The following is a 120,515-nucleotide window of genomic DNA, read 5'->3' as shown; positions in this document are numbered from 1 at the left end:
TTTATAATAATAATAACTAGCATTTAAATAGCATAAAGGTGCTACTTAAATGCTAGTTATTATTTTAACTGTGTTAAAAGCTTTACAAATATTCCATTTGGTTTGGCTGAATATATGACAGAGGTGACATATTGTCCTCCCCTAGGACTGTGAAATAATGCCATCTTTTGCTCAGGCAACAGTTTCACAGAAACAACAGGGTGTATTAGTTATATGATCAGCCCAGTGAGAATGTTGACATCTTTGCCAAATGGTAGAGAAGACAGGTTCCTGGAGAGGGGAAATAGATTTGGAGTTTTCTAAGATCAGTTCATCCTCCAGTCTGGGAGACCATGAGCAGAGTAAGTTTGAGCAGGGTTAGGTAGGTCTGCTGTACCAGGAAAGGCAGGAAAGGGAAGGTGTAATTGCTTTAGAACCATCGGAGTCAGGAAAATTCATCTGCCTGAGTTCAAATCTAGCCTCAGACACTTAACTAGCTGTGTGACCCTGGGAAAGGCATTTAACCCTTTTGTCTCAGTTTCCTTATCTGTAAAATGAACTGGAAAGGGAAAAGGCAAACCATTCCAGTATCTTTGCCAAGAAAACCCCAAATTGGAGCCACAAATAACTGCTTATAACTGAACGGCAGCAGCAACAATAAATTAAAACCCTAGGAGAACATTCAGCACTTAGAACTGCCTCATTTTGCTTTATGTTTCATTATAGATGTAAAGATTTGAGCCAATGGACTCATAATAGTGAGTGAGAGTTTGGGCAGATTCACCTGAATCTAAACTGGCCTCTCAAATGAGATAATATTTGTAAAGCATTTAGTACAATGCCTGGAACAAAGTGGAATTATTCCCTTCTTTCCTTCCCACCTTCCACTGACATCCTTGTCCATGTATGCAGAGTCCATGTCAAGTTAATCTAAGGGAAAAAAAGAGTTTCTTGACCTAAGGTTGGAAAAAAGAGAAGTTCAGGTCTGTCCTCCTGCAGATCATGCACTTGGTATTATTGTTGTTGTCTCAAACATGTGATTTTAATAGTGCACGAAGTTCCTGGTACAGAAACTTCCTTTCTCAATATAGATTAGTAATTCTTCTATAACTTTAAAAGGTTGCCTGGGTATTAAGATAGTATGTGACTAATCCCTGATCAATATGAGTTTGGGGCAGAACATGAACACAGGTATTCTTGATTCCAAAGATAACCAGTGTTTCTCTATCCAGTAGCCAAATTTGCACACTTCCTTCCTGCAAATATCACATTGACTTTAATTCTTAGGAAAAAAGTGCATATGGGCTAAGAATATTAAAACTAGTTCAGAATATAATTAAGAGTGATCTCATCTGTTAAATACCAAAATATACGAAAATCAAAAGAGAGGTAAACAAAATAAAAAGCAAAACAAAACAAAACATGGAATTACTAATATAACCAGGAAAGCTAAAATTAAAACTACAATAAAATAGATGTTATTAGCTAACATGATTTTTAAAAGAGAGAAAAAACCCAAATCAATAGTATCAAAAATGAAAAAAGTAAATTCATAACCAATGAAGAAGAAATAAAGACAATTATTTAGGACTGTTTTGCCAAACTATATGCCAGTAAAATTGACAATATAAATGAAATAGATGCATATTTACCAAAGTATAAATTGCCTATATTAGTCTTATCTTAGTAAAAGAAATTGAACAAGTCATAAGTGAACTTCTAAAGAAAAAGTTCCCTAGTGGATTTCTTTGACAAAGAGACCTAACTGAGCTTCAATTGATAAATGATGGACAGAAGCAGCTACACTCAAAGAAAGAACACTGGGAAATGAATGCGAACTATCTGCATTTTTGTTTTTCTTCCCTGGTTATTTTTATCTTCTGAATCCAATTCTCCCTGTGCAACAAGAGAACTGCTCAGTTCTGCAAACATATATTGTATCTAGGATATACTGCAACATATCTAACATATATGGGACTGGTTGCCATCTAGGGGAGGAGGTGAAGGGAAGGAGGGGAAAAATCAGAACAGAAACGAGTGCAAGGGATAATGTTGTAAAAAAATTACCCTGGCATGGATTCTGTCAATATAAAGTTATTATTAAATAAAAGAAAAGAAAATATTAAAAAAAAAGAAAAAGTTCTCAGAAGCAAAGAGATTTACAAATTCTATCAAACATTTAATCTTTAATATAAACTTTTTTAAAAAAGAAGAAATGATCCTACCAAATTTCTTGTATGACAAAATATGGTCTTGATACTTAGAACAAGGAGAAATCAAAACAGAGAAAGAAAATATATTGATGTAAAATTTTTAAATAAAATATTAACAAAGTGACTATGGTAACATATCACATTCATACCAGGAATGCATGGCTAATTCAATATTAGGAAAATTATAAATATAATTGACCATATTAATGACAAAAACAATTAAAATCATATGACCACATCAATTGATGCAGAAAAAGATTTGACAAGATACAACACCCCCTCCTGTTAAAATAATTACTATGCTTAGGAATAAGTGGAGCTTTTTTCCAAATGATAAATAGTATCTATTTAAAACAAAGAGCCAGTATTATTTGTAATGAGCCTAAGTTGCTTGCCTTTTCAGTAAGATCAGGGGTAAGGCAAGGATATCTGTTATTATTATTATTACTGTTCAATACTGTTCTAGATATGCTAACTATGGTAATAATGCAAGAAAAAGAAATCGAAAGAATTAACATCAGCAAGGAGAAAACCAAATAATTACTTTTCGCAGTTGAATTCGAGAACCTGAGAAAATTAACTAAAAAATTAATGGAAACAATTAACTTTTGCAAAGTTGTAGGATACAAAATATATCCACAAATCATCAATATTTCTATATATTACCACCAAGAAGAGAAAAAAGAGAAATTCCATTAATATAACCACAGAGAGTATAAAGTACTTGGGATTCTACCTGCTAAAAACCACAGAGAAACTATATAAACACAATTATAAAATAGACATCTACATAATTAGAGAAATATTAGTTAAATATGTGTAGGCAGAGCCAATATTATAAAAATGACAATACTCTCAATGAATTATTTAGTGCTATACTCAATAAATTGCAAGGGATTACTTTACAGAGTTGGAAGAAAAAAATAACAAAATTTATCCAGTAGAACAAAAAAATCAATTTACAAAAGGAATTAATGAAAAAAGTGGAAACAAAGGGGGCCTAGCAGTATAGAGCTCTAACTCCAACTAATTATATAAAGTCATAAAAATTAAAACAATTCAGTGGTAGGTAAGAAATAGATTGATCATTACAACAGGGTAGGTACATGATATATAGAAGTAAGTGATCACAGTAGCCTAATGTTGGACAAACCCAAAGATCTTAGGCATTGGAGCCAGAACTCACTGAAAAGCAGTCTGGCAGAAACTAGCTATAGACCAATAACTCACATCATACACCAAGACAATGATTCAGACATAAAGAATGATTTACATAGTATAAGAGTATTGAAGAAATTACCTGTCAAATATAGATAGATAGATAGATAGAGGAAGAATTCATGACCAAAAAGGAAATAGGTTCAAAGAAGGTAAAATGGATAATTTTGATTATACAAAATTAAAAAGTATTTTTGTACAAAAAAAAATCAATGCAACTAAAATTAGAGAAGTGGAAAATGGGGAAATGGAGAAAGAAAATCTTTTAAGTATTTCTGTGATAAAGGTCTCATTTCTAAGAGATATAGAATAAAATTCAAATTCATAATTGATAAATTGTCAAAGGATATGAACAGGCAATTTTCAAATAGAGAAATCCCAGTTGTCAATAGTTGTGTTAAAAAAAAATGTACTAAATCACTAATAACTAGAGAAATCCTTTTAAAAATAATTCTGGAATATCCATAAGATAAGATGACAAAGAAAGAGAAATGAATAATTGCTGGTGGGACTGTGAGAAAATAGATACATCAGTGCATTGTTGGTAGAATTATTTACTAGGCTAACTATTCTGGAAATCAATTCAGAACTATGTCTAAAAATCTGCAAACTATACAAATTCTTTGGCCCAGCAATAGCACTACAAGGTCTGTACCCCACAGAGGTTAAAGAAAGGGCCTGACCTGTGTATACAAAAATATTGAAAGTGGCATTTTTGGTGGTGTCAAGAATTGGTAATGAAGGAGATTTTCATAAATTAGGAAATGATTAAACACATTTGGGTATGTGTGTTTGATGGAATGCTGTTATAAAAAAATGATGAAGGGTATGGTTTTAGAAAAACCTGGGAAGACTTGTATGAATTGATGCAAACTGAAATAAGCAGGACCAAGAGCACAATTTTTATAATAACAATTCTATAAAGAAAAATGACTTCGAAAAGCTTAAGAATTTTGATTAACGTAATGGAATTAAAGCATTCATGATGAAACATGCCATCTATCTCCAGATAGTAAGGGGATGGATTTAGCATGAATTAGGATTTTGGACATAGATAATGTAAGAATTTGGGTTTCTCTTGGCTATACATATTTATACTGGGTTTTGCTTTTCTTGCAAGCAGGTGAGAATAAGAAAACTTACAACTAAAAATAATATAAAATTTAATTTTAAAAATAGCACTATATGTTCATAAATTTGTAAAATTTATTCATATTCCTTTATAGTAACAAAATATTCCTTATAGTAACAAAATTAACAACAAATACTTCTTTTTTTCTTCATTAGTGTTTTATTTTTCCAAATACATGTAAAGCTGGTTTTCAAAATCCATTTTTGTAAGACTTTGTGTTCCAAATTTTTCTTCCTCCCTCCCTTACCTCCCCATTCCCCCAGACAGCAAGCAATTCAACATAGGATGAAGATGTGCAATCCTTTTAAACATATTTCCATATTTGTCATGAACAACAAATACTTCTTTAAAATTATAATGTACCCATTCTTATATATGTGGCTTTTAAGGCTATTTTGGAGAATTCCCACTTTCTTCATGTCATCCTTTATGCTTTTCCTGACCCTCTGACACTCTCATCCCCCCATTCTTCTGCCTCTGAATTAATTTAACCTTCCACTGGCAATAAAACATTAAAATGCTTTAAAACATGTTGCATCTTCATAATTTCTCTGTTAGCACAGTTTTATAAATTAAATCAGTGCAATATTTTAATCTAGCTGAATAATGTAGTGTTTTTTGCTTTTTGTGATAGGTCATAGGACATACCATGGGCTAATATTACAGCCAACGCATTTTAATCATTCTAAAGTTTCATATTCCAAAGCAGATAATATTGCATGCAGACTAGAACTGCAAAATTGCTAAGTACTCTTCATTTTATGCTTAATTTTCCGGTGACTAATTGTTTGAAAAGGAGGTATGTTATTTGATTTCCTAATTAATAAAGAATGGTAATGGCACTATTATCATGCTGCAAAATGAAAAATGTTTTTCATACAGTGGAAATTTGATAAACCTGAGTCATGTTGGAGTTATTTGAGGGAAAGAAGAGGGAGAAAATCATACAATAATTAGTCATGTCAATCTCCATTTTTAAAGTTTCATCTGTAAGCTTTAATAAATTTCCTCAGAGTAAATTATACCCCTCTCTTTCTAGTTTTCCTAGTTGTAAACTGGATGAAGTTCTACTTTCAACTTATAATTGATAGAATGAGATTATGCTTACTGTGTAATGTGAATTCCCTCGTTACAAAGCACAATTCCACTAATATTTAAGTGTACCATAACTTCATCCTTCTCTGAGTCTCACTCTCTGTTTGCAAGGAGGTCCTTCCAATACTTGAGCTGAATATAAGAACTTCAGTGTGAACATCTGTATCTTTGAAATCAACAAACTATAAGTCGAGTTTGGTTTATTTATTGTTTTATCGATTGCTTAGAAAGTGATAGAGAAAATGTTAACATCACAGATTAAACTTGAAAGTTGTATCATGAAAACTTTTGGGGGGTAGGGATGGAGATCTGATTGTTAAACACTCATTAGTACACATGTGTTGTCTCTCCCCATTAGAAGGTGAGATACTTGAAGGCAGGGACTGTTGCTCTTTTATATTTGTATTTCTAGCACTTGTACAAAGTCTAACACATAGGAAGTGCTAGTGAGGACTGGATCTAGGAGACCTGACTTCAAATCCAACCGCAGACATATATCAGCTGTTTGGTCTGAGCAAGTTGCTTAATCTCGGTTTAGCTCAGTTTCTTTAACTGTACAATGGGAATAATAATAATAGCACCTACTTCTCAGGGTTGTTGTGAGGATTAAAAGAAACTCTCTCTGGCTTCATAATCTCCAGAGACTCATCATCCTGCAAGATGAATTCAATTTGCAATTCATACTTCCTTAGGTCATGTCCTAAGCCAACTGGAAGATTTCATTCCCCTGCTTCTCTCCCCTTTCAGCTTCTGTTTACGTGTTGTCTTCCATCATTAGATTGTAAGCTCCTCGAAGAAAGAGATTATTGTACCTTTCTTTATATTCCCTCGTGCTTTGCAATGCCATACACACAGTAGGTGATTAATAAATATTTGTTGACTCCATAAAGTACTGACAACAATCTCTGCCTGACACACAGTAAGCCTTTAATAAATGCTTATTTCCTTTCCCCTTTATAAATACTTTATCATTCATTTGTTCCTTCATGCATTAAGGATCATGGAACATGACATTTCCTCCAAGCAGGTATAAGGATTTAAGTGCTTGAGACCTGAATATGCAGAAAGTTGTCCTGCAGAGTTTGGAAATGGCCAGTCAAATTTTATAAATTCCTTAGGGTCAGAGATTGCTTTGTTTTTTATTTTTATTTATCTTTGTATCTACAGCTCAGTGCTTGACACATAATATTTGTTCACTTGAACTGAATATTTCATCCTGACAGATTTGTCCCAAGGATGTGGTAAAAGGAGATTTTACTTCAGGCTGGGTCTTTGGGAAGGAAGATCTATATTCCTGGGAGTAAAGGACTCAAATCTAAGCTGTTAAGTTCTAATGCAAGCTCAATGATGCTTAGATAATACATCTCTGTGCTATGAGAAGTAACTCTAATGGAGCAAGGAACTAGAAGCATCTGTCACTCATTCTTTGGAAGTCACTCAAACAAACGACCAATGAGAAACAGTGTGATACAAGGTGGATTTGGAGTCAGAGGACACAGCTTCAAATCCTGGCTTTCCTGTTTCCTTCCCATGGCACTCTTGGCTACTCTGAATCTCAGTTTCTTCGTCTCTAAAATGGGAAGGAGAGTGTATAAAGTGATTTTATCTGTGATTCCTAGTAGCTTTAAGTAAATAGTCCTCAGAAATAAACCTACTTAAAATGACCAAATGCTCTGTGATTTGTCAGCTTCATTCATAGTACAAAGAGGAAGTGTACTGCTTGAATGAAGTTTGGTTTTGAATCTGAAACTCCTCTTTGCCAAATTGAGGAAGGTCTTCTACAGAAGATGGTAGAAGGACTTCCCCTTTTAATTTTCAAATTATTTTTCTTTTTTGTAAGTATTTAATAACAAGAGAGCTCAGATGTCGGCTGAAAATATTTTGTTTGGAGTTTTTTGTTTTGGCTTTAGACCTGAGATTACATTGGCCTGGGCTACTCCCAGTAGGGAAACTCCCCAGTAGGGAAATTAGCCGCTAACCTATTAAAAAGTAGTCATAGTCTTTAGAGTTACCTCAGGGTTCTGGGATGTCAAGGGATTTATTCATAGTCACACAGCTAGTAAGTATAAAGAGAGATGACTTGACCTAGGTTTTTCCCGTTTTCAAGGCCAGAAAGTTCCCATTACACCAGTGCTTCTCAGTGTGGTCCAGGAACTTCTGGGAGCCCCCAAGACCCTTCTGAAGATCTGTGAGGTCACAACTGTTTTTAATAATGATGTTTTAATTTCTAATATAATTAATATAAATAGATAATCACTCATATAAGCAAAAGCTTTGGGGGAATTCTCAATAATTTTAAAGAAAGTAAAGAGATCCTAATCAAAGTTTGAGAACCATTGGGCTACATCATTCCATCTCTCATTTAGGGTGCAATTACTTTTACATTTACACCATGTTCTTTATTCTTGACAAGAATAGAAGCCTTTTTTTGCTCTTCTCAGCTCAATAAAATAATGAGTAGGTAAAAGAAATATTAAAGTTCTTCCATTAAAGTGATGGGGATTTTTTTTTGGGGGGGAAGCAGCCGCATTTGGGCTTTTGACAGATAAACAAATGGATGGATGGATAGATAGATGATAAATAATGGAAAGAGAGAAATATAGAGAAAGTCAGGAAGAGAGAGAGAGGGCAAGAAAAAGTAAGAGAGAGAGGAGAAAGAAAGAGAGAAACAATTAAATAGATACAAGGCAAGTAGAAGGAGAGGATGGTGGAAACTACCTGTTAAAATTATCTTTGATGTTTAAGTTTAAAATATGGAATCAAATAATGGACTCATTAATGAAATACTCTTTTTTCTTTTTATCAATAACTGTGTTTTTCTACCATGTCTTTTATTAAATCACCTACACTGCCATCATAGCCTATTACCATCAATACCATGGAATAATTATAACTAACATTTATCTACATAGATTACTTACTTACTTGCTTACAATATATCACACAATGTACTAAATGCCTTATAATTATCTCTTTGATGTTCATCACAACCCTGGGAAATAGATATTTTTTCATCCCCATTTGATGGATGAGGAAACTGAGGCAAACAGAGGATGACACAGTGTCTGAGGCTGAATTTAAAGTCTTCCTGATTCCAGACTCTGTACTCTAGCCACTGCACCACCTATTTCCAGTAGAAAGTAAGTTTCTTGAGGACAGAAACTGCTTGTTTTTTTTTTTTTTTTCATCTCTATTCTTAGTACCTAGCTCACAATCACCACATAATGAGTGGTTGATTGAGTTGAGTTGCTCGAGTATGGAAAAAAGGCAGAATTGCATTGTCTACACTAATGATCTGCTGGCTTATGTAAGCCACACATGTTGGAAACCCTTTGAGACTACAGCCATATAACAAATATTTGTTGAGTTGAATTGAAATAGATGTTTCAAAGTTCAGCTAATGAAAGCAACGTAGTTGCGGGTCTCTCCATTAACTTTCTCAGTATTAACTAACTTGGGTGCATTTGGCCAGCCCCTTGGGTGTCTTCAAGCCAAATTGCTGAAAACCGAGACCATTATTATGACACAGTGGATAATAATGGTGCAATTATCCTGGAAGGAAATTGCTTTTATGACATACTTTTCTCTTGGAAAAAAAACATGCAAAATAAAAATAAAAATATTAAGCATATTTCAGGTTTAAAATGAAGCAAGATCTTACTGTTATATTTAATTCTACAAACAATAATTAAGTATTTTCTAAATGCTAGGTGCTGTGCTAGGCACTGGGATGAAAACTAGATAAAGACTAAATAGTTCTTCCATCCCCTCAAGGAGCTTGCTTGCATTTTGCTATAGTCACTGTGTGACAATGGGCAAGTCAGCCTTTGTCAGTCTCAGTTTTCTCAGCTATAAAATGGGAATCATAATAGCACTTAAAAGCCGAGGAGCAAATGAGATATTGTTCAACACTTCACACAGTGCCTGGTGTAAGATACACTCTCTATTTTGAGCTCAGAGACCTTGGAAATTGTCCACTTTGACCCCTCATTTTACATATGTGGGATCTGAGACTCAGAATATAAGTGACTTATCCAAGATCACTCAGTAGCAAGTAGTAGAAGTGAAATTTGAAGTCAGGTTTTCTGACTCCACATCTAACATTCTTTTCCCTACTAAATAAATATAACATAATTTAAAAACTGAGAAAGCACTAAGGGACTAAGAGCAAAAGCAGGACTGAGGAAATAAGATGTGCCTGAAATTAGCCCCAAGGGAAGCCAAGGACTCTAAATGGAGATGAGAAAGAAGGCATTCTTAATCTTAAAGCAGGGAGACGAGAATCCTAGAATCCCAGATTAGAGGTGGAAAAGAAGCCATTGAATCCAACCCCTTCATCTTTATAGATGAAGTAACTGAAAGATAGAGGTAAGTGAAGGGTCCAGGGTCACATAGCCAGTAAGTGTCTAAAGGAGAATTTGAACTCAGGTCCAATTCTGGAATTCTGGAATAGTAAGTAAACAGGTCATTTTGGCTGGAAGAAACAGTAAAGGACAGGAAGTAATGAGATATGAATCTAGACAGATAGATTGGAGCAGGTTATGAAAGGCTTTAAATGCCAAGTTGAGTAGTTCTTTATTGCCTAGATGCAATACAGATGAATCTAGGAACAGACAATAATTAGGAAGCTATGGTAATGATTCAAGCAACCACATTTTTTTTTCTTCTTCTACAAATCCTCCCAAAATGCAATTTTCCCCCTTCACCTCTTCTAACTGGCTCCCCTGGTTTCCTTTAAGACTAAGCTTAAATAAATAAATAAAAAGACTAAGCTCAAATCCCTTCTCCAAGAAGTTACCTTGAATTTACCCTCTTTCCCTGGAATAAAGTCATCAATTATTACTCATGTCTCTGAAAAGAGCATGTCAATACACTGCCCTATTGTTCCAGTCACTGTCTTTCTATCTGCCCAAAACAAAATGTTCTTCCTAGCCCTCCACTATTCCATTTGAATTGTCCCTCCTTGAGGACAAGGGTGGTTTTGTTTTAATACTTTTATCCCCAGGACTTGGCTCACAGTGCCTGGAACTTGCAGTAAAAGCTTAATAAATGCTTTCCTGACTTTGAAGACCAAATATCTGGTCTTCAAACAGAATTCCTTATGAATTATGAGATTTTAGCAATGACATGAATTTTGTTTTGTTTTTCTTTAAGAACTTATTTCTTTGTTTTTTTTTTTTAATTTTATAATAACTTTATATTGACAGAATCCATGCCAGGGTAATTTTTTTACAACATTATCCCTTGCACTCTCTTCTGTTCCGATTTTTCCCCTCCTTCCTCCTCCCTCTCCCCTAGATGGCAACCAGTCCTATATATGTTAGATATGTTGCAGTATATCCTAGATACAATATATATTTGCAGAACTGAACAGTTCTTTTGTTGCACAGGGAGTATTGGATTCAGAAGGTAAAAATAACCCGGGAAGAAAAACAAAAATGCAAACAGTTTACATTCATTTCCCAATGTTCTTTCTTTGAGTGTAGCTGCTTCTGTCCATCGTTTATCAATTGAAACTCAGTTAGGTCTCTTTAATATCATGAATTTTGAATTAAAATGTTTTTAATAATGAAAAGAACGCTGCATTTGGACTTAAAAGAGATAGGCAGCTAAAATGAGAAAAAAACAGTAAATTGGGAAAGGGTGGTGGTCTCAACAATTTTTTTTGATAAAGGTCTCTTTTGTAACATACAGGGAACTGAATCAAATTGAGAAGAATAAAAGCTATTCCCCAGTTGATAAGTGATCAAAGAACAAGAATAGGAAATTTTCAGAGGAAGAAATCCAAGCTATCAATAGCTATATGAAAAAAATGTTCCATATCACTAACTAGAGAAATACAAATTCAAACAACTTTAAGGTACCAAACTCAAATCCATCAGATTGGCTAAGATGACCAAAAAAAGGAAAATGACAAATGCTAGAGGCTCTGTGGGAAAGGAGGTGTACTAATGTATTTTTGGTGGAGTTCAAATGTATGTAATCATTTTGAAAAACAATTTAGAACTATGACTAAAAAGCTATTAGCCTATGCATACACTTTGACTCACTAGATCCACTACTAGGTTTATGCCCCAAAGAGATCAAAAAAAGAGGAAAAGGCCCCAAATATACAAAAATATTTATAGCAATTTTTGTGGTGGCAAAGAATTGGAAACTGAGGGGACCCCCATCAATCGGACAATGATTGAAATTAATCAACACACACACGTGCGTGCACACACACACAGGAATGTAATGGAATACAATTGTTCTATAAGATATGGTGAAAAGAATGGTTTCAGAAAAAGCTGGGACTACATTATGAACTGATGCCAAATGAAGTGAGTAGAACCAGAAGAACAATTTATTATAGCAATGTTGTAAAGAAAATCAACCTTGAAAGATTTAATAACTCTGATTAATAATAATATAACAATAATAAACCACAACTCCAAAGGACTCATAATGAAACATTTATCCACTTCCAGTTAGAAAGTGTATGGATTCAGAGGGCAAATTGAATCATATCTTCATCCTCTTTCTCTCCTTCTTTCCTTTCTCCTCTTCCTCCTCCTTTTCTCCTTCCTCTTTCTCCTCCTCCTCCTTTTCTTTCACTTCTTTTTTCTCTTACTTATATGGGGGAATGAACATAATTAGTATGGAGATTTATTTTGTATGAATACACCTTTTTGTAATGGGATTTTCTTGCCTTCTCAATGAGTGGGAGAAAAGAATGGAAAGAGAAGATTTGAAATTTAAAATAAAATAAAATTGAACTAAATTTAAATTGAAAAAATTCAAAATATATAAAAGGAAAAAAAGACTTTGATTCAAACCTAACTTCCAAGATTATTCTAGGTATGTACACCTTGCTTACATCATTGTAAGATTCAAGTGAGAGCATACAAAGTATTTTTTAAACAATAAAAGTAAATTGTCCACAAATATTAGGCATACTTTTTATTATGGGATCATATAAAAGAGCTGGATTAGAAGTGATCTAATCGAAATAATCCCAACAAGTAGTCATTCAATCTTCCAGTGAGAATTCTCAGTGACAGGGAGCTCACTACTACTCAAACTACTCTTTCCATTTTTGAACAGTTCTCATTATTGAATTCTTTCCTATATTGAGCTGAAATAAATCTCTGCTTTGTCCACTGATTCTATTTTTCCTTCTGGTGCAAGCGGAATAAGTCTAATAATTCATATTGGGAAAGTTGTCACATATGACCTCCAAGGAAGGGGGGTAGAGCCATAAAGTTGTTTTTTCACCTACTGGGGTTAAAAAGGAAGAAGGATTGGCAATAGCCCAGAGAAAAACCAGTGATAATCCAGAGAGGATCAGATTGGGCGCAAAAGGGACCCCATGGTGACAGAACCCTTGGCGTTTCACCATGGTATAAAACAGGGTAGAACCATTGATGAGGTTTAAAGAGATTGCTATTGCTGGGGGACCGCGTGCTCCCCTGCCTGTCAACACCTTGAGATAAACACTCCTTTTTATCCCATGTAGTTAAAGCTCTGGGGAGGAAGAGGGATTGTGGTTAGGGAGAGGAGGACCATGATGGGATTTTATCACTCATTAGACCGCAGGAATCTATTAGAAGTGTACAAGAGTAGGCATCATGGGAATGAGAATGATGGCAAATGGAGTGGTTGAAAAATCTGTAGAGCCCATGAGAACAGAAAAGAGACCTGGATAAATGTGGAAACACTGGTACTGTTCTCTTGGTAACAGCTCAGGGGAGCTCTTTGGCATGGGTTTAATTCCTTATGTGATCACTTAGAGGAATAGATTTAAAGGAAATGATTTATGCTAATCAAATCAAAGCGATCAATTTAGGTGACCCATTGAAGTTTTCAGTTCAAAGTTTCTCTAATCTTTGAGTTTTAAAAATCTCTGATTTTTAACAAATGAGCCCATTAAAAGATATTTATCCATATATGATTTATCATGTATTTTCATATCTTATATCTGTATATATCTTCACATATATAAATAATAATAATGGGCTCTCATTGTTTTACACTTGGACTGTCACTCTAACATTCTGATGGATCGTCCTACCTCCATTCATCTTTTCATATTCTTACCAGTCTAATCTGGTCAAGTTACCCTTCTGCTCAAAACCTTCCAGGGCTCTCCACTGTTTACAGAGCCAAACTCAAGCTCATTTCCCCAGCATTCAAACTCCTCTCTAATAGGGAATTAACATATCTTCTCCAAAGTCATTTCATACTACTTTTCTCATATCTTATGCAATAGCCATATTGGGGTACTTGCTGTCCCTCGATATGGTCCCCATTTTCTTGCCCTCTTTGCTTTGCTTTGCTCCCACTACATAGTCTTAAAATGTCCTCTTCTTGTTGAATTACTACACATCCTTTAAACTCAAATTTCATATCCTCCAGGAAGTTTTGATTCCCATCTCACAAAGAAGTCACAAAGAATACCTCTTTTGTATACTCATATTTAATTTTTTGTATATATACTACATATTGTTCCTTCCCCTGTGTAAATTCCAAGAAAGCATATCTTCTAAATTTTGTATCTCTTTCAAAAGCTGTCAAAATGGGGAATATTTGTATAGTTTACATAGATGTTGAAAGGCCATAGCAAAAATAAGCCTATGAGTGTTCTGATGATGGGATTATGAATGGCTTCAGCCATTCTGGAAAGCAATGGAATTGGAATTTTGCTTCCAAAGTTACTAAACTTATACATACCCTTTGACTCAGCTATACTACTACTAGGCATATACCTCAAAGAGATCAAAGAAAGAGAAAATACTCCATATATAAATAATACTTAGAATAGTCCTTTTTTAAAAAAAAAATTGCTTGCTTATATATTATTTTTAAAATTTTGGTTTCTTTTATTTTTAACATGTATGAACTAAAACAAACATTTCCATTATATAGCAGAATTTTTAAAAAGATGATTGGATATGAAACTGCAAACTTATTATGTACCACTTGTTATTCATTTTAAATATATAATATTATATAAATTTTTCCCTTTTTTTCCCACCATAGCTATTATTAGACAAAATCTGTATGTATGTAGATATATGTGTGTATAGAATGATTCTATATATATTTCCAACTATCTAGATGCAAAAATATCTTCCTTCTTAAGTCCTTTGTAGTTAATTTGAGTATTTATAATAGTTAAAAAGACTTAGTTGCTTAGTTATTCTTTTTTTTTAATTTTTTGCTCAGTTATTCTTAAAGCAATATTGTTATTACTTGTAATGTTCTCTTCTCTAAAATATAATCATTCTCTGGGAGCAGGTTTCTTGGGGAGCTTCTGGAGGCAGCCTTAGTTTCAGTTCTGTGTAATAATCACCTCAAATGCAGCCAGCTGTTAAAGCTCAGATCCTGTATTGTCTCCTTCAAAATAGCCCAGTTAGCTTTCTTAGAGGCCTGTCTCTCTCCTTGGTTCCAAGAGCTCTTGTTGATAGTCTTTTACCTCTGCCAGCTTCAGCCTCTAGCTCTCCCTGAATCCAAAGCTTCCAGCCAGCAGAAAGGTAGAAGTTGGAATGAATCTGTCTCCTCCTCTGAGAGCTTCTAGTGGGCTTCTACATAAGAGCTTCTTGCTTATATACTGTACATTGAGAATACACTAATCATCATATCACTAGGAAACCATTATTTGTTGTAGGATTAAATCAATGCTAAATTAGATTTAACCATTGTCTCCTCATTTCCATTTAATACCTTGTTTCAAGTTCTGGCCCATAACATCTCCTTGTAGGATCAGATCAATTCTACTGTCTTAGTACCTTGTAAGAATCAAAACAAATACTGTGTACAACATTCTTTTGGTTCTGCTCATTTTGTTCTTTATTATTTTGTATAAGCTTAGCTATGTTTTTCTAAAATCAACAAACTCATCATTTCTTACAAGTAGGCCCAAATTGGAAGCTAAGAGAGTATCCTCCATTTGGGAAACCATTAAACAAATAGAATGTAATGAAATATTTTTGTGCCATTTGAAGTGAAAAATGGACAAGTTCAAAGAAATTTTGAAATACCTACCTCTATGAACTGATACAGAATTACATAAGCAGAACTAAGTGAATAATTTATACACTGGTATCATCAGAGAGAAAATCATGTCCATGTAATAATAAACCATGAGTCCAGAAAAGTGAAAATAAATCACAATGCCCACTTGTGCCAGAGAAGTGATAAAATGCAGAGACATTTTGGCCAATGTGGGAATTTATTTTGTTGGACTTTGCATGCTTATGGTGGAGGTTTTATTTTTCTTTTGTTGTTTTTCAGTTGGGGGCAGGGGGAAGGAGGTGCTAAGATGGACAAATTGTAAATGTAAAACATTAATAAATTTATTTTAAAAATACTTGATAATTGATTAGGTGGATAATGACACCACTGACTGAAATGGTAAAGTTGGAGAAAGAAAAATAGATTTGAGAGAGAGAAACTGAAAAATTCAGTTCCAAACTTTCTGTTCTCAATATCTAACTTTTAACCATTCTGAACTGATAACTTTATCTCCTATTTTCCCAAACAGATAGAAGTCATCCCACTAGACCTCTCTAATTTATTTTCACATATCTTAGAAACTTCTCTACATTTACCCTCCCTCTTAAAAGAAAAATAGGTGGCTCTCCTTTCCAAAGTTAACCTTCCCCTCTGCCTTTGATACCATCTTTTCCTGTCAACTCCTTGGCCATAGTGCATCAATCATACTCCTTTTTAAATCTTTCTTCCTCTATGGATTACTGCCCTTCTGCCTACGGAACTCCCCTATTCTAAGAAAAACCTTCCCTTGATTCTACTAACCCTCCAAGCTATTCTTCTATACACCTCTCAAACTTGATGGAAAAGTAGCTGAGAACTGCTCTTGGTTTCTGACTCTCCCTCCAGAGCCAACCTATAGCTTCTTCTCTCATGCAGTCCAACCTCTACAGATTAATTTTGGCTAACGCACAGGTGTGCTAATGTTAACTCTACTTCTCATTGAGCCTTAAAAGTCTCCCAGTAGCTTATCAAATAATATCCAAACATGTTCACGTGGAACTAAGGGCTCTTAGCAATCTGGATGCTCCTGCCATTTCAAAGTTTATCTCATTCTGCTATCCTTCAAATTCTCTGTACTGTAATTAGATCTGGCTATTCTTAATTCCCTTTCCATGCTCCATGTTTTCCCGCCTCTATGTTTTTGCTCATATTATCTATCTTTACCACTGAAAACCAGTAAGTTTTTCATGGCTCAGATCCATTTTATCTCTTCATTCTGAGACACTCATCTTGAATGTACTCTTTCTCCCCTTTGTACTCAAACTGCAAAGAAGCTCTCCTTTTTCTGAACTCCTGTAATATTTTGCAACCTCCATTATGTGCTAATCATATTCTATTTTGTTTGACAATTATTTATGTACATGTCTAATTTCCCTACTCTGTATATTCTACATCTCCTAGCAATTCTCCAAACCCAATATTCTTTACCCCATCTCTATGCATTCATATGTATCACCCCTTTGGTATATAATTCCCCCAGCTTGCATTCATAAGTATGGATTGGGTCCTCAGAAGGTGACTGCTACTTTAGGTTCTAGGGCTACCCTGGTTAAATGACTAATTCTAATACTTATTGCTCATTAGATCCCCCCAGCTGATGTACTTCTGCAAAACCAATGAGTCAGGATTCTCAGTAGAGGAATTACTAAAGTGTAAGAACAGTTAGTTAAAAACATGTCCCCCTCCCCCAATCTGGTGCATGCTCTCCTACAAATGTACATTGTGTTCAATGGAAGAAAGGATTCAGAATTAGAGTACAATGGTAAGGGGGGCACACATGTAAGTTTTTTTTTTCTCTTTTTAAAAATTTTATTGATTTTATTTAAAAAACAATAAAAAAGAAAACAGAAAAGGAAGACCAAACAAAATAAAACAAAAAAATCCCTCATCTTTTAAAATTTATATTTATTTTATTAAAAAAAGAAAAACAAAAAAGGAAAACAAAACAAAACAAGGCAAGACAAAACAGAATATTGTCATTTGCCTAACAGAACATCAGGGATGATTCAAAATATATAACAATAAATTGCTGATTCAAGAAAGGATATATAATCTAGAAGAAATTATATTTGATTTTCCATCTTTTCTTCCATATATAGGTAGTTCTTTGATTTTCTACTGCACATTTTTTTTTACTTTATTCTTTTTTTCCCCTTTCATCTCCCCTACTTCTCCCAAGCAGGCTACAGTTAAGCAAGGATATATTTATATATAAGTATATAGAAATATAGGTACACACACATATATACACACATATCTTTCCTATCCCTGCTCACTCTTTGCTTTTATTATGTTCCTTAATTCTTAATTGCTTAATTCTGCTCCCTACTGCCCTTGCACTCCTGGTGTGCTGGTTCCTTCTTGCCCAGGCCTTCCCTGCTATTACTTAACCTCCCTCCTCTCAAGGATCCATTTCTTCACACTTGGCCTCCCCCTCTGCCTATTCTTCCCCTTATTTCTTTATAGATTTTGGAGGGTGCTGGACCCTTCATAGTATGTATAAAGCGTTGCCTATTTAACCCATTCCTGATATGAGTAGGTTTTCAAAACTACAATCCCTCTTCTCCACCAGCCTCTGTGTCTATTCTTCATTTGCATAACATAATTAATATTTTTACCTTAACTTTGCCTCAATCTTTCTCTTGAGTTACCCAATTGCTGCTGTTGGTCTTAAACATATGATACATATTTCCATGTAAAAACGCAAACAATTTGTTTATGTTAAATAACTTGAAATTGATCTTTGATATTGGCTCTTATGTGTTAAATTTTCTACTGAGTTTGGGTTTGGTTGAAAGAAAGTTCTGAAAATCTGCAAGTTTGTTGAATATCCTTTATTTAAGAATTTAAATTCTTAATTTTCTTTATTTATAAATTAATAATTTAATTATTTCTTTATCTAATTTAATAGATAATTTTGCTGGATATGATATTTTTGGCTACAGTTCTTCTGATTGTTAATATATATGATTCTAGGACCTGCGGTCTTTTATTGTGGCTGCTGTTAAGTCCTGTACAATTCTAATTGTATTTCCAGGATATTTGAATTGTTTTTTTTTCTTGTTTCTTGGAAGATTTTCTCTTTGATCTAGGGTTTTCCAAATTTGGCAATAATGTTCCTATATATTTTTCACAAAGGATCTCTTAGAGATGGTGATTAGTGCATTTTTTTTTTTCTATTTCTATTTTCCCCACATATTATATCACTCCAGCACAAGTTTCTTGGATTATTTCTTACAATATTGTATCAAAGTTCTTATTTTAGTTACAGCTTTCGGGTAGTCCAATTTTTCTTATATTTTCTCTTCTTGATCTATTCTCCAGATCTATTGTTTTTCTCATGCTTCACATTCTTTTCTATTTTTTCATTCTTTATATTTTTCTTAGTCTCTTATAGCTTCACTGACTTTCTCTTGCACAATTCTAATTTTCAAATAGTTATTTTCATCTTTAAGACTGTATTCCCTCTTCTAGTTGGTTAACTTTTTCCCATTATCTTTTTCTTGTATGATTTTTCTTTTTCTTTTTGAGTTTTTTCTCAATGTCTCTTGTTTGATTTTTAATTTTTTTGAGTTCTACAAATTCTCTCTAGACAAGGAGTCATTTCACATTACTCTTTGAAATAGAAGACGCTTTTTTAAAAAAAATTTCAGTGTCTTCCTCTAAAGATGAACCCCTGTCTTCTGTATTTCCATAGAAAGTTTCTGTGGTGGGGTTCTTTCTTCTTTGCTGGCTCATTTCTTTTTAATGGGAAGTATTACTTCTAATTTGTGTGTGGAGGAGGATGCTATCTCTAGCCTCACTTCAGCTCTCCTTCCTGACCTGGAATCCCAAACCAAAAGCTTCCCCTCTTGTAAGTGCCCACACCCAGCAGTGTCCTTGCTCTACTGCTCTTTCATTCCCAGTATGCTGATTCCTTCTTGCCCCGGCTGCATCCCTGCAGCACATATGTGCTTGGTGATCCTAATCAGCCGAGGTTCACTCACTCAGTCTGCTGCAACTCAGACCCAGACTCCTCAAGCAGTCGAGGAGATACAAGTTCCTGTGGTTCCTGCTGAGGTTCTCTCTAAATCCAGCTAGCCCCAGAGGTCCCCACTAGGTGTTTCTGTAGAGCTAACTTGGACCCCAGTCTGGGGTCTTTCTTCCAGTTTTCCATGTTGTCCTGGGTAGACCCTATTCTGCCCCAAGTTTTTCTGATTTTTCATCAGTTTATGTTTATCCTGAGGTGCAAATTTGTTTTGATTGTGGGGGAAATTGAGAACTTGAAATTTACTGATCTATTCCCCCATCTTCCCAGAATTCTCCCACATGTAAATTTTATATGTGGCAAAGGGTAATTCACACCTCCTGGTACTGGAAGTCATTTTCTTCTTGCAGCTGCCCTTGCTCTCTGTTCTCTCTGGGGCTTTCTGCTGGGCAGATTGTTCAGCTGGAAGACAAGAATGAAAGAAATAAGGAAGGAAGGAAGGAAGGAAGGAAGGAAGGGGAAGGAAGGAAGGAAGGAAGGAAGGAAGGAAGGAAGGAAGGAAGGAAGGAAAGAAGGAAGGAAGGGAGGGGAAAAGGAGAGAGGGAAGGAAGGAGAGGAAAGACAAAAGAAAAGAAGGAAGAAGAAAGGAAGGAACTCTTTCACATTTGGGACCTTAGACTCTTCTCTCTGCTTCTCTTTCCATTTCAAATTTATTCCAAATCTTATTAATTACTTTTCAGAAACATTTTTGTATCCACTTCCTGTTCTGTTTTTGCTGTTCTAATACAGCCCCTCATTATTATATGCCAGGACCATTGTTAATAATTTCCTGATAAATTTTCTAGCATTTTCTCTCTCCCTCTTCCAATGCAATCTTCCTTAGATAGACAACTAGCTACTTCACTCCATGAATTGAGATATTTGTAAAACACTTAGTGCAGTGCCTTAATACTTAATAAATGCTTATTCTCTACCCTTCTACTTAAAATTTTTTAGAGATATAAATATGATGAATTAAAGCAAACATGGAAACTCTTGAATGAAGTGATAAAAAAATGATAAGAACAGAGCCAGAAGAACAATGTATCCAATAACTAATAACATTATAATGAAAGCAGTACAAGACAACATACCTCACATAACTCAAGTGATGAAACTTGGTTCCAGAAGAACGATGTTGGATCTCAGTAGAGAAGCAGCAGACTTCGTGTGCTGAATGTTACATGCTCTGTAGTTGTTGTATTAATTGATTTTACTGGTCTTCCTTCTCCCCCATTACAATGGAGTGTCCTATAGTGAGTACTATAAAGATATCCATTTTTAAAGGATGTCAAAATCTCACTGAACAAATATTTTTTATTCTATAATATTGATAAAATCACAGGAACAGACCAAAAATAAAATCCCATAATGTATACAACTTCCATTTCAAAGGATATTGGATTATCTCCTCATTGATAATGAATGTCCTACCCTTTGTGAAGAGTGGGATGGAATTGGTGATTGATAAGAATACTGTCTTCAACAGCTTCCTTTTGGGGTAGTCAAGTTCAAGAGTCAAATCAAGTTATTTAGGCATTTCTGACTTCTAACTCCCAGAAAGAGAGGCTAGAAAAAGCCAATCCTATTTGAGGCTGCTGAAGGCAGAGATTCTGAGACATGGGAGGAGCTGGTTGCTTCTATCATGTCCTTATTACCATTTTGCTGTACTAGAGCTTGTGGGAACTCCCTTTATGTAAGATCTAGGACACTCTCTTGGTTGAGCTGTTATCTTCCAATTGGAGAGCTCCGTCCTTCTGTATTGTTTGGTATCTATTCTTCTTTGTAAACCTTCTCTGATTCCTATTTTGCTACCGATTTGGTTAAATGGGTTTTTCACTATTTCCTATGTATGTTCATCGTGGAATTGTATTTGGTGGGAAAGGGGTCAAGCCTTAGATATGGAATTTGGGACCCCTTTCCCCCAGAAGTGGCAAAGCAATCTAAGTTAGCTGGAACTCAAGTCACATCCTTTGGATAAACAATATTTAGGGAGATGGAGCCAAGATGGCAGAGTAAAGGCTGTATCAACAATATTTAAGAGAGTTTCTAGCTTGGGACTTTCTCTCTCTGAAGACAGCAGAGTAGCGGGTTTACTCCTGATTCCCCTCCAGGCAAGAATGAAAGTCTCCCTTGAAGAAAGGTATAGGGAGAAAAGACTAAAGTTATTTCTTCTGCCTTCCCTTCCTAGAGGTGGACCTTACATATATGGGCCCCTATCTTATTACATGAATATACTTTAGCATGTACACATTATTCTTATCTCTCAGACTGTAAACTCCATGAGGATAGGAACTATGTCTTCTATAAACTCCATATCCCTTGAGCATCTATCTAGTTCTTAAATGTATATGGATGTAAAGATCAGGCTTCAAAATTCTTCAAGGTAGCAAGGTTTGTTTTTCTCACTACAAAGTTTTCTGCTCTATATTGGACAATTTTAAGAAACAATCTGTGAAAATCTCTTATTTTAAAAAGTTTTCTAATTTATCATCCTTTTTAGTTGTGTTTCTGGTACTTCATGAAGTCCCAACATTTTGGAACTAATGGATTTGTCCAAAAAATTGGTTTTCTCTGAAACAGGAAAAGTTTTGTTACTTGACATTGTTTCCCCCCTCTTAGAAGCATGAAAACCTGAGTTCAAATCCTGACATAGATGCTTATTAGCCTTGTGACATAGAGCAAGTCATTTAATATAGTGGTTCTCACAGTATGGTCCACAGAATCCTGTGATCTATGAAACCTTTTAGGTCTACAAATTCAAAATTAGCTTTTCTTTTGAATGTGGTAAATACCTTATAAACAAAAACACTGAACAGATGCTTAATTTAATTTTTAAAATATAAAGACACTGAGAATAAAAGTTTGAGAATCTTTGATTTACCTCTTGTTTCCCATCAGTTACAGGGTTCTTGTGAGGCTGTAATAAGCTAACATATGGAAAACACTTTTAAAATTTTAAGGTTCTCTATAAATGTTGCAATTATTATTATTCCTGGGGCAAATAGCATGTACTCAGGTTGTTGCTGTTCAGTCATTTCACTTGTATCTGGCTCTGTGAACTCTATTTGGGGCTTTCTGGGCAGAGATACTGAAGTAGTTTGCCATTTCACTCTCCAGCTCATTTTACAGGTGAGGAAACTGAGGCAAATAAGGTAAATAACTAGTAAAATATCTGAGGCTGAATTTGAACTCAGATATTCCTGACTTCAGGCCTGGCACTCCATTGCCTGTACTATGTATTTGCTCTGTACTCAGAATAAATATAGTCATTTTAGGCAATGGAAAGGATGAGATTGAGGGAAAGGGGTTAGAAATTAACAACTGGAAGGATCAGGAAAGGCCTCTCATAGGGAAAAGGCTCCCAAGTAGGGAGGTAAACAGTTTAATCTTTAAACAACATGGTACATATATTTTTTCTTTCCTGTTTAATTTTTTAATACTTCTCTTGAATCTTGTATTTGGAGACCAAATTTTCTGTTTAGATGAGAAATGACTGAAAATCCCCTACTTCATTGAAAATCCATCTCTTCCCCTGAAAGACCGTGCTCAGTTTTACTGGGTAGTTGATTCTTGATTGTAATCCAAGCTCCTTTGTCTTCTCCTGCTCATTTTACAGAGAAGGAAACTGAGGCAAAGAGTGTTAAGTAACTTACCCAGTATCACAAAGTTGACAAGTGTGGTAAATGTTTGAGGTTGGATTTAAACTCAAACAGATGCATCTTCTTGATTCTGGGTCCAACACTCTAGCCACTGTACTACCTAGCTGCTCCATTTTACTTCTGAATAGTTCTAATTATTAAGAAGTTTTTTTCTCCAACATCAAGCCTGAATAAACTTGTTTCTAAATCACAAGATTTAGTGGTTTGATGAGAGATTTTAGAGATCATTTCATTCAGCTCCAATATTTTACAGATGAGAAACTGAGACTTGGGTTAAATGACTTGAAACCTTTGAACCTTTTACTATTGAGAACAGTCATAACTTTCCATGCTGTTTGACTCTAATTGTGGACCAGGGTTCATTTGCCTTCTATAAAGGCAACAATCTGTGTGCTCAAGCCTTACTTTTACAATATGCTAAGGAAGCAACAGACCATCTCATCTGGGGACTGCCATTTAACATTACACATGTAAATTTACAAAAATTGAGTAGAAAGAGACCTCAAAGGCTCTTTAATCCAACACAAATCTGAACAAGAATATGCCTTCAACATGGTCCCTGGTGCATAGTAGACACTTAACAAATTTTGATTGACTCTTGAGATGTGGTCAATTCACCTTTATCTGAAGTCTCCTAATGAAGAGGAAATCATCAGTAATTGTAGTTGTTTTGTTTTATCATTTCTCAGTTGTGTCCAATTCTTCAAGACCTCATTTGGAGTTTTCTTGGCAAAGATACTAGAGTAGTTTGCCATTTCCTTCTGGGGAAATTCTGTGATTCTGCCAATTAGAAGAATAATAGTTATCATTTATTTAACAATTTAATATTTGCAGAGGACTTTACAGATACCTCATTTTATCCCCTAACCAGCCAGTGGAGTGCTATTATTCTGAAGGAGATAAAGGTTAAATGACTTGTCCAGAGTCACATACCTACTATTTGAAGGGAGATTTAACTGAGAACTACTTAAAAGGGAGGGCTGATTACCTACAATTGTTCCTCTTCACTAGAGGTTTTCAGAAGAGACAGATGACCACTTATTAAATATTAATCAATAAATTAATAAATAAATTAAATATAAATCAAATAAATAGCTAAGTGGTACTGATTCGGTTAGTGGCAGTGCAGAATTGTGGAAATCCCCTCTTTGATTGGAGACACAGGTCCAATGTAAAAGAATTCATGAACCCTAAAAGTCTGACTGGCAAAAGGGGAGTTTATTATTGGCTGAGAAGCCAGCTTTGCTAGGAAGACGGAGATTCCTCAGTTGCAAGAGGTCCTGGCAGAGAAATAACAAGAGGTTATCACAGAGAAGAAGGTCTCTTCACAGTGGGCAAGAGTCCTGATAGGTAGCTGTGCCAAGAGGAGAAGTCCCTTGGAAAAGCATAATTCCTACTTTGGACTTCTGCAAGGATTTGGAATTTAAAACTTCTTTTATAGGAAATCTGAGACTGGGGTTTCTATTGAATGAGATTCCTTCAATGTTGTCACTACCTCCAGGCTTAGATTTCCAGTTGAATGAGACCACTTAAATTATATCAGGTCCAGATCTCCAGCTGAATAACACCCCTTAAGTTCCAGCTAAGTAGAGAGTAGTCCTGGGTTGCCCCAAGGATGGGTCCCTGTCAGAGGAGAGTTTCAGGGCTCACCTCAAAAGTCAAGGAGGACAGTTTCAGGGTTCACAGTGCATAGAGTGCTGATCCTGTAGTCAAGAATTCATCCAGAATTCAAATTCTACTTCAGACACTTACTGTGTGACATTGGGCAAGTCACTTAACTCTACCTCAATTTCTTCATCTATCAAATGAGCTGGAAAAGGAAATGGCAAACAACTCCATTATCTTTGACAAGAAAGTCCTAAATGGGGTCAGAAAGAGTTGGATAAGATTGAAAATAACTGACTGAATAATAAATAAATGATTGAATAGCTCTTGTTCCTGACTTCAATAACTTATCCCCAAGTTCTCTTCATGCTTCCTTAGAGACCCAAATCATCACAACTTGTCAGATTAAAATAGGGATGAGTTTCCTTATATTTTGAAAAGCGAAGTGGTGTTAAACTCAAGTAAAAAGCAGGTTAGGTATTTACTTAGAAAACCACACATTTTATCTATTGCATTGCATTTTTATTTAGTTTGTTTGCTATTTCCCCATTACATTTTAATCTGGTTTTGCCTGCTCTTAGGAGTGTTGGAGGATGAAGGCGAGTGTTTGACATCTCCCATCCAATAACCACTGACTTTACAGAAGAGGAAGTCGGCTCAGTGATTTATCACCGACACACAAGTGGAGAGGGTAGAATTTGAATTTCGATCCTCTAGATCTTTAGATCTCTTTACCTAGTATTCTTTCCACTTCTGACTACTTGGAATAATTGGGGGAGGAACGTGTTAGTCTGCTCTCAGGAAGACATTCTAGTCCCCCTGATTTAAAGGAAATCCTGATTAAAAGGAAATTAAATTAAATTAAATTAAATCCGAATCAGTTAGTTCGGATTGTGCCCCTCCAGGGACGAGATCCGGTGATTTGAAACTGTTCCTAACTGAAGATAATGGCCCTCCCAACTAGGATGTCAGGGTGAATCCTGGGGCGGGGGCTAGAAATCAGGAGTGTGAACTGCTCATGGACTGGGCGGGCCAGGACTAGACGTACTCACCGAGACTGAAGAAAGCCCAGGCACTTTTCCAAAATCCCAAAGCGCTTTTGCGAAACTTCACTTCCAGAGAAACTTTGGAAAGCTGCTGGTCAGACGTCCCGCCCATCTCTGCCCCTGCTCACTCCTTTCCCCCTCTCCTCCTCCAAGTCGGACAGTCCTAGGCTAGGTTTCGCCCCCAGCAGAGACACGGGGAGCTGCGGGGGGAGTAGGTGAAAGAGGTGCTCGCTCAGGCTTTCTCCTTCGCTGGTGGGGCCTTCACGTGACACCTGCTGGGTTAATAGCCCGCTTAAACCCGGGTGTGCCTTCCTCTTCCTGTAGTTCCTCCTCCTCCTCCCTTACCTTTACCTCCAGCACCCCATGTCTCAGTACTGCCGCCCGCCGCCCAGCCGGCCGGACGCGATGGACTTGCCCGTGAGATTCCCTCCTAAAAGTAACTCCTGGAGAGCCAACAACAGGTCAGTGGCGCTCAGCGGAGCCCCGGGCTTAGGGGCGCGGGGGGGATGGGGTGGGGACCGAGGGAGAGCGTGGCCCTCCTGCCCCAGTATCCTTCGGAATAAGCGGGGAGGCGAGCTCCGCACTGGATGAAGAGTTTGAAGGGCTAGAAATCACTCCCTCCCCTTTCCATTTTCCCCAGACCTCAGACTGAGAGTAATCCTTTAGCTCTTGAACTTCTCGCCTGGTTTCTCCTACTTGGTTTCCCCATCTCCTTTTTTGCCATGTCTCCCACCGCCCCAGTTTCCTCCGGCCAGCTGAAGACTCCCTTAATCCCCTTTTCACTACTGCCTCGGCCCTTCCCACCTCTATCCAGCTTTTCCCATCTAGATCTCGGACCCTGGATATCCTGCCGCGGGAAGTGGAGAAACTTTCAAAGTCTCTCAAGCTCTCGACCTGACCGGTTCCTCCCCCTGAGGCTCCCCACGCTTGCAGCTGCAGCCTGGGGAGTGAGGTGGTAATTTGCAGCCGGGGGCGGAAACCGGTATTTAAGCTCTCTACCCCTGCGGCTAAAGGCACAGAGAAGCCTTTGAGAGTGGGGTTCAGTCGGGATACTTGGGCCTCCGGGCTCCCAAGCTCTGGGCCTCCCCTCACTGCTCTACTCAGCTTTTAGATGGCTTTCCTCCAAGGGGTTAGCCCCGGGGCGCGGGTAAAATGTGAGCCCAGAAGGATGGGATCCTCCCTCCCTCTTGGGTGTTTGACTTTTTGGGAGCTTTTGAGTAAATCTCGTGTCAGTGTGTGTGTGTCCGTGCGTGTGTCGGTCCATCCCGATTAGCCCTCTTTTCTGAATGAAGGAGCCTTGGAAAGTTTTGAATGCCAAAGGAAGCCTTCCTTATCTTATCGTTCAGGCTAGGGACACATAACATTCTTCCCGGCTAGCCATCAGGTGAGCCTTCTTTCCTGGTCTCCTCTGGCAGGCCTCTGCTGGTTTTATTTATTATTTTTTTCCCAAAGTTGACCTCCTTCTGGAGGCTCCGCTAAATATATCACACTCGAAAAGACAACCAAATCCTAACTTTCCCCTTTGGAACAAATTGGTCTTTCACTTAGGTTGGTGGATTTTAATTTGGTTAACCCCAATTCCCTCTCTGTGCCACCAGGCTGGCTCTGTCCAAGCCGCCCCCTTCCTCCTGTTTTTTATGAGAGAGTAAGTAGTTCAGACCTATAAAAGAGCTCTATTAGCAGCTTAGCTGACAGAAGGTAGTGTATGTAAACATGCATACGTTCTCTCTCCTTTCTCCAAAGCAAATACAGTGCTCAGTTGTTAGACTTACTTTAAATAATATTTGGAGACTTTCCTATTTCCCTCCAGAACAGAGTCGCTGTATTACAGATGTTTAACGTCCACCAGTGAGGAAAGAAGTACCAGGGAGGAAGAAATAAACATTTCATATTCCCTAAAAACTAGTGCCTTCCTTCTGTTGCTCTGTACAAAGTTGTTTGCATATGGCTATTGGACTGCGAGGTAATTGATAGTGGCACTTTGTATGGCATTGTGCCTGGCACTAGTACCCTTAAATGATTATTGATTCTACAGGATAGACATGAAAAAAGCTCTAAGCCAGTGGTTCTCAAACTCTTTTCCCCAGTATCTTTACCTTATTAACAACTATTGAGAAGATGTCCAAAAAGTTTTTGTTATATGGGTTACATAATAGATATTTATCATAAATAGAAAAAAAAACTAATTTTGAATTCGTAGATCTCTCTGAAAGGATCTCAGAGACCCTCTAGGATTCACTGCACCATACTTTGAGAACCACTGCTCTAAGCCATTGGTAGAGCCAGGTGCATAATAGTTGCTTTATAAATGCTAGTTGAACAATTGTTTGGGATCCATTTTTTCCTTAGAGCTGTGGGCTCCTTGAAGGTCGGGCCTGTGATCCAGAATAAGTGCTTCAGAGTTGTTGGTAGATTGAAATGGCCTGGAAATATTGATGCTCATTTATGATGAAGTTAATTTAATTAAATCCTAAAAAGGTTAGCTCCATGCATTAGCCTTAACCATCTTTACCTCATTATTTAAATATTAGTAATTTTTCTCCTCTATTTTTAAAAAGAAGAAATACAGAAAAGGAATTTAGGTGACCTCCTCCTAAAAACCAAGATGGATTTGAACATAAATGACTTTGGGTAGAAGCCTTGAAATACAAAGTAGTTCCACCTTTGTCTGATCTGGCACCGAGCCAGGAATTGACCTGATGATTTACTTCTGCAGCTTTCTGGCCACCATGAGAATTTTCTTACCAGATGGCTGAAATTCTGGAAAGTCAGGTTTCTTTAATATGTTCCTTGAAAGGAAGGTCTAATTTTTGCCTTTGTTTGTTTGTTTACCTTGCTCTGAGGACAGTGCCCTACACTTTGTTTAAACTTAAAAAATGTTATTTTAACTGACACAGGACCAGAATTCCAATTTGGCTTCTACCCTTTAGAACAGTGAGATCCTGCTCTCTTGACCTCAGTTTCCTATTTTGTAAAATAGAGGGACAGGGGAGTAGATCTCCCAATCTCAAGGGAATGACCTTATTTGACTCTAGAAGCTTGGTGGCAGGGGAAATAGGGCCTTCCTAGGTATGTAATACTTCTTTAAGATTTTTGCAGCAGTTTTTAGTTAAAAAGCACAAAAACATGCAAAAAGTATCCCTGCCTCAAAAACTTATAATGAACCTGCAAAAGCCACACCCTTTGTTTTTGATATAAACCAGGTCATTCAAGTGGAACTCCTTCCAAAATTGACTTTTTTTCCCCAGGCTCTCCAAACTTTCACCGGGATAGCCGATAGCCAATGACCTAGGTATGGATTTTTCTTCCCTGATTACTATCTGAAACCAGGCTAGTGTTTCATTCTGCTTTGCCTGCGAGTCCTCAGCCTTTCCCTCCCCCAGCTTCCTCCTTCTTGCTTGCATTGCCACAGGAAATGTAACAACTTTAAATTATAATATAAAATATAACATGTGAACAGTGAAAAAAGATAAAGAAAACCATTTCCCTCCCAAAGAAAAGCTCCCCAAATTAAAAAAAAATAAAAACTACATCTGAACTAATCTCTGACCAGCAAAAGTTAAACTGAGGATGAAGAAAGAAAGGGGGAGACCTGTTTCTTCTCTTCTGGAAAGAACACTGAAGGACCAGTAGCTTTCCTAAATTTAGCCTCAATCCCTTCCAAAGAGAAGTTTTTTAAGCCCCAGTCTCAGCATCATCTGGGTCAGTGGTTCTCAAACTTTTGTTCGCAATCTATTAAAACTTATAGAGACTCTGACAAAGAGTTTTTGTTTATGTGGGCTATATTAATAGATATTTATCGTGTTAGAAGTAAAAGCTAATTTTGAGTTTGTAGACCTTCTGAAAAAATTTCAGAGACCCCCTTTCACTCCCAGAATTCTCTAGACCATACTTTGAGAATCACTGTAATTCCCTCCTTTTTAACAAAATGGATTTGAACATAAATGACTTTGGGTGGAACCCAATATACTTGTTATTATAAATGAGGAAAACTGAGACCAATGGAGGTTAAGGGCTTATAGTAGGTCACTTGGGCAGTAATTATGAGAACACCAGTCCTGCATTTTCCCCATTGTACTTGTGGACAATCAATGCTAAGAAGGAGAAACCCCTGCAGCTTACAATTTAATGGGGAGATAACAAGTCAACCATTAAGTATAAACAAGTTAGGTAGAGAGTAAGTTGAAAGTAATCAACCTAGGAAAAAGGGAAATTAGCTGTGTGACTCTGGAAAAGTCACTTGACCCTGTCTAATTTCCTCATCTGTCAAATAAACTGGAGAAGAAAATGGCAAATGCTCCAGTATTTCTGCCAAGAAAAGTTGGACATGACTGAAACAACTAAACAACAAACGCAGGGAAGGGACTAGAATTAAGAAGGGAAAGCCTTCCAGTAAAGTGGGGTTTTAAATGGGATTTGAGACAAGTGCCACTGTCCCTCTCTCATTTTTCTCATTCTTCTCCAGATTAATTTGTTCTTTTCTGTCCTGCTGCTGCCATCTCCCACCCCTTCCTGCTCTGATCTAATCTGGGGAGATTTTTTTTTTTTTTTTAATCCATATGTTCTGACTCCTTCATAGTTCTGGTTTGTGGTCCTGTAAGAGGATGTGTCTGCTGTTTTGCAAAAAGAAACAACAACCCAAAAAAACCAAATGGGTCACAAAGAGTCGAGCATGAGTGGGGGGGAAAAAGACTGAACATGTACGCACAAAATGTATATTAAAAAAATAATTCGATCCTGTTTAATTATGATCTCTCTAATATTTTCAGCTCCTTAAGTAGGCTTTCATGAAAATGGAAAGCCTCTTGAAACCTAGATAAAACATGGGGGGCTATTCCTGGAGAATCACCAACATATCAAAATCTATATAGATAGAATTCATTCTGAAATAATGCTGAGTACTTCTAAGAAGGGGTTAATTACAATTCTTCATTCTTTCTTGGGGCTTTCAGGGCTATAGTATAGCTATTTTTTCCCCATTAAGGATTTCTGTAGAGAATCACTGAAAACATTTCTGGGTAATTCTTAAGAAGTTTCAGGGCTGTCATTCTCGGGCAGAGGTGGGGAGACTAGGTCAACAGAAGTATTTGGGGGGTTCTTGGTTAAAAGGGAGGGGCTTGTTCTCAAAGAAGGGGGAGGAATTGTATTTCCAGAAATTATTGTGAAGTTAAAACAAAATCTATCAAAAGAAATTAAAAAAAAAGTTTAGGGGAGGAGAAAAATCCCAGCTAGCAAGTCAGCTGATTTATGTCAAGATTTACTCCATCCAGTATTGCTTGAGAATGTAGTTTCCCTTGCTGAATTAATTCACCCTCTTCCCTATTAGTTGGATATTTCCGTTAGAGGATACTCTTTTTTGTGACATGACCTTTATTACCTCATAACTGGAGTTCTGCTTTCTGGACAATGGGTGGTCAGAGATATTAACGAGAAATCTCTTTTAGGGAAATTCCTGTTCTTTTAGTCTTTTTTTTCTTTTTTCTTTTTTTTTTTTTTCAATTCTATTTGGAAAGGAGGGAGGGACTATGCTTTTATAGAGAGCCAAAGATTACTTCATTTGATCCTCACAAAACTTTTCTGGGTAGGTACTGTTGTTATCCCCATTTTATAGTTGAGGCAAACTGAGATTAAATGATTTGCCTTGAGTCAGAAGTGTCCCTAGACAAGATTTGACCTCTGACCTTCCTGCCTCCGGACCAGCACTCTCCTTTCCACCACCTAGCTGTTATTCAAAGTGAGACTGAATGAAAAAACCTTTTGTTGAGATTATCTCTCATTTACATTGTACATAATCTGATACATTCTTTTGTTTTTATGGGTGACAAGGTAGGTAGATTGTGCTTTCTCTCTTAGAATTGTGTTCTTGGAGGTCAGGGACCATATTTTTGACTTATCTCCAGCACTTAAAAAACATATATATTTGTTGACCCACAAACTAATTGTAGTGACAATCAAATAAACATGCATGGTCAGGTATTAACTTACTCAAAAGGGGCCATGGGCTTTTATCAATTTTAGAAATTTGATTTTCAGAATTTTAAAACTATAATTGAAAAACAGGTTTTTTTGGAAAGGAGATAGACCTTAAATGAAGGGTAGTATGATATAGTGGAGAGAGAATTAGCAACATTTGGTCAGATGTCATCTCCGACACATGCTGGCTGTCACTAAACCCTTCAGTTCTCCAAAAAATCCCTGTAAGAACGCACCTCCAATTGTAGAGAGAATTTCCTCATTTTGACATCAAGGTCTAGTCTGGGGAGAAAAAGGCCTTTCAAACTAGATAACTTCAAATAAACCCCACAAGCTAATGAGATGCACAGCCTGTATTCCCTGAGCACCTTCATCCACAAAACAAAAACTACAATCAGAGAAGGAAGGAAGGAGGAAAGACCTTTACAAATTCCTTTTTTCTTTCTTTCTTTTCTTTTCTTTCTTTCTTTGTTTTTTTTTTTTTTTTTTTTTTTTTTTTTTTTTTTTTTTTTTGGTAAAATGCTTAACTTTTGCTATTAAGAATAAAATTATCACAGGTCAGGGTTTTCTATATTTAATGAAAAGGCAAGTTATTGGTTGAGTTGAGTGATCACATTTGAAACTTTGTTAAAACTGCTGTAGTGAAATCTGTGAAGGCATCCATTTGGGTGCTTCCTACCGAGATAGGAATTGCAACTCTTACACATCCTGTGGTGTTTGCCTGAATTTCTTTAAATCTTCCAAATAACAACAGATAGAGGTGAGTTGACTTGCTGAGGGTTATACATAGAGTATGAGTGTAGTAATGAGTTCATATGTGAACCTGAGTCTTCTTGATTAGCTATAGCACTCTATCCCCTGAAAAACTAGAGCCCTTGTCTCTATTTTGTTTCTTTTTGTTTGTTTGTTTTTTACATTTTGTGCAAAGTTAATCCATTTAAGTTTATGAAGTCTGTTGAAAATCACATATCCAGTGAGTTGCTAAAACTTATCATTTCTACCTCCTCCAGATCTTTATTCTTGTTCTCTCAGGAGAGTTAGATTTGACTGGCAATCATCCCCATTTGCCTGGACTATTTAGAATAGCCTTATAATTGTTTTCCCTGGCTCAAGTCCCTTTCTTCTCCATTCCATCCTTCACATAACCACCATCCAATCAGACTAAGTTGTTCTATTACTTAATGAACTCCAGTGATTCCTTATTACTTCCAAGATCAAATACAAATTTCTCTGTTTGACATTTAAAACCCTTGGAGGGCTTTCTAGTCTTATTTGTGGCTTCCCTGTATTTACCCAGAGAACCATCATATCAGTTCTTGCTATTCCTCGTATACGCAGCTTTCCATTTCCCACATCCGTGCCTTTGCCCTAACTATTCCTCATGCCAGAAATTCATTTTTTCCTCACCGTCTGCCATTCTGAATCCCTAGTTTTCTTTCAGGCTCATCTCAAGTGCTCCCTTCTCCATGAGACTTCTCTTAATTCTATCAGCTGCTCATGCCATCTTTTCCCAGCCAACTTGTATTTTGGGGGTATTTTTTTATGTTTATACTTTATAGGTGTGTCTATGTTGTCTCACATGATAATTTTAAACTTTCTGAGAACAAAGACTTTTCACTTCTGTCATTTGTACCCTTAGCTCATCTAGCCCTTGGCACCGAGGGGGACATTAAATGCTTGATTGATGGATATGACTTGTGAGGAAGCTATCTAGCACAGTCCAGGAATACTTGATTCCCTAAATGGGAGACAGTGTAAACAAAGGGAGACAAACAAGGGCAGGGCAAAAGTGGGTGTTAGGGACTACTTAAGTTTGGCCTATTTTAGGGAGAGTGAATGGGAGTGGAATTAGTAAATGACATATTAAAGATTCTCATATGGGATTATATAACTGAGTTGGGGGGGGAGGAGAGGGTCATGAAAAATTTGGCAAGAGTAAAAGATATCAAATATTCTACCAAGATTTAATTCCTCATGTAAAAATAAGCACATCCATCTCATTAGGATGCAAGCTTGCCTTCATCTTTATTAAATGATAATATTATGTGTATACCAACAAATTGTTTTAAAATAAATTTCTTTATGATTTATTATCAGTAAGTGTTTGATTTGTGCTCTATTTTACATACCTAGGGGTTGCAAGTGGAAAATGTTTAAGAAACCCTGCTTTAGAGATAACATATAATAAAGTTGACAGAATTTGACAATCCAATAATCTGATCCAAAAATACTTAAGAGACCTGGGATACAGAAAGAGACAAAAGACAGTTCCTGTCTTTAAGAAGCTTACAGCACCTACACCCAAAGAAAGAACACTGGGAAACGAATGTGAACTATCTGCATTTTTGTTTTTCTTCCCGGGTTATTTATACCTTCTGAATCCAATTCTCCCTATGCAACAAGAGAACTGTTCGGTTCTGCAAACATATATTGTATCTAGGATATACTGCAACATATCCAACATATAAAGGACTGCTTGCCATTTAGGGGAGGGGGTGGAGGGAGAGAGGGAAAAAAAAAATCGGAACAGAAACGAGTGTCAATATAAAGTAATTATTAAATACAAATTAAAAAAAAAAAGAAGAAGAAGCTTACAGACTTTATCATGAGGAATCTTACAACCCTGACTCAGATAGTATCAAAAGGCTACAGGCTTTTGACTTTTTTGACTTTTAAATCAAAATTAAAACTAATTGTCCTAATGTTTTCCTTCTTTCTAAAGATACCATTCTTAGCTTTGCTTTCTCATACAATAAAGTTCAAACTTCAGAGGAAATTTGCGTGAATCGCATTGGAGTCTCTATAAAAAGAGCCAAAAGAGATGCCCCAATTAGCTTATGGAAACATGGTTCAAAGTGCAAAAAAATCATATTGTTCATATTTCTTTTCAGAAGATTTTCTCACGTTCTTAAAAACTTCTAGTAGGGAAAATTAAAGAATTTGAGTTGAATTTCAGAAATTCACCTCATCTTTAAATAGGAATTATCCTCTGAACTTTCCTGTCTTGTGTTTATAGCAGTTGGCTTGAAGCCTTTTGGTGATAAGGAGCCTACTGCCTCTCAAAGCAGTCCATTCTCCGTTTAGACAGCTGTAGTTATGAAGAATTAGATCCAACCAATCACACCAGAATCTACCTCTCTGCCATCAAAACCATTACTTCTTTTTCTCCCCTCTGAGAGCAAGCTGAAAAAGTCTAATTTCTCTTCAGGATGTGACAGCTGAATTGGGGTGCATAAACTAAAGAGGCTCCCTATCCACCCAAAACTTATCACAGACTGCTCCATACAATTTGCTGCTGCCATCCTTGGAACACTCAGAAAATTAAGTTTGGCCAAAGGGGAGGATCCCATTTGGACCTTTGGCTTCCTCCTTCCTCAGTGACTGGCCGAGGTCTATTATTTATTTATATTGAGGGGAGTCTTGATAGTAAGATTCCACAGATAAAACATGATCTGTGTCAGCAAATGGGTAAAACTTTAAAGTAAAAAATTTCAAATGTATAGCTGGTATCTGAGCCATATTAAAATAGAATTGGGAAATATTTAGCAAAATAAATAAAAATACAGCCAACTGTAGATAATATCACATTTTAAAACTGTCAGTATAGGAACCATAGGGATGTTTTTGTATGGATCTGTGGCCTTATTTCAATTTGAGTTGGACACACCTGCTTTAAAATGACAATTGGATATTGCCCAGGTTTCCAGAAAGACTATGAGAATATTTCTACAGCAGCCCAAAGTGTGTGGACTGTCCTGCAAGCTGCCTGGCTTCTAGGCCTGATCATTAACTGTGCCTTTAGAAAGAGGGAAATAGCCGTGCCAGAAGCTCAGTTGGAAGGCTGAGAAACCATTATCCAGGACATGAAGGTAGCTACCTTGTATTGTTGAATAGTATCCATCCTTTCTCTGAGAGGCCATAGATTTCCAGTATTGAGGTCTTTGTGCCTTTTCCTTTAATATATCTCCTCAGTTCATTAACCCAGTGATAGACTACTAGGGACTGGAGTGAGGAAGACCTGAATTCAAATCTAGGTTCAAATACTTATCAGTTGTGTGATCCTGGGCAAGTTACTTCACCCTGACTGCCTCAATTTCCCCATCTGTAAAAAAATGCATGTTGGGGAAGGAATTGGCCAACCACTTGAGTGTCTTTGCTAAGAAAAACCCCAAATGGAGTCATGAAGAGTCAGACACAACTGAAAAATACTAAACAACAAAACAAAAAGATGTGCTTGTATTTGTCTGTCTTCAAATGTTCAGAACTGAACTCAGTATCTTTACGTCTAAACCAAGAAGTCACTGATTTGCTAAGATTAGAAGATTCAATTAGCTAGGTTAATTTTTCACTAACTACCATAAGGCAGTTTGAGTAACCATGATGGATTTGTTTGTATTCCTTCCTTTCTCCCTCTCTCCTTTCCTTCCTTCCCCTCCTTCCCTTCTTCTGTCCTTCCCTCCTTTCCTTCCTTCCTTCTTTCATTCTCCCTTTCCTCTCTCCTTTCCTCCATCCCTATCTCCCTAACTCCTTCCCTCTCTCTTTTTCCCTTTCCCTCCCTGTCTCCCTAATTCCTTCCTTCTTTTCCTCCTTTTCTCCCTCTCCTTCTTTCCTCCCTTTCTCTTTTCCTTTTTATCTCTTTACCTCCTTTCCTTTCCTTTCTTTCTTCCTTCTTTTCCTTCCTTTCCTTTCCTTTCTTTTCTTTCTCTCTCTCTTTCTCTCAATCTTTCTTTCTCTTTCTTCTCTCTTCCTGCCTTCCTTAAAAAAAAAAAAAAAAAAAAAAAACTGATTTCAGAGTCACTGTTGAGTTGCTTCTTCTACTCCCACCACTTCTAACCTCAGGGTTTTTGTTTTATGGGCCCATTCAAAGTCAGCCTTCCTCCAGCTCTAAGTCAACTGTGTGGGTGGTCAGCCTGACCATGGTAAGCTTTGTTTTAGTGTTTCAAAGTAGATTTTCCTTCTAGCAGCCTGGAATGGATTGAGCTTGTAAAGCCCCAAGGTCTTCATTTTTTTTCCCCTTCTAGTTTATAAAAAAAGTAAATAATTCATAAGGTGCATAGTTATTTCTGTTCATTTCCGCTGAGCACATTGCAATGAAGAGATCTTACATGTCATCGGCTCATTGCTGGGTCTATACTTTTAGATTTTCCTTTCCCCTTGTTCCTTCCACCTTGAGGTAGTGACTAGCCCACTGTTCCACCATTTTCTTCTTTCTCATCCTTCTGTGGTTGAAAGATATAGAATGATTTCCATCTGTTCAGTTTCTACTTCTGTATTTCCTTACAGATGTATACAGAAGGGTATGCTTCAGTTCTTGAGTCTCCTTTTATTCTGAGACAACTAAGTTTTAGTTTTCTAAAGTATTTTTTCTTTCTAGGTTATGTTAAGGTTGATTAAGTGGTGGTATTACAGTTCTCATTTTAAAGGTAATGCTGGATTTGGGTGTGTATAGCTGTATCTCTATTTCTCTTTATCATTTTTCAATCACAGTGATTGGCTTTAGTCACATTTGAATTCAGGTCTTACACCCAAATCCAGCATTATCTACCATGTAACCTCGTTGCTAAACTGAGTCCTCCTGCCCTGGAGTCTGGTGATGTCTTCACTACACTGTGCTCCTTCAGAATGATATAGTAGAAAAAACTTGGGTTTGACTAGGTTCCAATAGTTCTGGATTTGGAGTCAGACAAGTACTGAGTACTGACCCTGAGCAAGTAATTTAACCCATTTGGTTTCTTCTGTTTAAAAATGATAGGACTGGACAAAGTGATTTTCAAGGACACTTTCAACTTTAAATTTTTAATCTTTGATCCTGAAACATTCAATTTGTAAATTCCAGGTTCCCATCTACAATGTGGAGATAACAATGCTAATACTACCAACCTCACGTGATAATCATGAGGAAGTTTTTAAAACTGAGAAGCATAATGTAACTGTAAATTAATTATCTCTTCTCTTTCTTCCCAATTCTTTTTTAACAGTAGAGATGGAAGGCTAATCATTGCGCTTAGCACTTGATTATTAGGAAGCTAGAGCAGACAGAAGAATTGGGAAAACTTCAGTTTACACTATTTGTAATAGGTAATCAGCATTTTGGAACAAATGTGTTTCCCTTTTTTCCCCCTTTACCATAAATGACTAAGAATTGATGTGAACCCTTTAAAAAACCTAAAGTTGCAACACAGTGATTTATCCTGCAAATCTGAGCCTAATCAATGAAAAAGGTGGACAGTCAACAAAAGAAAGGCATTTGAAATATTCCTAGAAGAAAAACAGACATGAGAAGAACTGACATGTCCAACTCTGGAGCAGTTTCTTCCCTCAGGAATATTAAGTTCATGTTACTGTTAATTATTTTTAGCCAATATTGTCTACTTTAATGAGTTTAGAAGAAACAAAAAAAATTGTTGTTCTTCTGCTGCATTCAATTATCTCATGATCCCATTTAAGATTTTCTTGATAAAGATTCTGAGTGATTTGCCATTTTCTTCTTCAACTCATTTTATAGATGGGGAAACTGAGTCAAACAGGCCTGTGGAGAGGTCCCACAATCAATAAGTGTCTGAGGCTAGATTTGAATTTAGGTCTTCCTGACTCCAGACCTGGAATTTTAACCATTTTGCCACCCAGCTGCTCACCTATCGTATAATAAATACTTAATAATTGTTCACACATACACTCACATATATACATATACATATACACACATATATCCTATGCAACATAATGGATAGTATTAATAAAATGAAATTGTTCAGGGACTAAAAACTGGCTTCAGATAATCAGCAAGTGGATTATTATTATGTACATTGAAAGTCTAAAGAGGTAACTAATTTGTTGTGAGGAAACATTACTTCTTAAGTGCCTTCACTAACATAATAAAATCAATTTAGAAAATTAATTTAGAAAATTAATTGAACAACTTCATGAAATAAAAAATAATGGATAATCTATGAGCCTTAAGGTAGCATTTATTTTTTTGTTTCTTCTAAACTCATTAAAGTAGGCAATATAGGCTAAAAAATAATTAACAATAACATATGAACTTAATATTCTTGGGGGAAGAAACTACTCCAGAGGTGGACATGTCATTTCTTCTCATATCTGTTTTTATTCCAGGAATATTTCAAATGTTGACTTTCTTTGGTTGACTGTTCATCTTTTTTCTTTGATTAGGCTCAGGTTTGCAGGATATATCATTGCAACTTAAGGTCCTTTATTTTACTTTTCCAACTATTTGCTTCTATCTCCTTCTATAGTTCTAGTGGTTATGTAATAACTTTGTATTCAAATTTTCTTTATTTTTCTAGGTCTTTCTCTGGGCACTTGCAAAATTTGTTGTTTATCATTGGAATTGTTAAATTTAGCCACTAGGTATTCTTGTCTTTCAAGCATTTTTGTTGTTGTTGGTCTTGTGTTGTATTTTTTTGGAGAGAATCTATGAGTTCTTTTGATTTCTCCCCTTCCCGCCCACTCCCACCCCCCAGTATTTAAAAATTCTGGGCAATATTTTTGTTTTGTTCTTCATTATTGTTTTCAAGTATTTTTATTTGTCATATTCTTCTGGAAGATCTATGATTGTTAAATTGGTTTCAAAGTCAGTGGCTTTGATCTATACAGAAAGCAGATGTGTTTATTGTTGTTGTTTAAAAATAAAACAAAATATATTTTCCTTTTGCCTCTTTTCTGTCAGATTTTTCTCCACTTTAAAATTTTTTAAAATTTTGAATCTATTAATGTCTTTTGATCTTTGAGGAAATTCTACACTGTGGATTCTACTTTTTTTTTTTTTCCTTGTCTGCTAATTGAGTTTTTTATTACTGCCTTAAGCAGTAGACTTTCTGACATCTTCCTGCCTATTTTTTTTTCTGCTCTTGATTTTGTTTTTCTTTTGGGTCACTCTGGAAGTTCTGAGTTGAGGATTCCACAAGATTATTTAGTCCACCATCTTACTGGTCATGACATAGAAATCAGATATAGGGATTCATTTTTTGAAGGTTTTTTGGTTTGGATCTATTATTTCATTGGGAGAGCAACTCCCAAGTTATCAGACTCCCTTCACCAATGCAGATTAACAACTATTCTGTAGTCTGAGAGATGTGTTACATGAGGTACTAAAATTTTAGGTGACTTGTTAAGGGTCACATAGGCAGAATGTATCAGAATTTGTACTTAAGTCCAGTTCTTTCTGATTCTGAGGCAGGCCTATCTATTATATCACATTGCTTGGATCAAGTATAAATGAGTTATTTCAAAATTCTAAAAACTTTTAAAACTTGAATGACTAGTTTAGAATTAATTATAATTTTTAAATATATAAGTTCTATTAAATTTACCTACAGAAAGTTAATACAATTTTTTCAGCTCCTTATAAGTAGTAGGAGACAAAACTTTTCCTTTTTTATTTATTTGGTACAGCATCTTTGACTCAAAAATGTCTCCTTTTATTTCCTTTACAATTATGTCACTGACTTTTATCAGTTGATATTTTAATTAGGAGAAATCTAGATAAAAGTAATAATAATAGTAGGGGTTCATTTCAGCCAAATGGTTTCTTGATTAAGACATAGTGAAGTTGCAAAGGCTAACTTGATGTACCTAAAACTAAATTTATATTTCCCTAGGAATCCATTTTCTTTCTCAAGTTCTCATAGTAGTTAATTTAACCCAACAAACATTTATTAAGTACCTACTGTGTATAAGGCACTGTATTACCTACCTTTGAGGATTATGTAAAGATAAAAAAGGAACCCTTCTGTTTTTGTTAATAACAACACAATTTATTCCCTTCATCCAGACTCAAAAGCTCAATTATCTTTCAATTCCTCTTACCTTCCCTCTGAAAAATCCGATTAATCAGTTCTACCTCTTAGCATTGTTTTTTTTTTTTTTTTTTCCCCAATTCTACAGCCATCATTGTAGTTTTAGGCTTCCATGACTTCATATAGAGCTTTTATCAGAGCAAAATTGCAAATAAAAACACTAAAAACTTTAGTGTTTTTCTTTAGGAGTTACAAATTTTTTTTTAATATTGGTGTTTGTGAAGTGGCTATTTTGAGATATAGTGGATAGATTCAAATCAACAAATATTTTTATTATGTTCCAACTGCATGCAGAACAAGAAGAGCATATACCACAGTGGATAGAGATCAGATTTTTTGGAAGGGCCTTAATGAATCCTTTTCTTGTCAGTACTATGGTGGCGGCCCATCCAGAATCTGATCTGATGGAGGAGTGCCTGAAAGAAGACTTGAGATTTTACTTCATGAATCCATGTGAAAAGTATCGAGCCAGACACCAGATTCCATGGAAATTGGGACTGCAGATTTTAAAGATTGTAATGGTGACAACACAGGTAATTTCTAATATGGTAATATTTGTGTCCATCATGACCACTTTTATATAGTTACTATCAGAAAAATGGTTTGTTTTGGGTTTTGTTTTTTAAAAAGGCTCTGAATTCTTACTGATATTTGGACTTTTCACTAGAAGGGTACGGTATTTATATTCTCAGCTTCTTTAGGACTTTCTTTAGGATTCATGGACTTGTCTGTGTATAAGCACTCCTATTCAATTAATCGATCAGCATTTATTAAGTGTTTGCTGTGCTACTAAGGCAAATTGCTACAAGTTAATTGATGGTTTTCAGAAACTGATAAAACCAAAAACAGTAAATTAGTCTCTGGACCACCTGGTGATTAACTTCTCCATTCCTTAAATGACAAATCAGTCAATCAACAACCATTTATTAATGCCTACTATGTGCTATCACTATTCTAAGCATTGGACTATTGACATAGCTAATCAACTAATCATCATGGTTCAATGGACTTGTCCAGTATTTCCTGGCTAACTGAAGATGTGAGGAGATATTTAACTTTTGCTTCCATATTCTATGAGGTAGAGTGGATAGATTGCTGGGTCTGGAATCAGAAATACCTGAGTTCAGATCCAATCTCAGATGCTTAGTAATTGTGTGATCCTGAGCAAGTCACTAGCTCTACTTGCCTCAGTCTCTTAATCTGTAAAATGAACTGGAGAAGGAAATGGCCAACCACTCCAGTATTATTGCCAAGAAAACTTCAAAAGGGGTCACGAAAAGTCAGACAAGACCAAAATGACTGAACAACTCTTGATTCTAAGTAACTCATTCTACTCTCCAGTCCTCCTTAGATCCTTTTGAAAGTATAAGCAATTATCTGTAAGGCTGGGGAATATATACAGCAGAATTGTAGATGTCAAAGTGTCACTAGAAATAAGCTTATATGTGCCCATGGTTTCAGAAATCTGGTTGTCAACACCTCTGGAAGTTATAACGGCCTTTTCCATTCCTATGAATGATTTATTAACTTGAAAATCTTTTGGGATTCTACTATGCCAGATAAAAATTCAGGGATTCATCACTAAGGGCACTGAATTTGGGTTCAATAGACCTTACTTTAGTTCCCATGGCCTTGGACATTCATTATTTCACTGAGTCAACCTGGACAAATCAGTTAGCCTCTCAAAGCTTCATACATACATATGTATATATACCTTAAATATTCACATATATAATATACATAATATAAATATTATATGTGATATATGTGTCTTAGTAAGATGTGCATATATATGCACACACATATATGCATATATATACATATACATTTACATATCAACTTACACATGTTTGTATATATAAGTAGCTGCTCTATATGTATGTATATAAATACACACACATACATGGGCAGGTGGCTGGCACAGGGGCAGAGTGTCAGGCTTACAACTGAATTCAAATCTAATCTCAGACACTTCCTGTGACTTGATAAGCAGTGTCTCCAGCTGTGGTCCCTCCCCCTATGTTGCAGAACATTGAATAAAAGCATAATCCCTTGCTGTGTGATTATGGGAAAATTACTTAACCCCTTTTGTATCAGTTTCCTCACTTGTAAAATGAATGTAAAAAAAGAAAATGGCCAATCACTTCAGTATTCTCTTTGCCAAGAAAATCCCAACTGAGATCAGACATGATTGAAAACCATTGTACAGAAATCATAACATAAATTCATACATTAGGGGCACCGAGGGGGTAAAGTGGATGAAGTACCAGGCCTGAAGTCAGAACAGCTCATTTGAGTTCAAATCTGATTTTCCTAGTTGTGTGACTCTGGATAAGTCACTTAACCTATTTGCTTCAGTTTCCTTGTCTTTAAAGTGAACTGGAGAAGGAAGAGGCAAACGACTACAGTATTTTTGCCAAGAAAATCCCGAATGAGGTCACAAAGAATTGGACACAACCGAACAACATCATATATACATCAACATATACACATGTGATATATACTTGGTAGGTAGAAAGCAAAAGCAGTTGGGGAGAGGGGGAAGAACTGAATTCAATTCTTAACCTTTGCCATTTTAAAAATGGATTTTTATTTATTTCTTTTTTACATTGCCTACATTTTCCTTCCTTTCACCTAGAGAATCTTTCCTAATAACAAAAGAAAGAAAAATAGGAAGAAGGAAAAAAATGGCAAAGTTAGTCAAAACTTCAAAACAATGTGACTTGATAAGCAGTGTCTCCAGCTGTGGTCCCTCCCCCTATGTTGCAGAACATTGAATAATTTTGTCCTTTAAAAGTTCAGGATGAGTCAAGTATCTGAAAAAGTCCTGAGTATGAGGCTCCTGGTCTAAGAAATTCTGTTTTAAAAGAAAAAAAAAAGAGGAAATAAAGATCTGACATGTTAACAGAGTCACGCTGCATCAGATCACAGCAATCACACTTCCTTTTCTAGATGGTCACTAAGCATTCGGTTTATAACGTTTTCTAGAAATCATCCAAATAAAGGTCAAATTCATAGACTTCTTGTCTATCTTGTCAGTCTTGCTTCCTTATTTTTGGTGGTGGGAGGGTAGTGGGGAAGTGGTGGAGAGGCATGGAATTGGGACATTCTCAAAGACTTTGTCCCTCAAAAATCTTTAATATGTTTCTGCTCTTGGGTCAGTTTTGACATCCATCAATTTTTTCAGAAACTGGGTATGCAGTAGATTTAATTTTTGCTCATTTTGCCTTGCTTTAGGGTAGCTGTATTCTCTTTAATTCTTATTTATCTTGGATGTTAAAGATCCCTAGTATTTTTCTTTTGCACTTTTCAGCCGTCATAAGATTTTCTTCATTTTTCCTTCAAAGTACAGTCTTTTCTTACTACTCACTAACACACCCCCAAGCCAGGATCTTTACACTTTCTACTTAATCTTGAGGGGAAGCATCCTACTACATCCCAGGCACTTTAGTAAGCTCTTTACACACCCCTCATTTGAAAGATAAGGTGATTTATTTGTCCAGTGGAAGACAGCATCATGGGCAAGTTCAACCAGATTTCTTTGGACCTTGATGCCAGTGGATGCTCCTGAACTAGTCTAATCACTGGAGCATGCAGGAAAGCTGCCACACAGATAGAAGGGCTGCAATCATCAGAAGCTAGGTGAGATATTCCTCATATCTAGGATTGGGAATACAAAGTAGGAGTCTGATAGCATTTCAAAACTAAGCAAAGGGTCAGGCACCCATGAAATCCTGGATTAAAGATTTGTAGCACCCACAGCAAGAAATATCCTGATATCACCCCAAATGGGGTACTGAAAGAACTCAGTAATAGCAAAAGCCTTATGTTTCCTTTAGCTTGTGAGATTTTATACACTTCCTGTTAGGGCTGAAACTCCTGACATAGTGTGACTTGGACATAGCTACCATGTAAATGTCTAGAGTGCCAGGACAAAACTGCCCAGGCTTGAAATAAAGGGCTTCTTTTAAGTGGCTGCAGATTCAATAGGAAGGGCTTCCTGTTCAAGTTCAGGTTGGACAAGATAACATCTTTTGTCAGAGAATTAATAGGTTTAGAGCCAGAAGGTCATGTCCAGTCTTCAACTTTTTTTACTCTCAACCCCTTTTTTCTTGGTAAAATTTTTACGTGACCCCAGGCATGTAGGTATATAAAATAGTTATATACAACAAATATTTAGTGATAATAAATCATAATTTCACAACTTTCCCACATTTTTACATGATTCCATATGGGGTTTAAGAACTTGGGTCTAGACCAATACTCTCATTTTGAAGGTGAGAAATTTAGGATTAAAGAGTTTAAGTGACATGGTTAAAGTCACTGATTTAGGAAGAGGAAAATCTGAGAGTACAACCCATTGCCACTGATTCCCAAATCCCATACTTTTTCTATTAGTCCATGATGGGAGTGATTGGGAAAAGGGGCTCTTCCAACTACAAAATGCTGTCTTTTCTCTTCTTATTCGCATTCTCTTGTCTTTTCACCTCCAGTCCTTGATGGTTTGGTGTCCAGGGCTGGTGAGAAGGGAAATTGTTCCATTTCCAATTTTTGACTTTTCTCTAGCTCTAAGTCTTAGTATTTCTTTGAAAGAAGGCACAGCATTCCTTGGAACGCCCCTCCCTTTTTCTCCTTACACAAGCTCCAGTGGGGCCCTACTTTTCCTGGTACCAGAAAAGTCTCTCCTCCATGGATTTCACAATCTGAGATTGTCCTCTATGTTATTTGCCAGAAAAAAGCTGATGCTTGATAATTCAATGTGATTGCTCCTTTAAAACTTATCTGCAGCAAATATTTCTTCATTACTCAGGGGAATCAGATTGCAATGTTCTTTGAACTCCTTTATTCTAAATTTCTTTGTTGAGACTTTGACCTTCTTTTTAGTTAGCTAAAGTTGGAAGGGAAGATTTTTAAGTTCCCTCCTTAGATCCAAATTTGGCTACCATAAAATTATTTTTATATGCAAACACATAAGGGATTGAGGAAACTGGACACCTTTTTATCTCTTCCTAGTTTCAGTGTTCCTAATATAGTTGTAATATTGTGGATACAATGTCTTAAAGCACACCCTAATTCTTTATTATTATCACATCTGTGAAAAATGCTTATAGGTATAGTTATGTTAAAGTCTTTCTTTTTTAAAAGTGTCTGTATAATTATCCAAAACTTGTCCATTAATAATAGAGCTTATATATTCATAATCATATAATGTTATTTACTGACCATTCTGTTAACATTTAAATACAAATTGTACTTATTTTAAAACTTACCTTTTTGCTTTTATGTCACATTCCTTTCTGAATATATTTCTCACTTATCCTATAGCCAGCCCCCACCCCTTTTCAGCTAGCTGGGTGGTACAATGAATAGAGCACCAGGTTTGGAGTCAGGAAAATCTGAGTTCTATTCGACCAGTTGCTTTAACTCTGTCTCAGTTTTCTCAACTATAAAGTACGAAGCAATAATAGCACTTATCTCTCAACATTGTTATAAGGGTGAAATAATAATTGTAAAGCACTTAATGTAGTTCCTGGCACATAGTAAGCACTATATATAAAAAGTTATCTGTTGTAGTAGTAGTAGTAATAGTAGTAGTAGCTGATTTTTAAAAGAGAAAGAGAAAAGAAATTCATCCAAACTAATCCATATATCTGCCATATGTGATAATATGATATTGATACACATTTATAGTTCCTTATCTTTGCAATGAAAAGAGATTCATTATCTCCAACTTTTTTCTGGAGCTAAAGTTGGCAGCCATCAGTGTTAAGGATTGACGTAGTTGTCCAAACTTTGAAAAATCCAGCCTTTGTCAATGTTGAGTCTGGCTACACTTGAAAAGTAAAAATCTTAAACCCAAACTTTTTCATTCCATATCTCTTCCCTTAAGACAATCTTTCTGCCTATTCTGTGACTCATCCACTGACTTTTTCTGCTCTCATCTTCTCTTGCTAAATTTTCATGAACCTAGCTTCAAAGTCCCTAGCCTGAAGTTACTGTGCTCAAGAAAGGTTTCTACAACTCCCTCTTAGACAGTTCTTTAGGGTTTCACTATTAACATTTCTGTAAAGAAATAACTTGATATTTATGCTTACAAACTATCATATTCTTTTCAAACATTTTTAACTGTTCCAAGAACAAAAAACATAGTTTTTTTAAAAAGTAAACTTCAAAAAAAAAAAAAAAAACAGATTGTAAAACTGTTGGACTCACCCTCAGCTGTTACTAAAAAGACCAATTGCATTTAAGTGTGACAAAGATATTAGGTGGGAAGGAGAGTAATTGGGGATAAGGTAATAAAGTTATCTTGGAAATCTCTACTGGGGAAAAAAATCTTCACAAGATAACAAGATTTTCCTCCTCTTTCTTTTGTTTTTGCCAAAAGGAAAAGAAAATTCAGGATAGTCAGAGGGGCTAGATAATGCAAAGAAAGCTAATTTGGGAGTTCTAAGAAGGTGGTTTACCACCTTTTGCTAATAAGTTGTTAACAAAAAATTAAAATTTGAATTAAGATTTCCTAGTACTGAAAGGAAAGCATCTTAAAAAAAAATTTAATATAAACTTTTTTCAATAGTATTTTATTTTTCCAAATACATATGAGGATAGTTTTCAACATTCATTTTTGTAAAATTTTGAATTTCAAATTTTTTCTGCCTTTTTTTTTTACCTCCCTCATTTCCAAGACAGCAAGACATGTGCAATAGTTTTAAACATATTTCCATATTTATCATGTTGTACAAGAAAAATCAGACCAAAAGGGGAAAAAAGCACGAGAAAGAAGTAACAGAGGTCAAAATATTGTGCTTCAATCCACATTCAGACACCATAGTTCTCTCTTTAGATGTAGATGACATTTTCCATCTTAAGTCTATTGGAATTATTCTTGGATCACAGTATTACTGAGAAAAGCTAAGTCTATCATAGTTGATCATCATATAATCTTGCTGTTACTGTGTCCAGGGTTCTTCTGGTTCTGTTTACTTCCCTCAGTCTCAGTTCGTATATATCTTTCCAGCCTTTTCTGAAATCAGCTTGTTCATTATTTCTTATAGAACAATAATATTCCATTACATTTATATGCTATAACTTATTCAGCCATTTCCCAATTGATAGATATCCACTCAATTTCCAATTTGAAAAGAAAGTATCTTAAGGACTCTTGAACATTTGAAGATTTATTTCCTGAAGACCCAAAGCATCAGAGCTAGAATCTATATAATTGGGATGATGTTTAACTCTAAAAAAACTTTCATATTGATTTAGAAGTTTTTAATATGCTTGAATATAAAATAAAGTGAGTTAATTTATACAATTATTTTCAATCAAGAAAAATAAAATTACTAATTGTACTTGTTCTTAAAAATATTTCTCTAAATATTATTCTGTAGAGTGCCTTATTCCTCAAAACATTGCTCTTCTGATTGATGACTCCCATAGTTGCTTAATCTCCATTTCTGGAAGGTCACTAGTCATACTTAATTACTAACAACTCAATATGCAGATTTCATCTCCTTTTCATGTCCTATTCAATAGTCTTTGCCAAAACCTTTTCATCCTCCAAAGCTCTGCTCTTACAATTCCTCTCAGTTCTGGTCTTTGGATCATGGACATTTAGAAAACCTTTTATTTCATTAAAAGTCATTTTTCCATCCATAGAATTTTTTGAATAAATTAAGCTAAATTAAGGCTGTATCATTTGCCTTTTGAATGTTGTATTCCAAACTCTCCTCTTTTGCCATGAGTTGTAGCTATTAAACCTTGTGGAATACTGTTGCTCCTTAGAACTTGAATATTTCTATTTGGTTGCTTGTAGGACTTTTAGTTTTGACTTAAAAGCTCTGAATTTTTGCCTTAATGTTCGTAGAAGTTTTAATTTTAGGATTTCTTTTAGGAGGTGACCAAGAGACACTTTCTCTTTTCACTTAAGAAACCTGGGAAGTTTAAATTTATGATTTCTTGAAAATATGGCCTTTAAAATTTTTCAGTAGTATTTTATTTCCCCAAATACATATAAAGGTAGTTTTCAACATTCATTTTTGTAAAACTTTTGCATTCTAAATTTTTCTGCCTCCCTCTCTTACCTCTGTATCCGAAAGAAATCATAATAGAGGAAAAAGGACCCACAAATGCAAAAATGTTTATAGCAGCTCTTTTTGTAATGGCAAGAAACTCGAAACTAAGTAGCTGCCCATCAGTTGGAGAATGGCTGAATAAGTTATAGTGTATGGATGTTATGGAATATTATTGTTCTGTAAGAAATGATCAGCAGGATAATTTCAGAGAGGCCCGGAGAGACTTACATGGACTGATACTAAGTGGTACATTCAAGAGAACACTGTACACAGCAGCAGCAAAATTATGTGATGATCAACTGTCATGGACGTGACTCTTCAACAATTAAGTGATTCAGACCAATTCCAATAAACTTGTATAAATGGAAAGAGCCATCTGCATCCACAAAGAGGACAATGGGGACTGAATGTGGATCACAATATAATATTCTTACCTTTTTTGTTTGCTTTATTTTTTCTCATTTTTTCCCTTTTTGATTTGATTTTTCTTGTGCAACATGGTAAATGTGGAAAAATGAATAGAAGAAGTGCACTTATTTAACATACATTGGATTACTTGCTGTTTAGAGTAGGGGATGATGAGAAGGGAGAGAGAAAAATTTGGAACAGAGTTTTGCAAGGATGAGTGTTAAAAACTATCTTTACATGTATTTTGAAAATAAAAAGCTATTATTAAAAAAAAGGAAGGACTAACAATTGCTTTATACATATGCTGATGATTTTTTGTGGGTTTATTTTGCATCCTGCTATATTGCTGAAGCTACTAATTTTCTCAGTTTTTTTAAAAATAAATGAGCAAAAGCATTTATTAAACATCCTATTTCTATCACCAAGATAAGTGGTTGGAATAAAAATACTAGCAAATAACAAAAAGCCCCTTCTCTTAAAAGAAGCTTACTTCTTAAGGCAAAACTTTCTATAAAGATTTGGGGGGAGTTTTGGGAAGGGACTGGTGAAGAGACTAAGGTTTGGCGCTGTGGCTTGAAGATGGTGCCATGGTGGGAACAAGAACCAGGCAAAATAAAGTGAAAACTCAGAATCAGAGTTCTGATTCTGAACTCTAAATCAGAATCTGGAGTCTCATTGTTGGGATTGGAGTTCTGGTTGAAGAAGAAGAAGAGCTATCTTAGATTTTCTCCTAGATTTCATAGGAAAAGTTCTAGGGTTTCCCCCTTGCAAAAGTATAGATGACATGGCTTAGCAAAGGATAGGAAAAGGAACAGATATGCAGTAAGACAAGGTAAGGTGAAAGGGGACTAATCAGAGTTCAGATTCACAAGGTTGGAGTCTGGTGTACTTTGAAGAGTACAAAGAGGAAACCACACTGCTGATGATTTCCTGGAGTTTTATAAGTAAACCATCATGCCTTCAAAGTTGGAATTTAAATCCTGGTAAAATTTCTACTGGTCTTATCCTCACTTTTCAGATAATAAAGTGAGGATCAGACAAGCCAAATAACTTATCCAATTTCTCACCTAGTGAGAGCTAGGATCTGAAGTTTTGAAAACAGAGTTATGGTTGATAGAATCCACAGATTCCTAAGAAATCAGTCATCAAGAGAAGGGCAGTTTTGTTACTATATGTGCTTTTAAAAAAAGAAAACAGGAAAAAGAAAGAAATGTCTACCTTTAAGAATTGGAAGAACTATCTGTAACAAAAGGAAGAAAAAAATAAAGATAAATAGCCCAGAAGCTCTGAAGACTAACCTCATCAAAAGAGCAGTTGTATTAGGAACCTAGAACTGTGTTATTAGGAACCTAGGTCCTGTCTTCGGTAGACTTAATGAATGGAAGTATTATCTCAGGCTTGCCCTGGGGCAAAGGTTGGGTTTAAGCTAGTGTTTCTTTACCTAGCCTTAATCATTGAATGGGCAGTGCCTCAGTCAAACAAACCTATTAAACCTTAAATTAGAAAGGCCAAAGTATCCCACTGCCAGTCATCCTGATCTCTATCTTGCCACCGGACTCAGCTGTCTCAGGAGGAGAAAATGAGGCTGGTCACAGCACAGCCTTCCCTCACTTAAATCTAATTCACTCAGTTTTTTTTTTTTTAAATAAACAAAAGCATTTATTAAACATCCTATTTCTACCACCACAATAAAGTGGTTAGAATAAAAATACTAGCAAATAACAGTCCTTGCTTTTAAAGGAGCTTATATTCTGATAAAGGAAAACTTTATATGAAGAATTGGGGGAGTTTGGGAAAGGAGTGGTAAAGATACTGAGGTCTTGGTATCTCTTCCTTGATTCTTGGTTCTCTTCAAGAAGGAAAGACAAATAACATCATGCCATCAGCATATGGCAGGGGAGTAGGAAATGGTTTTATTTCTTTGCCAATGCTGATTATTTTTATTGCTTTTTGAAAACCTTTTCTCTTAATTTATTTTTTATTTACATTTATTTTCCTCTTTCTACCTCCTGCCTTCCCCCACCCCCACAAAAAAAAATTGGAAGGAAATCAAACAACCAAACCCTTGTGACAGGTATTCATGGCCATGCAAAGCAAAATCTTGCATTGTATACTTTTAGTTTTTTTTCTTTTGTCTTACTGCTGTCAATAAAAATGTCATTAACAACTTTAGCACTATGTTAAATAATGGGGAGAAGGGACATTCTTGCTTTACTCCTGTATTTATAAGGAAGGGTTCTCGTATTTTCCCCTTATAAGTAATACTAACTTTTGAGTTTGGGTTACATATTTTCTATCATATTAAAAAGTATTTAATTTGTGAAGTCAAGAAGATCTTTAATCATGATTAATAACACATAAAAGCCTTTAATGGTTCATCCCAGTTGCCGATCCTTCCCAATCCCCTTAAAATTATTTTGTATTTGTTTTATGTTTTCTTATCTGTGTAGATTTGTTTACTTATTTGGCCTTTCTTCCCCCATTTCTCCTTAGTGAGAAGGGAGACTGGTTTAATTTTTGTCATAGTACTCTCCTTATCTAATCAATATAAGTACTTAAACCAATGCTTGTTGAATTGAATGAATCAAATTCCAACTGGTAAATAGTTTAATGATTGCATTTCTATCCTAATGTTGTATTTTTCAGCTAGTTCTTTTTGGTCTGAATAACCAGCTGGTGGTCTCTTTCAAAGAGGATAATACTGTGGCTTTTAAGCACTTGTTTCTAAAGGGATATTCTGGTACAGATGAAGGTGACTGCAGTTGCAGTGTCTATACCCAGCAAGATGTCTATGAAAGCATTTTTTTTGTCATTAACCAGGTAAGTGTCCTCCTTGGGATTTGTCCACACAAAAAGTAAGCCCTTGTAGATGACCTGGAAATATCCTTTACATGCAGTAGTTATCTGGGAATAACCTTAGCTGGGCTGTGGGAATTTTTTGTCTTCCTTCTCCCATTTGGAACTTTTTTCCCTCTTCTTTCTGTAAACATCTCCATCTAGCCCATATTATCAACTTGCACCTATAACGGTTTATTCTGGATGATCCCTCCATTATATTGGTTCTTTTTGTGTATAAGTTAAAGTAGATGATAGCTGAATCCCTTTTTCTAATATTTAGAATTTTGTAGCACTGATGTCTGCTGTTTGGGACCTCAAGCCAAGATGCTACCCCAAAGTAGAATTACCCTACAATTCTACAAAGTAGACCAGAGAAGTACATGAGAATGAAGGGAAAACTCTGTCCTCTGGCATGGGACTTGGGAACTTGGGGACAGGTGGGGACGGAAAAGTGTTTCTGATATGGTTGGTGGTTTTTTGTTATCCCTCATTCTTGAAGGGGATCAAAATGACATCACTGTGTTAGAGTTGAGTTATAGTATGTCCAATTGTGGCTGCTCAGACCAGTGTGAACTCCTAATGTGTCTACAAGTCGGACACAAATAGTCCATCTGAACATTTGGGGTAGAGGTTATGGGAAAGAGTTTGCCTTCAATTATAAGGGAGGAAAAGTCCTACTAGAACCCTCCCCAAAGTAATAAAATTGGCTGCTCAGGAGTTGGAGGATGGTCTTCAAGCCCACCAGTCAGGGACTTTGTCCATGGCAAAAGGCGATCCCTTTGGACTCTTGAAATTCCATGAGTCTGTTGCTTCTGAATCCATTTTCCTAAAGAGATGTTGTTAAGCAAAGTAATCAAGTCCCGTGGTGCTGTACTACACATAAGTTAGGAACATTATCTTTAAGCAAGTTTTTTGGACTGCCCTTAGGAGCCTAATCCACACCTATACCATTGTTTCTATGGGGAAATGCATTCTGGGCTCCACTTTGCCTCCTTTACTAATGCATACGAGCACTTTAGTACATTTTCCCTTCAATCAAATCCCTTCACTACATCCTTTGCTAAAAGGAAATGGATAATAGCCCAATTGTAGATGTGAAATAGGTGCAATTACTTTGTCCTAAAACCCCAAGAGGCTTAAGGTTTTTCTCCCTGGGGACATCATCTCTCAGCCCTAAGTGGTAATTTGACAGAACCAACTCTTGAAATTTGTCATTTCCTTTAGTTCTGTGCAAGGTGTCATTTTATTGAAGGACTATTACATGGTCATAGTTACTTTTTTATTCTCTGATGTAAGACTTAGTTTGGAAACTGCTGAGATCTCAATGAGAAAGATTTATTTCCATCAGAATGGACAAAGAAAAGGGAATGGATGCCTTCTTTACATTTGTGCTTCCTGACCTGTTGAGAAACTTTTTAGAAGTATGAATCTTTGCAATTCTGGAATTTTGGGATTTGGGAGACTTTGGGATAGCATATTTTCCATAAAGTTTTAAAATATTCTGCTTGATTCTATATATATGTGTTTTTTTGAAGAGAGAGGGGAATATGTTCAGGAATTTTTATACATCTGCCAAAATAAACATGTAAAAATATTTAAAATAATTAGAAAGGGCTTTTTTTGTACTATGTCAATTATTGGCCTATCTCTTGTTATTGTGGTTCAGTTGAGTCTTACCTATGAACCATAACATGCAAATGCTGTCCATGGGATTTTCTTGGCAAGGATACTGGAATGATTTGCCATTTTTTCCCCCATTTTTATTAAAGGCAATCTGAGATTCAGTTACTTGCCCAGGCTCACACAGTAAGTATCTGAGGGAAAATTTGAATCCAGATCACTTGCACAATCCACTTAGCTGCCCTATATCCCATTTAGACCCATTGTTTTCCAATTTGTTTTCCTAACTCTGATCTTTCAATCAAGCACTTGTTAAGTGTTTATTAAGTGCCAGCTGCTGGGCTTCAGGAATACAAAGGCAAAAGTGAAACAATAGTAGCTCTAGAAGAACTTTCTTTTCAGGGTGAAATTTTAATCTACTTTTCCTTTGATTACCTAACTACATTCTTCACCTGTTGGGGTAAAGAACCCCTTTAACAGTCTGGCACTACTTAATATTATTGTATTTTGTTGCCTCTATCCATAATCGAAGGACATGCTAAATTTCAATCAGAGATTAGTTAAAGATTTTCCTGTGCAAATCCAAGAATTCTGGGTTAAGAACCCCTAACCTAGAGCCCTAAGCAGTTCTCAAAAGAAAATGCTGCTCTGAAACCCTGGGACCTCTGAATTGATGTAAATTTAGGGATTAACATAGCAGAAAAATCCTAGGTGTATATTTAATTGGTACTTGGTATAGTTAATTGGTAATAGACTGTCTAGAGAAGTGTGAGAAAAATTATTGAAAGGGAGTTGGAAGGAAGGTACATTGGTATAAGAAAATATCACCTTTACAGCTATAGCCTTCCCTTTTCCCCCATTGTGTGTGAGAAGCACATTCTACTTTCAAACATTTGTCATGAGGCATTTGGTGGTCTGCAAAACATTTTGAGATCATTTCATTTAACTTCTATTGCCAAAACTTATAAACATTGAGGGGCAGGAAGCCCAAATGAGCCCTTGTAATTGGCAGGGGCAAGAAGGGGAATGTTTTTCTTGTTTTATAATTTTTTTTTAAGTTCTGGATTTTATTTTTTTCCCATCTTAAACGTTTGTTCTCCTTTCTTTTAAACAGTATCATCGTTTAAAGACTATATCCTTGGGCATGGTTGGTTATGAAAAAAATGAAGATGATTCAATGGGCTTGAAAGTGTGCAAACAAAATTACAAGAAAGGCATTGTGCTCCCATCCAATTATACCCTCAATATAGACAGTGAAGTTGAAATAGGTAATGTATCAAAAATCATAATAAACTGCCATTTTGAATTGTTGGGATGATCACCTAATTTTGCATATCACTGAGGAGAGCAGCACTTCTTCTCTCTGACAAGAATCTTTTTTGTTAATCACATGGAAAGGACTTTGGTGAGGGAAATTCAAGGTGGTGGAAGGAATACCAGGTATGGGAACTCCCACCGCCTCAGATACAAAGTTAAGTCACATAGTTTAGGTGCAATTTGAAGACAGATCTTCACCCCAATAATAATATCAATCATAATAACTGACATGCAATAATAGCATTTATATGATGCTTTAAAATTTTCAAAGAACTTTTTAAAAAGTTTTTGTCTTTTTTTTTATATCCTCAGTTTTTCCCAGTAGCCCAACATTTTTTTCCTAGAGAGCCATCCAGTTTAACACATAGTATTTTTTAAACACAAAAAAGAGGAAAAATTCAGAACTGATCAATATATTAAAATCTGAAGCAATATGTAACACATGCACCCTCCAATCTCTATGAAGGGATAGGAGGGATATATCTTTACATTTCTTCATTTGAGTTATATTTGATCTTTACAGTTTTGCAATCCTGGCTTTTGATTTTTTGGTGTATGGTTGTTTTTTTTTTTCCCTTTATATTGTAGTTATTTTATATATATATTTTGCTCTGTTTACTTCAATCTGAACCAGTTCATAAAGATCTTTTCATGATTCTCTGTTTATCACATACATCTTTTCTTTCAGCACAGTAATATTCCATTAAATTCATGTATCACAATTTGTTGGCCATTCCCAATCTACTTTGTTTTTAATTCTTTGTTATCACCAAAAAAATGCTATTATCAATATTCTTATCTATAGATTACTTGGAGTATAAAGCTCTGGTTCAAAGAATATGGACATCTTACTCATTTTATTTACACAGTTCCAAATTGCTTTCCAAAATGATTGTACCAGTTTGCAACTCCACCAATAATGCACTGGTATACCTTGATGATTGCCATTTTGGTTATCTTTATTATTATTTTATTATTATTCATATCCTTGGGCCAGCTATCTATTGAAGAAAAGCTTTTACACTTATTTATATTTATATATATTGAATACCAAACCCTTATCAGAGAAATCTGATACACAGATTTTTTTCTTTGACTACTTTCCTTATTAATTTTATTTGTGCAGAAGCTTTTAATTTTTTGTGTAGTAAAAGTTATCTATGTATTTCATGTAGCAAAAGTTATCTATTTTATCTTTTGTAATTGCCTCTATTTCTTGTTTGGTTAAAAATACATTTCTTACCATAATCATGAGAAGTATATGACCTATTTCTCTTCTAATTTTTTCCAATGTTATTATCTTTATTGTTGAAGTCATGTATCCATTTAGAATATTGTAGCTTGTAGTATAAGTTGAAGTTGTTGGTCTAAACCTAATTTCCGCCAGACTGCTATGCAATTTTCATAACAGTTTTATGAAATAAGGAGTCCTCCTCCCCAAGTAATTTATATCTTAATTTTCACCAAACATTGCATCATTAAATTTCTTTGTTTCGGATTCTCCCTTGTCTAATCTCTTCTATCAGTCTACCTTTCTATTTTTTAATTAGTTCCAGATGATTTTGATGACTGCTGCTTTATGATACATTTTGGGGTTCTGAAAGTATTATTTACCCTCACTCCCTACTTCTTCTTATAATTTCTCTTGATATTCTAGATCTTTTATTCTTCTAAATTAATTGTTATTATTTTATCAAGTTTTAAAAGTTCTATCAAATCCCTTTGATTGGTATAGCATTAAAATGTAAATTTACTTTGAATTATATTGGGCAAAGTGCTTTGTATACATTATAGGATACAGCATAATCCATTTTAGATTCAGGAGAATCTTGATTCAAATTCTGTCTTCTGTTGCCTACTCCCCATGAGGATTTCCTAGATTTCTCATTTGGTTCTTACCACCACCTTATGAAATCAGTGCTCATTTTACATTTTACAGATGAGGAAACAGGCTGAAGTGAACATGACTCCAGCAGGATCACAGTTAGTAAATGAAGCATGATTCAAATTCAGGTCTTCATGAAGTTGGTGACCAACTTGGGTTGGTAAATTGACATAAGTATACAATCATAAATCCTGCTCCTCTGTGCCTACTTCTCTGCTTCCCAGCCAGCCAGCTATTGTTCATGTAGCCAGGAGTTGAAGAGCTAGCTCTCTCAGAGCTTAAGAAGACGTTGGCTGGGGCACCCTTTATTGGCCAGTGACGATGTGTTAGAGAACAGCATGGTGGTGATGGATGCTTGAGTTTGTCAGATTTCTGCCTGTTTGGTGAAACTCAGCCCCACTCTACAAAAGACCCAGAGCACACCACAGACCTGACCTTCATGCCTAACTGTGAGGGACTGTTAGAATCCTCCTCCACATAGGAGTATCTTTGATAAGAATACAGGCTGGCTCTGAAGATTTTCTGAGTGACCTCTTATTCGTAACCTATTTCTAACGTTTCACAAAGCTCTGTAGTATTATCAGTCTTTTCCCTCAAAAACAAATTAATCTGGCCTAAATGAATATCTAATGGAAAAACAGGTTTTGTATTCAGACTATTTGATGATAGGTTGCCAATTCTGTAATTCTAAGTTATTTTCTTTGCTTTTATAAAATGTTTTACCACGTGGCCATTATTGGACTTGATTATCTATATTTTCTTTGCAAAGAGAAACTTTTAGGAGATGAAACAGCTAGATGTCCTTGTTCAAAAAGCAAAGTTTGGCAACTCAAGCTACTCATGTCCTTCACTGAAATCAGTCATAATGTGTGAAAGAATTCTTTCCGATACTCCTTTTTTTTTTTTTTTTTTTTTTTTTTTTTTTTTGTGGTTACTCCCTGGACTTCAGATCTGTGGGTTTCCATTCAGATTGAGTAGAGGGAAGTTTCCAAATGATAAAATAATGTTTTCAAAATACCATTGCCTCCTTCAATTTTAAAAGTTATGTCAATTATGATGAATTGCTATACAATTATGTCGATTGCGATGAATACTGCTGTACAATTTATTACATAAATCCTATAGTCATGAGTTTTACATTGAAATTAATATTACTCTCCTAGAATTGTATATAGTCATTAAATGAAATGATTCTTATCTACCCTATAATATCTCCTGTAACATTGTATATTTATACATATGTTGCTGTTGAGTCATTTTTTTCTTCAGACATGTGTAACTTTGTGTCCCCATTTGGGGTTTGCTTGGCAGAGATACTGGAGTGGTTTGTCATTTCCTTTTCCAGCTTATTTTACAGATGAGGAAACTGAGGCAAACAGGGTTAAATGACTTGCCCAGGCTCACACAGCTGATAACAGTCTGTGTCCAAATTCGAATTCAAGATAAAGGGGCTTCCTGATTCCAAGTCCAGTGCTTTATCCACTATGTCACCTAATTGCTCCATCTATACACACACACATATACATGCACAAATATACAGACATTACACACATACATTCATACACACATAAACACTTGTACATGCACATACTACAGGGCACATATATACATTATACATATGTATACACACACATATATACGTGCACGAACTTGCACATACTCTATACATGTATATACACAATGCATACATAAACACATACATTTATATATACATGCACACACAACACACTCACACATTTATGCATATATATGCACATAGATGCATATTTATACACATGCAGATATACACATAAATTCATATATCTATATTGCTTGAATTATTTACATGTAAAAAAAGTGACAGAAGTATGACTAGAGAGTTAATAAGTAATAAGCATAGTAGATAAAGAGGCAGAAGTCAGAAAGAACTAGATTTAAGTCTTGTTTCTGATCTATATGTTCTGTGTGAGCTTGGGCAGTGGGAAACGATGCTAGATTTGGGGTCAGAGGACTTGGATTCAAATCGTCTTTGTTACTTATGTGGGACTTTAGATTAATAATTTACATTGTCTGTGCCTTGGATTCTCATCTGTTAAGTGAAAAAGTTGAAGGATCCTTTCACCTCTAAATTGATCATCCTATAAGCTCTTAACCTCTCAGTGTCAGGCAACTTTCTAAAACTATGAATTACAGGTGAGGTAGATTTATGGTGGTCCAACTAATTATCTTCTGCAGTATGGTGTGTCTGCCTCAATTCTTCCCAGAAGTGGTCTTCTGACTATCTTAACTGAAATATAAAGCTTTCTAAATATATTCATAGAGAGGCAGCTAGGTGATACAGGGAGTTAAGAAGACCTAAATTCCAAATCCAGATACTTATTAGCTGTATGACTTTGGGCAAGTCACTTAATCCTGATTGCCTCAGTAAATGAATGAATAAAAGAACAAATTTAAAAAAATGGATGAATGAATAAATTTGTACTTCAGTACCTAGCCAGTGCCTGCCATACAGGCTGTGCATAAGAAATGTTTATTGGATGACTGAATAGGGAATGTTAATATATTTGATTTCCCTAAACAAAAATGACCAGCATTAAATCACTTTCTGTACATTACAATATGGAACATTTTGTCCCTTTCCTTTCCTCACCTTCCTTTCAAAAAGGGCAATCCTCCAAAAGCAATCCTTTCTATCTTCATAAAAGAGCATTTGCCTCTTCAGCCTGAGGGCATCTTTTAACCTTGGAAAAGAAGTTACATTTGAATGATGAGGCTGTTAAGTTCCTGCAGTTTGAAGCAGGTACAATCAGTATCCATGAAGAGACCCAGAGAGCGATGAAAAGATCTGGAACTTAAAGGCAGAAGGAAAATCTGGGTAGGAATCTTTACTTGCACTGTGAGGCAAGGAAGGCATTTCATCTTCAAGCTTCAGTTTCCTCATCTGTGAAATGGGTATGCTACTACTGCTCATATTCTACCTCGCAGCGTCACCCTGTAAACTTTTATTGTAATTATTATATGAATGTGAGTTATTATTAGTCATTTAGTATTCATTAAATGCTTATAGGCAGGCATTGGGCTACAAAGAAAAAATTGACAGTCCATATCCTTAAGAAGAGAACAAGCATTTATACAATGCCTACTGTATGCTAGCTACAATGCTAAGCACTGTACAAATATCTTATTTAGTTCTTATGAGGTGCTATTATTATAATCTTCATATTTTCATCCTCATTGAAGAAACTGAAGCAATTTGAGGTTAATTGACTAGCCCAAGGTCACAGAACTAGTAAGTGTCCAAGGCTTGATTTTGAACTCAGGGCTTCCTGACTTCAAGTTCAATACTCTATTAAAGTCTTTTCATGACTATATAATCTGTCAGCCTTAAGCATGGATAATGGATTCAGAATATGAATCAGGACTCTGGGTACTGATTTTATAAGCAAGTGGAATCATTGAATTACAGATTCAAGAGGCTTCCAAAGCCAAAGAAGAACCTGAGGTCCAAAGACCTAAAGTGATTTTGCTTAATATCTTACAAATATTTTGTTTTAGTGTTAGATTACATTTGAACCTGGTCATGGGATTATGAATTTAGAGCCATATGGGAGGATCTTTGGGGTCCCTTTAATTTTACAGATAAGGAACTGAGGCCCCAATAAATTAAATGGCTGACCCAAGGTCACGTGGGTTGTAGGTAGCAGAACTGGTATTTGAAACCAGGGCTTCTGATTTCTAATTCAGCCCTTCTCCCTATATCATATTAACACATCATCTAAAAAACAGTACAATTAATTTGAAATAGAAAATAGTTTAAAAATTTTAAAGGATAAAATGTACCTAATTTATTGAACTTATAGTTACATTTCCTCACTTATTAAAGGACCAAACAGACATTATCCCAGCTTTTCTTTAAAATGTACTGGCAGTATTTTCATTTTAATAAAAACTATAGTGACATTAAGCAAAACGCATTGGGTTGTTTTTTTCCATTCTTTGTTTAATGTTTAATGTCTTTTTTCTTTTTTTCATTGTTTCAGATTGTATCCACTCAGACCAGGTTCCTGATAGTGAGAATTCAGGACATTGGATGAATTCTTCATTTTTCAGTCTAGAATTTTATCGGTAATTATGTTTAAAAACCTTTTTTTTTCCAGCTTAAAAAAAAGGAAATCTGTTGATGTATTTGAGAAAGCAAAGACAATTGAACAATTAGTCCTTAAGAAAAAGTGTTATTGATATGTTTTTACCCATCAATCATTTCTTCGTCCACACCTGCAACCACATTGAATGAGCCTTTCTTTATAACAAAGAAAATTGGTTAAAACCCAACATCCAGAGGCAGCTAGGTAGCACAGTGGATAGAGTATCAGCCCTGAAGTCAGGAGGACCTGAGTTCAAATCTGGCCTCAGACACTTAACACTTCCTAGCTTGTGACCCTGGGCAAGTCACTTAACCCAATTGCCTTTGCAAAAAAAAAAAAGAAAGAAAGAAAGAAAAGAAAGAAAAGAAAAGAAAAAGAAATAAAAAATAAATACAAAACAAACCCAGATGGTATATGCACTGTTGAGGACCCATAGTCACCTACTTCTCTACCAAAAGAAAAGACCGTTTCATTATCTTTTTTCCAGGACCAAGGTTGGCCACTGAAGTTTATCTGAATTGAGTTGTCTTTTAATATTGTTTTGATTTATATCATTGTAGACATTGGACAAATTGTTCTTCTGACCCAGCATTCATTTCTTCAGGTCTTGCCTCAAATCTTGAAATTTCTCATCTTTTCATTTCTTTTGGCAAAATAACATTCCATTGTATTCACATGTCACAACTGGTTCACAGCCACTTTCCAATCAGTGGGCATCCAATTTTGTTTCTCAAAAAAAAAACAAAAAAAAAACTTACTGATTTGAGTGTTTTATCTTAGATGAACCAGTTCTTTCTTTGATCTCTTTTGGGGTATTATTATTCTAGAATCTTAACTTAAGTGGAAGGGAATGAACATTTGAGTTACTTTTCTCCTCTGATTTCGAATCAATATTGTTTTCCATTTAGGCTTTTACAAGTTGAAATCTCCTTTAACCTCAAAGGCATTGACCTACAGACAATCCATTTTCGGGAACTACCAGACTGTTATGCCTTTCATAACACTGTAAGTGTGTTTTCCATTTTATCTTATATATTTCTAGGCTAGTTTCTAATAAGAGTAGTTTTCAGTTCTTTTTAAAAAAATAATATTTTATTTTTAAGATTTGAATTTGAAATTCTCTGCCTCCCTCCTTGCTCTCCCTTTTCCCTAAGATAAGTAATCTTATATAGGTTTTATATATACATGTGTGTGTGTACATACATACACACACAATCATGTAAAAACATTTCCATATTAGTAATTAGTAATAGTAAAAATAAAAAAACTCAAGAAAGGAAGAAAGAAAGAGAGTTAAGGAAGAAAGGAAAAAAAGAAAAAAGATAAAGAAAAGAAAAAAGAAAAGAAAAAAAAAATCTGCATTGGTCTGTATTCAGAAAACATCAGTTCATTCTTTAATTGTAGGTAGCATTCTTTATCATGAGTCCTTTGAATCTGTCTTGGATCATTATATTGCTAAGAATAGCTAAATCATTCACAGTTATTCATTATACAGTATTGCTATTAGTGTCCAATGTCCTCCTAGTTGTGCTCATTTCATTTTGAATAGTTCATATAAATCTTCCCTTTTGGTCATTTCTTATAGCACAATAATATTCCATTAAAATCAGTACCACAGCTTGTTTAACTATTTCTTAATTGATGGGCATTCCCTCAGTTTCCAGTTCTTAGCCACCACCAAAAGAACTGCTATTGATATTTTTGTGCAAATAAATTCTTTCCCTTTTTTTCTATCTTTTTGGGATATAGACCTAGTAATGGTATTGTTAGATCAAAGAATATACACAGTTTTATAGTTCTTTGGGTGTACTTCCAAACTGCTCTTCAGCCCACATGTACAAAAATGTTTGTAGTAGCTCTATTTGTGGTGGGAAAGAAATTGAAAATGAGTAGATGCCCATCAATTGGAGAATGGCTGAATAAGTCATGACATATAAAAGTAATAGAATATTATTGTCCTATAAGAAATGCACAAAATGATTTCAGAAAAGTCTGGAAAGAACTTACATGAACATGCTGAATAATGCAAACAGAACCATGAAAATATTGTATACAGCAACAGCAAGATTGTGTGATGTTGTTCATCTGTGATAGACTTGTCTCTTCTCAGTGATTCAGTGATTCAATGCAATTCCAATAATCTTTAAATGAAAAATGACATTCACATCCAGAGAGAGAACTATGGGGACTGAATGAAGATCAAAGCATACTATTTTCAACTTTTTTCTTCTGGTTTTTTTTTCCTTTCTTGTAGTTTTTCCCTTTTGTCCTGATTTTTCTCTTGCAAAAGACTTTTATGGAAATATGTAAAAAATGAATATACATGTATAACTTTCAAAATATTTTTTAAAAAACAAATTGCTCTCTAGAATGTTTGAGTAAGTTTACAACTCCATTAATAGTGTATTAGTATCCCAATTTTCCCACATCACCTCCAAAATTTATAATTTTCCTTTTTTATCATATTAGCCAATCTGATAAGTATGAGGTGGTACTCAGAGTTGTTTTAATTTGCATTTCTTCCATCAATAATGATTTAGAGCATTTCTTCACTTGACCATAGATAGCTTTTGTTTCTTTGTCTGAAAACTGTTATGGCCTGTTCATATTCTTTGAATATTTATCAATTAAAGAATGACTTGTAGTTTTATAAATTTGACTCATTTCTCTATATATTTGAGAAATGAGGCCTTTATCAGAGATAATTAGCTATAAAATCCCCCCCCCCCCCAGTTTTATCTTTTCCTTTTAATTTTGGTTGCATTGGTTTTCTTTATGCAAAAAATTTTTAATTGTACATAATCAAATTTATCCATTTTAGATTTTGTAATGCTTTCTATATTTTTTTTGGTCTTAAATTCTTCCTTTATCCATAAATTTGACTAGTAAAGTACTCTATGTTCTCCTCATTTGTTTATGGTATCACCATTTATGTCTAAATCATGTACGTATTTTGACCTTAAATTGAATACAGTGTGAAGATAGAAGACTAGCTTCTGTCATATTGTTTTCCAGTTTACCTATCAGCTTTTGTTAAATAATGAATTTTTGTCCCCAAAGCTTAGATCTTTGGGAGTCTTCAGCTCTATGTAGAAGTAAACATGGGGCGGGGGGGGGGGTGGAGATTCTTAATCTCTAAGATTTATATCTTATGTGTTTATATACACTTAAAGTTAAACTAGTAAACTTAAACCAGATGTTAATAGGTGTACACAATATAAATGCAAAAAAAAAAAAAAAAATGAGTTCAAATTCTGGCCCAGGTCTAGCTGTATAGCTCTGGGAAAAATCACTTAAATATCTCTTCAGTTTCAGTTTCTTCATCTGTAAAGTGGGGATAATAGTAGCACCTACCATACAGGGTTATTGTAAAAATAAAATGAGATAATATTTTTAAAGCATTTTGCAAACCTTGAAGCACTATATAAATGACAGCTATTATTACAGAAGGCAGTGTTTTATCATGAAATATAATTTTCTTTGCTCAAAAGCAAACATGACCTTTCTAGTGGTACAAACATGAAAATGAAAAGGGAAAGGGGAAATGAAGTGTTGAAAAGAAAAATTTTTCAAAGAAACCTGTATTGCCTAAATGCTTTCACATAGTAGGTATTTAATAAACATTTGTTGAATTTTGTTATGGTGAAAATGCTTGAGAATCAGAAGCCTTTTTTCAGCATTTAGCCAGTTTTTCAGCCAATAAAGCCTCCTGCTTAAGGAGACAGTATGATGTAGGGAATAGAAGGTCAGTATTCGAATTAAGAAGACGGGATTGCATTCCTACCTTTGACATAGGCTGGCTCTATGAGAATGGGCAAGTCCTTTAGCATTTCAGTTTCCTAGATAACTAAGACTTCAAGTCACGAACATATCATCCATTTGCATCAGTAGAAAGAGTTTCTGTGCTGAAAGTTCTTTGTATTAATAAAATTATGGATTTGGACCAAAAGAACTACAGACTGTGGGTGCTGCATTCTGAGAGACTAACCTAGTCAAAATGTCTATTTGTATGTATATAAAAGTGGTATTTTTCTCAGGGACTATGTCTGACATTTTGTTCTTCTTGTCCTCAACCTTAGAAGAGACACATTTTATTGTGAACATGAAAAGAAGCCATTTTTTCCACCTTAAATTCAAGCTTTTATTTCTTTTATTTAGAAACAGCTGATTACATTTTTTTTTAATAATTTTTTATTGATAGAACGCATGCCAGGGTAATTTTTTACAGCATTATCCCTTGCATTCATTTCTGTTCCAGTTTTTCCCCTCCCTCCCTCCACCCCTTCCCCCAGATGGCAAGAGTCCTTTACATGTTGAATGGGTTGCAGTATATCCTAGATACAATATATGTGTGCAGAACTGAACAGTTTTCTTGTTGCACAGGGAGAATTGAATTCAGAAGGTATAAATAACCCGGGAGGAAAAACATAAAAGCAAGCAGTTTATATTCATTTCCAGTGTTCTTTCTCTGGGTGTAGCTGCTTCTGTCCATCTTTGATCAATTAAGGCTTTCTTTATCGAAGAGATCCACTTCCATCAGAATACATCCTCAAACAGTATCATTGTTGAGGTATATAATGATCTCCTGGTTCTGCTCATTTCACTCAGCATCAGTTCATGTAAGTCTCTCCAGTCCTCTCTGTATTCATCCTGCTGGTCGTTCCTTACAGAACAATAATATTCCATAACGTTCATATACCACAATTTACTCAACCATTCTCCAACTGATGGACATCCTTTCATTTTCCCAGCTGATTACATTTTTAAAAAGCCCAAACACCTAGTTGAATACCATTCATGCTAAATATGTTAAAGGATGTCTAGAAGATGGTAGTGATTGTTTTATGTGACCCTCATTCTCAGCAAGTTGAAGAATAGCCATTTGGAGATGGGACAGTGGGAAAGGGAATAAGCAGACAAAAAAATGAGTCTTCTAGATCAGTAGAATTAATTGAAATATTAAAAATAGAGTAGTTCAGTTGTAGATGGAGCTTTTCAATTAGGTCTTATCTTTGTGGATGCAAAAATGAATATATAGTCACAATTTGTGCCCTATATATTTGGGATCTGACCTTATTCCCTTGGTAAATTTGGGCTTGCTGATTATTTCAACTTACATTCAATCTTCAATTCAATAAACTTTTATTAAGCTCCTATTTTATGCAAAGTATTGTGTGAGGTGGGAGTAATTAAAAGATGGGAATGGACACACAAGCCCCACATTTAAGGAGTTTTGCAATTTCCAATTTGTTGTGTCATTTATCTCTTTTCAACAGTTTGGTGAAATCTAATGGATTCCTTTTCAGAATAATGTTTTTAAATGCATAAAATGAAATACATAGTATTACAAGGAAAATAATTCTGTTGAAATCAATCAAAATATTTTAAAAATAAATTCTTAGACCCCCAGATTAGAACTCCTGTCCTAGGTATTGAGTTGCCTGAATTGTATTTATTTAGACTTTAATTATTTAATTGATCTTAAAAAAAGGCAGAGAAATGCTAATGAAAAAAATTTTTTTTCTCCTCTATGAATGTGTAATCTTAGAATAATAGTCTCTGGATCCTCAAGTAATTATTTTGAGGGGAGACACCATTATTATAGGTAACAAGTCATTCTTCCCATATTTTTGTCTCTTGTTGTTGATTTAATCTTTGGGGATTTTCTTGGCAAAGGTGCTGGAGTGGTTGGCCATTTTCTTCTCCAGCTCACTTGACAGATGAGGAAACTGAGATAAACAGTGTTAATTGACTTGCTCGGGATGACACAGCTAATAAGTGTCTGAGGCTACATGTGAACTCAGGTCTTTTTGACTCTAGCCTTGACACGGTATCCACTGTTTCACCTAGACACAAATACAATACATGAAATAATTACCTGAGAAGAACTAAAAGGATTAGGTTGGATAATCTCCAAGCTTTACTTCCCTGCCGTTAAATCCAGTGAGCTGAGGTTCTTAAGATAGAGCAGGATTGCTCCAGGCTTTTGGAAATATAGAACCCAGCTTGGGGGTCTCAGTAGCCCTTCTTCAGTCTCAGACTGTGAGAAAGCACACCTGGAGTCCCTCCCTAAGCCGTAAAGGGACTATACCCAGGTCAAATAGCCTTGTGGTCCTCCATCTTTGCCATCCCCTTCCATTCCCCCATACCAGATTTTCTCTTTTTCTTCAAGTCATTCTTTCCATATTTTTGTCTCTACAGATTACCTTTAACAATAAAGCTCACAGTGGTAGAATAAAAATCTATTTTGATACTGAGGCCAACATTCAGGAGTGCAAAGGTCTGCACATATCTGGATCAAGTAAGTATGGCAGACACATAAATCATGGGTAATTTCATTAATAATTATAATCATAACTTTTTGTAGTGCTTTAAAGGTTTGCAAACTATTTCCTTTGCAAGAATGTATACATATTGTTATTTGTGTAGAGAAGAGATTTGCTCAGAAAATCCAGTTTCAGGTTTTATAAATAAGCTGATATTTTTTAAGAGCCTGAAGGTTTGCAAAATATTTTATGTGCCTTTTTTTTTTGTTGTTGTTTATTTGATCTTCATGATAATCCTAAGAGACAGTTACTTTATTGTTTAATGGATTGGTTGTTATGGCTGACTCTGTGACCCCATTTGAAATTTTCTGGGCAAAGATACTGAGTGGTTTGTCATTTCCTTCCCCAGTTCATTAGACAGATGAGGAAACTGAGGCAGATAGGATTAAGTGACTTACCCAAGGCTACATAACTAGTACATATCTGAGACCAAATTTGAATTCCAATCTTCCTGACTCTAGCCCTGTAATTATCCACTGTATCACCTAGCTGTTCTCTGAGACAATTACTGCAGGTGTTATTATCTCTGCATTATAGATGAATAAATTGAGAAACAGAGAAATTAAATGATTCTTGGACAATCTTAAGGAAATAATTTGATCTCTCTATATCTTATCTGCAGAATGAGAGTTGGAGTAGATCACCCTGGGGGGCTCTTCCAGTGCTGGTCCTGTGAACTTGTGATAGCTAATAGTAGTAACTAGCATTTTTAAAAACCCTTAACAAATGCTAATTTTCCATGACTAACCTGTAGCCAAACATCTGGTAGTATATGAGGGTAGAAGGTGGGATTCAGACCCAGCTCTCTCTTAATTTCATGGCCATCCTTCTTTCCATGAAGTTTCTTTTACATCAAAAGCCCATATTTCAAAGATTATTTTTCAGATTATTAGTCACTCCAAAACAGAGGGAGAACATAAACACTCCAAAGGAGAACATTGAAATGGACGGTGTGTGACGCAGGTTTTTTGATTATATGACTCAAGGGTCTGGGTTCTTCCATGTCCTTTGCCATTTTCTTCCTTCTAATGGACTTCAACATGACTAATCTTTTAGTGTACTCTTGCTGTTGAATTGAGTTTTCCTCTGGTGCTCTGCCAGACTGTGCCTTTTGCCACTTTAAGTAATTCTCTGATTAGGCCTTTTAGCTAAACTAAGAGTGCATTAGCAAGATGTCCAGAACGTTACGCTTTCTACTCTTCTAAATGTCTTACTGCCTTTCTCGATGCATTCCCTTTCATTTGGAACATGTCAGTTGCTTTTAAGTTATAAGCAATTATGATTATAGAGTTCCTGCCTATGACTTCACAAACTTAAATTTTGGTGAAGTCCTGGAAACTGCTTTAAAGAAATGTCTGAGCACGTGCATGTGTATGTGCATACATATATACATACAGTAGTAGGAAAGACAAAAGAAAGAATGAAAGAAGAAAGGAGGAAAAAAGGAGGCTGTAACTCAGGGATAGCGAGCTTAGAAAGACTATTAATGATTAACCCCAAATTTAATATGTTGCCTCAGGAAATATACAATATGCATACATATACCTATATACATGTATTTATGTATGTGTATATATATAATGCAAGAGGGCTCCATGATCATTAAGAATAACAACAATAATAACTAGCATTTATATTGAATTTATAGTTGGAGAAATGATTTACAATTATCATCTCACTTTATCCTCCCAACAACCCTAGGAGGTAAGGTGCTATAATTAGCTCCATTTTACAGGTAAGGAAGCTGAGGCTGACAGAGATTAAGTATTCAGCCTAGAACCACATAGTTAGTAAATGTCTCTGGTTGGATTTGAATTCAAGTCTTCCTGACTTTGGATCCATTGCTGTATCTACTGTGCCCCCTAACTGGGGGATAGTACTTCAAAAGGGCAACCTTTTTAATTCTGAGATCAGTGGGTAGAAGACATAAATTCAAATGGTGTTTAAAGCAAAATGCACTCCCCTAAAAATGATCATGAATTCATAATTTTTATCTGTCATGCCATCCTCTTTTTTTCTAAGTTCCTTTTCTATGGACTATTTTTTTTGTTAAGTCTCTATCTCTGTAGCGTTTCCTCATTGATAAAATGAAAAGATTGCCTTCAGTCTTTGTGATCTTTTCCAGTTTCTAATGCATTATACCATGACCTTTGCCTTCTTTACCCCAAATATCATTCCTCTCTCATCTAATTGGTACTTACACATAGTAGGCACCTGATAAAGGTTTATTGATTGATTGATTTTTTTGGATTGAATATGTGATTTCATTGGTGTAAGAAACTGCTAACGAAGACATTCCTTTTACCAATGCAGACCTCTTCACCTCTTCAATTCACAGATGTGGATAGTTATTTGGGAGCAAAACTAACTTGCTCAGTAAATCAAAGCCAGTATGTATAAGAAGTAGATTGTATAATCTAGTTTTAATCCTGATGCTCCTCAGAGCCTCTTTAATTCAGCACTTTCTCTGACAAATAAGGAAGCTGAAGAATCTTGAGAAAGTTCAGTGACATGCCCCAAATCATACAGGTAATAAGCATCAGATAGGATTTGAACTAAGATCTTCTGACCCCAAATTTATTGTACAACATGATTGTCCTCACTCTGAGCCCAACTGTGTGTTCTAACTTAATCCACTTCCACTTATGAGCCATATTCATCTTCCCTTCTCCTTCCCTATTTCCTGTTTATTTCCCTATTTATGCACTTTGCTTTTTTTTTAACTCTACATTATAAATTCAATATCATTTCAGAAGCTGTCCACTTTGAATGTTTTTTCCTCTCAATTTCTTTCTCTTCTGTGAACTTAAAAAATGTTTCATTGATCCTTTCTTTTTTCCTTCTGTCCATCAATATTTAACCCTTTTTCACCTACAAAGTCTTCACTTATGGGGGGAAAAAAGCTCCTTTCTTTGTCAAATACAATGAAAAAAAGCAAATCCGCACACTGTGTCTGTGTAAAGATATATGTCTTGTTCTGTACTTCAAATCTATCACATCTTTGTCAGGAGGTAGAACGTGCTAATCCCATGTTGTGATGTGTAGAACACATCACTAATCCTTTGGACCTACAGAGGGACATTGTACTGATGAGAGTTCTTTAGCACTTTGAGTAGTTTGTCTTTACAATGTTATAAGTCATTGTATAAATTGTTCTCCTGCTTCTGTCTACTTCATTCAGTTGCATCTGTTTTTAAAAATATCACCTTAATTTTCCAATGTATCTCCACTACTTTCTGCTCCTTCCAGCCCCATATATGTAGTCTTCCACACAAGTAATTTGTAGGGAAAAGAGGGAGATGTATTCTCATATTTCTTCTTTAGGGCCAATAGTAGCCATTATCCTTTCACAGAATTCAGTTTACGTTCTTATTTTTTTCCATTTGTAATGTTGTAGTCATTCTGTGTATTGTTTCTCTGATTCTGCTTGTTTTGCATTGCATCAGTTCATATAATTCTTCTCATGCTTCTCTGAATCCTCCACATTCATTATTTCTGTATTGTATTTCTGTTCTATTCTATTGCATTTATGTACCATAGTTTACTTAGCCAATCCCTAGATAGGGTCAAGAATGCTATCCAACTGTCAAAAATGCCCTTCGGCATCAGACTCCACTGAGGTCTTTTCTATTGCAAAAAGTATTATAACTGGCATATATGGCACTTATGAAGTTTTTACTTTGATTATTGACTTTGGGGCAAATTTGGTGAGATGTTTGTTAAAATTAAAAAATCTAATGTGTTCATCAGGGAAATCACCTGTTCTCTCTTTTTCTCCTTTGTTTTCTAAGAGGCTTGGGATATAATTTATTTCCTTCTCCTCATGTGTACAAGAAAAGAGGGACTTGGGCTCCCTCTTGTGGCTGGGTAGACAACAGAACCTCTTAGACATCCAGAATTTTAAAAACTTTTAAAATTAAAAATTTTCCCTCCCTTTTTTAGCTCTCTTCTTTTTCTCTTCCCTTCTCCTTCCTTTTTTTTCTTCCTTCCCTCTTCCCCCCTCTTATCTCTTTTTCTTCTCTCCCCTTTTTCTTTGTATCCATTTTTTGTTCCCTTTCCATTCATTAAAATATTTGTCCTCCTTGTTTTCTGTTCTCTCTACCCCCAAACTTGGACCAAGCAGATCAGTAGGTTCCTGTTCCCCCTACCCCCCATATCAAGGCCATCTGCTAAAGGTCCTCTTCCCCTTCACAAAACATACTTTTGGCATTTGGGGAGGGATCAGGAATGGGTATAAGGACAAGTCCAGTGGAAGCTCACATTCATAATGCATATGTACATGCTTCAGTTCAGTTTTGTTGGACATGACACAACTGAATATTCAAACTGATGAGCTTGTGTTTATGATTTTCATTTCAGTCCAAACCACCAGACTATTGGTTCATTCCATCAAGTTTGGGACTTCTCATTTAATTATCTGTGGTTTCAGGAGATTCAATATATATAAGGTGGGTGGTCCATCTGTTTTTCATAAGTGCTACCTGACTTATATAATTATCTATGTATATAGATATCTGTGTATATAGAATCAGACACTAGCATCTTCCCCCCTTTACCCAATCATCAGTAAGGCAGATCACGCAAGACTGCCCCTTTTCCTTCCCTGAGTAAACCTCAGACTATAACTTCTTTTTGCTTTCAAATCAACCCTTGATGTTCATTTGATCTAGCTTTCACCTGAATTAAAATGCCTATGTCAGGTTGGCTCTGGGACTTATACCAAGCCCTGTTTCTGTATCATAGAAAAGACTTTGGGAAATGCAGAAAATATTATTTATCTCTTTGTTAGATATACCAGGCAAGATATTATGGAGAGAAGGCCATGCCTCTTGCCCAGTAGGTATTTTATCCATTTTAATACATCAAATTCAATTGGTGGATACACGATTGCACTTGTGTAGGCTGACCTGACATCCACAAAGTCCTACTCTACTGCTTCCTTGAGGTGTGCTGGTAAACCAGAGACAATATAATGGCCTGTGCTCAAGCAGATTCTCAACCACACTCAACAGGTATTGAGACCAGTTGTGTAACAGAGTTGTCTGGTTTTTGAAGAGTAAGACAGTTGAGTATGGAGAGACTTGTGTCTAGTAGGTTCTGGAAGATGAATTCTTTGTCCACGGCAACCAATGAAATAAAGAAAAATAAATGCAAGATGGCCCTTGGGGCCATCTGGTGCCCTTACATTTCTTCAGTGATGGTGAAGTAGTGAGAGATGGGGCAAAGGTGTAAAGTTTTATGTAATTTTTGGATTACCTATAAATTTTAACTTGGTATTCTAAATGAGAGCACCCAACTAGTGAACTTACAACTTGAAGAAACAAATCTCATTTATCTTATCATTCTCATTATAAATGAAATCAGAAAACAAGAAATTTGCAGATTAAACAGAAGTCATTGGAATCATTGGAGCATTAAATATGGAAGTTGGTAAAGTTGTTCTTCTGTCCAAAGATAACAAGAAATATAATTTAAGGTCATCTCATATTGCATGTGATAGGTATTTGCAAAAAAAGACCACCATGAAAATAATTGTGACTTATTCACCAGCATCTGTTAAAGATGAAGAAGAGGGAGAGAAATTTTATGGTGAATTTGGCAGAATCTTTCAAATGAAATAAGTATTTTTGTGACACAGCAACTTAAATGAAAGAGTGAATATAGATAAGGGTGAAAAACAATGGAAGGCATGATTTCAGGAATAAAGAATGAGAAAAAATGAAGTCAAGTAGACCTCATAGAAGTTCACACTTGATGGGATGTCCCAAAAGTCTTATTCCTATTTTAAGCTTTAATAGCTTAAAACTATTGATCGCTAATAAAACTTTAGACAGTTTAATAGCTATTAAAACTTAAAGCTATAACACTTTTGGAATAAACAAGACAGAGTGAACACTTAAAAATATTAGGAACACTAAAATTGATATTTTTTCATTTACATATAAAACAATTTTTTTACATTTGTTTTTAAAACTTTGAGTTACAGACTGACTCCTTTTTTCCTCACATCACCCCTATTAAGAAGGCATATGTGAAATTATATAAGACATAAAATTTGTATTTTAAGGAACAAAAAAATTATTTATTACTGACTTGGTAGTTATTCCTGATTCTGTTGTCTGTGTCAAATACTCTATACACCAACTTCCTGTACTTATTTTTGCTCACCTACTCCTCGAGCCCTGTCTTTCACAAATGCACCGTTTTTCATGTTTGTAAACTCTGATGATTGTATGGTAATGTTCCACTTCTTCCTTTGCCTTGCAACTTCAACCACACTCTTTATCTTTCCTGTGACCTCTAATCCCTTGACTCTCTCAGATCTTTCCTTGGCAATCATCTCTGCAGTAGTTATGCTCTTCCCACCCCAATTGTGACTCCTTGATGAACCACTTCAATTCCACCTTTTCAGGTCCTTTGCTATTGATCCTATTGATGATCTTGCTCTGCCAAGCCTCTGCTTTGGCTTACTCCCACTATCCATTGCACTCTAGTGCTACTGCTAGAAACTGGAGAAAATCATGAAAACTCTGCTAACTGGATCCACTATAAATGTATATTACATAATCTCAACTGAGCCCTCACTGCTACAAGGCAGCCTCCTTAATGGACTGCATACCACTCACTACTTGGCTTTTCTAACCCTTGTCATCCCTTCTTAAACCTCTCATGGCTTTCCCTTTCCCAACCTTCTCTCATTAGAACTTTACCTGAACTTTTTCACTGAAAAAAAATTTAGAACATTTACAGTGAGCACCTTTTCCCCTTTTCCTCATCTCATATCATCCAAATGCCTTCTGCAACAATTTCTTCCTTCATCTTTCTCACCTGAAAATGGTCCCATACATTGCTAAAGAAAACCTTGCCCCACCTCTCCCCATCCCATTGATTCCTCTGTCACTTCCATTTTTTCCCATTCATCTTCAATCTCTCCTTATCCACTGGTTGCTTCCCTACCGCTTAAAACATGCCTTTGTCTTTCCCAACCTCAAAAAACACTCATGGTGATCCATTCATACTAACTGCTGTCCCATATCTCTCCTCCCTTTTTATGGCAAAAATTCCTGGAGAAGGCTGTACTTATCTGATTATTCTTTTGTTGGATCTTCATCCAGATTATGTTGACTAATTTTGGGCTCTGTCCTGGATCCCTTTCCCTTTTTTCCTCTATACTATTTCAATTGATGGTCTCATCAGCTTCTATGAATTCTTATATCATCAGTAGATGATTCTTAAATTTACTTATCCAGCCCTAACCTCACTGTTGATCTCCAGTCTCATAGTCTTTAATTGCCTATTGGACATCTTGAACTGGAAGCCCCTAGGTATTTTAAACTCGATAGGTCCAAAACTGAACTCATTATCTTTTCCCCAAACACTTCCATCTTCTTAACTTCCCTGTCATTTTGTCAGTCACTCTGCATTGAAACCTAAGTGTTATCTTCAGTTCCTCTCTCTCAATCTTCCTATCCCATCTGTCGTCAAGTCCTGTCAATTTTACCTTTGTAACATCACACATGTATTCCCACTGCTCTTCTGACATGGCTAGCACCCTGGTACATTCCCTCCTCTAGTTGATTTCCCTCTCTTGAATCTCACCTCACTTTGGTCCATCCATTAAAATACTCTTCCCAGAGAATGGATCTAGCTATGTCACTTCCCTATAATAAACTCCATTGGCTCCCTATCATCTCCAGGTTCAAATAGAAAATCCTCTGACTTTCAAAGCTCTTCAGCACCTGCCCCCTCCTAACTTTTCAGTCTTTCTTCTTACACCTTACCTCCTCTTATTCTGATGTTCCTTGTGGAGGACATTTTACCTCCCATTTCCATGTTGGAATTCTCTCCTTTTCATCTTTCCCTTGTACTTTCGAATTCCAACTTCTATAAGCAGCATTTCCTGATCCTTCTTAATTCAAATGCCTTCCTCCTGTTGATTATCCCTAGTTGTCCTGTCTACATCTTGTTTGTACAAGGTGTATGTTATTATCTCCACTGAGTTAGAAACTTCTTGAGAGTAGATACTATCTTTTGTCTTTGTGTCCAAAATTGTTAAACCAACTCCTGGTACATAGTTTGTTGATGTTTAATGAATGTCTATTTACTGTGCATAGTCATTGCAACTTTTTTTGGAGCAATTGCAACCTAATCTATCTATTTGTTCATTCATTCATTATTTATTTATTTGTCCAGGCAGTTGAGGTTAAGTGACATGCTCAAGGTCACACAGCTAGGAGCTGTTAAGTATTTGAGACCAGATTTGAACTCAGGTCTTCCTCTCTCCAAGATCAATGCTCTATCCATTGCACCATCTAGCTGCTCCAATCTGTTCTATTTAAACATTTTTTTTAATGTTAAAAAGTTGGAAATAGATGGAAGAATGGTCACAATACTGATCACTGCAATTCTTTGCAGGAATTTAAACATCATAAATCAGTTGCTATAATTGAGCAAACAACAGAAACTAAAAACTGTCTTAGCCTTGGTTTTCTACCCAGTGAGATGTGGCAGGTAATAACAAGTGATTTAGAATACAAATCAAGTGATAAAAATCTTACAGAGAAAGATTGTGCAAAATTATGTTCGGTATTACTTCATAATATCGATAAGAGTAACTTCCTATGTGTTATTTCATTTAATCTTCAAAATAATCCTGTGAAGTAGATGCTTTCATTATTCCCATTTTGCAGATGAGGAAAATGAATCTGAGAGAGAATTCTTGACTCTTAGATCAGCAGTCTTTTCATGGTGCTGCTCAGTTGTAGAGAAGAAAAAATCACTTTTTAAAGAATGCTTGATGAGACCCCCAGTGCAAAGTCATTATGGGGGCATTTTAACATAAAGCTAGAAAGATAAGAGATGGTGGACAAGAATCACAAAAGTTTTTGTTTCACTTAAAAAAAAAAAAAACAGCACACTAAACACAGTGGACCCTGAAGCCTTGGACTCTATAGTCACAGCCCTAGATATCCTTATAGAAGAAAAGGACGTGACTGAAAAAAAAGGTATAGAAGTATTACTTCTCAAGGCATCTGAAAGAGGACATCATAAACTCCCTGAGTGAAAGGATTATTTCTTTCTTTGTATTTGTATCCCCAGTGTGTGACACACTGTTATACTTGTTGATTGATTGCTTAACACCAAAGACTTGGAAAGTATATAGTTAACTACAAAATGTGATTGAAAGTAACTATTGACCCATGGGTCTGTTTTTCATTCTATAAAATTCTTATGAGAATCCTCTATATACATATGATGGTTCCATTGATAAAGGTGCTAGAAGGCAGCAGGCAGGTTTTCACAAGTAGTATACCACAGCTGACCTTTCTCAATACACAGTTGTCTGAGAAGGAAATACCAGATCCTGCTGTGATTATTGTTTGACTGAAAAATAGCATTTGATTTGGCAGATCAAAATGGCACCTTAAATGTTATCCAACAGCAGGACTTCTTAATCCTTTTTTGTATCATGGACGCCTTTCACCAGACCGATGGATCCCTTCTCAGAATGATGCTTTTAAATGCATAAAAGAAAATATACAGAATTTTAAAAGAAACTAATAGTCTCCAAATATTTTTTTAAAAATCAAGTTCAGTTTGTCAGCAATCATTTTTCTAGTTTTTAGCATTCATTTTTGTAAAACTTTTGGGTTCCAAATTTACCTCCCTCCATCCCTCTACCTTCTCCAAGATAGCAAACCATCTGATATGGGTTAAATATGTGCAATTTTTAAAAACATATTTCCATGTTATACAAGAAAAATCAGATCAAGAGGAACAAAATACCTTGAGAAAAAAATAAGCAAACAACAACAAAACAAAAAGGTGAAAATACTGTGTTTTGGTCTGCATTAAACTCTATATAGTTCTTTCTGTGGATGTGGATGGCATTTTCTACTATGAGAATTTTATTACATTACTGAGGAGAGCTAAGTCCATCACAATTGATCATCACATAATCTTGTTATTGCTATGTACAATGTTCTCCTGGTTCTACTCACTTCTCTCAGCATAAGTTCATGTAAGTCTTTCCAGGTTTTTCTGAAGGCAGCTTCCTCATTTCTTATAGAACAGTAATATTTCATTACATTAATATACAATAATTTTTTTGTAATTTGTAATAATGGTTATTATTCAGCCATTCCCCAATTGATTAGCATCAACTCAATTTTGAGTTCCTTCAGCAAGCATTCTTAAGCACCTTGTGCCAGATATTGTATTAACCATTGGAGACTCACAGAAATGCAAAAAAAAAAAAAAAAAAAAAAAAAAAAAAGCCTACTCTTGATTACTGTCTAAATGCAAGTAACAACAGTTACATGCTGGATAAAAAGGAAATAATAAGCAGAGGAAAAGCACTAGAATTCGATTCATGAATTCTAACTATAAGGAGAAGCATTCTGCTATAGTGCACAGAGGGGCAGAATTTGTATTTTGGGTCCTGGATTTAAATTCTGCCTCTGTCTCTTATTGGCTTTGAGATCAACACCATTTCACTCCTGAGTGCTTCCTTCAGTAAGTTAGTCTGGTTGAATTGTTGATCTGATTCTGAAAAGGAATTTCTACACTGGGAGTTCCTTACCTCAACATCACCAGATGGCTGGCCCTCTCCCAACACACATCAGGTTGAATTTGACCTAACTCTCCATGCAGCAATGAACAAATAACCTATGGAGCTCATCCATGTGTACACATAGCTTGGACAGACACTGGACATGGACAGCGAGCTCAGTCCAGAGTGGAGGAGCAGAAGGTCTGGCTAAATTGCTCATACTAATTTTTTGATTAGCCCAAGTTTTCCCTTTGAACAAAGGTCTGTCTTAGTATCATAAGCTAATAGATGTAAAGTTGGAATGAGCCACAGAGATTATTTGGGCCGACCCCCTTATTTTTGCAGATGAGGAAATGGAGACTTCAAGGTGAAGCTATTTGCCCAAGGTCACGTGGGTTATATGACAGAGCCCAGATTCTAACATAGGTCTGTTGTTCAGTTATGTCTAATTCTTCATGACCTTGTGGACCATACTGACCATAGGGTTTTCTTGGCAACGATACCAGAGTGGTTTGGAGTGGAGGTTCAGTAACTTGCCTAGGTTCACACAGCTGGTGGTGTTAGATGTTGGATTTGAACTCCAGACCCAGTTCTCTATCTATTGAGCCATCAAGCTGCCTCAGAATGATTCTAGTGATGTCAAATTCATCATTCTCCACTTTGCAGTGTTTTTGATTGTAATGCTCCATGCCCTTGGCCATATAACATTCTCCAGAGAATTGAAACTGAGGATTGTTTAGAGTAACACAGGTACAGAGTTGAAATATACAGATAGGAATATGTGATAAACAAGGAAGAGTTAGATGGCAAAATATATTTTTAAATTTAATTTTTTAAAAATTGTTTTATTTTTTCTAGTATGTATATTAACTATGAAAATACCTATTTCTTTGTGAATTATATTGGGAGAGAAAAATAGCAAAAAGGAAAAACTGAGAGAAGAAAAAAATTAAAAAGCCAAATTTATTATTATTATTTTTTTACTTAATGGATCCCTAGAAATAGTTATAGAACATTGATAAATATAAGTGATCGGATGGGAAGAAAAGCCACAATTGAGACACTCTTAACTGAGACAGTAACCTCAAATACTCTGATCCTGTCACTTGCTTCAATTAAAAAAAACTCACATTAATTAAGCATCTGCTAAATCCAAAACATTATTATGTGTTATGGCCCTGTGCCTGTACTTTATGAGAATTATGAGAATTTCATTAATTAAATTTCCCTTGAGTGACATCCAAGATGGACCCTCATATATTGAATTTTGACTTTATAGTTAAGTAGTTAAAAGGAGATTCTAGTGGAGTTTAAATAAGATGCAGAACTGCTTGGTTGGGGAAATGTTTTCATTAACTTGTAGGTGACTGAGTGAATATGTCGAGGTAGATATAATACAATCTGATATGCTCTTCTTAGCCTGCATCTATGATTGACTTTCTCTAGAAGACTTGCTTGGGGGCACTGAGAGAGGTTAAGAACTTGCCCAGAATCACACAGCCAGTATGTTTCAAGAGACCAGTCTTCTGACTCCACTTGTGGGCTTTTAACCGTTACCTCAGGTGACCTCATGCCTTTTACTGGATGGAACCAAATTGTAAATGCTATAACAATTTATCAGCTTCATCCCAAAGAACTTTTAGAGTCTCACACTAACTCGTCAGAGAACAGCAGGCATATTGAGAATCAATATTCAGTAAAATATGCCTAGAGGTGACATTTTGAGTTTTTGCTTTTTCCAGGTCAGAAAAATACCCAATACATCCTGATGTTCGATGTGTTTGTTATTTTGAGTTGCTTTTCTTCACTTATTTTGTGCACCAGATCCATCGTGCTGGCCCTCCGATTGCAAAAAGTAAGTATGTGCATTTTGATTCTCACCTCCCTCCCTTTAGTGTTCTCAAAGGACAGAATATTGATGCTGTGTCATCCTTCTATTTCAGAAGTCCCTCCGGTGGATTAAATCCCTGGAGGAGAGTGATTGCCTCCCCACCAGACTATTTAATTAGCCTGGGGTGTAGGAAGTAACTAAAGATTTTTGAAGAGTGAGGCTCTTTCAGATAATTGGTGCTCCTTTACTAAATTAATAAACTCATGGGAAAAAGCCACAGAAAATATGTTTCTTCTTTCCTTTGTCCCAAATCTGAAGAGCTACTTTTCTGGATAGTTGCTCCTTTTCCACTCTCTCCAGCACCTCTCTCTATATTGCACTATATATGTTCTCCCTCTATAATAGGGTTTAGAATGGGAAGGAATCTTAAAAGGGAAAGAGTAATAACTTTGGAGTCAGAGGAAGTGAGTTAAAAACCCATCTTCACTGCTTACTATCTAAGTGACTTTGGGCAGCTCATTAGCATCATCAGTTGTGTGATGAAGTTGTACTAAATTGCTGTTGAGGTCCTTTTCCCAGCCAAATTCAATGATTCTTTAATCATATAATCCAACCCCTTCATTCTACATGTGAGAAAATCCAGCATGGTTGTTAAAAGACGTGTCACTCACAAATGGCAGTGATAAGATTGAAATCCAGATCTTTTAACTAAAACTAGCATCTTTTTCATCAGACCATGATGCATTCCTTCTGTTACAGTCGATCTGTTAACTAGAGTCATCAATTTGGCATACAAATTTGATTTGAAATCAGATGTTCATGCTTAGGACAAAGTTAGGTTCTGCAGGGGATTGACATTCAGTGAACATAATTCCTGCTCTCACGGTACTTGCACTCTAGTTGGGAAATTTGGTGGCAGATGCTTTTCCAAGCCAAAGAGGTGTTGTCCAACTCAACAAGAAATGGGGGTCACTAAGTCATACATAAAAATTTAGAAAACCATATACTAATATTATCCATGTTCCATGGCATTCATATTTATTTTGTTAAATATTTCTCAATTACATTTTAATCTCTTTTGGTCTCCCTTGGGAGTGTTGTGATACCAATTGTGACATCTGGGTTAGAACACCATTCAGAGTTTCTCTCCTACTTCCTAGATGGCAGGATTGTAAGAAACACTTTAAAAATATTTGCCTCAGAGATTTATAAGGTTCTTCCTGGAGAAATATAAAAGACGTGTGAGTGATGCTGACCGCTGGGAGTTTATCAACGGATGGTACATTCTCGTGATCATCAGTGACCTAATGACCATCATTGGATCAATATTAAAAATGGAAATCAAAGCAAAGGTGAGGATGTATGAATTCTGAGCTAGCCTGAAGCTATTATTCCAGACAAACTTTTATCTTGAAAACTGATATTCCTTTGTAGCTTTGTCTGGAATACTTTCTTTTATTTAGTCTCCCTTCACATACATACAAATGAATCACTTCTGGTCTCCGGTTTCTTAAGAAAGGTAGAATAAAGTGGCCGACACACTGTGGAAAATAATATTCTCCTGATTACACTGAGTACTTGGCAGCATCTGCTGAGTAGACTTGAAGTGGGAGAAATGCTTTTCGGTGAAAAGGCTGTCTATTTTTCCCCCAGCAAGAGTGACTCTTCAAAGATCTATCTGCTTTATTGGGGAGAAGCTAAACTTAAAAATCTTTGTTCTCTGTTGCAAAGTTTATATAACCAAAGATTCATGTAGCTTGTCATAGGACATCAATTCATAGGATTGCAGATATAGAACTAGATGGTGTTTTGGAGGTCATTTAGCCCAGCATCCTTGTTTGTACATGGAGAAACTGAGACCTGTAGATGTTAAGGCAGGATTCAAAATTGTACAAAAATCCCTTGGTTTCAAAATCCACATTTTTGCTGACATGTTGTATTGCCTCCATTGATTTAGGGCTGGGAGGGAACTCAGAGTCCATGTTGTCCAACCCCCACTTTTTGTAAGTAAGGGGGCAAGGTCAGAGAAATGAAATTATGTACTCAAAATTACACAAAGAATAAGGAATAGAGCTTGGAGTCAGATCCAGGTTCTTTGCTTCCAAATCCATCCCCTTTGTAGGTCTTGTGAAGTCTGTTGAGGGAATTCTAGGGAATTTCTCTATTGCATCTTGTGGCAATGGGAGTTCTGAGTTCTTGGCTCGGGCTCACTGAGTACATTTAACCTCATGGTTTAAAGTCCTTGCAGCTTGTCTGGAAATAAGAAGAAAAGAAGGAAGGAGAGAAGGAGAAAGAAGGAAGGAAAAAGGGAAAGAGGGAAGAAGAAAGAAGGGAAGGCAGGAGGAAGTGAGTCAGAAGGGAAGGGAGGAGAAAGGAAAGGAGAAAAAGTGAAAAAAGGAGAGAATGAGGAGGAAAGAAAAGAGGAGAAAATAAGAAATAAGGGAAGAGAGAATGAGGGAGAAGGAAAGAAGAGAGGGAAGAAAGGAGGGAAAAGGGGGAAGGGGAAATAAAAGAGAAAGAAGGAAGGAGAGAAGGAGAAAGAATGAAGGAAAAAAGAAGGAAGGAGAGAAGGAGAAAGAATGAAGGAAAAAAGAAGGAAGGAGAGAAGGAGAAAGAAGGAAGGAGAGAAGGAGAAAGAAGGAAGGAGAGAAGGAGAAAGAAGGAAGGAAAAAGGGGAATGAGGGAAGGAGAAAAAAAGGAGAAAGGAAGGAAGGAGGGGAGGAAAAAGGAGGGATGGAAGACTTTATTATGCCCCTGCTACAATCTAGGCACTGTGCTTTACAATACTATATTATTTGAGCAGAGATTATATATTGCTAAAGTCTTCTATCCTACAAAACTCAAAGCTTATTGGGAGTAAAGATGTATATGTTAGAAGTTAAAAATCCTGGGTTCATAAGGGGATCTTGGGAGGACTCGATTTCTCTTATGGATTATACAGATATAGTCCTTGTGGTCACCAGAAGAATAGTTGTAGGATTAATGTGGCAAGTGGACAAATAGAAAATTCATCATTGAGGGTTTTTGTTTATAGTTCTATTGGCCAATGTAATCTCTCGCAGTAAATCCCCTTTTCTCAGCCTTATTGTTCTTCTTGGCAGACATTTACTGGGTGCCCACAAGGCTTGAGTATTTGTAAATAAGGTTTCTCAGCTGCCTAGTGGGAACTTTTCTGTTAAAACTTATTCTACTGATAGACATGGATTACTTGTCTTTGATTCTATTTCCAGGATCCTTTGCATTTAACTTGTGTTTGGACTAAAACTAAAGCCAGTGAATTACATGTAAAAATAGTTTTTTTTTTTTGAAGTTTTTTAATTTTCAAAAGGTATTCATTGATAATATTTTCAACATTAACCCTTGCAACATCCTGTGTTTCATTTTCTCCCCCTTCTCCCCACCCCTTCACCTAGATAGCAGGTAATCCAATATATGTTAAACATGGCAAAAATATATATTAAGTCCAACATATGCATACATAATTATACAATTTAAAGGAAGTTTTCAACATTCATTTTTGTAAGATTTTGTATTACAAAATTTCCCCCCTTACCTCCCCAAGACAGCAAGCAATCTGGTATAGGTTATACATGTGCAATCCTTTTAAATATTTCTGTATTAATCGTGTTGTTGAAGAAAAATCAGAACAAAAGAGAAACCAAAGAGAAAGAAAACAAAAAAGAAAGCTGAAAATGGTATGTTTCAATCCACATTCAGATTTGATGGTTCTCTCTCTGGATGTGGATGGCATTTTCCATCCCAAGTTTATTGGAATTGTTTTTGATCACTGCATTGCAAGAAGAGCTAAGCCTATCAGAATTGTTTCATATACTCTTATTGTTTCATGTACTTTTCTTACTTCACTCAGCATTAGTTCATGTAAGTCTTTCTAGTCCTTTCTGAAATCTTGTTCATTTTTTTTTTTTTTTGGTAAAACAATAATATTCCATTACTTTCATATACCATAACTTATTTAACCATTACCCAAATGATGGTCATCTAATCATTTTCCACTTCTTTGTCACCATAGAAAGAGCTGCTACAAACATTTTTACATATGTCTGTCCTTTTTCCTCTTCTATGTTTTCTTTGGGATACAGATCCAGTAGCAGTACTTCTGGACCAAAGGGCACACAAAGACTTATTTATAGCCCTTTTTGACATAGTTCCAAATTATTCTTCAGAATAATTGAATCATTTCATAACTCCACTAATAATGTATTAGTGTCCCAGTTTTCCCACATCCTTTTCTTTTTATCTTTATCTTTTCTGTCATCTTAGCCAATCTAAGAGGTATGAAGTGGTACCTCAGAGTAGTCTTAATTTGCATTTCTCTAATCAATAATTATTTAGGGCACAAAATGATATTTTTAAAGAAAAAGTGATTGTAGTCTGAGTATACCACCCAAGAAGCTCTAGATGCTTCCTCTTGTCTCTATAATCAAATACAGTCATTTCTCTTTAGCATTTAAATTCCTCCATAGTCCAGTGCCCACCTCCCTTAAAACAAAGCTTCTTCAGCTTGTGACTCTATATGGGATTATATAATTGAATGTAGGAGTTGCAAAAAATTTAGCAATAGTAAAAGATATCAGATATTTCTTCAAGGATTAATTCTTGGGGCAGCTAAGTGGTGCAGTAGATAGAGCACCAGCCCTGAAATCAAGAGGACCTGAATTCAAATATGACCTCAGGCACTCAACACTTCCTGGCTGTGTGACCATGAGCAAGTCACTTAACCCTAATTACCTAAGCAAAAAAAAAAAAAATTAATTCTTTATATAAAAATAAACTAGCATTTCCATCTCATTAGTATGCAGACGTGCTTTTGTCTTTAATAAAAGCTAAAATTATGTGATTTATCAGTAAATATTTGATTTGTATACCTATTTTATATACCTGGGGTTAAGTAAAAATTTCTCAGGAGAAAATTGGTCTCCAATAAAGAAATCCTGCCTTAAAGGACTTAAATCATCATCCCTTTCCATCTATGCCATTTGCTTTAAGAAGCTTTTCCTGATTTTTCTAAGGTGCTAGTGCCACCATCTTTCTCTTCCCTCCTTTTTTCCCCAAAAAATCACTGTGTATTTACTATGTATATTTTGCATATGTTTTTTCTTCCAATGGAATGGAAACTCCTTGAAAGCAGGGACTAGAATTGCATTGTTGTCTGATTGCTCTGCCTGGCACATAAATGATGCTTGATAAGCGTTTGTTTGTGTCTGTTAGGGCTGCAATATGTTGTCAAAACAAAACAAAAAAAAAACCTCTTGTATTAAAGGGCCTAAAATTGACATAAATGTCTCTGAGATGTATCACTTAAAAGTAAAGCAAGCAATTTTCTTTAAACATTTGAGGGGGTGAGAAACAACTACTTAAAGAACAAAACCAAATCTAAAGAATTGAGCCTTTTTATTGTGTGTAATCACAGCAGGGCCTGGAGGGAAGCAAGTAATTTCTGAAACCCTGGAAGAAGTCTGTTTATAATTACTTGGTAAATCGACTTCATTTTGTAATTTAGAAAGTACTGAATTTAGATTTGGAGTCAAGACCTGTATTCAAATCCTGGCTCTATGCCTTATTAGCTCTACTTTGGAGGCCTGTTTCTTCATCCATGCATTTAGAAAGTTGTTCCTCTTCAGTCATGTCTGACTCTTCATGACCCTAGTTGGAGTTTTCTTGGCAAAGATACCAGCTATTTCTCTGCTTTAAGGAAACTGAGGTAAACAGGGTTAAGTGACTTGCCCAGGGTCATATCACTGCTTAAGTATTCTAAGGCCAGAGTTAAACTCAGGATGATGAGTCTCTCTGACTCTAGGTCTGGTACTCTACTCACAATCTAACTACCTTTAGTGAGGGAATAGGTTGAAACAAGTGATCTCTGAACCTCCTTCCAATTCAAAATTGTAGGTTCTACAAAGTAAAGTTGGTCACCCTCTCAGCTCTTCTCAGCAATTCAATCTAAGACAATTCCAAAAGACCCATGATGGACAATGCTATCTACATCCAGAAAAAGAACTATGGTGTCTGAATGTAGATCAGAGCATACTACATTCACTTATTTTTTTTCTTTTTCATGGCTTTTGCTTTTTGTTCTGATTCTTTCACAACATGACTAGTGTGGAAATGTGTTTAAAATGATCATTTGTGTATATATATATGTGTGTGTGTGTGTGTGTGTGTGTATGTATGTGTGTGTGTACAACAAGAAGGGAGAAAGGAAAAAAATTATGGAACTCAAAATCTTATAAAAATGGATGTTGTATATATTACCTATATCAGATTTCTATTTTGGGGGGAGATAAAAGAGGTAAGGGAAAAAAATTAGAACCCAAAATCTTACCAAAGTGAATGTTGAAAACTAAACTTACATGTAATAGGAAAAATAAAATATTATTGAGAATTAAAAACAAAACAACCCCCCCCCAGAAAATCAAATCAATAAAATGTAAACATTAACAAGAAAAAAATAAAAGTGAATATTAAAGACCATCTTTACATCTAGTTGGAAAAATAAAATACTATTGAGAAAAAAGAACAAAAAATCAAATCAATAAAAATTAAATTTTAACAAAAAAAAAGTGAATGTTAAATACTATCTTTACATGTAATTGGAAAAAATAAAATACTATTAAGTGGCAGGGGGGAATTTGGTTGTCCTAATTGGGCAGATAATTTTTTTTTCTTTAGTCTTTCACTCATGTCTGTTTTGTTTTTTTCCTCTCTGTGTTAGAATCTCACAAGTTATGATCTCTGCAGCATTTTGCTTGGAACATCCACTTTGTTTGCTTGGGTTGGAGTCATCAGATATTTGGGTTATTTCCAGACATACAATGTAAGTCTCCTATCCCCCTTTATCTGGGTTTGGGTTGGTTAATGGAGCTTCAGCCCCACTGAGTGATACTTCTGGACCTTTTAGGTGCTCATTTTGACGATGCAAGCTTCACTACCCAAAGTCCTTCGCTTCTGTGCCTGTGCTGGGATGATTTACCTGGGATACACTTTCTGTGGCTGGATTGTCATAGGACCCTATCATGAGAAGGTATGGGAGCAGGGCCCCCTCCCTGCCTTCCCCCCCTCCCTTATCCTCTCGCATCAGTGGTCCTAATACAAAAAGCCCATCACCTTTAGGCAAGAGTTGACATGATAGATAGAGGCTGTGCTAGAGTATCCCTTCTCTACTTCCATCTTCCAAACACTCATATTATAAGCTTTATTTTTTCCCCCTGCAGGATATTGAAGAAACTGAAGAGATACTGAAATAGGAATTACAAAGCGTAGGGGTGGGGATCTTTCATAGCAGTCTGGGGCTAGCTTAAGGAGTTAATAACATTGTTGCCAAGGATATTTGGATAAGAAGCTGTTACAGTAAAAAAGTAAAATCCAGTAAGGGAAATTATACTATACTATATATATACACTATACTATTAAATTGGCATTTAGTATTTTATTTAATTAATTTTTTTTAATTAACTCTTAGGATTGGTATCGGAGCTAAACTAGGAAGGTGTCAGTAATATGGCAGCTTTGCCCTGGTTGTATGAAATTTAGAATATGAAGTGCTAATGTGCCTTATCTTTATAGGTGCTTGTGACCACAGTTTAATTTTGGTGTCTTATTAAAGATTGGTATCTGAACTTTAAATTGATATAGTGCATAAGTCAATATTGTATGATTGTGGAGATTTCATAGCTATGCTCAGAGCTTATTGCCTAGTGTGCACCCTTAAAGATATGATTCGCAGCTTTTGAGACAGGAAATGAGACTTTGTCTCCTTCTTACTCTTGTCCACAAACTAAAGAGATGTGTGGCTTTTGCTTGATAGAGTGTACTTTACTTAGGATTCTGCTTCACTCAAACAAAACCATGGATGAAGGTCTTTGGCTCACAGCACTAGAGCTGGAAGGGACTGGAGAGATCATTACTTCCAATTTCCTCATTTTCTGGATGACTCAGGGATATTATGACTTGCCCATGGCCATACTACTAGTATCAGGTGGGATTTAAACACCAACTCTTCCCTGACTCCCAAATCTAGCACTCCTATCTATTTTACCATATTGTTCTTTCCTATGTTTAGAACATTCAGAGGTTTTGAGCTGGATCAACTCAGAGGTTAGTTCATTTTTACTGAAGAAATTGAGACTTGGAGGGGTGAGGTGGACCTGCTCATAGGCAGAATTTGAATCTAATTCCTTTGACCCCAGAACTAGTGTTCTTAAAGTTGCCAGGGGAGCTTCCTGTGTGTCTCCAGATTCAATTATTGCCTAAGCCTTATGGATAGCTTTTTGGTTTTGCAGTTCTTTGAGCATCCTTTTCAAAGAAGCCAAATTTGGTCCTTGTCCTGTAAATAAATCAGCCCTGGAACCTATCACACTGTGACTGCTAGCCCTATTAAGTGTCCCATTTAGTCCCTATTAAGTGTCCTGGGATGGTTAGCAGCCCTCCAGGCTTGAACAGCCTTTAAGAAATGACTTCTAAAGTCATGCTTTCTGTTGCTCTTCCAGCTTTGTGCCTCTGTTTTGAAAGATGACTTGGTACAGGGAAATTAAAAAGATGACTGGTACAAGTAAATTAAAAAGGTGACTGATGTTTTTAGATTAGTCTCTGGTAAGTCTTCTCCGACTTGGAGAACTCAATATATTAGTCATCGGAAAAATTCACATTGATTTTTCTCTTTGCCCCCACAAATGCAGTTAAAAAAAAAAAATAAGAGCCTCTAGCTCCATGTGTCACTAGGGGGCAATGTTGCACTTCATGGAATTCTCCACTGAGCTCTGCAGCTTAGTTTTGGTGCATTCTGGAGTTGTCAATGCAGTCCCTGGCTCAGAGACCCCAGAATTGTAGGGTGGGGGTGGGTAGGGACAAGGGAGGAGAGGGTTGGTGGGGTTGCAGTGTCCATTTTTGCCCCTAAGCTGTTAGTGCCCATTTCCCCTTCTTTTTGGCCCCTGCCCGAAAATCTGCTCCAATTATTTTGGAATAGAATCACAGACTCTCAGGACTGGAAGTTTCCAAATTTCATTTGCTTTGATATCCCCCAAGATCTCCATTTCACATTTCAACAGTAGCTATAAAACCACATAACCACACGTTTTTGTTTTCCCTAAGTAGTTGCCCAGACCTCCTCTTTGACATAGGAATGGGATTAATTTGTTTTGGTTCAGTGATTTCCATCCTTTTCCACCAGCCTGGAGTGATAACTGAGTCTCCCCCTAGGCTTGATTGTACCTGGTCCCCCTTCAAACCCCAAGAGGAAAACCTAAGTTATTAAGCCTCTTCCCTATTCCTCCTACTAGGTAGCCTTTGTGGAAGTCTAGGGAGAGGTGATTAGTTAGGAGTGGTATTCATGGTTGCACTGAAGCCCCCTTAGATTCTTGTATTTGCCTTTTAGTTTATACCAGTTTGGGAGTCCAAACCCTTAAGTGAAGAATTTGCTTTTGATCAGTGACTGCTGGGAACAGTCCTGTAGGGCATCACTGGACTGTTACCACTTTCTGCCCTGTGTTAGCCAGCCTTAAAATGAAGTATTCAACACTTCCCCCACAAATATAAATTGAGAAAATCACTAAGTGTCTGTTTGAACCAAAACATTTTCCAGAAACCTTTAAAGAGATTAGCCCCAAAGCCCCTTTCATAAATTAATGTAAAATAGCTCTAGTCCAGACAGTAGATGCTTAAGTATGTCTTTTTACCAAGCAAGAAGGAAAAGAAAAGGGAAAACTATCTTTTTGGGCCCCCATTCAGTCAGTAACAGGAATTCTACATCCATTTCTTGACCTTCTCTCCACTGTCACTGAACGTCAGTGATTCAATTGAATAGAGACAGGATGGACTCCCTCCTTAGTGCAGACTCTTTGCTTTGGAACTAATATACTTTGGTATCAAAGTCCTTCCAAGATCTGAATGTCTGGGCACAGAAAACTGGAAAAGTGATTGAGGTTCTCTGAAACTGCATCTTGAATTATTCAACTTTATATTTTCATTAACTTTAGATTTTCAGGGTGATCCATGCTCATTTCTCAATAATCCAATTTATGGACTATTTATTAAAGACCTACTCTGTGCGTGTCCCTGTGCCCAAAAACCTGAATATAAAGGCAGAAGTAAAACTGTTCTTGTCCTCAAAGGACCTGTGATTTCTTCATTCGTTCACTTATTCAGCAAGCATTTTTTACATGCTTGCCATGTATCCTGCAGTATTCCAAGGTCTCTGGATACAGAGACAAAATGGAAATTGTGCCTGCTTAGAAGGAGCTTGCATTCTCCTAGGAGAAAAAACATTCTAGGGATTCTGGGTATGTAACCAAACATGGAAATTGTAGCTGCCCACAAGGAGTTTGCAATCTTTTAGGAGAAAAAAACATTCTAGGAGCTCTGGGAATGGAGACAAAAATGGAAATTGAACATGTCCATAGGAAAAACAAGTACACATATAAGTTAACATGAGATGTATAGAAAAAAACAAAACAAAATAAAAGGGGTGGGAAGTTATTTGAGCTGAACTTCTAAAGAAACTAGAGTTTCTAAGAGTCAGAGTGAGCAAGAATTGTCTTCTAGGGATGGAGAAGCTTATGTGCAGGGAAAAGCAACTAAGCTAGTTTGCTTACTTAGAGTATATAGAGTGTACAAAGTATGATAATAAGGTCAGAAAGGGAGATTAGAGCCATATTGTGAAGGGTTTCCAATGCTAATTTGAGTATTTTGCATTTTATCCTGGGGGAGAGCTTGATACAGTGGGAAGAAGTGGGGATTTGGAGTCAAGATGGAAGTTTGAAAGAGCAGTAGGGACTGACCTAGCCCACACTTGTGATTCACCAATACCACTTTGGCAGCTGTATAAGGGATGGATTGGAGGAGGAAAGACTTGAAGCAAGGACACTATTAAGGATATTAGCACTATTAGCCTAGGTAATGCTGAGGTACAGTACATGTTTTTGAGAGGTTCATGTCATCTTTAGAGCTGATCCAGGAAAATTGAACTGTTTGTCCAGTGATGGGTAAATTCAGTTGATTTCTCTACTCAAAGATTTCTGCTCCTTTTAATTAAGCCACTTTCTAGCCTTGTATCCAGTCTTTAGAAAAATAAACCAAAATAAAATTGCTTGCTAGATGGACACTGTGGTTCAAGATCCCCAGGGTTGGTATTGGCACCAAAATTGAGTTAAGAAAAAAGATCCTCCATGGCTCCCTTCAACAGTGAGATGATTCAAACCAGTTCCAATTGTTCAGTAATGGAGAGAGTCATCTGCACCCAGAGAGAGGACTGTGGAAACTGAGTGTGGATCACAACATAGTATTTTCACTCTTTTTATTGTTGTTTACTTGCATTTTATTTTGCTGCTTTTTTTTTTTTTTTACAGGTTTGATTTGATTTTTTTTTATGCAGCAGGATAATTATATAAATGTATATGCATGTATTGCATTTAACATATATTTCTATCATGTTTAACATATATTGGATTACTTGTCATTTAGGGGAGGAGGTAATGAAAGGGGGGTAAAAATTGGAACACAAGGTTTTTCAAGGGCTAATGCTGAAGAATTATCTATGCCTATGTTTTGAAAAATAAAAAGGCTTTAATAAAAAAAAAAAAAAGAAAGGAAGGAAGAAACAAGATCCTCCATCTACCCTGCATGTCTTCCTTTTCTGCCCACTGGCTGTGAGCTGGTCTGAGTCATGGAACCATTGAATATGAATATTGGAATGAACCTGAGAGATCCAGGAGATATTTTTGTGATAGTAACAATTGGTCATTCTGACTCAATCGTGCAAGCAGTGTCATTTATTAGCCCACTTACTTGTGTTTCTCTCATTGTCCTGTAGCTGGGGGTGCAGTGAGAGGTGGAGGGGGCAGAATGTTAGGCTTGTGGAGGGTGCCATACTCTGGTCAGGCTTTAAGGAAACATCCTATAGATTCTAAGAAGTAATTCTCACACTCCCAAAGCATGTCAGATAGGATCTTGTCTCCTCTCCCAATCTCTGTACATTTAAAAAAAAAAAAGAAGAAGAAAATAAAAATCTACTTGTTATCATGAGACTCCTTCCCTCCATCCCCCCACCCCACCCAGTACAAGGAAATTGGCTGCGGAAATTGGCTCCCACTCCCAGCTCCTTCTGCTGTCAGCGTGAGATCCCTAGGTAACAGTGCATGAAATGACAGAGAGTGGGGGCCAGTCGTTTGTAACTTATTGGGGCTTTGCTCTCCACAGCCGATAGGTGGGGTGAGCTAAGTCTTAAACACACACCGGGGATGGGAGGCTTCATGAGCATAAATCTCTTTAATGCTTTTCAATTTAACTGTGCCTTAATTAATGCGGAAGAAACAGGAGGAATGAATTTGATGCCGACCTCCATTCCAACCCAATCAGTGTCCTTTTACTGCTATTTACCAGACAGGCCTAGGATGCTTGCAATTCTGGACATTCTATGAAGACTAGAATTTTCTTGAGTTTTGCAATTAGGAACACTAATTGGCTCGATGAAGTTCCAGGAAATAAACATGACTTATTGATGGAGCTGTCCAGTGATGACTGACAACTACAGAGAACTGTTTTAAATTCGCTGGCTCCAGGCCCGTGGTGGGAATGGAAATGATTTACTCCGTAAGCTCTGACCTTTTTACTGTTAAATAAAAATTTGCACATTGTTAAATGACTTGCTTACTGGTGCATTCCCATGTGTGTGTATGTGTTTCTTTAACACTGCCCTCTGGCTCGTTAACAGAAGTCCTGGTTAGCTTGGCTGGTTGGAGTTGTTGTTAATGAGGTACATGTCTTTGGTCTGATTCCTTTGTGGAAGAATTACTTCCTCCCCTTTCATGGTGTCAGACTATCAGCCAAGCTACAAATGCTTCTGGGTGACAATGCAGGGGGGGGGGGGGGGAGAGGGAGGAGGGAAGATTTTATATCCCCTGAGGCTCCTAGTCCATTGCCTAGGTTCAGTGGTAGTTGGATAAATATGGATCCATGAGGGAAACTTTGCCTCAAAGGCCAGAGACCTCTAGCTTTGTCTACAAAAGGCAGAGGTGTGATACAATTCAAAATAGAGAAAGATGCAAAATTTGTATAAAAACCCTAGGATCCAGCCAATGTGTATGTGTTGGTGGAAGGACAAGTCAAAAAGAGATCTGCTTCTTATTTTATTAGCAGAATTCTCTTTCTATATTTCCCATTTTCTCTAGCATTGCTAGACTCTAAGGGCCTTAAAGTAGCCCTGCTTTTCTACTGTTTTACTTGGCTGTTAGATTTGAATTCTGACTGTTTATTTGAAAATAATGTGATGATAGCAGAAGAGCTTTGGGAGTTGAATCCAGAGAATCTGGGTTCAATTCCTAGTTTAGACACTGCTTATGAAACTTTGGGTAAATCACTCAACCTGGGCACCTTAGTTTTATAAAATGAATGGACTAAACTAGTTGACTTCCAAGCTTCCTTCTAGCTCTAAATCTTAATCATCTTAATACTCAGCAAAAAAAAAAAAAAAAAAAAAATCAGTCTAAATCAATCAGTAAGTATGAGGCTAGTCCCTGCTGGACTTTTTTTTTTTTTTTGAGCAAGCAAAGAAGAACAGGTTGTAATCCTGACCCCAATGGTGAGATAAAAAATAATTTAGAAAACTGTTAATTACCATAACATGACTAAATGCAGCAAGAGTGAAATAGAGATGAGAATGGACTGAAGGAAGCCAGAAAATGCTTTCTTGAGGAGGTAGAGAGAGTAAGGCCTTGAAAATGGTTAAAACTGGATGGCCAGAGCAAAAGGCTGGGGTATGGAGGAAGGGTTTTCACAATGGGAATGAGCAGGGATGTCATAAAGAGATAGTCATGACTGAAGTACAGTCATCTGTGAATTAGAACAAAAAAAAGGTCAGGAGGACACAAACAGGGTAATTTTGTTACTACTCTTGTTAAATTTAATCTCTATTTAAAAAAGCTTTAAGGAACAGAAGTTTGGGGTTTGTGTTTGATCTTTTTTATGTATGCTGAAATAATGATGTTGATTAAATATAGTTCATAATTTTTTAAAAAATGAAACTTTTAAAAATAAATTTAAGTAGGCAGTGAGTGAGTGAGTGAATGAATGAATAAATTTGAGTGGGTAAATGGGGGCTAGATTATTGAAGGGCTTGAAAAGTCAAGCAGAAAAGTCTGGATTTGTTTATTAACCATTAGAGAGTCATTGCATGTTTTTAAGTAGGAGAGAGATAACAATGAGAGCTCAGTGGTTTGGGAAGATACCTCGTTTGGACTAATAGAGTTCTGAAAGAGCTAAATTATCTCACCTAATGGAACCTTGTTTTCTGAATAGCATGATCCCGTTTCACTTTGTTTCTAGTGTTTTAACCCTTGGGTCTATCGATTTTCTTTCAATGTTAACAACTATCTGAACAACCAGAAAGAGCTACTGATAACATAGGAAAGGATCCAAGCTAGCATCACCAATCAGAAACATGCATAGTTGGGCAGAAGCTCATGTGTTTTTATTGCCGGTAGATTTCTGAATTCCTAATGGTTTTTAAAAGCAAACCTGAGCTACTTTTCCTACTGTGTAAATGGACTTTGGAAATTAAAACCTCTTCTCTTCTTCTTTCCCATCCCTACCCCAATTAAGTTTGAAGACCTGAGCACAGTGGCCGAATGTTTGTTTTCTCTGGTGAATGGGGATGACATGTTCGCAACCTTTGCCCAAATCCAGCAAAAGAGCATCTTGGTGTGGCTCTTCAGTCGTGTGTATTTATATTCTTTCATCAGCCTTTTTACATATATGATTCTCAGTCTCTTCATTGCACTTATCACAGACTCCTATGACACCATTAAGGTAAACTGTTATTTCATCTTAATCAATTATTCAATCTTTTGTTATCAGCAAATGCTATATGTTTTCTTTTAGAAGATGTTGGGCGCACTGATTAGGGAGTGGGAGCAGAGAGTTGGAGAGACCCTTAAAGCTCATCTTGTTCAACCTCCTTATTTTCTAGATAATGGAAGCTCCAGGGAGGTAAATTTTCAACGCAGCAGTACTATGTAATCTTATGTTCAGATCTGAAAGGAAACTAGATTTTCATCTTACTGCAAATACAAATTAAGATGGTAACATTCCAGTAATCAGTTCAGATAGGCTGGATATGGTTACTTGTGAGCTAAATGCTAGATATTAATTTTTGCAGTAATATTGTATGAGTATCTTTTGAGAAATGACCAGATACTGATTTTCTTTCTCTTCATATGAAACTTAAAGGACTTCCAGAGGTACTTAGTCCTAAAGGTTTGGTTAAAATTGAGTAAGAAAAGAGATTCCTGTTATTTAATTCCCATTAGATAAATTAATAAAAGCTTTCTAAGCATCTGTGTATATACAGAGCACTATGTTGGAGAATAGGTGTGGTGATGGGAGAGAAGAAAATTCAGGTAAGATACTTAAAATTTATCATGTAACATTGTGTCTCATAGCTAATTCTGACTTGGGTAAGATAGTTTCCAGAGATTGACACACCCTGTCCAGAAACAATGCCAAAGTTTAGTTGATTATTGTTCATGGTCCTAGAGTAAGAGGAATAGACAATTTCCATTTGGAATAATTTGTTCAACACTGGATACTATATTTAGGAAGAACATTAACAGGCTAGGGACCATCCAGAAGAGTGACCAGTAGGGTGGAAAACACTCTGTGCTTAGACAGAATTACAGAATTCTGAGTTTAAATGGGGATCATACCTGAAAGGAACCCCTACTACAACCTACACAAAAAATAGTCCTCCTGCCTCTTCTTAAAAATCTTTAGTGAGGAGGGGAATCCATTGCCTGCTAAGATAGCCATTCAACTTTTAAATAAATATTCTGCTTGGCCACAGGAGACAGAATTGATAGCAATGGAAAGAATTTGTGGAGGGACAAATTTTAGTTTGATCTAAAGAAAACAATTAGACCTATCAATGTTAAGTCGTAAATCCAGAGCAGTGAAGATGAAATGATTCCATCTACCTCCTACCAGAGAGGTAATAGACTGAAAATTCAAAATAATTCATATATTTTTAGAAATGGTCAATGTGGAAATTTGTTTTGCTGAACTATATATGTTTGTGTTATATATATATATATATATTTCAGTTGGGGAAATGAGGAGAGACAATAAATATATGTTAAATAAAAACTTAGAGTTGTTTTCAAATAGAATGAATTGCACCAAGAGAGACTGACTCCTCCCCACCCCCCAGACATTTTTAAAAGTAAGTGATCATTTATCAAAAATATAGAGAGAATTCTTTCTTATTCAGGTGTGAATTGTTCTAGAGGGCCTTAGAAGCCCCTTCAAACTCAGAGATTCTGGGATTTGAGGAGTAGTTAATATCTTTTAGGTTAAGATTGAGATAGCTTGAAGAATCTCAAGTGTGACATATCTCTAGCTTTTAATGTGTTTATAGTGATGTTGGCTCAATAGCAAATGGTATTTCTGTGAAAACTCATTTTTCAGATGATAAGACTCAATGTTCATGGAAACCCACTTGAGATGCCATTGTCCAGGAAGCGGTTAGGAGTCCCAACCCTTCTCTTGGTTAGCCTCCTTTTCACATTTGACCCATGATAACTAGAAGATCGACTTCATTGAAAAACTCTAACCAGCAATTATGTATACAAGAGGATTACTGAATCGTCATCTTCACATTAGCATCAACTACAATTTGCTTTAATAACAAGAGTGAGCACTTATGTGGGAGATAAAAGCTATCTACTAAAATTCTAGAGAATGAATCTTTGAAGCTGAAATATTCCTAGAAGTATTCCAAGCCTAAATATTGATGCAGGTCACTCCCATAGGCTTCCATAAGGAGATTAAGGACTGGAATGGTGGGACAGGAAGGTACATGATTGAGTGAAGCAGTCTGTCTTCATTAAGCCTTTACAAAAACTTTTGCTTTCAGAGAGCTCCATCTCTCACTTCTGTAAAAGTAGAAAAAAGTGCAGAATTTGGGGCAGATGTGTAATTGATTCCTGGGGGTAAGGAAATATTTTACATACACAACCCAAGAAAAGGAAGGAGAAAGGAAAGAATGGATAGGAGGAAGGGTTGAATGGGGAAATGAAAGAAGGAAAGAAGAAAAAAGAATAAAAAAAGGAGGAACAAATGGAAAGTTAATCTAAATAACTGAGAGGGATTGTTGGAGAGAGGAAAGAAGGGATGAATGGACTAAAAAGGATGGAAGAAAGGAAGGGATGGATGAGTAGAAGAAAAAAAGGAGGGAAGGAGAGAAGAATGAAAGAAAGGCAGGCAAATTAGGATTGGTCTATAAAAATTTTATTATTATCTATCTTGATCCTAATATCTTATAGCCCTTCATACTTTATGGAGTACCCCAATATGCATATTTAATTTTAAAGAGTCATTTCCCTTTTTCTCTTGGATTTTTATTTTCATTTGTGTATTGGTTTCCATGGTGTCCCTGACTTCTCTGTTCCCGTAGTGACAGCTTAATTCAACTTGAGTTAGTATCAGTTCTTGGATCTCTGTTCCTAGTGTGGGAAAGAAAGCTCTGTTCTAGCCTAGGTAGCTTTGGACTGTTAACAATAGGAATGATTTCTCATTCTTCTATAAATAAGGTAACATCATTATGCTCTTTTTAAAGAAATACCAACAGAATGGCTTTCCTCAAACGGATCTTCAAGAATTCCTAAAGGAATGTGGTGGCAGCAAGGAATACAAGAAACAAGTCCCCACATCTGTGACCTTTCTCTGCTGCTGTCAGAGGTGGGTGCAGCCATTTTTCCTTGATTCAAAGTTGCCCTCGGGTGTTTCTGAAAGATTTTTCTCTTGGTCTAAAGAGTTTGCTCCAAGGCTAAAGCCATGCTTGGAAAACAATGGATTCCAGGAAATCTTTATTTCTTTTTCTTCTAGTCACATTGAAAATGACTATATCTTATTATGATATAGGACAGTGTGGTGTCATATAATAAACAGTCAAGTTGAATTTATTTCAATCAAATAAATGTTTATTAAATGCCTACCACATGTCAGACATGGTACTGGGCTTTGGAAGTACAAAGGCAAAAATGACACAATATTTGCCCTCAAATTGCTTATATCCTGCTAGAGAGAAAAAAAAAGTTCATAAGTAAGTAAATAAAAATATGTACAAATTTAATTTTGAGAGGGAGGGAGAGGATAGAAGTCACACTAGTTCCTGGGGAAATCCAATGTGGCACTTCAAGAAACATAAAGGTTTCAGAAAGGAGAGCATTCCAGACTTTGGGGATGGCTTTGTATAAAGGTACTAAGATGGGAAGTAGAAAGACATAGAATTTGCTATGCTGTCCTCTGAGCAAGATGACCCCAGAGGTCTTTGATTCAGAACATGGATTTGCTGTGTCCCTTTCTTAAGAGATGTTTTAAAAGCCAAAAAAGTTTCTTTAAAACTCTAGGACACTTTTTATAGTTAGCAGAGTGTTGTTGGATATTTCTACTAGGAAAGTAGAGTACAAGCTCTTTGAGGTCATAGGTTATTTAGTTTTTATCTTTGTCTTTAGAGCCTAGTGGATAGAGGAGCTTGCAAGGTATTGGTTGAATTCAATTGAGTTGAATATGTATGTTTTGAAAACAAAATTAAGTACTAAAAATAATTTCTTTTGATTTAGGACAAGGAATCAGAGAATTTGGATGGGGAAAAATACATCTTTATTGTTAACTATTTCCTTTCATTTTGAAATTTTTCAAAATATTATTCTGAGAAGGGGCTCATGTCATTGTTCAGTCATTTTTCAGTCATGTCCAGATCCTTCATAATCTCATTTGTGAGTTTTCTGGCAAAGATACTAGATTGGTTTGCTACTTTCTTCTTCAGCATCTTTTACAGATGAGGAATTGAGGCAAATAAGGATACTTGACATACCCAGGGCCATACAACTAGTAAATAACTAGGACAGATTTGAATTCACAAAGATGAATGTTCCTGATTTCACTGAACCACCTAGATGCCCTAAGTAAAAGGGTTCATAGGATTCATCAGATTATTGATGAGGTGTATGAAACAGAAAAAAGGATTTAAAAACCCTGATGTTTTGACCCATTTGAAAGTGAGAGAAGAGAGCTCGGAAAATGTGAAGTGGAATATATCCCCCTTCTCCCTCTCTCGAGAAGTGAGAAGCTTTAGCTAGAGGAGGAAAACTGATTTAAGAAGAGACCCCATTTAGATGTTCTGTCCCCACTGACTCATTGAAGTGCTTGCCTGAAAAGGTGTCTCCTCCAAGCTGCCTTCTCAAAGTTGTGTTATATATCTGATTATTCTTGCAGTACCCTGCCTGTGTCCTGAAGTCAAACTTAACAGAGCAGAAGAGCTTAAAGACTATACTATCTTAGCTCAGTAACTTCTTAAATGTGCTTAGAAGGTTGTGGTTTGCTCTTAACTAGGGACTTTCAAGTGGCCATTATATGTATCTGTATATATATACATATATGTATGTATATGTATGTATACCCACACCTATGTATAAATTTGTATTGAATATAAAAGGAGAGAATGATGATACAACTGCAAAATATCTCCTTCCCCATATCAAAAGACTGAGTTCCTATTTGTTTGAGAAAAAGAATCTAAACCACCCCTAGGGGGAAAAAGATGGAAAAATTGAGTTGCTGTTTCAGAGCATAGAACGTATTTCTCTGTTAATCAATTCATAGTCTGTCTTGGGATTTGAAATGAGGATATGATTGAGCATTTCCAAAGAATGCCTAGTAAATATGAAATGAGGGCTTCTGAGAAGAGTCGATTTTTAATGACATTTCATCCTCTATGAACATTTAATTGCAGCAGTGAGCTTGGATAAATGCAAATTCATTTTCTTTGATTGGCATTTGGCTCCTGAGTACTGCCCTGTTTGGTGGAGGGCTTTGAGAATTGTGGGTCTGTTTGTTATTTGTTTTTTTGCAAAGACAAATACATTAGAGAATGTGGAGGTATGACTCCTGAAAGATAATTGAAATGTCATTGGAGTTGGGTTGCTTGCTTAATACCACAAATTGTCCCAAGGGACTGTAATTGTGGTGTATTAGAAAAGCCATCTCTTTGCAAAGAACAGCTTCATCCAGGAATGTCCCCAATGCCACCCATGCTGCCACATCTAACTACTGATGGATAGATGCATGGTGGCTTCAGGACTTGTTGACATACTAGACAGGAGTTAGAAGGAGAAGAGGACATTAAATCAATAACTGCTACCTTTTGTGCACAAAACCCATTGAAATACTATGAAATGGAAGCTAGAATAAAAAGGTAGACATAAGATTGAGTCATTGGGAGAATAAAGGAAGCTGCTAAATGGGTGAATAAAGAGCAATAACCATAGGATCCCAAATCTGGCCATGTGTACAATTCAGGGCGATCTGTGAATTTGGGTAGGGAAAGAAAAAACACATCTTCATTTTCACTGACTTTTAAAAAAAATTATGCATTTGAAAATATGATTCTGAAAGGACATTCATTGGAGTGCTGAAGGAGTTCTTAACATAAATAGTAAAAGAACTTCTTATGTATAGCAATAAAAGAACTTTAGACATCCCATCAAACACCTCCATTTTACAGATGGAATGACTGAAGTCCCTAGAAGTAAATGATTTGTACAAAGTCACACAAAGTAGCAGAAAGAGAATTCTGAGTCAAGATCTTTATTAGAGTTTAGCCTTTTTTTTTTTTTTTTTTTTGCTTACTGTTGTTCACATTGGGAATGAATGCTGACTTTCAGTTTTAAGTCATGGCAGGGCATCTGGGATATTCTGTGGATATCAACAAGCATAAGGCTGATGACCACCTGAATTGTCTTTGTTCACGTGGCAATAGTCCATTGCAATAAATGTTTCCCAGGGAACGACTAAATATGGTTCAAATTTGAATCTTGGAAGATGTGTGTAATTACTGGGGAAAGAGAAGAAAAACTTGCCAAAGGTCATAGGATCAAAGGATTAAAAGGGATCTTTGAGGTCTTCTGTTTTAGCCAATAGATAAGAACAGGGCTGTGAATTTGAACCCAGAGCTACAAAAAGGATCAAGAAAGAGATGGATATTAACAGTGTCAAAAGTAACACGTGTGTAGAAAGGGAAAAAAAAATAAATGAAGCCTTCAGTTTAGCCAGAAAGGTGAAACTGAAATTGGTAACCTTGGTAAGTTTGATTTCAGTGGAATGAGATGAAAAGCTAAGCTCGTGTTGGGGAGAAATGTAGGTGATGACTGAGGAGATTCAGCTTGCATTTGAGGGAGCCATAAAAAGGTCATCAGTCTCAATCAGCAAGTGCATTTTGGGTACCTGATGTGTCCAGATATGGTGCAGATTTAAAAAGAAAGGAGAAAAAAAAAACAAAAGAAAGAATTCCTGTTTTCAGACTTTCATTCTGTTGGGGAAATAATATATATAAGAAGTTGAACTTGGGACAACTAGGTAGTGCAATGAATAGAGCACCAGCCCTGAAGTCAGGAGAACCTGAGTTCAAATCTGATCTCAGACATTAAAAAAAAAAAAAAAAGAAGTAGAACTCAATAAATCCAACCTGACAAATGTGTGTTAAACACCCACTGATATATTTAATGCACATATGTAAGATCTGGGGGTAAGCACCTATGACATGATGATAGATATCAGTTTAATTCCTGGCTTCAATTAGTTTATAGTCTACCAGAATGTTAGTTGCAAAGGCATTTGGTGAGGTGGAAAGGTGAAGATTAGGAGGAGGATGATAGTAGAAATTATGGTATGTGAAAAGAGTCAGTGAATGAGTTTATATTATCAATGTCTGAAAGCAGGAAAGGAGCCTCAATTCATAATGAGCAGGGATAGTGATGATTCAGTAAACAGGATGAAGGGTTGATGCTCTAAAGTCAGAGGAGTTTTTGTCAACCAAGATCACCAGAAGGTAAGAAAGTCAACTACTTAACCCCTGATAAGGTCTCAACAGAACAGAAGCAATAACTGATCTAAAGATCAGTTAACTCTGGAAAATTTCAGTCCTTTAGAAGAAGAATGTAACCAATCAGTCCTTAAAAGGATCTATGTTTCTCTTTATTAATTTTCCATACCAGGGAGTTCCTCACACTAATGAAACCACAAATCTATGCTCTCTCCCTCCACTCTTCCCCCCATCCCCATCCAATACCCTGGCTGACTCCATTTAACCTGATGTGTTTATAATGCTGAAATGTATCTCTTGCCATGTGCTCTTAATTCTCTGCAGTAAGATTTTGAACCATGCTGTTGTTCCATCTTCTCTCCTCCCACTACCTCCCCCTCTCTCTGTTACAGGCAAGAAAGTGATGACAATTTGATACTTATTAACTAAGGACCTGCTGGCCAAAGAGAATGGAATTTCAGGCTTCCTTACACCATGGAAATGAAGGGTGGGACCAGGCTATTGTTGTTGAAACAGTCCCCCACATTGCAGAGAGACAGAGTTTGGACCTGGGTTTCCATAAACAGACTGGTTTACTGAACTGCGGAGTGGGAAAGTGGAGTTGCAAATTGCTGCTGCCTGCTGGCTGAAGGACTGGAGCTACTTTTTTATGAACTTGGATTACAAAGAATAGACCACCCATCTCTAGGAGTTTAAGTACTTTAGGATAGAGACAACTAATTATTATTTTTTTCAATCCGTTCGTGTTCTTATTTATAGGATGAAACATTCAGTGGAGAGGTGGGGGAAATAGGGAAAGGAAGTAAAATAAACATTACATATTTCAAAAAGTGTAAAACGGTGGTGTTGTTCGTGGTCAAGATTAAGAGGAAGAAAAGTAATACTTAGATGGGAAGAAAAGTGGGACTTAGTTTAGAAGATATTTTAATAATTTGCACGTCAGTCAGGTTAGTTGCTGGACTAAATTAAAAAGACTCCTAACTGAAGACCATGAAAGATATATTTTAAGCCATTAAAAATATGTTGTTTAAAACTATTAAAATGAACTAAAGCAATTTGCTGTCATTAGAGATATTTCTTGATCTGATTTAAAATTTTTTTTCCCCTGTGTGTATGGTTTTTTTTCCCTATTTCAATGTTAACTTAGAAATCTTAATCTTAATGGGCTGGCTCGTGTATTAGCTGGAGACTGGCTCATTTGAACCATCCCTACCATTCAGGTTACTTGGTAACTGCACACTAACCTAATTGAGGGTCAGGGGGAGGAGACACGGTTGTTGCATGGACAGTTCATATTTTAATGTAAACCAATTCCAGATTGAACATCATTAATATACTGTTTACTCTTCAAGTTATGATAACATGGCAGTTTGTTAAATCAATAAATATATTTTTATGACAATTCATGTTACTGATTAATATGTTTCATGTTAGGATATCAGCATTCAAGTCAAGAGTGGAGCTGGTGGACTACTTCCTGTCTAAACCAAGCAATTTAGATGATCTTTCTTCAGTCAGATCCCAGACTTGGTGTGTGTTTCTATGTGTGTGTTTTATCATTAAGTACAAGAACTCAAGATCAGGATTAGTTAATTTGATCACAGTTCTTCCTTTTTTCAAGCATTTAATATACTCATGAATGCTTAGAGTTTTTCCTTCAAACACAGTAGTCTTTAATCAACATTCCCCAGATCTGAGCTAGGAGTTTTGCTTGAAAAAGATTAATGATGAGCTCACCACTTCTATTATCCTCTGACGAGGACCTTCTTCCAAGATCTTATATTTCTTCTGCCTCCCTCCAGTACTGTCTGTTGCTCCCAATGGAAGAACTTAAAAGAAGAAAAATCTCCCTTCAAGGTTCTCCTGCATGTATTGTAACATTGTATTTTCATTTTTAAAAAAATCATGACAATTGTAACTTTCCTTCTGTATCATCTGTTCCAAGTTCATTATAGGAAGCGGGTGCATGGGTGTGGGGGTGTGAGGTTGCTTTCACAACTGCAGTTAATGAGTACATATGGGACAAACTCTTCTCCAATTCTGATTCCTTTCCCTTACTCCGAGTCTCTATTGGGGAAGATCATTTTGAAGTTTCCAAGACTCTTTCTCCTTCTCTAATGGTATAGGTACCTAGTTTATTTCTATAATTTTTCAGGCTCCTCCCTCTCTTCTGGCTGACTTTTTTTACTGACAGGTTAATCACCTAGGTAGACACAAAACCCCTACTTCAATGCCTTTCAGCATTTCCATTCTGGAATACATTTGTAAATTTGTGTCACTTTCTTGAGCAACATTCAGGACAGCCAAGAAAATGCTGTCTTTCATGACCAACAAGTGCATCATTCTGGGAATATCATAAGATCATAGATGTAGAGCTAGGAAAAAACCTTAGAGGAAATGCATAATTCTGGGAATATCATAAGATCATAGATTTAAAGCTAGGAAAAAACCTTAGAGATTGTCTAATCTGGCTTGTTCATTTAACAGATGACTAAGCAAACCAAAATCCTAGAGGTTGGCAGTAAAAGGCAAAACTAACATTGCTTTTCCTCATTTATCACATGCTTGTTGCTGGGGATTCAGTGACAAATATGAAAAACTGCTTGTCCTCAAGGATTTTACATTTTCTCAAACTGTCAACCAGACCATAGGATCCTAGAGTATTTTGGTTTGAAAATTTAATTTATGAATTATGAATACCCTTTAAAATATTACAGATAGCCTTTGCTTGAAGACCTCCAATGATGTGGAAATCATCACCTCCTCAAGGAGATTGTTTTATTTGGGGACAATCCTAATGGGTAGGAAGACTTTCTAACTCCAGCTCATTGGTCCTGTGATAAACATATCTTCATGTCAGGCAGAATTACCTTTCCTATCACCAAAGAAAACTGAGAAGGATCAGGAACCAGGAGAGAACCTATTCATAGGACTCATGAAAGACAAATATCAAAGACATTCAAAAGCTAATAAAATGTTTTCAAAGAGGATAAGGATTGAAATTTTGTAGTAGTTGAATAACAGATTGGTTCCTTCTTTCAGTAGAATAGTGTCATGAACCAAATTACAGGAGCTTGAGGCAGGGGGAGGAGATTAGAAGTAGAGGCAGTATATGAGAATCATCTCTTGGTGAAAAGGATGATAGATGTATATTATTGGAGACTGAGATGACAACAGGGTCAAGCAAAAGTTTTGTAAGACTTGGCAGAGGGGATGTTTATAAATAATAGGAAAGGAGCCAGTAGATGGGATGAGATTGAGAGATTGGACAGGGAATGCTGGATAGTCAAGCTCCTCAAGTTTCAGGTGAAGATCAGATCAAGGGAAGGAGATTTAAGAGTTGGTCCTAGAGAGCACCTAGATGACACAGTGGATAGAGCACCAACACTTAGCACTGTCTGATCTCAGACACTTAACACTTAGCTGTGTAAAAAAATTACTGGGCAAATCACTTAACCCCAATTGCCTCAGCAAAAAAAAAAAATTGGCCCCAGTAAAAGCCATCTTATCCTCTGAGATTAGAACAAAATAGGGGAGCAGGTTATGAAGTAGAGGCTTTGAGAAATAATATAAGGAAGGCAGAGGGACTTGTGATGTCAATTTTTTTAATCAAGAAGGGGTGATTATCTGTGAGAAGGGAAGCCAACAGTAGCATGAGGAACTAGAGATGGTAGCATTTCTCTCTACTGGTCTAGTAACTTGAAAGAAGAAATTAGTTTAATCTTGTATGAGATGTTCTTAATGAACTCATGTTGATTTACCGTTACCATCTTGCCATGCTTGCCAATTCTTTAGTAATTTGGACCCAGATTTTTCCAGGAATCAATATCAAGCTCACTTGAAGGAATGGCCTTCTTGCCTCTTTTTAAAAATTAGCAGAATCTTTATCATCTCTAGTAGCACAGTTACTTTGCCATTTTCCATGATTACTAGAGAAATGCAAACTCAATGTCCTAGGATGTGATTCATGATCCATCAGGCACAGAGGACTGAAACTCAAGGGGAGTAGAGGTTGCTATTTTCTTAGCATTTCCTCATTTATTTTGAGTAATTTTTTAGTCAATTCACTAAACATTAAACAACTACTGTGTGCCATGCATAGTGTTAATAAGTGTTGAGGATATTAAAAAGAGTCAAAAGACATTTCCTGCCCTTCCAATCAAATGAAGGAAAATAGCTTTCAAATATCTATCTATCTATCTATTGAAAAAGTTATATCAAGGATAAATAGACACAAAGTAAGGGGGATTGGAGAAGGCTTCTTGTAGAAAATGAGATTTTAGCTGGACTTAAAGGAAGTCAGGGAGATCAGAAGATAATTTCTTTGATTGAGAAATATCTCAATTGATGTAACCATGAACTTAATCACTATGGATACTCCCATCAGTGGTATAAATAATAATATATAACAATAATAATGGCTAACATTTATAAGATGCTTTAAGGTTTGAAAAGTCCTTTCATATATGTTATCCCATTTGAATTTCATAACAGCCTGTGAGAAAGGGATTTATGTATCATCACTCCCATTTTAAGAGATGAGGAAAGAGTGTGAGAGAAATTAAGTGACTTGCCTACCAGGGTCACATAATTAATAAGCAGAAGTGAAATTAAGCTCTGAACCTTTTTGACTTCAAGTAGAACTTAACCCATCCATACCTTCTTTTACTGGGGACATTATTATCAAAAGTGTACCCAATTGCTGAAGACCTTCTGTATATTAAAAAAAATTTTTTACAGGTTTTGGGCTATGCATTAGTCATACCTTGTCCTTGCTATAGGATTGGCCCACTTTCTTTTCTATTGATGCATCTTTTGCACACAATCTTCCATCCCATCCATAACTTATGAGTTAGCATTAGTAATATACCGCAGCCTACTTATGCCTGCCATTTGTCTTTCCATCTATGGTATTGATTCTTGGGAGATTGTGTACTGCATACCAAATGATACTATTTGCAGCCATATAACATCACCAGAATAATATGGGTATTAAAAAGATTTCTGGTTTTTTTTTTCAGGTAGCAGTTTGGCTTTGTTAAAAGCTTTGTGCAATTTCTCAAATGCAACCTAGTTCATTGTCTTTTTCCAATACTATTCTAAATCCAGATATTGTCTATATGCAGTGTTTATTTAATGTGTGAGTTTGGGCAAGACATTCCATGAACTTGGGCATCAGTTTACTAACTTCTGAAGCAAAGAGGTTGGATTAGATGACATTTTAAGTTCTCTTCTGGTTCAAGAACTATGCTTTTATAATCTATTCAAAATTTATATACTGCTGGACAAGTTTGATGTGTTCTGCATAAAACTATATGTAATGCCTGTTTGGATAACAGGAATATTTCTAATCCACTTAGGTTTTACAGTGTAGATGGTTAGGTCAGTCATTCAACAGAAGTTGACAGCTAAGTTATTAAGTGCTAGGTGCTATATTAACTGATGAGAAGAAAAGGAAAGGTAGAAAGACAATTTGTGCTCTCAAGAAACTCACAGTTTAGGGGAGATTACAATTAAACAACCATGTTCAAATAAATCATATACAGTGTTATAACTCTTATTTTGCAGTTTCTTTGGTATCCCAGGGCTTGAAGCATGACATCATGAAATGCTATTTATTAAAGTTCCTATGATTCAAAGATGTCAATTCTGAAAAGGACAATCTTTTTTTAGGACTTTCCAGGACAGTGAATGTAACATATAAAGAATAAACAATAAAGAATAAACTTTATATTTAACATATAAAGAATATGGTAAACATATAAAGAATAAGGTGCAGTACTCAGTAGGGGCATAGAAATCTATCTTATCTTGCAGAAAAATAGGAGAGGAATGGGATATGGGAAGGGGGAAGGGTGATAAAAAGAAAGGGCATTTTGGGGGAGGGAGAGGTCAGTAGCAAAACACTTTTGAGGAGGGACAGGGTAAAAGGAGAGAGAGAATAAATGGGGGAAATACTATTAGCAATAATAATTGTAAAAAAAATTTTAAAGCAATGGAATATTATTGTTCTTTGGGAAATGATGAGCAGGATGCTCTCAAAAAAAAAAAAATGACCTGGAAAATCCTCCATCAACAAAGTGAAATATACTGTATATAAAGTAATAACGATGTTCTGAAATGACCAGCTATAAATGACTGTTATTCTCAGTAGTACAATCATCCACAACTACCTTAAAGGACTTATGATGAAAAATCCTATCCATACCAAGAGAAGGAACTGATTGTATCTGAATAGAGATCAAAGCATTCTCTATTTCTCTCTCTTTCGCTCTCTTTATTATTAACTTAATTTTTCTTGAGAGTTTTTATTTTCATTAGGGTGGGAGATCTATGTTTTCTTTCACAACTTGACTTTTATGGTAATGTTTTACATAACCTCACATGTACTTTCTTAATTGTAGATGGAGAAAAGAGACAGAACCTAGAACTCAAAAATCTTAAAAACAAAAATCTTTTTTAAAAATTGTTTTGAATATACTTGGGAAAAAATATTAAATAAGTAAGTAAATAAATAAGTAATAGGGTGTGTTTTGACAAGAATGGGGCAGACCTAAAAGGGACTTGAGAGGAGAGCTCATCCAACACGCCCTCACTTCCATCTGTTACCTTGGAACATCCAATCATCCCTTCAACCTGAATATTCCTCTGAAAATGTGTACTTTGTTCTCCCAATGGTGAAAAGGTTCTTTCTTCCTTCCTTCCTTCCTTCCTTCCTTCCTTCTTTCCTTCCTTTCTTCTCTTCCTTCCTTCCTTCCTTCCTTCTCTTCCTTCTTTCCTTCCTTCCTTCCTTCCTTCCTTCCTTCTTTCCTTCCTTCCTTCCTTCCTTCCTTCCTTCTTTCCTTCCTTCCTTCTTTCCTTCCTTCCTTTTTCCTTCCTTCCTTCCTTCCTTCCTTCCTTCCTTCCTTCCTTCCTTCCTTCCTTCCTTCCTTCCTTCCTTCCTTCCTTTCCTTTCCTTTCCTTTCCTTTCCTTTCCTTTCCTTCTTTCCTTGTCACTCAATCAGTCAGTTATAATCTTGGTGCTTGGGATAGAAACACACACAAAATGAAACAATACTTGTTCTTAAAGTCTCTGCATCCTATTGATTCTATTGGGAGGGGGGAGAGCACATACACGTGTAGGCATAGACAAGTTAAGCATAAGGTTATTTTTTAGGGGAAGAACTGGCATCAGGAAGTTTTTCATGTAGGTTGTCCTTGGGCTGAGCTTCGAAAGAATCTTGAGATTCTAAGAGAGAAAAGTGCATTTCTAGGCAGGGGTCAGGGAGGACTGCCTCCAAATCCATCACTCTCCAATTCAAATTCCCACCATCAATGAAACTAATCAAAGCAGATTCAAAACCACCTTGCTTTATAACTGCTGCTTTCCCTTAAGTATTTTCTATCCTTGGAGGACAGTGAAACCTTCTTCCAGTCCCCAAGGCAGGATTGACTATAAAGCTGTGTAGAAAGAAAAGTTTTCCCAAAGAGAATAAAACGGATTTATCTAATTTCCATCTAAAGTTCCTTCCTTGACAGAGCAATTAAAATGGTTTAGGATGTGAGCTCTTGATAAAGGCTAAACGGAGATTACCGGTGGTCCTGTTAGGCTAAATTCTGCATTCTCTCTAAGGTTACTTAGTGACGCACTTACTGATGGAAGGATATGCATTTGCTCTAACCAGCCGTTTTCATACTGAAGGATATTTTGAGCATACTGTGCCTCAGAGAAAATTGACTGTGAGTTGCCGATGAATAAAATTGAAAAGCAAATGCACTGAAATTATTAGGAAAAACGATAAACCAAATAGGAGGTGGCAGATACCATTTTACATAGACGGTCAAAACAACTGTTGCCGTAAATTACAGACCACTAAAAGGGCTGCTGATGGCCAAATGCTTCTCTTCACTTAGGCCTGTTTATGATTATAAAGCCAAATGAGTTTTACCCAAACATTTTCACATCATCTTTCATGGGTGCATAACTACAACAACAACAAACTGAGAACTAAAAGACCTTTGGGAGTGATTGGTAGTAGTGAGCCAGAAAGATGATTTATTACAGTGATGTGGGCATCCAGAAAAACTTTGGGGCTTCTGGGCTTCTCTGCTCTGTTGGAGCCCCCTCCTCATATCCAGTATTTCTTTCTCTCTTCTTTGAAACACATCCCTGTCTGAAATCTCAGTTGCCAGAAAATCCCAGCTTTTTAGTTAATTGATATCTATTTTGTCATCTCATCCAAACTTACCCTGATTAAGAATTCCCTTTGGGGAAAGACTTGGACTTATGAAGGAAGATATTATCCATCTTCAGAGAAACAGGACAAACAAGTAGAGTATAGTCTTAGATAGATGCATATGAATGGATATGTGAACATATCTGTATGATGATGGATGCATGAGCATCTGTACAATTATTTCTGTGTTTAAGTACATACATATATGTTTGTGTGTAGAAACGTATTTCATATATGTTTTTACTTTATTGTAGGCTTCTCTGGGGAGGGAAAGAAGAAAAAGAAATAAAGTAAAAAGTCTATAGCAGAAAACAAGAAAACTGCAAGGAAGCAAAGAAAAGATGGACAGCTCTAAACACAGTGTGCTTATTATATAGGCTTTCTTGAAATGGAAATTTATTGCTTTACATTTTGAATCATCTCATGTTCTGTTGTGCACGTGGCAATTTTTTTTTCTTTTCCTATTTCCTTTATAAGTTTAAAATAAATTTTAAAAATAAAATAAAATACAGTGTTGTTTTTAAGAATTCACTTTGTACAACTGGTCATCTAGATCTTGCTTGAAGATCTCCAATGAGAAATAACAATTAGCTATGGGAACCCAAAATAATCCTCTGCCCTCAATCCCTATAAATAATATAATGAATAAATAAAGTAAAAATCCCTATAAATAATATAATAAATAAATAAAACAAATAATCCCTATAAAATACATAGACCAATTTTTTACTGGGGGAGGAGACCTCTTATGTGGTATCTTTCCCTTTACATAGAAAGAGAAACTTGACATAAGACTTCCAAAAGGAGGAATGAGGAAATATTCAGATCAAAGTCACCACAGAGATATGCAGCCCAGATGTGTCTGTACTAAGCTAAGAAATATGGGGTGAACTTGGAAGGAATCCTATAATTATCATTTTAGAACTAGAAGGGACCTCAGAAACTTTATAGTCTAATCCCCTCATTTTACAGATAAGGAAACTCAACCTCAGGGAACTTAACTGACTTGCCCAAGATCATGCCAAAAAAAGGTAAGAGGAAGGATTTGAACCCAAGTGCTCTGACTCCACTGTTTATGGTCTTTCTATTGAACCTAATCCACTGATATCATTATTGTTTCTCTTCTTCCTTGTGTGACTTAAAGATCATCTCACCCCCTTCCCAACCTTAGATTGATGTCCTCCCACAACTGCCTAAATTGAAGGTTTATCCTGAACTTCCCAGGATCATGTCTCCTGGGTGATTTTGATTTAAATATCTTCTCCCCACCCCTTCCATCCTTAGAATTTTCCTTATTACCTCCTCTTGGGTGTCTCAAGCTAAGACTCTTTACATGGAGTAAAATGTACCCATAATAATAGTCTATTGCTTTATAATTACTAGCTACTTTGCTTCTTCCACAGAAATCTCAACTCTGAAAAAAATTGTACCAGTAGACTACCACAAGTGATGGATGTGTCAGTTTCTAATGATACCTGAATTAGCTCATGAGCCATAATACACAGAGTTTAGATAGCATTTTAAATTCAAGCCCTTTTTTTTTTTTAAACAACGCCACACTAATTAGCAACAAATTGCTCCTCATACACTTCTTATCAGCTATGGCTATTACTCTCTTCATGAGGTAGAGTTATCCCAGAGGAGGACCATTTACTTTGAGGGAAGGGAATTTCCATCTTCATTTGCTGGTGTTTCTTGCTAATGGGAAATTGTATTAATACTGTCTATTGAAAGAATTGTATTTTTGCTGAGCAAAATATCTCTTCCAGCAGGCAAGGGTAACTGGCATCTTATGGGTCTTTGACTTCTTGTCTTGAAAGGAAAGAATCTGAGGTATTTAGCTTGAAAGAGAGAAAACTAGTGGGGTGGGTGGAGAAAAAAGGCAAAGAATGGACAGAATGGCTGCATTCATGTACTTGAAGGACCACCATATTGAAGAGGGATTCAGCTAGATCTTCCTGACCCTAGAGAACAAAACTGGAAGTGATGCATATAAATTGCAAAGAGATAAAAGAACTTCCTAACATTTAGAGTTTCTCAAAAGCTCTTTGGAGGCATTGGATCACCCCTCATTGTATGTATTCCAGAAAGATTAAAGACCACTTATCAATTATGTTGTGGTAGGGATTCTTTATGAGACAGGAAATCAGTTTCTTTTTTTTTATATTTTATTTTATTTTATAATAACTTTATATTGACAGAATCCATGCCAGGGTAATTTTTTTACAACATTATCCCTTGCACTCGCTTCTGTTCCGATTTTTCCCCTCCCTCCCTCCACCCCCTCCCCTAGATGGCAAGCAGTCCTATATATGTTAGATATGTTGCAGTATATCCTAGATACAATATATGTTTGTAGAACCGAACAGTTCTCTTGTTGCACAGGGAGAATTGGATTCAGAAGGTATAAATAACCCGGGAAGAAAAACAAAAATGCAAATAGTTCACATTCGTTCAAGAGATCAGTTTCGATTAAATCTAAGGTTTTTAATTTTGGGGGAGGTCTCAAACCTCTTAGGTAATTTATTAAAGTGTATGGCTTCCTTCTTAAAATGATATTTTTAAATGCCTAAATCAAAATCCACAGTATTACCAAAAAAAATTATATTGACATATATACAATGTGTATGTGTGTGTGTGTGTGTGTGTGTGTTCATGTATAAATATCACAAGTTTACCTCAGGTTAAGAACTCCTAGACAAGATAATACCCAAGATCCAACCAAAACTCTAAAATTCTGTGCCACAAAAACTGATATTTTTGTCTTTAAATGCCTATTGGGAAAAGAACCCACTTCTTTTGATATTCAGAATTGTAAAATTTCAGAGTTTGAAAGGGACTCCAGGTATATGCAGCTCAACCTGTACCACCCAAAAGAATCTCCACAATGATATATTTGACAAATGGTCATCTAGCCTTTATTTGAGGATCTCCAATGAAAAGTTTTCCATTACCTTCTGAGACAGCCTATTTTATTTTTGCAATTCTTAATGAAGTTTTTGCTTCAATTAAGACTAAATTTACCATTTTGCAGTGTCTTCCCATTATTGCTAATTCTGCCCAGCTAAGAGAGCTCCCAGAATCCCAACATCTTAGAGTTGGACTTACAGAGCCATCTGGCAGAAGCCATGTCTTTAATGGGAATCCCTTTTACATTACCCTGGACAAGGGATCGTTGGTATCTTTCCAAAGACTTCTATCAAGGCTCAATGATGCAACCAGAAGTTTTCTAAGTGACAGATTTAGTAAGAAAGTGATTGTCATGATTGGTTTTCCTAAGAGCATTTTTGAAAAAAAAATTATCTAGGGAGGTTGTGGTGGGTAGAAATAAAAAGCCAATGGCATTTAAACCACAAAGCTGACACTAACCACAGTAAAGCCAGCAAGATGGCACTTGAGGAGTAATTTGACTGTAGAATATGCTGAAAAATTCATAGGCTTGTTGGCTTTAGAGCTGAAAGGAAGCCCAGGGACTGTCCAGTTTTACATTCTCATAATACAGCGGTGGAAACTGAGGCTCAGAAAGTCAGCAACAGAAAGATCACAGGGAGACGAGCTAAGATTTGTGGTTTGACTCTAGTCTCTGTATTCTTTATTATGATTTCCATTAGAATTTCAATTTTAAATCCCAAATAAGTTTTGTTTTCAAAGAATCTTTTGCCAAACAACTCTCTCTCTCTCTCTTTCTGTGTGTGTGTGTGTCTGTGTGTACACACAATGTGTTTGTATGCATATATGTAGAATGTGATTTTTAAGTGAACATTTGTGGTCTAATTGTGGCTGTTCTTTTGGGGAAAAGGACATGTTAAAATGAGTAAGATTGCTAATTAGGATTACTAATTAGGAGAAGCATCATAGTGGGTCACTGGATCCTGGATTCCTGGATTTGGAAAGAATCTCATTAGCTATCCAGTCCTATCTAGACTCAAACAGAAATCCTCTCTACAAACATATATGTTTATAGACATGTATAGAAGCATTCTGGATGTGCCCGAGCATGCAATTTTGTTGTTGTTGTTGTTGATTCATTTCAGTTGCGTGACCCCATTTGAGATTTTCTTGGCAAAGATGCTGGAGTTCCAGGTTTACCATTTCCTTCTCCATCTCATTTTACAGGTGAGGAAACTGAGGGAAACAGCGTTAAGTAACTTGTCCAGGGTCACACCAGGAAAGTGAGTGTTACTAACTTCAGTCTCGACATTCTATTATGCCGCCTAACTGTCCTAATCACAAAATCCCTAATGTTTAAAAAAAAGTTAACTTTTTTCTTTTTTATATTTTATTTCCCCCTAATGACAATTAAAAATATGGTATTTTGCATTTCATTTTTTATTAAAGCTTTTTATTTTTCAAAACATATGCATGGACAATTCTTTAACATTAGCCCTTGCAAAACTTTGTGCTCCAATTTTCCCTCCAAGCCCTCCCTAAAGGGCAAGTAGTCCAATATATATTAAACATGGTAGAAATCTATTGCATTTCATTTTAAATGTTTATGTTTTGAGCAAAATTTCATTATTAATTTTTAAATCAATTTTCGTTTCTTTAGTCTTTTGAGGAACAAAAATCATATCCTTTATGATGGACACAAAATGGAGTGATTGATTTTTGCCTCAAAGAAAAATTTAAAAATAAAACTCTCTTGGTGGTCACCCTCATTAACGTGCTTCAAACATGCCTATATACTTGATCCAGTGTTTGGCACATAATAAATGCTTAGTAAATACTTGTGGTGTGTCTACCTTACCTGATATATGATTATCTAACTTTTGTTTGAAATCCTTCCCATTTTATAGATAAGAAAATTGAAGCCCAGACAATTTAAGTGACAGATAGGAAATAGCACAACAGGAAGGTTGTAAGATGATTGGATATAAACCTATATGGCCAATCTTAGATATAAGTTGGTAGAACATACCGAGATATTTTGAGGGGCACCAGGAGGTATCTCTTCCCACCTGACCACTTGAAAAACACGAATTAAACACTGTGCCATCTGCTAGGGATGCAGGCTTGAAAGGTCTCACCATTCTTGATCTTGTAGGAAGCATGCTGTAATAGAAAATTAGGAATTAAAGGAGACTTGGATTCTATTTTTGCCTTTGATGCTAAACCATCTAAACTTCTCAGAGCCTCTGTTTTCTCAACTGTAAAATGGGGATGATCAAAATACCTGCAATGTTTTCTTTCTGGGATTGTTGTGAAGATCATATGAATAAAGAATTCAGCCCCTGATTTGCGGAATATTAATGAGAATCACTGTAGTACTATACCTAGGTTTGTTGAAATATTGAATATGGATGAGAGAGCATTTTAGTCAGTACAGGTTTTATCTAAAGAAAGGGATTAAGACCATAAAGTGATGAGACTAATTTGATGTATGGTTTACAGAAACCCCACTTATTCAACTTGACACACAACAAAGGGAATGTAGTGAGAAAATGACTGGATTGGGGATTGGAGGACCTGAGTTCTAGATCTCAATTCTGTTAGTAATTCAATTGGTATTAGTGTACAAGTTATTTATTTGTTTTTGGACCTCACTTTCCTCACATATCAATTAAATTGAATTGAATCATCTAAGATGGGGAACCAGCTTGGGGTGATGGTAAACCTACTGGACTCAGAGTCAATTAACCTGATTCACCATTGTAAAAATGTACTACCAAACCATGTTGACCTTTTTGAGCCTCAAGGTTTTCATTAGTGGAAACATTAACTTCTAATCCTGCCATTCTAGGTCCTCTATAAGTTGATTTCAACCCACTTTGTTTAAACCACTCAGCTTTAGGAATAGCTCAATTGAAATATTCTTCTACCTTCAATCCCATTCTTTTTTTTCTGTGCCTTTAATCATACTGCCCCCTATTACCTGGAGTAGAATCCCCCCCTTTTATATTAGTGTAAGATGTCACCTCCCCGACCATGTACATCAACCACATTTTGTATCCTTCAGGCTTCCTTATCTAGAGTTACTTAAATCAATTTGACTTGCAGAAGTCAAAGCAGTCAATTTTGCTTTGTTAACTTTGACAAATTTGCCTGTCCCCTCTAATTTCTAACCTTAAACCTATAACCAGATTCATTATCAAAAGGAAGGAGCTATTTTTTTTTATATAACAGTGAAAGAACAATACATAAATTCTACTTTTACCCTGAGTTTAGCATCCTCTGAATTTATTCCTGATAAACTTGAAAGTGCTTTCAAGGCAAATAAATGTTGAACTAAATAGTCATTTTATGAGGATGGGTTTAACCTCTTACTTTTTCATTTGTAGTTTCTTCTCTAATACCTCATCCTCATCTTCTGGTTTTATTCATATACTTAGTGTTTGAAAGAGACTTAGAGGCTGGAATGGATGGAGAAAAGCTATGAACCTTCAGAATCAGTTAACAAGCATTTATTATTCGACTTACTCTGTGCCAGGCACTGTGCAAATTCTGAAGATACTAAGAAATATAAATACATGATCCCTGCTCTTAAGGAACTCATGTTCTAATGGAGTAGACAGCAGATAGATAAATCTGTGTGTAGAACACATATACTGTGTAAATGGAAGATCATCTCAGAAGGAAGTCCTGAGCAGCTGGAGGGACCAAGAATGATTTTTGCAGAAGGTGGGATGATAACTGTGGCTTGAAAAAAGAAGCCAGAGAACTTGAGGTGGGCTGGAGGTGAGGATGATGTAAGTTTTGTTCCTGTTGTTCAATTGTTTTTTCAGTCATGTCCAACTCTTTGTGATCCCATTTGGGGTTTTCTTGGCAAAGATACTGCAGTGATTTGCCATTTCTTTCTCCAGCCCATTTTATAGATTAGCAAACTGAGGCAAAGAGAGTTGTGACTTGCCCACAGTGACACAGCAAGGAAGTTTCTGGGACTGTATTCGAACTCAGGTCTTTCAGACTCCAAGCTTGGCATGGTATCCAATGCCCACCTAGCTGCCTCAAGATACAAATACAATATATGAAATAAAAACTTTTTGAAAGGAATTAAGGGGATTAGGCTGGATCATCTCCAAGCTTTACTTCCAACTATAAAATTCTATGTCCTGAGGTTCTAAAAGTGGAGCCCAATGACTTACTCGGATTCCCATATAGAATGTGTCAAAGACCATATTTGGACCCACAAAGATGTCTTATTTACTTCAGACTCAGCACTTTATATGCTACACCACCTAGATATCCTGTTAGTTAATAAGGTTTGCCTTTAAGAAGAGTGTTCAAGCCTATTGTATATTGTCACTCTCAACATCATCGATATCATCCTCTTCCTCATCATCATCATTTGTAAAACCCAGACTTAACTATGAAATACTTGCTGTGCCCCAGTCAGCCTGACAGAGATCTTCTCACTCCCATCTCTTACAATTTTTTCCTTTTTTTAGGTTTAGCTAAGGTGCGACTCCTCCATGAAGTCTGTCTTGCTTCCTCACTTGTGTACTTTGTACTTTTTTCTTATGTGATTTCATATTTATTTATGTAACATAATCCAAGGATTATGACTAAGACAGATGTTTATAGGTCAGGACTCATTGGTGTTCAAGGATTACGTAGGGGCTGTGACCATTTCTGAAAAGACACCTTTAAGAAGAAGGGATATAAAAAGGGTATTTTAAAATACAATTATAATATCAAAATATGCCAAAGATTCCTGTCCTGTTCTGCAGATTTCACCCTGACTTCTGAGATGTAGGGGTACTGTATTCATTAGTGAATATGTTTTATGCCCCTTCCCCAGGTAGATTATAAGCTTCTTGAGGACGTATTTTTTGTCTTTATTTCCATCTCTCGGGTCTAGAACATATTAGGACACTGATTAAATTATGCAATTAAACCAAATCAATAAAAACAAGCATCTGAATATACATACACATTGCCCAGTGGAAATCTTCATTGTTTCAATGGGATTCTTTTTAAGGTATGGGTTGTACTGGAATTCAGGAGTTCTTAAACTGGGAAGAATGACCTTGTTTTAAAAAAAAAAATTGATAACAATATTTCAACATAATTTGTTTCCTCAGTAATCCTCTGTAACTTTAAAAACATGATCTTGAGAAGGGGTATCTCAGTTTCCCCAGAATGTCATTGGAGAATCTATGAGACAAAACCTATTTAAGAATCCCTGGATTAGATGAATTCTGAGGTTCCTTTTAACTCCAAAATTCTGTGCTTCTGATCACAGATAAAACTACAAATTCATTATTTGAAATTTGCCTTTAAAAAAAAAAGATATTAACTTTTGTGACTCAATTACTAAATCACTCTACTGGCACTCCTGCTACCTCTGGATCTCTTTTTCTTTTGTGGCTTTTTTTCAGATTGGGTTGCCTTTGCCATTCTTTTCTTTTGTGGTATTCAGTGTGTGTATACTATTGCTATTTTTTCTTAACTAACTTTGTATTTCTTTGTGTGCATATTATATCCTTTTTCTTCCACTCTCTTTAGGATGCAAGCTTCTTGAGGATAGAGATTATTTCATTTTTGTCTTAGTATCTATTGTGCTTAGCAGAGTCTTGTAAATAATAGACCTTTAAAAATCTGTGGAATTAAATTGTTTTCTTCACCTGGTATCTTTGTATTCTTCATATTTGTCATTTCTTATGTATTCTACAGAGCCACAGAATATTAGAGATGGAGGGGACGTCATCAATCATATAGTCCTACCCATAGCCAAGATGGCATCCCCTCTGCAATAATTATTTGACATTTTATTTTTGTCTGAAAACCTTTGTTGAGGGGCTCAATAGCTCCTAAAGTAGCCTGGGTAGCTTTAAAAATCAGGAAAGTTTTCCTGTCATTAAGCTAAAGTTTGCTTTTCTGCAATTTTCACCAATTAGATGTTCAAGCTTATTGTTTTGTTCATTTTTTTGAGACAGGAAAAACACTGAACAGGCTCTCAGTTCTAAGAAATGTATCTAAAAATTGGCATTAGATACACTCTATTTCTGAAAATGTCCATTAGCTGTGCCTGGAAACCTCTGTCTCCATAAATGCCTGATGCTTTTATAATGTTGAATATTTAATCTAATATTGTGCTAATACAATAAACCCAATGTACTCAAGCCATAGAGAGCTTTCACTCTAATATGTGATGGTCTCTTGTTTAGGGCTTTTACCATCTTGTTGATTTTTTTTTAATAAACAAATATGGAGAACAAAATTGTACCTCTAATAGTTTTGGGTTGTCACGGAGATTGGGACATGGGAGAAAGACAAGGACTGACTCATTTAAGGATTCTGGATCTAGTCTTTGCGTCAATGGGCTGATTCATTTTTATTTTTTGGTAGGAGCACATCTTTTAAAATATATAATGGAAATTAGTGAGAAAAATATACAACAAAGCCCTGCTTTCAGTCTAATGGGAAATATACACAGTAAGTCAACAAGTATCTGTTAAGTGTTTATTCTGTGCCGAGTATTAAGCTAAGTGCTCAGAATAGAGAAAGGCAAAAGATGGTTCCTGCTTTCAAGGAGTTCCCAGTCTAATTATACTCATAATTATAAGGGAGGGTGAAAAAGGTGAAGTACTAGAAGGGAAAAGGGAAAGGGTTTGGGAAAGCTTTATGGAGGAGGCAATAGCTCAGATGGTTCTTGAAGAAATCAATGGATTATAATACACAGAGATTTGAGAACGAAAGGCATCCATTCTAGCCATGGGGGATAGTGTGATTAAAGGCATAAATAGAAACAGAGGAAGGTATGAGTTGGAAAAGACAAAGACAGAGAAAGAGAGATAGACAGAGACACACAGAGAGACAGAAACACAGAGAGACAGAGTCAGAGAGAGACAGAGAGAGAGAACACATTTGGCTAAGATGTGGAATGCATAAGAATATAGCAGAATGGTTGGAGTCAGATTACAAAGAAACCTGAAATGTCAGCATCAGTAATGTTCACTTTCTCTATCAGGAGATAGAGAGTCATGGAAAGTTTATGAATGGAGGAGTTACATGATAATTGAGGAAAATTACAAGAGGAAGATCATGCAGACAAGTTTTTGGAGAGACAGAAAGATTAGTAGGACACTGTTACAATAATATAGATGAAAACACAAAAATTAGACTTTGAAGGCAATTGGAAAGTATGGTGGAATAATTGTTGAATGTGGGATTCAAAGATCTGAGTTCAAATTTTAGTTCTGCTACTTGATACTTGTGTGATTTGGGGGAAGTCATTATTTTTCTGGACCTTAATTTTTCCATCTGTAAAATGCAAGAGTTAAATTAGATGACCTCTGAGATTATTCCAGCTCTAAATCTATCAAACTAACATTGATTTGTGACTTCTCTTCTTTGATATTCACACATTCATGTTTATCCATCCTTGACTACTTTTCCTCATGTTTTCCCTAAAGTTCACAAGGAACCAGCCTTTTGATTATGTGCCCAGTAGGTTGTTACATTAGCATTTGAAAAACAGAGTTGATCTGTTGATGCAACATGTTAGAACTCCCTTGTTTTTTTTTTTCTTTTTTTAATTAAAGCTTTTTATTTATAAAACATATGCATGGGTAATTTTTCAACACTGACTCTTGCAAAGAGTTTCAAATTATCCCTTCCCTTCCCCCACCCCCTCTCCTAGATGACAGGTAGTCCAATACATGTTAAATATGTAGAACTCCCTTGTACAGCATTGGCCTAGCCTTTGAGAATTTAA

The 120,515-nt window shown here is 36.0% G+C and overlaps 1 protein-coding gene and 1 long non-coding RNA gene across 4 annotated transcripts; one reads left to right on the top strand and one right to left on the bottom strand.

Annotated features, from left to right (window-relative positions):
- Positions 1-19,316: 19,316 nt before the first annotated feature.
- Positions 19,317-26,096, bottom strand: LOC127563036 (uncharacterized). 2 transcript variants are annotated; one of them, XR_007953871.1, is made up of 4 exons: positions 24,991-25,134; positions 23,959-24,120; positions 20,773-20,941; positions 19,317-20,101 (listed from the first exon to the last, which is right to left on the bottom strand). It is a non-coding gene; the product is annotated as an uncharacterized LOC127563036 (long non-coding RNA). The 2 variants fall into 2 exon arrangements; XR_007953870.1 differs by lacking the exons at positions 23,959-24,120; positions 24,991-25,134 and adding an exon at positions 25,998-26,096.
- A 100-nt stretch (positions 26,097-26,196) lies between these two features.
- MCOLN2 (mucolipin TRP cation channel 2) lies at positions 26,197-110,335 on the top strand. 2 transcript variants are annotated; one of them, XM_051999211.1, is made up of 14 exons: positions 26,197-26,452; positions 41,154-41,316; positions 51,910-52,083; positions 54,836-54,989; positions 60,943-61,027; positions 61,956-62,052; positions 67,249-67,348; positions 79,668-79,780; positions 80,959-81,108; positions 86,490-86,591; positions 86,676-86,798; positions 94,367-94,573; positions 97,377-97,498; positions 110,113-110,335. In XM_051999211.1, the coding sequence occupies exons 1-14, from the start codon at positions 26,355-26,357 to the stop codon at positions 110,150-110,152; spliced, it is 1,728 nt and encodes a 575-aa protein (XP_051855171.1). In that variant the 5' UTR covers positions 26,197-26,354; the 3' UTR covers positions 110,153-110,335. The 2 variants fall into 2 exon arrangements, with proteins under 2 accessions (XP_051855171.1, XP_051855172.1); XM_051999212.1 differs by lacking the exon at positions 110,113-110,335 and adding an exon at positions 102,035-103,044 and having other exon boundaries at positions 26,202-26,452.
- The last annotated feature ends 10,180 nt before the right edge of the window (positions 110,336-120,515 follow it).

This window comes from Antechinus flavipes, chromosome 4 (assembly GCF_016432865.1).
Source record: "Antechinus flavipes isolate AdamAnt ecotype Samford, QLD, Australia chromosome 4, AdamAnt_v2, whole genome shotgun sequence".
Lineage (NCBI taxonomy): Eukaryota > Metazoa > Chordata > Mammalia > Dasyuromorphia > Dasyuridae > Antechinus > Antechinus flavipes.
This window is presented reverse-complemented; position numbering and strand designations above follow the sequence as displayed.

What these genes read in the sequence shown, in the direction of transcription:
- MCOLN2 (XM_051999211.1), top strand. Translation starts at nt 26,355, where the DNA reads ATGTCTCAGTACTGCCGCCCGCCGCCCAGCCGGCCGGACGCGATGGAC. An exon ending in TCCTGGAGAGCCAACAACAG is followed by an intron (nt 26,453 to 41,153) that starts GTCAGTGGCGCT and finishes TTTTCTTGTCAG; the next exon opens with TACTATGGTGGCGGCCCATC. An exon ending in TTGTAATGGTGACAACACAG is followed by an intron (nt 41,317 to 51,909) that starts GTAATTTCTAAT and finishes TGTATTTTTCAG; the next exon opens with CTAGTTCTTTTTGGTCTGAA.